At 40.5% G+C, this 144,179-nt stretch overlaps 4 protein-coding genes, 1 long non-coding RNA gene and 4 pseudogenes across 5 annotated transcripts; 4 read left to right on the top strand and 5 right to left on the bottom strand.

The window, feature by feature from the left end:
- Positions 1-17,488: 17,488 nt before the first annotated feature.
- Positions 17,489-20,526, top strand: LOC145483304 (uncharacterized; annotated as a pseudogene).
- A 6,788-nt stretch (positions 20,527-27,314) lies between these two features.
- LOC145492094 (uncharacterized) lies at positions 27,315-28,815 on the bottom strand. The gene has a single exon (XM_081471428.1). It carries the CDS (start codon positions 28,813-28,815, stop codon positions 27,412-27,414), a length of 1,404 nt encoding a protein of 467 aa, XP_081327554.1. The 3' UTR covers positions 27,315-27,411.
- Positions 28,816-42,761: 13,946 nt separating this feature from the next.
- On the top strand, positions 42,762-43,729 carry LOC145492089 (uncharacterized; annotated as a pseudogene).
- Positions 43,730-44,730: 1,001 nt separating this feature from the next.
- On the top strand, positions 44,731-45,429 carry LOC145492085 (uncharacterized; annotated as a pseudogene).
- Positions 45,430-48,795: 3,366 nt separating this feature from the next.
- LOC145478208 (uncharacterized) lies at positions 48,796-67,006 on the bottom strand. The gene is made up of 12 exons (XM_081456160.1): positions 66,018-67,006; positions 65,381-65,432; positions 60,089-60,178; positions 57,868-58,008; positions 57,528-57,622; positions 56,643-56,714; positions 55,648-55,693; positions 55,350-55,382; positions 55,026-55,055; positions 53,597-53,608; positions 53,157-53,288; positions 48,796-52,603 (listed from the first exon to the last, which is right to left on the bottom strand). Exons 1-12 carry the CDS (start codon positions 66,270-66,272, stop codon positions 52,161-52,163), a joined length of 1,401 nt encoding a protein of 466 aa, XP_081312286.1. The 5' UTR covers positions 66,273-67,006; the 3' UTR covers positions 48,796-52,160.
- A 9,466-nt stretch (positions 67,007-76,472) lies between these two features.
- On the bottom strand, positions 76,473-80,275 carry LOC145478247 (uncharacterized). The gene is made up of 3 exons (XR_014048218.1): positions 80,152-80,275; positions 77,330-77,464; positions 76,473-76,716 (listed from the first exon to the last, which is right to left on the bottom strand). It is a non-coding gene; the product is annotated as an uncharacterized LOC145478247 (long non-coding RNA).
- A 4,286-nt stretch (positions 80,276-84,561) lies between these two features.
- LOC145492122 (uncharacterized) lies at positions 84,562-86,696 on the top strand (annotated as a pseudogene).
- Positions 86,697-125,490: 38,794 nt separating this feature from the next.
- LOC145480211 (uncharacterized) lies at positions 125,491-125,999 on the bottom strand. Its single transcript, XM_081458612.1, has 2 exons — positions 125,979-125,999; positions 125,491-125,853 (listed from the first exon to the last, which is right to left on the bottom strand). Exons 1-2 carry the CDS (start codon positions 125,997-125,999, stop codon positions 125,491-125,493), a joined length of 384 nt encoding a protein of 127 aa, XP_081314738.1.
- Positions 126,000-138,187: 12,188 nt separating this feature from the next.
- LOC145480092 (uncharacterized) lies at positions 138,188-138,696 on the bottom strand. The gene is made up of 2 exons (XM_081458583.1): positions 138,676-138,696; positions 138,188-138,550 (listed from the first exon to the last, which is right to left on the bottom strand). The coding sequence occupies exons 1-2, from the start codon at positions 138,694-138,696 to the stop codon at positions 138,188-138,190; spliced, it is 384 nt and encodes a 127-aa protein (XP_081314709.1).
- Positions 138,697-144,179: the final 5,483 nt, after the last annotated feature.

The following is a 144,179-nucleotide window of genomic DNA, read 5'->3' as shown; positions in this document are numbered from 1 at the left end:
AAAATGAGTGACTTGGTTGGTTTCGAAGTACCAGAAATAGACTGGACCCCTGGAACAAGGTAAACTTCTTCAACAAGCTCGGAGACTGCTTTGAGGGCCTGGGAACCTTTGACGTGAAGCCTTATCACATCACCCTGGACCCCAATGCAGAACCTGTCATTCACACACCACGTACCGAAAGGAAGTTGATTTCGAAAGGAAGTTGATGCCATGGTAGAACTTGGTGTGCTCATGCCAGTAAGCGAACCCACAGACTGGGTTAACAGTATTGTCCTCTCTGAAACAACTAATGACAAAGGGGAAGTCACCAAAATCAGAGTCTGCCTCGACCCACGTGACTTAAACAAGGCAATAAAGCCTGAACATTACCACGCTAAAACAATTAATGAAGTAGTCACACAGCTTAGTGGTGCTAAATTTTTTAGTGTAGTTGATGCAAAGAAAGGCTACGTACTGGCATATACCATTAGATGAAGCCAGCTCCAACCTGACTACATTCAACACCCCGTTCGGGAGATATCATTTCACTCGGCTCCTCTTTGGCCTTGTTGTATCGCAAGATGTGTCCCAGAAACACTTAGACTCAGCACTAGAGGGCCTGAAAGGAGTCACCGGCATTGCTGATGACACATTCGTATACGGAGCTACAGAGGAAGAGCACGATGCAAATATGGTAAATCTCATGATCAGATCCAGGGAGAGAGAAATCAAATTCAACAAAGACAAAGTGCAATTTAAATGTCAGGAAGTTAACTTCTTTGGACACAAGTGGACCCGGCATTGAATTAAACCGGATGACAGTAAGATATCTGCAATCCAGAAGATAACCCCAGCTGAGAACCGCAAAGACCTTCAAAGCTTCTTAGGCCTTGTAAACTACCTCACAAGATACTCAGGGCGATTGACTAGCCACACAGCACCCTTGCGTGAGCTCACCAAGAAGGACAGCCTATGTATGAGGACATAAACATGATCACTCATTCAACCAGGGCAAACAAGAAACTACATCAATGGGAGTTCTCAGATACTTTGATCCTAGCGTCGAGTCTGTCATTCAAACTGACGCTTCCCAGAAGGGACTAGTTGCTGTCCTTTTGCGACAAGGACAACCTGTATGCTATGCCTCCAAAGCACTAACAGATACAGAGAGAAAATACAGCAACATCGACAGAGAAACATTAGGTGTAGTATGGGACCTAAAGAGGTTTAACTATTACATTTTTGTAAAGCACTGCATAGTAAACACTGATCATAAACCTCTCGAGTCGACTTTTAAGAAGAGATTGTCCAGTTGCCCACCTAGCTACAGAGGTTCCTGATGAGAGCATTAAAATATGATGTCATTGTCAACTACGTGAAAGGTCCCGATGTGCCGATAGCCGACGCTCTCTCCAGAGTCAGCCCATAGCCTCCCCCTAACAACGGTCAACTTCCAGAAATATGCGTCCTCCACATCACACAGAATCTCCCTGCATCTCCAACAAAGCTACAACAGATCCGTGACGAGACAGGGGAGGATCCTACATTGCACTTTATGAACGTCTATGGAGTGTAGCACGTTACCAGCTCCCCAATGTACCCCCAATAAAACGGGTTTGCTGAGCGAATGGTCCAGACTGTAAAGAACATCCTCCAAAAGTGCGATGAAAACAAAGACGACCCGTACCTTGCTTTCTGTCCTACCGAGCCACTCCTTTGGATCACCAGCTGAAGTCCTCGACCGAACTGCTCACCAACAGAAAATTTAAAACCAGATTACCCTACTGTCAAAGGGTCCTTCTCAACAGTACTGACCATGAGGCCGTGAAAACCAAGTTTATAACCTGTCAAGAGAAACAAGCTCATTATTACAACCAGAATTCTGAATTCTGGACCATCCAAAAAGCCACTTGAAGCTGACCAACCTATCCGCATGTACGATCATCAAGCACAGCCCTGGGAGCCCGGTGTTATTATCAAGCCAGCCAAACAGCCAAGGTCTTATATCATCAGATCCAGCAGTACAGGTGCCACCTATCGAAGAACACGGTCCCAACTGAGACCAGATACAACTGCAGCAAGTGACCCACAACGTCAACGGATGGAAACCCCAGTGTACCAAGGTCAGCGGCAACTAGCCCCACCCCAATTAGCCTCACGCAGACATCAAAGAAGGACAGTATAGCAGCTAGACCGGGATCTGACGATACGGCCCCACCGAACAACGCTCCGGGAAGGATCTCAGGCACGGCTGGGGGATATGTGACCAGATCTGGGAGAACTGTGACACCCACACAAAGGCTAGACTTATAAGAATAAGGACACACAGGAATAGGATTATTAGAATAAGCGCATTGAGGAATGTCCCTTTTGATCAGTATTGTAATGTTCTATAAGGACAGAATACGTTCCATTTCGTTGTTGTTGTTGTTGTTAAATTTAAAGGAAGGGAGATGTCATATTACGTCATGCCACGTGCTCCCATCGGGCCTCGGGAGCTTGAAGTAGAACCTCTGGTATGCGCCATATTGTCCGCTCATATTGTCGTGTAGTACCCGTTGCGTTTTTAAGAGTGAAATTCTGAGAGTGTCGAGAATCGGAAGTAGTGATATGGGCTAGTCCAGTACGGATTTGACAGGTATTGTGATTCAAATGAAAAGGTATTGTTATGGAAAGGAGTTCTATTGTTTTCTCGAGTTTGACGTATCCATGGTTACCAGAAGCCCCGCCCCCTTTGACGTCATTAATCTCGTTTCCGAGTTGACCGAGTAAAAGGCCTGGTTTCTAACATAAACAAAGAAATCACGCAATTTTAAAGTTAACCATTAACTTTAATATCAAATGTTTCCCTAAAATTACAGGACAGAGGCGTGTGCAGCTCCCTAGTGGATTGCGCTCCTTATGAATGAAACTATTTACAAAAGTGTTTACAAATGGCACAACAGTTCAATCATGTCCACGTCCTCGTTTGATATTCTTTCATAGCCACAGGGATATGTTTTGAAGGTGTAGGGAGCTATCACTCGTTTTTCGTACAAAAGCTGGTACTTTTTCGTCTGAGAGACTGTGGTCAGTGAGTACTCTTTGGAGTTTTGGACGATGTGATAAGACTTGTAAATATCAGTTTGTCGCGTTTTCTCGAGAGGGCGTTGAATTTCGTCTAAAACATTTTGCCGCAACACTTGATAATTTAACTGCTTGCTACCTTCACTGTTTAAAAAGATTCCCCTCACTTTACATTCTTCTTTTTCTTTCTTCGTGAGGTAGCCATAATTTTTCGGTCCCGCGGACGCAAATTCAGTGATGAAGTCGTCTTCTCCCAACTCGTCTTTGAAATCACCGAGAAAGTCGTCAAGGGGAGGATTGTTTTCATGAGGTAAACTGGAAAAAATAACACTGTCGGTGTCTGTGTACTGTACTCGTTCTTGTAGCATGTCCAGAGCTGCATACAAACGAAGTCGAGCCGAACATGTCGTGAAACAAGCGATGAAAATGTTGAGGTTTGGTGAGACAGGTTCGTCAGTCGATTTCAGTTTATAGTGAACTTCAACGATGTCTTCAGACAATACACTCACGTAGCAAATGTCATTTGCATCACTTTCATGGAATGCACGGAACCTCATAGGATCCCCGAACTCTTTGATTTGAGTTTTGTTGGTGCGCTGGCCAAACTTCCCCCACATGGAATTTAGCATCATTTTTGCAAGGCTACGTTTGCCGGGATACTTTTCAATGTTGTTGCGGTTGAGTTCGATGCCCTCTTTCGCTTTGTAGGATCTCAGATGTTCTTGCTGTTTGACGGGATCATTGCCTACATGAGCTGGCCAGCTGCTTGCCTCCTCTTTAATCTTTAACCATGTATTCACATAGTCTTTAAATAGACCTTTCCTCGTTTCAGAAAAATGCCACACTTCGTGAATGTAAGTTATTTTGTAGCCCTTCTCAACGGCTTTGTTCAGTTCGGGGGTACACCATGAACCTGTAATTTGTCTTTCACTGTCGCTGTGACTGCAAACCCAGGACCGTTGTAGCATTGGTTTTTCCATCTCTTCTGGTACACAGGCTCTACATAGCGGGAATGTCAGTTTACCATTTTCACGCAGCGGAAGTACTGGACGAAACAGTTCTTCTGGAGGTAAGATTGTGACCTTGGCAATCCCGAAGTAATTTTGGATGTCTGTGTCTTCCGGCTGAAATATAATTTCAGGGTGGCCGACAGGATACTCAGCATTCTTATTGATGAACGGATAGAGAGATGTAAAATCATAGTAATGAATCTTCTCTCCTGAGGCGATGTGAGCCAGATGATAAAGTTTGACAGCGTTTGTTCGTCCGCCGTAGAAGGCATCACGGGGATTTAGTGGCTCCACCAAATCGAGGCTGGCTACAAAGTTCCTGACGTCCTGCCTTTCTTCTTTCATTTTCCGCCAATCACACTCCCACATTTCGATGACGTTGTAACCTTTGTCACGCAAGAATTGTAGTTTTTCCTGGGTGCATAGATACACGTCGGCAGTGCAGCGGTGCTCTAATCTAAGGTGTGCTTCGGATCTGTTGGGATAGCATTTACGACAGCCATGCCAAAAGCAACCTTGAAATTCGTAGACGGTGTTCGTAGTTGCATCGTAGCCGTCCACGGTGTAGCGACTGTTGGGGATACGGTATTCCCCATCATTTCCAACATGTTGAATTCTCCCACTGATCTCACTTTGTTGCCACAGTAGATATTCCATGGCAACTTTCGACTGATTTGTTTTTAGTCGCCAACCGTGGAGAGGCTCGGAAGCAATTGTGTTGGCTTCCATTCGGTTTTGTCGCAGGTCTCGATTGCATGCCGAAGCTATAGTAATATGACTGAAGGGGTCAAACTTTGCCTCTTTTTCAAAAAGCCGTTTGAAAGTAAGGCATCCCTCCTTCAATAATTTCACGTCCGACTCGCAATATTCCAGCAATTCTTTCTGGAAATCGAACACTACATTCTCAGCTCTTTCTTTATCATGCCATTTCTCGAAGTCTTTACGGCCGTTGACAGACATTGTTTCAGGCATGTAAAATTCTTTCTCGGGAATTGGTCCCACGTAGTCTTGATTTTCAGGCGTGTTAAACAGGTGAGGAAAATAGCCCTTCTTTAACTCTGTCAATCCGAATGTCTTTGGAAATGCAGAAAGCGGCATTTGAAAAAATGACAGAGAGTCAATAAAGTTAATATTGTCAAAGGTTAATTGGAGAAGTTTAGCTCCATTTCTGATTTGATTGAGGACCCTGTGTTGGCGATGATATTCCTCCACGACGAAATAGGAGTCGTAGCCAGAAAAGTTATGGGCCAAAACAGTTACATTGCGCGTGTCTTCTTCAGTTAACGTATCCAGCCATTCCAGGAAATCGCGAATGCAATCTTCACCTTTGAAGTGGAGTGGACAATTATCATCCTCAGTTTCCGCTATTAAAAGATTAGGGATGTGTTTGCCGGTGTCTTGCATCGCCTCAATATCGAAGAAAACGAGAATGGGAAGCTTTTCATCATCATCATCATCATTACCATTATCCTCTGCTTCGGCTTCGGTTCGTCGCTTGCGTTTTTTCTTTTTCTTTCTCTTCTTCTTTTTTCTTTTTTCTCTTCGGTTAGCTCTTCCGGTGTTTTAGGTATCTGAATAAAGCATCGGTGGCTTGCGGCCTCTACGTACTCCTGGCAAGAGGGACAGTCTATGTAACCGCATTCATGTTATCGTTGCTTCTTGAGACCCACCAACAACTTTTTACAGCTACGACATTTGCGGCGTTGACTGCAAACACTGATGTTTTTGGAGTCAGCGGTTTTTCCCCTGTAGGATTTCGTCAGATGATTTTGAAAACAAACGTCACCATAAAACATCCGCTTACAGGATCCGCAGGGTGTAGCTGGTGGTTGATTACGACACCTGGCCTCTGTAAAGTCCTCACATCCCGTTTGTAAGCAGGAAGAACAATGATCAGGGTTGTTTTCACAGGCGTGTTGACCTTCGTTATTGCAGGGCTTGAGACACCTAGCGCAGAAATAACTGTTACCAAAGAACCCAGGTAATGTAGTGATCACATTGTAGTGTTCATTATCATACAACAGTACCAATTGTTTTTCCTGTGGCTTTCCAAAAGAAGTCACGCTATAACCTCGGGTAGCGTCCAGAAGTAAGAGCTGATAATTGTTCAAGGACGGCGTCAATGCAAATCTAGTGAGTTCCTCGTAACCGCATTTCCCATTTCTACATTAGCTTCTATATGCAGCTTGATTGCTTCATCTCTCTGGATAGAGACACCTCTTCTGAAGCTGTTCCATTTAGGGTGATCATCCACTCTAACTTTAGCTGTCACAATGGCGCGGGCGCAGCATAGTTCATCTTTGTTATCGATACTGATGACAGAACCTTTCAAACGTTTGAAAGTTTCTGGATTAGAATGTCCAGGTTTCAATTTTCGTTTCTGACCGCTACCGCGAGGAGATGTACGAACGTGTGTAAAAGATAATTGAAAGGAATCATTCATTTCAAAGTTCTCGTTTGAGTTTAACACCTGTGACATTTGCTGCAGCAGACTGTCGACACGATCGCTACCATTTAACCATTCCGCCGCCGGTAACCCTCGATAAGCATAGCTGCTGACTAAGCGATTGCTGGCTAAATTGAAGTAGACACGATCAGCGGCTGGTATCCTGTCTAGGAGAATCAAATTTTTGATTGTTCTATGTAATCCATCAGCAATTGCTGCTGCCAAGTTTTGTTGAGGTATAAATTGTCCCACCTGACTAATGTTGGAGGTGTAGTGACGCTCTCTAACGCCCATTTTTTTGCTGTGACTATCTACGTACGGGTTGAGTACAAATTCGAAGCGTCCAGGTTCTGTGGTAGCAAGACTTCCCCCCATTTGTTCTTGATTAGTGAGTTGACGTTCTGTAGCCTCGGCGACATTTGACAAAATCGTATCATCGATAGAGTCGTCAGGAATCTAAGAGAAAATATAAAATAAAATAAATAACCCGGTTCATCACACATTAAGTACACAAAATGTATTTTTGTTACAACATATTTAATTTACCTGTTGGAAATAACTGTTTTCTGGTCCATTCTCAATAGCAATAATGACCTCCAACAATTCTTCATCGCTTATATCCTCAAAGTGGCTTGACATCAGGCGAAAATCTTATCCAGAGAAACAAAAGTTTAGTCAACAGTCCACCATCTGCAAATGATTTCTATCTGGCGAGTCCCAACTGTATTGGTGTCGTTAACTAATCATATTACAGGAAATGGCAGCACATTTCCAACATCCAATCATATTGCACAAAAATGACATCATATTTTCAACCACCAATCAAGTAACATATGACGTTATTGATCTATCATAATTACATTCACACACGCAGACCACCCGAAAAGTTTACTTAGTTTATTTATTTAATTTTCCTGTAAATGAATACCAATTACACAACTCGCATGAAAACAAATGCCTTCATTAGTCTTTTAGCGTCCGTTCAATTCGCCTTAAAAGATGATAGCCTATTCAGTTAAGCTAACAGAGTCTAATCATTCAACTTTTAAGATAATAGTCCATTGTCACATTCTTGCGTTAAGTTTTCAACTCGTATGCAAATTTCGTTATCGCCGCGGCCAATGGGACAAATTATTTGCATCGCGCGCTAAACTTAAATTTAGGAGTAACGGTTCCATTGTAACTTTAAGGTTTATAAAATACGATCGAGCGAACGCTATAGCTTTGCTTATCCTAAATCCGTCCAGTGTTACTTGTGTTATGCTAGTAGAACGTTTCCAAGTCCGTCAGCGAGCTATTCAAAATCAAAAGAACTTCTTTTCAAAAACCGTAACCGCCTTCAATTTCCAGACCTGATATAAAGGATTACAGCGAGCTATTCAAAATCAAAAGAACTTCTTTTCAAAACCGTAACCGCCTTCAATTTCCAGACCTGATATAAAGGATTACAGCGAGCTATTCAAAATCAAAAGAACTTCTTTTCAAAAACCGTAACCGCCTTCAAATTCCAGACCTGAAATAAAGGATTACAGCGAGCTATACAAAATCAAAAGAATTTTTTTTTCATAAACCGTAACCGCCTACAACTTCCAGGTCTGATTGAATCACGTATTGATATAAAAAACACAAAGGTTCATTATCGTTTCCATCCATTATCAGTGATCTATTCAAAATCAAAAGAGTTTCTATTGAATGCTCATACCCTCCTTGAAGTTCCAGGTTGTCATTAAATCATGTAGTGGTATTGAAAAGCACAAAGGCTTATCCTTTCCATTCAATTTCAGTGACCTAATTCAAAATCAAAATAGTTTCTTTTCAAAGCCCTTAGCCGTCTTCAAATTTCAGGTCTGATTAAGTCATGTAAGTTAAAGTATGAAGTTATCTTTTCCATTCAATTTCAACGACCCATTTCAAAATAACGGTACGGATTTGTGTTCGCCCGACATGTACTCCAATTTCAAGTTATATTTATTACCTCTTGAAAATCGTTGTCTTGGTCCGCGTTCTCAATAGAACGGACAGTCGCCAAGAGTGGTTCATCAATCAAATTCATTGCTGGATTTGAGAACGCTGTCAAACATTCTCGTCCCCAGTGCTACTCGTCTTAAAATGTCGTTGACGAGTAGCTCTGGACGCACCCAAAAATTCGAATTTTTTCATTGGCTGACAAAAAATGAATGCGCAGCAGAAATGAAAATTACAAACCTCTACGCATTCCATTTTACTTCCGGCCCAGATGGCGGCACCTTCGCTCAGTTGACACAGGCGCGCTTTACGAAAAAACAAATGGTGACCTTTCCCGATCGATCCGAAGGAATCGTTAAAGTTTCCACGTAACCAAAGGAGTACATTGCTGCGACGATGTCATTCACGATCGTAATCATCGTCCTTTGTTGTAGCAGCGGAGAAGGTGGGAAGAAACGTTTAGAACTCTGAGAATCAACCAGCTAATACAACAATTACTTTGTCGCTGACCATACCCCAAGAAATCATAAAATTAACTTCGAATCGGCAGTGGGTTTTAAGAAACGTTCGTCTTCCTTTATGAAAAGCTCAAAAGGAAACTTAGAGCCAGGTGAAAAGACGAAGAAATATCACTCTTGCTAAGCAAATGTGGCACTGGAAATGCGAAGGTGAGTGTGTTTTTCTCTCTCTGAAAGATCAAGGAGATCAGATTCTAGCAGTCCAAAATGTATTGATATTAAATTGCCAAAATGAGTCAAAGGTCCGTGTTATAATACTCTGCTACGTACCTGGATGATGTAGCAAATGGTCTGAACATGAAGTTTGGTTTGTTTCTTCCACACATTGTTATGTATGTATCTTTTACTATCTGTTAAGAAGCTTCTGCTGTTATAGATATATATAATATCTTTTTTTTTAGCTCCCCTCTCTTTATTATTGAGACCTCCCCTATAGTCTACCCCCAAAAAACACGAACAAACCTTTTGTGGTCAGGCAAGAGTTTAGTTTGCTTTAGAGCCTTCACCCAAATTTATTTATTTATTTTTTTATAATTTACTTGTGGAAATGATGTGTAAAGGAAAATAACCATAGATAACCATAGCTGAAATTTGAGGCCCTTTCCTCTCTCCCCACTTTAGTTAGGAAGCAACTGCAACTAGCAAAACTTTATTCTGTCACAATAACATTAATCAGTAAATAACAATAATTTATCATCCATGCAAATAACTGTGAACAAATATAAGAGACAATTATTTATACATGTATAACTGATAACGCATCATCAGGACTAGTGGGTTTCCAAATATAATGTGGGAATTATCTCTACTAAAAACAAATCAAACATTAAAGGTGTACAGAGTTGCATTAATATCCCCATAAGAAAAATGTCATAATCTTTTTGTTAGCCTTTGAAAGATAATTTATTTCCTGCCATTATTTACTATTCTTTGTTAATTTTCAGACCATAATAGTGCTACATAAATTCCTCAAAGGATGACCATTTATGGATAATTCAAATAGGAATGTTGTTCTTGCAGTTCAATAAATAATACTGAAAAAAAAGGAGATGGAGAAAGAACCATTGTTGATAGTAAAGCTATGTGGCTGATGTTCTGATCAACCACAAGACGTAGAAAGTATACATTGAGATTTGTTGTTGCACATGGTTGTATAACAGGCTGAAGAGCCTTATTACCATGAAGTAACATGAATTGTAAAAGAGCAATGACATTGCATTGTTTCCCATTCATTTTGTTCATGCAGTTTCCTAAAAGAAAATCTTCCTTAATGTACATTGAGGCACACCAATATGAATCACTCTCTTCACATCAGGAACCTCTACATGTATACCAATGCCAGATACTAATGTTATAGTTACATCATTTTAGCTGTATTATATTTTTCGTAACACCATGTACTCATATGGGAATACTGAAATAAATTGGTGTTGTTGTTGTTGAAAGCACCCAAAAGATTAAGCTTTATATAAGCTGGTTGAAAGGTATAAAATGAACAAAAACAATTACATCGACAAAAGCAGTGGGGGATGAGGGACAAAATGGTGGAATAGCCCTATATCTAGTCTTGTAATGTCTACAGGCTTTTCTCAAGCCTGAATGTACAAAAATCATCATTAGATGTTCCAGATAAGCTAATTAAAATTGCTGCAGAGCCATTATGGAAGCCCCCAGCACACATATATAACCACTCGATAACAACTGGCATAGGACTTCAAAAGGCCAATTGCTACCCTATACCCTGGTTACCACACACATAGTTTTTTATTCTTTCCATAGCCATATGCAAAATAGATTTCTCTTCTCATATTTATTTAATTATAATACTGATGTAAATTAATTCTGTAAATAATGCACAATAAAAGTTGATCGATTGATTTAATTTGACAGTTTAATGATCTGTTGATTGTGTAAGACCCTTTTTTGTAAAAAAAATAGAACAGAATGGGGTTACTTGAAAAAATGACGACATGAAAGATCATATGAAAGTGAGCACCTTTATTACATATTCCTTGCAAGGAAACATGAGCAAAACTCCAATACAACAAAACTTTCCTGAGTTCAACAGATTTTTATTCTGCTACAGCTTACAAACCTATGTAAATAACCAGGAAGTAACTAGTTCTTATCATTAAAAAAATTTTCTCTTCATCTATCAGCACGGCTTATATTTAAATCCTCTGGTCAGTGATGCAATTTCCACGGCTGATTTCCACAAACGCTTCCGTGTGTCCATAAACAAATTTTACCGTGTCATCGATAGACGTAATACATGCCGTATCCTGATTACGTTGCTTGAAAGCTTTCACAACTGCACCTCGCTCTTTAAACTTCTCCTTTTTATCGAATATGAAGAGAAGAAACAACAAGAACACAGCTATCGATTCCTGAATTTTTCTAGACGGTCCACCACAAAATGCACCGCGAAACCCGTTGGTGAAATATTACACAAGCTGGCAATCGTGTTTGAAGCGGCGACGGCATTTAAGGCCGCTTTCTACTCTCTTTTTAACTCTAAATCACCTAACTTCAGCGAAGTGAAAACACATGTCAGCGTTCCGATCTGTTTACATCTAAAGAATACTCTCTATTCCTCTCTCCCCTCCCTCAGGATTAGTTTCTGAGCATGAGCAGATATGTAGGCAAAAATTACGCATGCGTTACCGGATGTCCGTGATTTACGGACATCCGGTAATGGCTGCTACCAGAGCCCTCCGTTTCTCCGACCACGTGACCAAAAGAAACGGAGGCTCTGGGGACGAGAATGTGATAATCGATAATCGATTTTGTGAATAATAAGTGCGCGTCTCCATGTGCTCGAGCACAAAATTAAAAGAACTGGGGAAAGCACGTTGGACCATTGACTTTTATTAATGTGGTGGCTCCTAAAAGAGCCGTTTGGTTCTTACCTACATAAATGTAGGATTTTAAAAGGTCGCCATACATGTTTGTCGTTCGGTAACACATTCAAAACTGAATTTATTAAGTTGCTCCAAGTAATAAATACATGCTATCTGGATACGTGCGTGACAATGTTGTATAGTGCAATTAAGGTGCAAGTGCATATGATTAAAACATACAAAGGTGCAAGCGAATGTGCATAGTGTAACACATGTGCTCGAGCACAAAATTAAAAGAACTGGGGAAAGCACGTTGGACCATTGACTTTTATTAATGTGGTGGCTCCTAAAAGAGCCGTTTGGTTCTTACCTACATAAATGTAGGATTTTAAAAGGTCGCCATACCTTGCTTTCTCTGCTTCAAGAAGACGTGATAAGCTCGGGAGAACGGATACGCCGTAATGACGCGGAATTTGTCGCCGTACGATTCCTTCCATGAGAAATAAACGCAAATCTCGTCCGTGGGATAACCCCACGGACAGACTCCGATGACTTTCTTCATTTTGAAGACGTACATGTAATAGTGGCCATGAACCGTCTTGTAACCTTCTTCGACGATTTCATAATCGTCACTATCCACGAAAGTTTTCCTTGCCAGAAAGGCCACAGTTGACGTTAAATTAAAGGTCCGCAGGAATTTGGACGCTGCGAGTTCCTTGTCCAAATCCACGTGCCTTTCATTGATGTGCTCAGCATGGTCGTGAGACAGCATAACGTAATCGTTTTCAAAACTGACCGCCATTTTTCCACGAGTGAGAATGAGAATATTTTTTCTCTACTATGCCTGATCTTTTATGAGCACACCCAAGTTGAGTGACATGTACCATCTATGTTTAGCGAGCCAATCAGAATAGTGCGACGCTCTGCCGAACCAATCAGATAAGTGTATTACGGTGGCATGAACCTTCGACGCTTTGCCGAACCAATCAGATTCGTGCATTATGGCGGCATGAACGGCGGGGTAGTCTTTGAAATACCGTGCCTTTGAAAAACCCGTACTTTGAAAAAAAAAATTCCGTCACTTTGAAATAAGCGTCGCGCTAGCTAATATTACTTCACGCAAATCAAGTGAAATCGAGTCCAGAGTATTTTACAGTTTTATTGCAAAAACATGGCGCAACGTCAATCCCGATGGCTACGTGGTTTGGATACAGAAATAGTGCCGGAAACTGCCCGCGACAAACACTGTGTATTCTGTTTGACCGATGAGAACCATGGTTTCAATATTATTGGAGGAAATGTCCTACGCTTCCCATGCTGCAAGAAATTCGCCCACCGCAGTTGTTAAAGGGAATGGGAAAGAAACCCGCCTCTGTGTCCCCACTGCCGACGAAAACTAGGTGACGAACTCCCACCCGTGGAACTTACTGAACCTCGTAACAGAGAGGTTTCACCGCGACAGCGAGCAATAAACGCTCTTCAAGAAGCGATACAAGATAGGGAAGGACTCGAACAACGAATTAACGCGGTAAGTTTGACTTTTTATATATATATATATATATATATACATGTCAGTTTCAAGGTTGACTTGACTACCACGTGCGTCCAGTGAGTGGGTGATAAACCGACGCTAGTTTTGTGCGCGCGGCACAAAGTCAAAAGGATTCCACATACACATTGTTGCTACGTGCTTACGAATGCCAAACATTAATCGTACGATTTTTGTCTCTTCAGTTCGAATTTGGCCACCCGCTTCCTGCAGAACATGTTCGATTTCTGATGGAGAGAATCTTATATGGTCAGATCCATTCACCATTCGCTCAAATTAATGTTATGATAACATTAGCAATTTGTGACGCTGATACAGAACTTAATCGCGTCTATTTTCGCATATTCCTGGAGTATGTTTTACCCGATGAAATTCAAAATTATTGCAGTATTTTTATAGTGTATCACCAGCGCGACATTTATGATTATAGGTGAAAAAGCATTATATTAATGTAGTTTTTTCTTGCTGTGTTTCAGTTTCATTTTCCCTACCACATCAATACGGATAACATTGTAACGGTTTTTAAGAATGGCTGACTGTTAGGATCGAGAAACACCGGTCAACGGCCAATTTGGCAAATCGCTCATGTTTTGCCCAAAGATACCCTTAGGTGACCTTTTTACAAAAATCATATTAAAAGGTTACAGCGAATTTTAATTTTTGAGAAATTCGGGAAAATTGGAAAACGCGGTCAAAGTGCGGTTTTTCGTTCAATGAAATGCCCGAAATAAGGTGCGAGCGCGAAGCGCTGCTAAAGTCGTAAAATATATTCAGTTGACTTCAAACTTTACACAAATGTGGAACAATCATTTTAATTCATTCTTCGTTTTAAACGAACCTCAGATATGTTGATATAGTAGTTTGGCGATCCATTTTAAAAGCACCTCTGAAGCGTGTTAAAAATGGCGGCAAAATGTAGGTCATGTTTAACAGCATAAAAATGCATCTGGTACCTCACTTTTTGATTATTTCACTTTACGGCCTAAAAGTATCATTATTAAATATTTACCATGCCAAGTTTCATGCTCGAACTCGAAGTACTTCCCTTTGAGAAAAACGAAAATCTATGTCAATGTGTTAGGCGCAAATGACTCAGTATTAATATGCATGAACTAGGGTTCCAATCAATTTGACCGCGACAAATAAAATGCTATTAATTAAAATTCCATCAATTCACTGCTAGCATAGGAGCATAATGTCCACTATATGGAAACCGTTTTTTTGACGTTTTAGAAACCTTACGCTTTAATTTTGTTTAATTTCCTGTCCGCCGTCATATCTAGTTTGTCGTCGGGTGGTATTCCCTTATGTAAACAACACTGTGTCATTACAGCCCCAAGAGATTTCCTGGAACCTTAGTGTTTTTCACACTTCTCAAAAATGCTTTGAGTTCGTTAAGACACAGTAATGGGTCATATTTGACTGCTGTTTAGCTTTAAGGAAGTTAAACCGAGACCACAAGTTGATCAAGTTTAAATATCTTGAAGCAAATCGCCTAATCCTAATTTGGTAAACAGCAAATCTCGGCAAATGTTCAAGAAGTCGAGAGACTAATCGGGCAATGGATGACCGGTACAAAAAATATCAAACCGTGGTTATCAAAAGTGTACCTGTAAAAGTGTAGTGGCAAGTTCCAAATAAATTTCGACTAAATAAATAAATTTCGACTAAATAAATAAATTGAAAACAGTGAAACGGTCCGACCCTAAACAAATGTACAAGATTTAATACGGCTCAATTCATCCAAGAATGTTACAGGAAACGTACCTAAAAGCCGTTGTTCCCATCAATACTGCTCCATATTTCCTTCTTTAAAGCGTCCAAGCTTTCTGCTTTCAGCCAGGCTAAGTACACGCACTTCAATCTGTCTTATCGGCAACCGTGCTGTCGTAGACATTTGAGACTCAGCAAAACTGTCACACAACCGTACGACCAACCCAGTGACGCTTTCACTGCTCTTGCGTAAATGCGCAAATGTTGAACATTTCGCAACTTACAGAGACCAATTAAAAGTTAAAAGTAGCGAAAGTAGATTGGAATGCGCTTTAAAAGTTTTCCTATCCCGGAGCAATTATTTCTTGTATTTGAATGGCTTTTAATTGTAGCTACAGTGCGCTCTTGAACAATCCTAGCCCCTGCGGGCTGTCAAGTGATTATCCGTCCCAACTTGAAAGTGTTGCTGTCAAGGACTGCAGGAAAGATGTGAGTGGGCACTTGAGTAGTCTTAAACTCAGCGCTGATGAAGGCGTAGAAACGGAAATGAACTTGCTGTTAGCTAGAGCCGGTAAGTAGCTCGTTAGAAACAAATAGCCTTAATGCGATGTCATGAACGCATTTGCGTATGGAGATAATTTCCACTAAAGTTATAAGAAACTGTTTTCAGGGATTTTCTCAAGGGAAGAAAGACATTATGACCTGAACATTTGTCCACGCCATAGAGCCGACTTCGGTATCCGCTGGAGGACAAGAAAAACCCTTTGTACAGTCCCTGCGGAATTAGCAGTCCATAAATCCAAGAATGCCAGGGAAGTCATCGTGTGGATAGCAGGCAATCTGAGCATATTTTTGAAAACAGCGACACACTTATTCCAGTTGGATCACGTAAGTTAAACATGGGCCAGAGTTAACCAGTTGACAGATTTTAGAATAAATATTAGCGAAAACTTAATTAAACGACGTTTCATTTCTACATTGCGAAATTATGAAATTTATCTTGAGAATCTAGTGATCAATGTCATGTCAATTTGTCACCCATTTGGAGGGTATCCCAAGCTAATCTCATTAAAGTAATTGGTTAATAGACACAACGGCAAGTTCAGCTTATCTGTAAATATTCTGTTACGAGAGCTTGGTGGGATAATAGCTATTTCAAAGCTATTGCGACAGACCCTGTGGCAGAGGCTACCCTAGTAATCAACATCGTACGAGTTGTCAAGATTAATTCCTCGCTATCTGCGATTCCGGGTCATTTCGGGAACGCATCTTGCTTTGTCTCTTGTCTCTTCAGCTTCTAGATCAGCTCACATGAGCGTCCTAGACCAATTTCAATATGGTAAGATTCTTACTTGGCTCGGAGGCTTAGGACAATAGAACAAAAGAAATCACGGGGAGGTTGAAGGATTAATACTCAATTTCTTTCGGTTTATTTCCCTCGGAGCCAAGCTAGAATTTTAATATATCGGAATTGACCTGAACCATCTTTATTTATTTTAATCTATTTATTGTGCTGTTTTTAGCAATTTGCAAACAGCGCAACGATGTTTTGAGCAAGCAGGCCCTGTTGAACCAGATGCGGGAGGCTGCTGCAGCCCCGCCCACGCCCGAGCCTGTCACTGAGGCTCCTTTGGAGGTCGAGTCACGTGAACTTGAAGGGGTAAGTAGAAAATGACAATTGTTGATAGTGTACTCCCCAGGGCGCCTTCCTAGGTTAGCTTCCTATGAAATCTTCACGCAATTTTATATTGTTGATCGCTGAGTTGTACAAATTGGGTCTAGGGGTGGTGGGGGCGGGTGAGGTGGAACTCTCATAATAAGGTGATGGGGTTTAAGGCGGCGATAAATTTCTTGTTATGGTTTCTCTTAAGATGTTATAGTAGAAAATGACAACGGTACTTTGTAGGGTATATTGAGCCGAAAAATGAAACAGGAACTGCATTTGTCATAAACTAAGAATTATTTGTAGCCTCCCACGCAGACGCTTGTTGGGATCGTCACTCGTTCCTCCCCAACGCGAAACGCGTCACGAGATTAGACGTATGATCACGATGTCAAGGGCCCAAAGAGCATCAGTGTGGGAGGCTAACCTTTTAGGGGTTCTCTTGACTCCACACCGATTAATATCCAGAGAACAGATATTTGGAACAAACTGATATTGATCATTAACTGACTTTATTATATGGCTAGCTCCGTTAGCGGCCAAGGTGAACCAAATCCTGCGCTGTGATTGCCCACCCGAGCTTAGAACAAGGAGCTAAAAAAAAAGAAATTAATTAATAATAATAATAATAATAATAATAATAATAAAAAGAACGAGGTCAATATCCAGCCATCTTGATCGAACAAGCTTGGTCAATGACCTATATGTATATCTTCTACCTTGTAGGAGCACATGGAAACAGGCACTTCAAGTGCGCAAACGACTGACAGCGACGTTTCATCCAACGGCCTCGAAACTAAACTGAGGAGTCTTAAAATATCGTCCAGTCGGCGGGATGATGAGACGTTTCTCAGTCCAGATACTGGGAGCCTTGTCTCAAGTACAAGTGACGAGGCACCAGCCGCTAAGCCAGCCACGTCTCACTCAGTACATTCCAAAAAAACTGAACAAGTATTTAGTTTCGACGAACATCGCACCAGTAACTCAACCTTGGATGGAATGGGATAAAGTTAGTGACAGCACCAAGCGAAGATACACTAAACGAACTGTAGAGATCGTTTCTTCAGTCCTTCATACTCTCAAGTCCTAATGACCCAGGTTCTCTTTGGCAAGCAATAGTCTCGTCCCCAGCCATGAACAAAGCTCTTGAATTGGATGATTTACCACAAACGGCCAAGGATTATCTCCAGGCCTTAACCGAGGCGTACAACCAAGCTCACGGTTGGGACACTAGAAGGCAGATCCTGTCTATCATGTCCGGTGTTGCCAGCTTCAAGGGTGTCTCAGGCTTCATACCTGGGCTGACAAGATATCACTTTACTTTGGCCAACCTGCATCGCCTGCAGTATGGACGCGGTGCTCCAGTAACGCGTCAGCCCTCGCCAAGAATAAGGGTTGATCGACAACAACTTGACCATTTCCTATCATTCATAACGAGCCCCCATTTGGTACAAGATCTACCCTTCGGACAGAAAACCCTGAAGCTCTCGTCTGGCCAGCTGATAGAGATACCAAACATCATCCGAACGATGATACCGCAGAGAATAGCGCGCCAGTATAGCCATTACTGTGAGGAGACAAACTTCAAACCATTTAGCGAACGAACCATGCTGCGTGTACTGGCAGAATGCAAAGCGTCTGTCCGGAAGTCTCTTCAGGTGCTCGACTATTTCGCTGCAGATGGTGCGCGTGCATTCGAAGATCTCGACAATCTAGTTCGCCAACTAGGTGATCTTGGTCTGAGGAACGAGTGGCAGATCCAGCACGTCGAGCTGCTAAAAGCCGCCAAATCATACATTAAAGGAGACTTCAAGGTAACGCTCTTTGTAAATGCAACGTTGGCTTTGCGAAGAGATACTAATTCCAGTATGTTGAATACAACGAAGTCTTTTTCCCCAGTTCGAAAATGGGAAACAAATTATTGCAACAGGTTGACTAGCTTTATATGGACATATATAGACATATTGGCATCATTTTTTTTGTTGTTTACACTTAGCCATGATAAAATAGATACAATAGATTTGAAGAAAATTGATTAATTATCTTTGAAATCCAGCTTCCTATTTATGCGTATTAATTTTGTGGGCCGCAAGCCACTCACTAGATACTCACGACATTTCTCCAATGTCCTGATAGGTTCATGTGAGCAACTCATCTCCGGTAGCAAGTCACTGCAGTGTTTTTGCCCTCAGCGACACTACCGATCCTGACCTACAACAGCAGTGCGACCACAGCCATGACCAGATATGTGAACAATGCGAAAGCCTTCACTCGACTCTGCACAGCATCACAGAGGCAGTTAAAGGGGCGTCTTTTGTAACGGAGGATGACAGAGACGAAGCTGAGTACCTTGCAAACTCTGCCACCCTTTCTATCAAGTCGTGGATATGTCACTTGCTGAGATCAGTCCACCAAGATCAGGCTCGCTTGAATATCATTGACACTCTCGATCCTGAGGCAGTTTTAATCGTGAATGACTGGGCGATGAAATTTTTGCCTCAAAGATACAGAGAGTCACAAACGGACTGGTTTGGTAAGCGTGGCTTATCATGGCACATGTCTGTTGTGTACCGACGGATAGAGGTAGAACTTCAGCGGCAAGGCTTCATCCATATAATCCAGTCCTGCAGCCAGGGAAGTTCCGCAGTGGCAGCAATTATGCACCACGTACTTACAACCCTGAAGCGCGAACACCCTGAAGTAAACAAAGCCCACTTCCGTCAATACAATGCGGGCTGCTACCACTCCTCTCGCACGTTACTAGCGTGCCGCGAGATGTCAGCCAGCATTGGGGTACAAGTGGTCCGCGTTGACTTTAGCGGTCCTCAAGGTGGGAAAGGGGCTGCAGATCGGTTGGCTGCAACCTGTAAAGGACACGTCAGGGCTTTTATCAATGAAGGCCATGATGTTTGTACCGCTACGGACCTGAGGAACGCGTTGCTATCGTACGGGGGATTGGAAGGAGTGCGAGTGGTCTCACTTAACGCCATCAACGAAACACTAGATGATTCGCCAAGTATCTCAGGGATCACTAAGTTTAATAATTTTCAGTTTAGCTCCGCTGAGTCAATTACCTGTTGGCGAGCGTATTCCATTGGCCGTGGAAAAACGATTAAACCGGAAAAGCCGTCATCTGGTAAGTATCCACTGATGGTAAGCGTCTTTTTCAAGCATCTGAATTCTTAGCCGCCTCACAGGTTGCTTCCTTTTTCTCTCGCCAAAGTGCCGCAGTGCGCCAAAGTGTTCCTGATGAGATGGATATTCAGGCATCTGAAGAGGAGATTAATTTTTCTCAGGCAAAGGAAGCAGAAAGGCTCCATACTTGGCGCTTCTGGAGGACATTACAAACAAATGCACGTGCCGGAAGTAACTCTTAAGAACTGTCAGTGTTTCGCTTCTTCCTTGTTTTATAGCAATCATTTCTTAACGGGGGAGGGACCGTTATATTTGTGTACAGGGGTAGAGGGAGAGGAGGAGAAAAGATCCTTTGGAGGAAAAAAAATATCAGCTCCGACGAAGGGCTTACGCCCCCGAATCATCAGCTTTTCCAAATTTACTGTAGGGATTAATTAATTCAATAGCGATTAATATGAACTTATAATTGATTATCTACTTTGTTTCCGGCACTGCCGCGCAACACATCTGAAAACATAGATCTCGCGAACTGCGAATTTTCTGCAAAATAGTTTTCTATGAAGAAGCAGCTTACTAATTTGCGATTTTTTTTTTTATACTCCTTTTTTCATTATGAGAATGGCCCACGCCCCACACCTCTTCTCTCCCCCATTCCTTCCCCCAAAGAAGACAACATTGGCGGTGGCGTTGCGTGACATTTTTTCTCAAATGTCAACTACACGACTATACACTTTTCACGTTAATATTTATATTGGAAATATTGTCTGTAAATGATTCAGGAATTGGTCCCTGATATCATGGTGTAGCTGTAAGGTGGATGCACAGTATCTGGGTATGTCTCTTGATATTTTATGATGATGATTTTTATATTATGATTTTATGAATGATCATGCATGAATGCTGTGAATTTGTTTGCGGTCGAACAATTTTGCCATATATTTTCCATACGCCATTATTTATCGAGTGGGGTATTTGTTGGAAAGTCTTATCTATGCTATAACACTACTATTTTGAGCATCCGCTAGATTTTAGTTAAAGTACATTGTTTTACTAAATTGTCTTGCCTTCCACTTACCGACCAACGCGACGAACCGTGTATATTTAATAAGGATATAGAGCGATAAATAGTTCCCACGAGTTCAAGTTCGCAAGTCACCAGGTAGTTCAAACCTCTTTTGATTTTACACGGTATAAAGTTTATTCCGTTATTAAGTTTAACAAAAATGCGAAATATTATTCAGGCAATTGGGCGAGGATTAAGTAAATTTGCGTTTGAAAGGTTTGCGCGATGTAGTCAATTAATTTACATAATTTTGAATCCACGCGATACTCTCTAGAGACTTTAGAGTAATTCCGAGCTTGAATTTGACTTTCAGTAAATCACACTGGTGATCACAGAGGGTCTTTCTAAAGGTCTAAGCTATCGATCGACAAGATATAGATTAACTTAAGATTTCTATATTATTTTATCGAGCCAATTAAAGTTGATAACCCTCACTTCTTAAATATATCGAGTGTCATTTGAGCTGAGTATGTGACGTAGATTTTCGAATTTCTCAGAGGGAAGCGTTGCGAGTTCGAGCATGAAACTTGGCATGGTAAATATCTAATAATGATACTTTTAGGCCGTAAAGTAAAATAATCAAAAAGTGAGGTACCAGATGCATTTTTATGCTGTTAAACATGACCTACATTTTGCCGCCATTTTTAACACGCTTCAGAGGTGTTTTTAAAATGGATCGCCAAACTACTATATCAACATATCTGAGGTTAGTTTAAAACGAAGAATGAATTAGAATGATTGTTCCACATTTGTGTAAAGTTTGAAGTCAATTAAATATATTTTACGACTTTAGCAGCGCTTCGTGCTCGCACCTTATTTCGGGCATTTTACTGAACGAAAAACCGCACTTTGACCGCGTTTTCAAATTTTCCCGAATTTCTCAAAAATTAAAATTCGCTGTAACCTTTTAATATGATTTTTAGAAAAAGGTCACCTAAGGGTATCTTTGGGCAAAATGTGAGCGATTTGCCAAATTGGCCGTTGACCGGTGTTTCTCGATCCTAACAGTCAACCATTCTTAATGTTTTAGAAAGTGTCATCCAAAACATTGATAGGAATGTTTATCATGTAATTTTTTATGTTGCGACTTGCCATGTAAATAACCTTTGGGATAACATTCGTTTTCGAGTGTTTTTTTACTATTTATTTCCATGGGAAGTGAATCAAATCATATAATTGTATACTGTTTCAACCGACATGCATTTAAATAACGAGTATGTAATTCATTCAATGGATGTTTCTTAAGTTGGGCGCATCGATTCTAACATAATTCGGGCGCGTTGCTACTAGAACTCACACATTGTAATTAGGATTTTGATAGTAAACTTTGCTTTAAAATGAACACAGAGTCTGATATTTACTTTGTCAACTTTTATTGAATAATAATAACACGAGCGTCCAGTGAGTGATGTTTATGAAAAGGTATTGTTATGGGAAAGAGTTCTAATGTTTTCTTGAGTTGGACGTATCCATGGTGATAGAAGCTCCGCTCCCTTTGACGGGTGAGGTATGACGTCATTAATCTCGTTTCCGTGTTGACCGAGTAAAAAAGAAAAGTCTGTTGTAATGACGTCGTTAATCTCGTTCCCGTTTTGACCGAGTAAAAAGCCTGGTGTAATGACGTCATTAATCTCGTTTCCGTGTTGACCGAGTGAAAAAAAGCCTGGTGTAATGACGTCATTAATCTCGTTTCCGTGTTGACCGAGTAAACAGCCTGGTGTAATGACGTCATTAATCTCGTTTCCGTGTTGACCGAGTAAAAAAAAGTAGTATATAGGGAATTAACCAAATACCATTTCGCAGAGGGAGCCTTATTTAACCTTATCACAGCCCCCACCATCAACACCGGCCCTCACAAGCTCGGGCCGGTTGAGCCTGGGAGCTGCGAAACGGTTAAATGCAGCTCCCTCTTTGAAATAGTATTTGGTTAATTCCCCATATACTACTCACAACAGAGGAGTGCGAAATATTAGAAACAAGCGAGCCGGGGGTTATACCACCAGAGCCGGGATGGCACGAGCGCCAAACAAGTGCGGGTGGCTGATGCGGGGCCGGAAAGAAAGCTGCGGAAAGCGCTGTTACGGGGCGTATTGCGGGCAGCACAACTACCAGCTGAAGAAAGGAATGCGAGCGCCAGAGCCTTGCAGAGTATGCGGAGTCGGACTACTGTGAGACTACCGTCTTTGCAAGCCCTGCGGCGGGGGCGCGCTAAAGCAACGTCTTTACCGCAAACAAGAAAAAGCAAAAAAAGCCTTTGAACGTGTTTTGCTCGAGCTGAAAGAAAGAAACACACCAGTTAGAGAAATGTAACCTTCGGTTATAATGCAAGGCACTATGGCTTCCACCGACGGGCTTTCTAAGGCCATTCAAAGTCTGCCTCCAGAGCTTCGTGAGATGATTCTCAGGGAGTGCATCGCGATGAAAATCAAGGAAAAAAAGTAAATGGGGTGGGGCAAGGTACACGAAAATATTCTAAAACTGCCATTCTGCGAATTCAAACAGCAGATTGTGCCGATGGTTATTTGTTTCGATTATCCGGACTGTTATTTCGAGGAGTGTTGTTTCCCCTGTTTTGACAAGGAGGGAACTATTCATAAAGCAACGCTAAACCCGCCGATAATACCTCTCGTAGAAGCCACCCCTGAGTACAAGAATTTTTTAAAAGTATGCTCAGGGGACGGTTATGACTGGCACGAGTGGTTCTATTTTGGCAGGGAGCGTTAGCGAAAAAAAGGCGGCGACGATATAACCTCTGTTTGAATAATTACATTAAAAATACACGGCTTAATTTGCATACCATAAAAACATGCTTGTCAGTTTTCACTTGATTGCGTTTCTCGTGAATGAATATTTCACGCCAGAGTGGCAGAGACACGTGCGTGATATTACACGCGAAGTTGTTGAATGCTTTCATGACGCGGTTCCGGTTGAGGCGATACAGCTTCCCGTTGCAAATTCCTGAAGGCTTCAGTTTAAGCTTGTTGCATTCCTCTTGGCTTCAGTTGAAGCGATCAGGAATTTTCAAAGCCATCAGGAATGTTGAAGTCAAAAGGAATTTTACAGGCGGATTTCTATTTTTTTGTCCATAGTTTGTTAGAATACGGTATTTCTTCTCGGCCTGGTCAAAAAAATAGCACTTTTCGCCTTTTTTCGAGGAAAAATTGGACACGAAACGAGTTAGAACAAAGAGACTTCAGTAGAGCGATAAAAAGAAACAGCTGATCGGGGTTTTTTCCCTATTTTGCACTTGACTGCGTCAGTGAGTAACCTCGAAAGTTCAAGGCTATTTTTTTGACATGACAAAAACCACAATCATCTGTTTTTGATAAGACTAAGAGAGAGTTTTGTGTTTTTTCGCTCAAAATTTAGTTCAAATCTGCTGTTTAATATGCAAGTTTTTTTCTATATTCTTCCCGAACCTGGTCCCGAACCTGGTTTTTTATTTTTTCGATATCTGGCTGGACTGGATTTGTTTGTATTCGCGCGAAGTTCGAGCGTAAAGTCTCTTTAAGCTGGCGATATTTCTGCATTTCACGTGTGATCAGTTGAAACTCCGTGTCAGAAACCCAATTATCATTAAGAGCCTGTGAGACGGCGAGGTTAATCGAGTCATGTTTTGCAATAGCCAGAGAATGGACTTTCGAGTGCTTATTGACTTTGTGTTCAAGCTTCTTGTTGACAACGGACAGGCCAGTGGAAAAAGCGCCAGATAAAACGGCTATCCCGGCAACAGGCGCTCCGACAACAATTCCAACACCAGTGAGTGATGTTGCAATAGCCCCAGAAGACAGAACTGCTGTGAAGGCGCTAAGGCCAACCACGGAATAGTGAATCGCTTTCCGGGCTTTTTGGTATTTTTTCAACACAAGCCTGTAATGCTCGACCTCAGCAGATATTTCTTTTTCAATTCTGCTTATTTCAGTCAGCCGGAAATTCTCGGCATTCATCGTTTCGGGAAGGCTTGGATAGATGTCAGGCGGTGCACTTGGTGGCAACAGATTTGCCGAAGACATTGCGTATATAAAGAAATTTAATTTAACTCTAATTCAAAAAGAAGCGGCAGGCCTTTGAAATCAAAGAGTTCACCATTTTCATCTTTCACTTTAATGGTGATGCTATTTATGAACTTGTCTGTAGAAGCGTCACGGAAAGCATTTTGCGATGAGCCCATGTTATAGCTGACTTTTTCATAAGGCTTTCCTCTGACGTCAACCTTGGCAAGAAGGTCTGACTTCTTTCTATTCAAAAAGTTTTTTGTCGAGTCGATGAGATCGCAGTGGATGAAGTAGAAACTCGGGCTGTTAAGCTTTTTGATATATTCTTCTTTCCTCATATCTCTCCCGATTCCAAGAAAATTGGCTAAACTGTAATCAACGGAAACTTCTTTGGCTTGATTAGTGTTGCCAAAATTGGCAGCGGCAGTTGTAATTTTAAGAACAGAATTGGGGTTATTCGTTTCTAAGACTAATTTTCCTTTTTTGTAATATTCAAAACTGGATTTCAGTTCTTTCTCGATGCTCTCGACATTGTAATGCCCTTCAGGCAATGATGCAACCACTTGGTTGTTTTCTTTTAAAAGCATTCTACCAACACGACTCAGATTATGCCACGAGTTGAAAAAGCAACAACTCAAAAGTCTGACATGGCTTGCTCCTGGGAGCTGGTCTTCAAAATAGATAGTCTCTCCGTTCTGTTGCGTGACAACAGTGAGAACAACCATTTTTATATTCAACAAATAAAATTATGTTCAAAATACATGGCGAATGTGTGGAAAGATCCAAACATTGTGATAAAAGACTCAATTGCCAAGGCAAACGCATGGAGAGAATTTGTAGTGCATTTCCCCAAGGCCGATAGATCCCGTTTCATTGCTCAGGGGAATACCGACGGAAAAAATGTTAGGGAAGAAATCTTTTTCAAAGAGGGCCCAGGCTCGCTTCAAAGCGTCTTCGGCTCAGACAAAAAATATTGGAGCGAGGAAATGAAAAAGGCGCTCGGTTTGGAAGACAAGCGCTCGGGGGCCATTGGAGGGTTTCCTTACCAGCGGGCGCCGCTTGGTTCAAAAGTTTCCTTGCCCATCCCTGCCGTATCTTTCGACAGCAAAGCGCAAAGTTTGAAAAAAATATTCGAAGCCCCAATCCAAATATACGTCACGCCTGACCAACATTTCACAACGAAATTCAGAGAAATATTTCAAAACACCAAACTCAGGCACACGTCGGCAGTCGAATCAAAACGCTGGCTGGGAGGGCCTAACATGAAATATTGGCCGCAGCAGCTCAACTTCGCGGTTTTCTGCGCGACACAGGGGTGCGGAGTTTCTCGCGAAATCTTTGACAGCGGGGCCCTGCTGGCGGCAGAAAATTTTGGGGGGTCCGGGGGTTTCACCCCCGTGGATCTCCCCCCGCAGATAAGAGCTTTCTACAAATTCCACGTGTGCTTCACGGTCAGGCGGATTTTGTACCAGCTTGGAGGAATTCAGAGCATGAGCGCTTTGCCCGGAGACCCGCCGTTCAACCAATACAACAATCATTACGACGTCGCTTCGTACAAAAGGATATGCAGCGAGTTCGGCATTGCCCCCTCGAGCGATTTCCGCTTCACGCACAGGGAAAACCACGGTCTGGGAAGCGTTTACGTGTACGCGACCGGCGCGGGCCCGTCGAAAACCGACTATAAATACCCGGGATGGAACAAATTCAGTGATGAAGGCGGGAAAGGGATAAAAGGAAACCTGATCTATTACATCGAGCCGGGGGTCGCTTCTGATGCTCAAGCGGACTGGTTCGCGCCAAATACCGCGAATGATTTGACGCAGGCGGGCTTGTCGAGAATAAATCAGTCAATCGAGGCTTTCGTTTAGTGTGTCCTTGGCGCGCAGGTGAACGTCCGCAGCAGCATTCTCGGTTATGGCGGTCGGGCGAGAGAAGCCCAGAGCGTGTTCCTGGTGCTGATGGAAGACGCGATCAGACAGCCCGACTTGGCCGCGAGCGTGCAAAGGTACCAGCTCGCGGTGGACCAAGCGAAGGTCAGGCTCAATCTCGCTGTTGCCCCCATGGCGTGCCTCATGCCCGCGCAGATGATAATCAACACCGCAAGCACGATCGGTTACAACAACAAGCTGAAACCAGCGGTCTCCGGAATGAAACTGGGGGTAAATAACGAGGTAAACCCGGAGACAAAAAAAGCTGAGCTCAAACACATGGCAGGCGGCCCGTCAAAAATTAACCCGCCCAATAGCCACCCGTCGGACCCGATTCACAAAGCCGCAACAGCCGAATCGGAGCGTGTGGTTCCACCCCACAGGAAACCAGCTTCGACCGAAACTCAGCAAGCGCAGCCACCGGCGCAGAAAATTGAGCCCGAGGCTGCAGACAAAACCCCGCAACACGAAATTAACAAAACGGCGGTAATTGTCGGTGTTGTTGGATTATCGGCGTTGCTGTTCACGGCTTGGCGCTAAGCTAACGCTGCTTCTTAAAATATTTTTCGAACAAAAAGGCCACCGCGGCAAGAATGAGAAGCCAGGTGTGCTCGGCCAGAAATCCGACGACTTGGCCGGCGGCTTTGAACAGGAAGCTCACAATCGAGCCAATCAGCCCGGGCAGCAGAGAGCCGAGTTTCGCGGCAATATCTTTGAGGCCGTTCCCCAAAGCTTTGCCGGTGGCTTTCAAACCTCTGGTGAGGACCCCGATGACAGCGCCGATTGTGGTCCCGGCGGCGAGAAGAATGGCGGTCAACGTCACGCCATATTTTTTGAAGATCTCCTTGACCCTTTCCAAGAGAGGCCGCCCCCTTTCCCTTTCCGCGATCTGAGTTTGCAAACGGGCGATCTCCTCGTTTCTTTCTGCAACTCTGCCTTCTGCGGCTTCTTTTTCAGAGGGCGAGGCATTCTCATCTTGGATGATCGCCTGGTCTTCCTCGTTTTGGCGCTGCAGCTCGCTTTCCTGCTCTTTCAGGTCGTCCAACGGTTTTGTTTGGTTGAGCCTTTCTTCCATGGCGTTTGTTTCACTTTCTTTTGCCGCGATTCTGGCCCTGAGACTGTCGACCTTTTCTTGATCTTTTTCCACGTTTCTTGCTTTTTTTGTGAGCGAGTCTAAAGCTTTTTTCTTGTTTTCAAGATCGTTTTGATAGTTCTTTTTCAGTTCTTTGAGCCTACGCAGCTCTGCTTCACTTTCAAGATTCGAACCATGTTCATCCTGAATGTCATCAATCTTAGCGTCGGTTTGCTCGATTTTGCGTCTCAGAACTTCCAATTTTTTCTTTTCTTGTTCTCTTTGCGAAGCGAGTTTTTCCGCCTGTTGTAGTTGTTTCTCTGCCCCTTTTTGTCTTTTTTTCATTTCTCTGATGGTGTCCCGGTCTTCCACAATGACATCTGCAGCTCTCGGCCCAATTTTGTCCGCAAACTTGTCCAAAAAACTTTGGGTGAAGTTTATCCCGTCATCTTTCATAATCTTGTACTCGCCTCCACCCGTACCTACTGCAACAATTTTACCCTTGGTTTTCTCTTTGGTGCCTTTCATAATTGCAAAACTACTCTCTTTAAAGTTCGTAAATACTCTTTTTAACCGGTCTATGACAAATTCCCGTTCCGAATCTGGTTCAAGCAAAGGGATGTCCTCTCCAAAAAATGATGTCTCGGCATAAGAAGTGTCAGGCAGGCCGGACTGCTCGTGCCGCATAGAAGACATTTCCGTTTGTTCGCCCCCGTGGTAGGGGTCGCCAGGTTGGTAGGGAGTGGACACCGAGACTGGATGAAAAGGACGGGTCGTGTCACCCTCTTGTTCTCCATCACCATCATCGTCGTGGTCAATCCGGTTGTCAAGTTCCGTGTCTTTGTAACCAAATTCGCCACCGCCTTCCGCCATAGCGATATATTTCAAGCCTGTTTATTTTCAAATTAGAAAATAATCGTCGGCGTATTATACAATGTCAGTTCCAGAGAACCTTCGCGCAACATACATCGAAAAAACCTTACACGGCATGCAGGCCGAGCGCGCGGTCAAGCGGATCATCTTTTCCCGCACTGAAGCCAACCCCGGCGATACTCTGTACGTTTACGTGCCCAAGCTGAACGCGAACGAGGTTCTGGTGCCGGGCTCGCTAGCGCTTGTCTTTGACATCGACCTTTCTGGAGGGCACGCCAACAACTTCCTTGTCCAGAACGTCACGCGAGCGCTCGTTGACAGGCTGCACGTGAAGTTTGGAGGCATTACCCTGCATGACACGGTTGGCTATGGCATCTACAAAATCTTTGATGACCTCTTCCTTTCGCAGGAAGAAAGAGACAACAGGATCCTCGGAAGGATTCAGAGTGAGAAACTATGCAAGATCCGCTCAGGCGCGGGAGACAAGGAAACCTCAGGCGTCGACGCTGAAAACAAGCTCAACGAGGTGTACGAGAGCAAGTACCGGATCAGGCTGGACCATCAGATCTCAACCGACCACGGCGTTTTCTACCCCGAGGCCCTTTACAAAGACCTCACGTTCGAAATAACCCTGGCTGAAGCTGCACATGTGGTCAATGGCTCCGATACAACCAAGCTGAAATACAGGCTGACCAACATCCAGCTCGAGTACGATATGATCCGCAGCAAGACTCTGGCAGACGAGACGCATAGCGTTTACTCAAGCGGAAAAGAGTTCGCCTATGACCACGTGTTGCGTTCCCAAGTGGTGACCTTCAAAAAAGACACCGACACGAGGAAGAACATCAAAATCGATGCCCAAAAAAGGTCGCTAAAAGCCCTCCTGCTATTGTTCATAGAGCCTTATGCCGACGGAGCCAGAGATTCGGAAAAATACGTCTTCCCGGATCTGACGAAAGTAAGCGTCACGATCAACGGCTCGCCCAACATGATTTACAACAACGGCGTCGAAGGCAAGGACATGTGGGAAGAGGACCAACGCTTCTTCGTGAAGGAAAAAAATAAAACCTAGCACATGGATGTGACGAAGTTTTACACCGGAGATAATTTCAGGCTTCTGATTGATATGCGCTCCATCGCGGACCAAGAAATTCATGGAAGCGGCAAGCGCATTGTGAACAGTACGGACGGGCTCCAGCTGGAAATCGAGAGGAAAGCCGAAGGCTCAGGCAACGTGAACTGCCACGTATTCGTCATCGCCGACTCCCAGTTCAACATTATGGAAAGACGGCTGGAATCTGTACAGAATTAATATGGACCCAAGCAAGATACCCTTCAACGCTCTCATCGTGGGGCCGACCAATTCAGGCAAATCGAGGTTCGTGGTGGACCAGCTCTACGGCCCTTCCCGCGGAAAGTTCGACTACATCGTGCTCATGTGCCCGACGTTCACGCACAACAAGACCTACCACCGGCTTGGCGAAAACGATCCGAGAATGGATGTAATAGTCTGCGAGCAGCACGACGTGGAAAGGTGGTTGAAGCTCGTGAGATGGCTTTCCGAGGGCACCAACACACTCATAATCCTCGACGACTGCGCGGCCTCCAAAGATGTGAAAGGGCGCACAGGCGAGCTGGTGAATCTCGCCTTTTCTGCACGGCATATGGCAATCAGCGTGTGGGCGCTGACCCAGAAGTTGACCGGAATAACGTCTTCCTTCTGGGAGAACGTGGCGGCGATCGTCCTCTTTTACTCCCCTTCGGCCAGGACAACGAAAGCCATCTTCGACGATTACGCCGGCGAGCTTTCCCCTGATGAGTACAGAGGATTGATTTCAAAGCTGAAAGAGCGAAAGTTCTCTTATCTTATGTTCGCGCTTCGCCACCCGTACGGGGTAAAGTTATTTGAATAAAAAGATTGCAGCTGTATATAGCCTTGCACAATGGCTGCTGGAGGAGACGCCGCGTTAGTACCTTCTTGAAACGGAGCCCGCGTCGTCGAGTGGTCTCGCAGGTGGCCTTGTTCCAACCGCCCCCGGACCCGACATTCCCGCTCTTCGCGAGCAGCTGGCCGTGCTGGTGTCCACAGGCAAAGCCAAAGAGGCCATCGGAGTGCAGCTGACACACGAGCAGGTGAAGCGCCTGAACGACAAAGAGGCAAACAGAGGGTTTCGAGCGTTCACTTCTCAACTTAGACTGGATCGAGGCAACCTTTGACGAAAAAGGTATGCGGTCAGCCGAGAAGTATCAAAACGCCAAAGAAAAATTCAAGAATGAACCCGAAGGCCTTCTCCTCTGGATTGCGAACAACTTGATTGCATTCGAGGAGCAGGAATGAGTTATGATTTGAAAAAAGCTTCCGATATTATATAACCATGGCGAGCATCGCGATTATGATTGGCGGGGCTGTGTTGAACGCCACGGCGTTTATCGGCGGCAATTATCTGGTGAGGGCGCTCGGCGGGGGCGACAAAGCCGCGCTTGAAAAAAAGAAGCGCCACAACAAGGCTCTCGAAGATTACCAAGCTGCTTACGCCAAATACACGCGCGACCAGACACAACTTCTCGACTGTATCGCGACCAACGCGCAAACGAAGGAGCAGGCCAAGCAGAACATGACCAACACGAACTACGCCTTCAAACTCTACAACCAGGCGCATACTGACGAACAGATGGTGCCCCCCAAGGAGCCGAAGTTTTCAGATTTCTACCAGCCGAGCGAGCAGCAAAAAAACGGTGAACTCGCGTTCGTTCGCGCCGGGGCGCTCACTCTGGGCTACGCGGCCTTCCGGTTCCTTTAAACTTTTTTGCGTCTTACTTATATGGACTCCAAATTCGCGAAGATTTACTACGGGCCCAGGGGCTATTGGAAAGGAATCGCCGCGATCAAAAAATTGGCTGAGGCCGCCAAGGTTCCTGAAGAAACCGCAAAAAAGTGGCTTATCAGGCAAGCGCTCTGGCAGATATACCTCCCCGCGCCGAAGCGGATTCCTCGGCCGAAATTCGACGTTCCCACGCCCAACAAGGTCCATCAGGCGGACATTCCTTTTCTGCCGCACGACAAGCTCCCTCGCGGCCGCAAAGTTTTCAAATACGCGCTGACCGTTGTCGACGTGGCCAGCCGCTTCAAAGAGGCCGAACCCCTGACTTCGAAGAATTCTGATGAGGTCGCCCAGGCCTTTCAGAAGATTTACAAGCGCTCGCCTCTCGAATGGCCCGAAATGCTGCAGGTTGACCCCGGGCGCGAATTCATGGGCGCTGTCACACAAGAGATGGACAAGCACAAGACATATATCCGGCGCGGGCGCGTTAACATTCACCGCGACCAGGCCATTGTCGAACGTTTTAACCGCACTCTGGCTGAGCGATTATTCGGGCACCATTACGCCGAAGAGATGCTTCTCCCTGAGGGCAAGCGGTCCACTGCCTGGGTGAAAAGACTTCCTGAAGTTGTTTCCGCTCTGAACAACGAGGTCACAAGCCTTATCGGCATGAAACCCGCCGTCGCCATCAAAGAAAAATCTGTTTACGCAAGGCCGTCGACACCTTACACGAGGCCTGTTGGAAAAAGCGCAAAAATCCTCCCCTCTCTTGTCCAGGTTCGTTATCTCTACCAGCCCGGCGAGCTTGAAGGGGGTGTGAAAAGGGCCACGGATCCAATCTGGTCTTTGAAAGTTTACAACGTTGAAAGAACTTTCATCAAACCGGATCAACCCGTTCTCTACTATCTGTGCGACGGACCCAAGCGCGGCTTCGTGCGTGAAGAGCTGCTGGTTGTTCCTCCGAACACTACTCTTCCTCCCGCTGACGTGAACTAGATGTGATATTCGATTGGTTCGGTGTGTATCCCGTCGGGCAGCACCCACCGCTTGTCGTAATAAGCGCTCAGCCCCAGCTTCTCCTGCTCGTAAGTGACCATCTGGCCGTCCCGCATCCTGAAACCCCGGTTGGTGGCCATGTCCTTGCTGCCTTCCAACGCTTCCTTGAACCGCTGCCATGACACCTCGTTCTGCCTTTTCGACATCCCCTTTATGCTGAACTTCTGTTTTTCGCCACCCTCTCCGTCGTCGGCGTAATAACACTTCGAGCAAAGGGCGATCATCCGGAGGCCCTCGAACTCAAGCTTGAAGAGACCTGGGGTCCGGCCACTCCACTTGTCCCAAGCCAGCCACTGATTTTTTTCCGCATCGAATTCTGCCTTCAGCTCTGGCCGGACGACGTCCTCGAGCCGCTCGCCCGAGGTCGCCATGTAGTTGCTGTCCGTGTCCATCTGGATCAGCTCGAAATCTCTTCTGTCGACGTACTTGTCGAGAAAGTCGTAGTAGAATTCCAGCATCCGCAGCTTCGCCAGCTGGTAGACGGCGATTCCGATCTGGAACGGCCGCCTGATCGTGATCCGGGGCTTGCGGCTTTCCAGCTCGTAGGCCTCCCCGATCTCGTCGAGATCTTCGAAATACGCGCTCCGCAGCGCTCTGTCGACAACCTTCTCGTCTTTCGTGTAGATCACGTTCGTTTGCCACTCCAGCGTTTCGATCAGTTTCCCGTAAGCGCTGTTCCCGAGCAGTTTGAACACTTCGGCGAGCAGCGCCTTGCTTCTGTCCACGTCTCCTGTCCGGCGCGCCTCCGTCACCTGCTCCACGAACCAGGTGAAGATCTTGCCCGCGTCGTAGTCGATTGTTCTGTAAACCTTCGTGACAACCGCCCCATGGTTCATGTACCATCCGTTCTGCGGACAGCGCCCCCGCAAGCTTTTTTCCGTCTCCGCGCTTTCTGCACGTTCTTGCCAAGTACTCTTCCATATGTTTCGGAACAGCTTCGCCAGGAACTCTTTTGTTGTAAAAGAAAGGGCACATCTCCTCGAACATTGGCCACAAACGTTTCGGGATCTCTATGCGAACTTCGGCGAAGCCAAACCACTCCCCGGCTTTCAACCGACGAATCAGAACCTCCGCCGCTTCCGCTTGGCGGTCATCGCTGTAGTGCACGACCTTCTCCTTCCCGCAAGGCATTTCTCTGAGCATGGTCGAGAGATAGAGAGCGCTGGCGTCGTAACCGAGAATCTTTTTGTAAAGACGCGGTTCTTCGAACTGATGCGACCTTATCCGTGTCACACCGGCCTCGTGCCGTCTTGTGAAAGCCAGGCTCGGTCCGCCGACAACCGCCCCTTTGAGTATTTCGTAAGCCTCTTTGCTTGGACTGTAAAGGTCTGCGCCGCGCTCGATTGCCCCTCGGAGCAAATAATGCAAACTCACCTCTGGCAGGCTCACCGCGTCTTTCAGAATGTCGATTCCTCTCTCGGTGTAGAAGTTTTTCATCTTTTCCAGCGCCTCGAGGCCGGGAGCCACATCAAGATTGTTGTAGTAACGCAGCCAGTCTGCGAAGGTCCGCATCCCCTTTTCTTTGAACAGCAGCTGGCACCCATCCCACTCCTTCCGCGTGAGAACGTATCCGCCCTTCAGCTTCGAATACCAGGCCTCGTATTCTGGGAGCCCAGGGAAATCGAGCTTTTCGGGCGCGTCGAACCATTCGTAAGGGAACCAGGATTTCTCGGACTCGCTTCCGTAGGCTTTCACCCATTTCGCGTAGCTCGTGCCCGGGCCCAGATAGTTGATGATGTCGAGGAAACGGGCCCCCCAGGTGAGCAGGAACATGGTTTTGTTCTCCTTCTTGGCCACTTTGACTTTTTTGTTTACTTCGGCGAGAGTGCTGGCGAAGTGGTTTTTGATCAGATTCAGGTCGTACGAGCCTGAGTTGAAGCCCACGACAGGGACCTGGTTGCACCATTCATTAATTTTTTGCTGCTGGTCTTTTGACAGCAGGTGCATGTCTTCCGGCACAAACTCCGCTCTCACCTGGTCCTGGATGTTTTTCTCGCGTCTCTCCAGCTCTTTCAGGAGCTTGCGGACCAGCTCCACGGGATTTCTTTCGCAGATGTGGGTGGGCTCTTTTTCAAGAGAGTCCCCGACGCTCACAGAGATCGGCACGTACGCGCTTTCTATCGTTAACGCGCCTGTCGGCTCTTTCCGATAATTTTTGTCGCTATACGCCTCGAAATCGTACAAGATCTCGTGCGGGTAAGTTTTCGTTTGCTTCCTCGGGAGTTCCCCTTTAAGAAACCCAACTTCACAAGCCCAGGCCTCGATTACTTTGTAACCTTTCTTTAGCAGAAATGCGGTACGGTTCACGGTGGCTTGGTACAGTTGTTCGGCTGTTTTGCCGTTTGTTATGACCTCCTGTCGGTTAGGATAACATTTTGGGCATCCGTGGAAGGGGCAGCCGTGGTATTGCCATACCGTCCTCGTTTCGTGGTGGTACCCGTCGACAGGAGAAGACTTCATTTTCCCGCCTTCTCGAGGGAGCCATCTCTCGCCCCCGTGCCCGCACATCGCGTGGTGGATGTAAATCCCCCGTCTCTTCGCTTCCCGCTCCAGCCACAGAATCGCTTGTTTCGATGCTAAGCCTTTTGAGTACATCACTTTCTCGAAAGCTGTCTGTGCCGCTTTAACTTTTGTCCCCGGGCAAAAGATTGCCGTTTTTCCCGCCTTGCAGGTCTCATGATGGCGCTTGAGATTACAAGCTTGTGTGAGCCTCTGCCCGCAATGGGTGCATGCATAGGTTTTTGCCAGCTTCGCGATGTCTTTTATCAAGAAAGCGTGGCCTTCGTAAACATCTATCGTCAAAACGTTTTTGAGTTTGGGGTTCGGGTTTTTTCTGAGATACCATACCACTTCACCGTCATCCAAACGCTGAGGCTCGTAGACACGAATTCCGAGCCAAGATGAGACGGGCGAGCCCTCATTCAGATGGGCTTCCAACTTGTCGAGCTCGTCCAGAGACGTTTTTCTGAAGTTCGGAGGAATGGCTTTGAGTTTGTAGAAACTCTGGGCCAGTCTTGTAGCTTCTTTTGTACAACGATCTCTGCGCACCCCTCGGTGCACAGCGAGGCATCGCCATAGGCACAGGTTGTCGTTTTACACGTCCAAAGATACCATTGCATGGCTATGGGCAAGATTGCGCAACCATTCGGGCAAAGAACTGTTCCCACCAACGGCTGCCTGTCAAGCACAACCTTCACGTCAACGTTGAAAAAGTTTTCAAAAACCCACTTCGTGCTGGGCCTTTCAACTCTTTCATTGTCGAGACGCAGTTCTTCCTGGGTGATAAGCCATTTTTCCGCGTCTTCCAGTTTGTTAAACCACTGTGAGACCTTCGGGTTCGAGTAGTACACAATAATCGTTCCATCCTCAATGTTACGCAACTGGTACGCGAAAACGTGCCTCAGATAGAACGACGTGCTTACTCTTTCGCGTATCTTCGCCATAAAGTCTGGCGTTAGGTTTCTCCCCAGACCTCTGATGAAGCGCCATCGAATGAAACGCCGGCCTGTTGTCTCTTCCCCTTCTTTCTCTGCGTCATCGAACAGATCCAGAATCTCTCTCTGGTAATCTGTCGCTGTTCGAACTCTCCGCGCAGGGAAGGGGTCGTACTCCCTCAGAAGCGCTTGCACTCCTCTTTGCCTTTTTTGGCGTGGAGGGGCTCTTGGCTCGTAAGGCTTCAGAAGAAGCGGCTTTTTCAGACGCGCCTTCGTTTCTTGAGAAATTGGTTCATCCAGCACGTTCTGGACAATCTTTCTTACCGCTGGCGCGTTTTCTGCAAGAAGTTCATCGAAATAACGCAATACCGCGGGATCTATTTTTGCGAGTTCTTCTTCCAACCTTTCCTGGTCGGTGGAAGCCATAGTGCCTTGCATTATAACCGAGGGTTACATTTCTCTAACTAGTGTGTTTCTTTCTTTCAGCTCGAGCAAAACACGTTCAAAGGCTTTTTTTGCTTTTTCTTGTTTGCGGTAAAGACGTTGTTTTAGCGCGCCCCCGCCGCAGGGCTTGCAAAGACGGTAGTCACACAGTAGTCCGACTCCGCATACTCTGCAAGGCTCTGGCGCTCGCATTCCTTTCTTCAGCTGGTAGTTGTGCTGCCCGCAATACGCCCCGTAACAGCGCTTTCCGCAGCTTTCTTTCCGGCCCCGCATCAGCTACCCGCACTTGTTTGGCGCTCGTGCCATCCCGGCTCTGGTGGTATAACCCCCGGCTCGCTTGTTTCTAATATTTCGCACTCCTTTGTTGTGAGTAGTATATAGGGAATTAACCAAATACTATTTCAAAGAGGGAGCTGCATTTAACCGTTTCGCAGCTCCCAGGCTCAACCGGCCCGAGCTTGTGAGGGCCGGTGTTGATGGTGGGGGCTGTGATAAGGTTAAATAAGGCTCCCTCTGCGAAATGGTATTTGGTTAATTCCCTATATACTACTAAAAAGCCTGGTTTCTAACATAAACAAATAAATCACGCAACTGTAAAGTTAACCAACTTTAATATCAATTTTTTCCCCTGAAATTACAGGACGTGGAAACTGATTATTTACATGACATAGGTTTGAAACCATAACCAAAACGCGTGTCACTCGGTCATGGAGCAATGGTGAATATTATCATCTAAATGAAAACCGTAATTCGCTAACGGTTTTACAATCGTTTGTTTTAAATGTTCGTATTTGGGACAACCCCAAGTTTCTAAATCGAGACAAGGAATGTTCAGTTTGTTTAACAAGTCTTTTTCAACATGACCTCCTTTGTAGGCTACCACAGTTCTTTTCCCCGTCTTGTATTGGTTGTACAAGCGCAGTAAGACAATATCTGCTTGATCTTGCTCATAAGCTCTCTCTTGGTAACGGGGTTGATAAGTGAGTCCGTGTATTTTATGCTTTGCAAAGCTTACTGTCTTTTTATCCTTGTGAGACAAGTCTTTGAGTGTTGCTGGCTGGAAGAAAGCATGGCGTCCAAAGTGTTCATTCCAAGAGTAATAACCCATTTCACGCACATGAAAGTCTAAGACGAGACATAAGCTGTCCTTAACAGAAGCCATGTTCTTCGAGACTAAAAATTTAATGTCTCTAGAGTTACGTTTATGGTATTTTTTAGAACCAATCAACGTTCTTGACGTGAATTATCTTGATTGGTTTAGTTTACACGGGAGACTAATGATCGTGCGGTCTTCTGTTTCCAGCGAAACAATCTTAGCTCCAACGACCTTTTTTACTTTGTTCCCTGACCTTGACCATGACGCGTAACGCATACAAGTCTTCACGAAATTTCCTTTCTTTTTTCGGATCGAAAAGACGCCCTTTCAATTCCCGCGGAAATTCAATGATGTCGGGATGGTCTGCTACGCAGAAGATGTTGACCTTCTGACATTCGTCCCACAACTCTTGGTCAAAGGGGGTGCCAGGTTCGAAGATCACGTGATCTCTCACTATCTGCTCATCGCAGAATCGGTTAGATTGCTTCTTGTGGGGCAATTGTCCTAGCCAATTGGACACATAATTCTGCCTGTCGGGTTTGAATAATTGATGCGGTCGTGGGTAACCTGCGTGATTGGAGGGGTGTTGGCTCTCTAATAACCAGGCTTTCACTTTCTTACTCGGGGTTTGATCGACCCACTGGAAGAACTTGCAGTTACGTTTGGGGAAAATGAAGAAGACACGTCCGGGCTTTTTTTCAGACTGAGACTGGAACATTCTCAAGGGACGTTCACAGTAGTACTGCATTTTTTCCAACTCATTCTCGAGGTAAAACTGGTGCAATTGACGTTTTGCCTTTGACGTGTTCTTTTTGTTGCTTTCTCTTTGTCTTGAAGAAACTGTCTCTCTTTTCCACGTCTTCTTCCTCTTCTAGACAACGAATCTTTTGTCGCGTACTTAGTCTACCATTTTTTAAAATGGTCTTGATTTTTACAAAATAGTTAAAATGAACCTTGCACTTGGAATTAAACTTTGTTTGTTTTAAGATACCCTTTAAAGGTATTGTAATGAATGTCTCTCGTTGAGGTTCTATGGTCTAGACCACTACTTTTTCGTTGAAGTCAATGGTTGATGGTTTCTACGAATGTAACCATTTATCAAGTAACGTTTCTGTACCTTCCTCAGGTTCCTTTTTGATCTTCTTCGCCTGCTTCTCCTTCTTATCTTTGTCCGCCATTTTTCGTTTTCTTTTTGATTTTGTGATAGGATAACGGCAAGGAGATACATTTCCAGGTTGGAAAGAGGTACATGATGTATCTTGCACTTCTACTCCACCATGATCACTTTCAAGTTGTATCATTTCTGGTTCTCCTGTCATATTGTTTATTCTTTCTTCTCTCTTCTTCTGGATGCGCTCAGACCAAACGATGTTTGCGGGTAAAGAAATGAATAGGTCCACGCATTATATGGGATTTATCAGCCAATCACCGCTCAGTACTTTTCCATAGCATGGCATCATATTTGACCAATCACAGCATTTTGTAACCAAGTAAGGAAATCAACCTTTGTCAAGGACGCCGTCAAACTGGTTTGACAGCGTCCTGTGTTTTCCCGCCTTTACTATTCTGACCAACCATAGGATTTTGTGACCAAATAAGGAAATCAACCTTTGTAAAGGACGCCGTCAAACTGGTTTGACAGCGTCCTGTGTTTTCCCACCTTTACTATCCTGACCAATCATAGGATTTTGTGACAAAATAAGGAGAAGTATGACGTTAATGTACATATGAACATGTGATACACCAGTCGCGAACCAGATGACGTCACATCCATATCGTATAAAAGTCAAATCAGTACTTAGCCGTCAGCAGTCAAAGTGTTTGAATCATCTTGGAAACATCATGAAGTTTTGCACGAAGAAGAACAACGATAGTCATATCAAGCAGATCATCGACGGTCAAGTCAAGGTCCGTTGGGAAGAATGGCCAGAAGATACCAACACGTTGATTGACACCCTGTTCGTCTTTGACTCTTTGTTTTATAATCCGAACGGTGAAAGTATCTCGGAGACAGATTTGGAAGAAAAAAGACCCGAGTGGAAAGACTGCATCCTACCACGGATGAAAAGTAGTGGCTTGGTGTTTCTCTTTACTTCAGAGTGGTATGAGGTAATGTACGATAGATGTACGAAAGCCTTTGATTTTGTCGTGTGCGACAGATCCCCTGAGTTGTCTGAAGATACCAACATGTTTGCAGCCACCGTAGGTTTGGCGTATCCGATGCGCGTTGCCCTTGTTTCTCTGTTAAGACCCATTAGAACAATGCAGCAAATCACAGAAGACTTGGAACAAAAAGTGAGAATTCCGTTTGAAATGACAGTTAAAGCGACGCACCAAGGAGTTTGTCACGAACTGTACAAACTAGTTTGTAAGATGGCCAAAGAAGTCGACTTGTGGCAAGAAAGGTTCGACCTCTTGCTGGACACAAATTTGTGTGAAGATTGTATTGTGGGAAAAAATAGGTTTTATCAGTCAGACGATTACCAATTAACCAGAGACTGGAATACAGGGAAAGAATGTAATCTGGGAGGCTGCCGATATTCCAGTACGGCTTGGGACACTTGTGATCTGTATAAGAAAGAAGAAGACCCATTTGATACTGTAAACTAAATCGTATAAATTGTATAAAGGATTGAAAGTGTATCAATAAAGTTTATTTTGCTGCAGACACAATGTTGAGTCACTTGTATTGGTGTTGGTTGTGTCGAGTGTGTGAAAGAGCGTATCTCAAATATGCACAAGGGGTAGTCATTCCTCGTGCATCCAGTGCTGACCCTGTCAAAGAATTCGAAGCCACGGACGTAAAGCAAAACATCTTTCGTTTTCTCATCTTTATTATGTGGCGGAAACATCAACCCCAAGCATACGAGTGGTTCCTGACCATCCGAGAACACCACCCAGACCTCGTCGAGGCTTGCATTTTGAAATTAGCGACGCTATGAAGAAATCAAAAGCCACCAAGTTACTAACATCTTATCACGACCCTCGCCAACCGGGTAGTTTGGGTGGGGTAACCAGTTTTGCCCGAACCCTAAAACTCCCCGTCCAAAAAGTGCGAGAGGTGTTGGAAAAGGATTTGGGCTACACGCTTCACAAACCCCGAAGGAGACGTTTCCCTAACTTACCTGTGTTGGTGTTCAACATAGTTGAACAATGGGTGGCCGATCTGGTGGAAATACAAAACATATCCAAATACAACAAAGGCATGCGTTATTTACTGATGGTGATCGATGCGTTTTCCAAGTACGCTTGGGTGGAACCCATCAAAACTTGAACGGGAAAAGCAATAACCGAAGCCTTTGAGAAGATTTTGAAACGTGCCAAGGGTAGAAAACCATCAACGTACAAACCGACGATGGTAAGAAATTCTACAATACTACGTTTGCAGCCTTGATGAAACAAAAAAACATTTAGCATTTCTCGACCAGTGGTGATACCAAAGCTAGTATAGTGGAACGTTTTAATCGTACTTTCAAGGAAAGGTTGTATCGATATTTCACGGTCAAGAACACCCTCGGCTATTTACCGGTGTTGCCAGATTTGGTCAAAGGATGCAATGCATCCTACCATTACACCATCGGCATGGCACCTAACCAAGTGAATTTCAAGAATGAAAAACAAGTGTGGGATCGCATGTACGGTAAACGTCTGTCCAGAAAACCGCAGAAAGGGTCATTGAAAGTAAAGGATAGTGTGAGACTGAATGAGAAATTCCGACAGTTTAAGAAAGGGTATTTACCAGGATGGACCGAAGAAGTATTTGTCGTGCAACGTGTCATACCTGGTGTGGTTCCCACTTACAAGATTGAGGAGTTGAATGGAACTTTGCTCAAGGGTACCTTTTACGAACAAGATTTACAAAAAGTGAACGTGTCAAAGGATGATTTATTCCGAATGGACAAGGTCGTGAAGCGAAAAGGAAATAAAGTCTTGGTACGTTGGAAAGGTTGGTCAGATAAATACGACAGTTGGATTGACAAGAAGGACGTGAAAAAGCTTTGAGGATGAGTGAGGAGTTTTACATCACCTTACCTAGTCACAGCAATCGCGCAGAGTTTCCGCAGAACCAAAGCAATAATTTCAAGATTCGGTTACCTTACCCCATCAGGTTGCAAGGATCGAGTTGGAAAGTGGGATTAATTTGCATCTCGCTACCAGATGTGAAAGTTCATCTCCCCAACTTGGTCCATGGTAACGACATCCTGTTTACCATGGATTGGATCTTGAAATACCCTTCTGGTGTGTTAAAGTTTGGTAGAGCCCACTATGATCCAAAAGATCTCGGAGCCGTGGTACAGTACATTGATGGTGTTGGTTTCATGAAAAGTATGGTGACTTTTTTCGAACATAAGCGCATCTTAAATTACCAAGACCCCATCTCGGTAGCAGCTATACAGCATCCGATGGAAAGAGAATGTACGTGAAATTTCATTAGGATGGAGATGATCTGCTAACGGATAACAAATCCACACACGTACGCTCCAATTACTCACCAGCATTGAAGATCAATAAAATGTTGGCCTTAAAGATGGGATGGTTGAAGGAGAGAAGCCCTGAACATTATGACTTGGGACCCAATTTACGTCAAGAGTTTTTTACCGACACGGTACCCAATTTAGAAACGATGACACACGATCTGAAAAACGACAGGGGTGAGCCTGTGTTTTGGCTGATAGGAGAAGACCTTTTTCGTCTGAGTGTTACTTGCAATTGGCGCTTCACGAATCTCAACAAAGCCTTTCAAAACGTGGTGGGCTCGACGTCACGTTCCTTGTTTATCTATTCCGTGTTAATCTATTTCTGTGGTGGGAAATCAAGTCACGGATCTATTGCGAGAGGTCAATTATCGACGCACAGGGGATGGAAGTCATTACTTTGAACCGCTCCACGTTCAATATATTCCGTTGCGCAAGGCCCAGTTGGACATTATTGAGACGCAAGTGTCGGAGACCACAGGTGAATTGACCGAATTTGGTGAAGGAAACACTATTCTCACCCTTCACTTCAAACAAGCATGAAAGGTGGAAGTTTAACACGATTCAAACCTGACCCTCAAGGTAGAGGTGGCGTCGTTCATGAACTGCCGAAAGCTAGTGTTAGAGGAGGTCTGAAAAGGTTAAAAAGCGGTCGCGGCGTTCGAGATCGCATTCGAAAGGCGAAAGAGGGTGCGAAACTGAGTGTTAAACAAGCAGTGAAACGTAAAGCTTACAAAGTCCTAGATAGAAACATCAAGCGAAAATTCAACGCCATCTTCGGCGAATAATGAATCTCATCTACTCCAGAGGTTCGAGACTCGTCAAATCTAGAAAGGGGTTGTCAACGTCATGTTGCGAAGGGTTCCCAAAAACCTCGAAACGTCGACAAAAGGTACAAAAAGGCGGATGGATTGGTCTTGAGGTCAGTAAACCTGTTGGCTACAATTGGGATCACATCTTAGCGAGAAGACAACGGAGAAGAAGAAGAAAAATATGACGGATACCTTGATGGACGGTCGCTTGTTACATCCGGGTTCCAAATCGGTCCTGAATCCTCAACTGAACCTGTTCACCGTTCCACCCACTGATCTTGGCATGTCCAGTTATCGCATTGTACCCATTCAGACCTACACGACAGGCATCAACCCCGTGGAATTCCAAGTGGATCCTCAAGAAGATTATGTGGATCTCAGTCGAAGTTTCTTTGAGATTGAGTTGGCACTCAAACTGGCGAATGGTGATAACGTAGTCCAAGCCACGAGACTCTGGCCCACGAACAATTTGGCCCACGAACAATTTGGCCCACACTTTGTTCAAACAGATCAGTGTGAGACTCAATGGTACCTTGATCAGTGCTCAGACCGACACTTATCACTACAAAGCATACCTGGAAACATTGCTCAACTACAACAGAGATGATGGAGAAACCGTGTTAAAGCCACAAGGTTGGTACAATGCCCTGGACTTTCCAGCGCAATTGACTGTGAACAACACAAACACGGAAGGAGATGGGCAGGAGGCTTTCCAAGCATTGTCCTCCAACCAACAAGCTTCAGTGCAACTCATGAAAGGACACACGTGCTAAGGTTCACACCCCATATTGAGGTGTTCCACTTAAAAAAATTGCTGGTACCTGGTGTGCAGATTGGGATCCAGATGTACTTCAATTCTCCCAATTTGTTCTTGAGTGGTGTGAACGTAGCTGGAAGATTGACACACGAAGAGGTTAAAGTGAGAATGTACCTGTGTCAAATAAGGCTCAACCCCAGTGTCTACCGAGAGTTGATGACGAAAATGAACGTCAACAGAACCCTAGTGGCTTACCCGACCGTGAGAAGTGAAATCAGGACCTTCAACATGCAAGGGAACCAGCAAAGATACGAGTGCAACAATTTATTTCAAGGCAGAATTCCTAACAGAGTCAACGTTGGGCTTGTGCTTTCAGAAGCCCTCAATGGTACTGTGGCACGTGACCCATTCTGTTTTCAAAAGTTTGGTGTGAGTAACATCAGGCAACTGGTCAGAGGAGAAAAGTACCCTCACGAGACCCTGGAGCTAGTGCACAACGACGGTACCCAAGATCTGAGAGGTTACTATCGATTCTTACAAACCACAGGATGTTTGTGCAAACATCAAGGTAACATGGTCAGAAGCGAAGACTGGGGTCAAGGCAAGAATTGCACACTGTTTGTATTTGACAATGTAGCCAACGGATGTTTGGACAGTCTGGTGTTGAACCCCAAGCAGTCAGGAGAGTTACAGATCGTGCTGAACTTCGCCGTTTCTCGAAACATGATTATGTAGACAACGATCACAAAATAGGCCAGATGTTAAAGAAGTTGATCGAGAAAGAGTTAGAATGGGATAAAGTGTGTAAAGTGAAACATCACCAAGACACCTTACGTTGCGGTGTGAGATATTTAGTGTAATGATTGTTGGTTTGACATTAAAATACGATTGAAAACGTTCATTTTCCGTGTGATGATCTTTTAGTACAATGGTTAGTATTCTCGACTGTCATTCGAGAGATCAGGGCTCCATTCCCCGTTGGGTGGAATTTTTCCTTTCCATGCGGTATCAAAAGTAGCATGCCCATGCGCGTTTGGTCATTTGGACTCATGGAACGACGCAAGCCTTTTCGATTTCACACCCCTTCCAGTCTGTTGGTGGTGGGTCCTTCAGGGTGTGGCAAGACTGTGTTTACCACTAAACTTTTACTGAAAAATCTCGATTTGTTTCATACCCCCACCCTCCCAAATACATTATTGTTACGGAGTATGGTAAGACGGGTTTCAGCCCATAAAAGAACAGGGGGTCAAGTTTCACGAAGGCGTTCCCGACACAGATCAATTCAAAACGTGGTTTCCTAAAGGCGGATTACTCGTGTTGGACGATCTAATGGCTGAAGGAGGGAACGGTAAACGAGTGTTGGATCTGTTCACCAAACATTCTCACCATCAGAACGTCACCGTGCTCTACTTGTGTCAAGACATGTTTCCGCCGGGGAAATATGCCAAGAGTATTTCCAGAAACGCCCACTACGTCGTAGCCTTCAAGAATCCACGAGATCAATTAGGCATGAGAAATTTACTGTTACAGGCATTTCCCACCCAATGGCAAGTTTTACAAGACACGTTTCAACGTTTGACAAAACGTTCGTTCGGATACATGGTCTTGGATTTACATCCAGGTAGTTCGGACGATCAAAGGATTCTCAGCCACCTTTTAAAGGACGAAGGATGTATGAGATGTCACAAATTCATCGAGACATCGTGATGAGTTCTTCCCAAGATTCAATCACTACCGTATCTCTAATGAACGGATCCAAGAAAAGCGCCCAGTTGGTAAACAAAGATTTGTTGTACCGATTGGATGGGTTGTTTGCCTTTTACCACCGTCAGTGGTGGTGTCATCGCCAGATGTTTTACCACTTTAAGTGGTGCCACGGTTGTTTGAACGCTTTGGCATTGATCATCGTGGCAGCAGGCATTGTCGTAGGATCCGTCTTAGAAAACAGTCTCCTGATTGCCTGTTTTAACTGCCGCTGGAACTGTGATTAAGGGGTGGAACGATTTCAAAACGTTTTCGTTCAAAATCGACATGTGTCGCTTTGCCTACACCACTTACGACGAAACATTGATCGAATTGAGAACCTACGTGCGAGGACTTCCGATGGAGGAGTTTGAGGGATTTTTAATCAAGATGCAAACCTTGGATGACACAATCACTGATTTCACACCCCCAGTATCTGACAAGTGCGTGCAAGAATACGAACAACGATTTCGCTACGACCACGTCGATAAAAGCGGGAGCACTTACGTGTGAGTGGTAGTATGTGCAATGAAGAGCAAACAAACAGTTCGTAAAAAATCAAGGAGACGTAGGAGGACACAAAAAGGGGGATTGTTACCATTGGCAGCTCTCATTCCAGCTTTAGTAGCAGCAGGCAAGGCGGCGGCTCTAGGAGGAATCTCTGGTGCAGCTTGTTACGGTGTGAAAAAGGGTTTGGAAGTTGCTTCGCGTAAACGTCGACGATGAAAAGTAAACCAAAGACCAAGCGAAGAAGTAAACAGCGAGGTGGAGCACTGGCACGACGTAAACATAGATTGGTTGACAAGATCGCCGAAGGAGCTAGTATGTTCTTATCGGGACCCTCACCTACCTTTGCTACGCTGGCTTTGAAATTAGCGGGTCAGGCAGCAAAAGGAATCAGAGACAATGTGAATCACTATAACAAGAGACAACGTGGAGGTGCACTGTTTACTGCTCTCAAGAATGCAGCCAAGATCGGGTACAAGCTCTGAAAGGACAAACGGTATAAGAGAATGGGTGTAAAGAGTGTCACAGGCAGTTACAACGACGTCCTGCACCTTGGGAAGTATGATTCGATTACGCAGACAACGCCCTTTCTTGGAAGCTATTCTCCAAGAGGCCAATCGGAACAGGAGACAGGAGATGTTAGAACATGCTAATGCAGACCAAATCAACGCCGTGAGCGAAATGGTTCTTAATCTATTACGAAAGAGATTTCCCGTCCACCCAATCACCATGGCGAAACTGCATCGCTATAAGACAACGCTACGCGAGGTGGGAAAATGCAGAAACTCGGTCAAGAGGCGAAGAGAACATCTCCAAAAACAAAAACGTAGCGGATTCTGGCAAGGTTTGAACGACGTGTTCCAAGCATGTCGATGTTAAACACCAGAGATGCCCACAGTTATCCACTGCAAGGTTACGACTTCGCCCCCAAACCCAAAGACACCTTGAGCGAATTTGTCAGGTTATTACAACAAGCCAACGAAAGAGAAGACGCCCTGAAACGTGATGTGGAACATTGGCATCGAGCTTACAACGCCCTCCTTCAAGAGCATATAGCATTTAAGTACGAGGATCTGTGTTCAGCTTGCAAATGACACCGCGGCGAGAGCGAAGCAGGTGAGACCATCCTGTTGTGTAAGGAGTGTTCTACAGTAGAAGAAACAAAACGTAGCCTGGAGCTGAAACTAGAAAAGGTTCATCAAGAGGTTCGTTACTGGCAAGACTGCTACAAAACGTTACTCCAACAACATTTTGAGGATGACAGAAGAGGTCATGATGGTACCCACAAAAGAGTTTGACCAATTGGTTCAGTATTACAAACGAGAAATCACCGACAATGCCTTGTTGAACAAAGCGGGTCGATTGGCCGCCGAAAGTTACGTGATACTCCGTGATAAATCGATTCCAGATTCGATTGCCATCAAGAAAATTAAACCTCTAGCTCGTCAGAGAGGTCGTTTAACCAAACGTATCAGACAAATTGGTCCTTTGTCGAGCAATAGTGCTGATGTCGGTGAAGAGGAAGATGAGGAGGAAGGAGATTTGGTGAGGGTCCGTTGGAAACCATGTTCAAACAATTGATTAAGAACGCTTCTCGAGGTACAAAAACACCAAAGATCAAGGAAGAAGCTACACCGTCTACGTCAGGTGTTAAAAAGAAGCAACCCGCTGCTAAAACACCCATTCCACCACCTGACTCGGATCTGGGAACGCTCCTAAGAAAGGCTGACATTCTCCTGGGTAAAGACAAGCGCAAAGGCAAGGGCAAACGTAAAAACGAGGCCGAACGTTTAAAACCTACGAGTGGTTGGGAAGACTGGGCCAAAAGAAAGAAACTGAGAAGAAATCTAAAACACGATTATGACTCGGACTAAGACCCGTACGCGCAAGTATCGCCAACGTAGACGTGGTTTTGACATTCAAAAATTGCTAGGCAAGACGGGGATTGAATTTCACTGGCCTGGGTACCAGTACATGGGGCCTGGGACCAAGTTGGCAAAGAGACTGAAACGAGGAGACCCAGGCATCGACCGACTGGACAAGGTTGCCAAACAACACGACATCGATTACAGTCGCGCTAAGAATTTGCAAGACAAGTGGAAAGCAGATACAAAGATGATCAAGGCCATAACGAGGTTACCCGGCAACAAAACGGTGACTGAAAAGATTGTGAAAAGAATCATGCGGGCGAAGAAAAAGTTAAAATTGTAATCAATTCTCCCTTCGGAGTTCATGTCGTTATTATTCAATAAAAGTTGACAAATGAAATATCAGACTCTGTGTTCGTTTCAAAGCAAAGTTTAGCATTAAAATCCTGATTACAATGTGCGTGCTCTATTTTAGAAACCAGGCTTTTTACTCGGTCAACACGGAAACGAGATTAATGACGTCAAAGGGGGCGGGGCTTCTGGTTACCATGGATACGTCAAACTCGAGAAAACAATAGAACTCCTTTCCATAACAATACCTTTTCATTTGCATCACAATACCTGTCAAATCTGTACTGGACTAGCCCATACCACTACTTGCATGCCAAATTTACTTTTTCACCAGAAAACAGTTTTTTCCAGCTATCACCTTCAATAAATGTGAACCTTCTGAAAATGAAAAGCAAAGATTACTATTGGTTTTTCAAAACAAATTAGATGCAGAACTTAAGGCGCCTGGAAAATGGACTCGTGATTTGCTGACTAGTGATATAGAATTTAATGTCTACTTCAAAAACCTAAAAGGTATCTGCAAAGAAAATAAACTAAGAGAATTCTACTTTAAATTTCTACACAGAATCATTGTAACGATAAAGGAATTATGTCCGTATGGTATAGAATGCAACAGTGCATGCGTGTACTGTCAGGAGTCTGACTCGATAAGCCACTCATTCATCCATTGTCGATGGTCAAAATAATTTTTCTCTGAAGTAATTAAGCGGTTTAATAAGGAAAATGACACGTCCTACTCACTTAACAAAATTGAATTACTCTTTGGGAAATTATCAAATGAACCTGACCCCGGTTCATCCCAGAACATGTTAAAAAAGCTTAACTATGTCCTTCTGTTTGCTAAATACTATATTTATAACAATAAACTTAGTTCAAAACAAGGAAGCTTGAACGAATTTACTAGGAAACTGGAATTAGAGTATCATTTAGAAGGATTTTAAGTCAACATACAAGTGTAATTATGCCTCGAAATGTACAGAAAAGGGAATTGTAAGTTAAGTATTCGCTGTAAAAAAAGTAATAATAGTTTATTTTCACCGACTAGATGTCGTATGTATGTAAAGCAGTATAACGTAGTTTAATGTAGTCTATTTGAAATGTAGTGTAAGTTGTGTAAAGTAGTATAATTTGGTTAAGTAAATTATATTGTAATATAGTGCTATGTGTTTGAAATAAAGTGTAAACAAAAACAACAACAGCAAAAAACCTATAAAAGAACCCCAATTGTGTTTTTAGTATACGTTTTATTATATGGCTGTGTCTCACAAGGACTGGGAACTACCGAATTCACGAATTTGATTGGCTGAAATCGATATTGACCGCGGTGTAGATTTTCCCGTCTAGATCGGCATCTAGATCGGTTTCATTTTGGGTTGAAAAAGTAGCAAACTAAAATACAAAAATGTTCACCATTTTCTTTTATTTTCTTCTCAATCATTTATGGAAGTGCCAAAGAGCCTGATGACAAATACAAAAGTAAAGAGGACGAGTAAATTTCGGCAGGTTTAAGTTAAGTTCATCGCCGTCCGCAAGCAAAATGTCAGCAAACCAGTTACATTAAACGAATTAAAGTTTTCTTCTTTGCCATATAATAAACATCTTATTAACCGAGCTAAGTCGGTCTGCATGGGAGAATCTTGACCTCGGTCGTGTGTACAGACCTCACTGCGTTCGGTCTGTACTCACGACCTCGGTCAAGATTCTCCCATACAGACCTCCTGCTCGGTTAATAAGAGCTAAGTATGCAACGATTCTGTCGTGGGTTGGCTTCTAAAGGTTGTCTAAAACTCATGACAACCAATACATGTTAACCCCGATTTAGTACAATTCAATACCAATACTTTTTAACTCCTGAGTAAATGTTACCTTCATTTGTATTAATTATTATGCTGTAGTATTATGTGGCTGTGTCTCACAAGGACTGGGAACCACCGAATTCAAGAATTTGATTGGCTGAAATAGGTATTGAAAGCGGTCTAGATTTTCCCATCTAGACCGGCATCTAGACCGGTAATGTTTTAAGGTAAAAAGTTGCACACTGAAATGCAAAAATATTGACTTTTCTCTTCTAACAATATTTATTTATGGAACTGCCAAAAAGACTGTGAGAAGGAAAAAGTAAAGAGGACTAACAAACTTTGGCAGATTTTACTTCAGCCCATCGCCGTTCGCAAGCAAAATGTCAGCTAGTACAAACCAGTACATTAAACAAATTAATTTCTTCTTGTTTACCATATAATAAACATCTCATTAACCGAGCTTAGTCGGTCTGTATGGGAGAACCTTGACCGCGGTCGTGTGTACAGACCTCACTGCATTCGGTCTGTACACACGACCTCGGTCAAGATTCTTCCATACAGACCTCCTGCTTGGTTAATAAGAGCTAAATTTAGGTTAAACTTTTAATCTGGTAATAAAGCTTGTTGTTGTTGTTCTTGTCTCTGATTCGATGACCAAACTAGAGAAAGTTGTTCAGTTACAAGCTATTGAGTATAGTCCTTTGCTACGGCAAGTCTAACAACTAAGCGAAAATGAAGAAAACATTGTAAAACTCCTTTTTTGTCTGAGGAGCTGCACAAAGCAACATTTTGTTGTCAGCAAAATAGGATCCTAAACAACATTCTGCGAATTGTCCGAGTTATATTACATACATTATACATAACATATTAAGAGGACAAAGCTACTTATTATATGAACATGAGTGTTACACTGGCAAATACACCAATCGTAAAATTCATACGAGACTCGGGTGGCGTATTTTCCATATCTTCACTAGTGAAAATATTGATATTTGGCCCTTAAACTGTACTTTTGTTGGTGTATGATCGAAACATCTTCGGATCTTTCTCGAAAGTCTTCGGCAATCTTCGGTTGTCTTCAATAATCTTGGAACATTTTTTGGAACATTTTCGGAAACTTTCGCGTGGCCCTCGGACAATTTTGGGGAATCTTCGGAAATCTTCGGTAATCTTTGGAAAATCGTCCAAAACGTCGTTATCGTAAATGAAAAAGCATTGTTAAACTCCTTTTTTTTGATTTGTCTAAGGAGCTATACATAGCAGCATTTTGTTGTCAGCAAAATAGGATCCTAAACAACATTCTGCGAACTGTCCGAGTTATATTATATACATTATACTTAATACATTAAGGGGACAAAGCTATTTAACATATAAACACGAGTGTTTTACTGGAAAATACACCACTCGTAAAATTCATACGAAACCACACCCGGGACTCGGGTGGCGTATTTTCCATATCCTCACTATTGAAAATATTGATGACTTCACTGATATCATGTTTGACCCCTTAAACTGTACTTTTGTTGGTGTATGATAGAAACATATTCGGATCTTTCTCGAAAGTCTCCGGCAATCTTCGGTTGTCTTCGATAATCTTCGAAAATGTTCGGAAAATTTTCGGAAACTTTCGTGTGGCCTTCGGATAACTTTGGGTAATCTTCGAAAATCTTCGGAAATCTTTGGAAAATCGACCAAAACGTTATCGATATGTTTATCTGATAAACCAAATAAAACATAGTTGCTTGTAGGTATGGAATATCTCTTCTCGTGCTCAACTTTATATTTCACTCGTTCGCTGCGCTCAATCGTGAGATATCAAGTTGAACACTCGTAGAGATATTCCATATTTACGCGCGCCCATGTATTATCCTCTTTGTTTTATGCCTTCTTAAAACGTGAGGGATTTTTGAGTACACCAGCGACGTTTAATTTGGAAGGCATACTGGTCGTAATAATAATAATAATAATAATAATAATAATAATAAACTTTACTTAGAAAGGGTGACACATGACAGTATGAACTGATAAACCAGTGGCCCTCTGTGCTAAACATCTACGAGTAATTATAAAATAACCAAGAATGACCTATGAGTATTCTGCGCGTTCATAAATCCGACTAATTACGGAGCTTGCCAAGTGTTTTACGACTGATGTAAAACATACTTTAGCTTCAGTCTTAACTTACACCCTGTCTTCTATTTCCATATGATTTGATTGTAAAACCTTGATTAACTTCAACTGCCAAGTCTTTCTTTCGATTGAATTGAAATAATCGACGAAAGACTTATTTTTGAGAGTGCTAGGGAACTTGTCTTTGGACACATTATCTATTCTTATGACAATCGCACTGTTATATCCCTCTTTAACGTTTTTATAAATAGCTTGGTCTAACTCATATTTGCAAAACTTGCTCGTGAAAAAATTCTTGGATACCACCGCTATTGTGTTGCTGCTTGTTTGGACACTGTCAGTCATGTTTTCCACAAAAGGTTTCCCAGGCTCAAAATCTCTGTAATGGACGCAGCATTTCAAGCCATGTTCCACCTCAAGGATAGGAAGAAGGGTTCCATCCACCCAGCTCTGGTCTCTATTGTTGAATATTATGAAAGCGTCGTAACGAAAGTCTGAAAATAAAGTATTCATTAATTTCTTCATAACAATTTTTTGCATTTAAAGGAAGATTTTAATGATTCCGCGCATGTGTAAGAAGATATGGTGATTACAAGAAGTAACATTTCCTCTTTTTTTTACTGAACCGCATGCAGATAAGCAATCTCAGAAGGACTGAACCTGTAAATAACCTGTAAACTCAGGGAAATCAGTCAAGAATTTACGCAGAGAAATTCGAACTTATAGTATGGCCATCAAAATTATCCGATCCAAAAGATTTAGTCTGGACTCACGCACCAGTTATCTACTCGTACCTGATCGGTTAATAAACAATGGAATGGAGCTAGTGGTGAATGGGATTCGGCGGAATATACGCAGGGAATATAAGCTCCGTTGCTGCGTTCACGCGACTGACCGTTGTAAATAGGATTAATCATGTAACAAAGTCATGTGTACGTATTACCATAACATACATGAAGTGGCCATAACTCTTTCAACGGCCGTATACTTCAGTTGTACTAAAGACTTACAAAATTGATCTCAAATAACATGAAAGCGGACACAAACCTGCCAGATAAGATGACAGACCAGAATGTCTGCTGCTTCCCTTACGGAAATACTTGTAACGAAGTACACAGGCAATCGTGACGATGACTGCCATGGTTCCGATGACAATTATAACGTATACTATTGAATAAAGGAAGAAAGTGATTGTAATTGTAAGGTTGTGCCATAGGTAGGTAATGGCAAAGGCCATGCCTATTATATATTGAGGCAAAGACGCTATTTAAATTGAGTGTGAATAATTCACAATTACACATTTTCGTTAAAAAATACTACTTTTCGCCTTTCGCGTGTCACAAGCATAATCATCATCATCATCATCATCATCACCATCATCATCTTGGCTAAACTGGGAAATAACGCTTAAACTTACAAATCGTCCCACAGACATATTTCCTACAGACAATCTGAGACGTTAAGCCTTGAATGCATAAATACCTGTTTTGTAGGAGAATCTTTGGTTGATTTCATTAAAAAAGAAGAAAACAAAATCATTAATGAAAGGGAACTTTGAGATAATGACACTAATATTAATTTAGATTTACACCTTTAGAATTCGCGCTAGTACGCTTTAGTTGTACATGCAACAAAAGCGTAGCCTTCAGGAGCAGGCGGATTAAGCCTCGCGTTTTGCTCCGCAAATCCGCCTGTTCTGTAGGCTAGACTGTAACCTAACGAAATAAAAATGAAAACAATACAGCTACCGGGACTGTTTGCTAATGTTAAAGTTGAAAAACTACCTGGGCGATATAAAGCCCAGGGCGGGGGTTATTCAGTTTTATCCCAAGTATAAAGCAATGCGTGGCTCGGCCTGGTCTCCACTTAATTTCTGAATCCTGTTGTTTTAGTGCTGTCGCTCAGATGACCAACACTCGTGTGGCTTCAGGGAAGGGAATGATCCCGGGGCTTTTGTAAGTAAGAATAAGTAGCTACTGAGTGTTCATCGAGGACTCTTACTGGAAAATAGGTATATAAGTGTTGATGCAAGTAGTTTATGTCATATTGCTAACCAGGTTACCGCCAGCTTTCTACATAATAAAGCTAACCAATGAACCAATTAAGTAATGATCCAGATAAGAACTGTAGCATTTTCTATTATTCTGTGGCAATACGCTTTCCCCACATCAAAACGGTTGTGTTTTCATACGTAGAATGAACCAACCGATGGAAAGAAGGTTTATGAAATAAAATGTATTTTAACTCTATTTTGAAAGGTAGTTTCCTTTGTGTTAAAACATTCAACCAATCACAACAGTCGTAAACAAAGACAATAAAAGCTTCCAATTTTCCAATGTTCCCCACGTAGGATTACTGTGGTATTTAGACTCAGAACAGGTTTTGTTGAAAGGAAGATAGTTGATCAGTTACGCATTAATGTATAAACAGCTATCTGAAGTTTTGGTAGAGTTTATTGATTGAGCCAATCAGAAGTATGGTACAACAATAGCAAAATTGCACAAAAGTTAGCACCTTTTTGCATTCCTTGCCGCGTGGTGCTATCCTTCTTATATGGACCGATACTTAAATACCTTCTAACTCTATTTGTTAGAATTGCCAGAACAATCGAAATCACCTTTGTGCTTTTAAAGTCAAAGGGGAAGGACAATTAACACGGGCTTCAGGTTTTGCTTATAACTGCAATTCGCCGGCACCCTTGTCCCATTTAGCAACCTAAGTGAGGCAGTTTGTGTCTTTTGGACAAGTGTGCAAGTATACAAAAACCTATGAAAATGTGCGTCTAGACCGGGACCCCGAGATCAGTATCGATCAGTAATACCGGCAACGCGGTAACGGCGGTAAGGCCATTGAACCTCCCAATCATCTATTCAGGTGCGGTTTATTCCTGTTTTTCCTTCCTTCTATTTAGCTCACCTGTAGGTGTAGGTGTAGGTGTTGATATACCTAAACAAAAACACAAAGCATCTTTTTTAGGTTGATATATCATATTCATGTAAGGCAAATGTACACTGGTCGCTGGATGATTACCAAATGAATTAAAATCATGATAACAGTCGGTTATATTATAGCCATGAAGGAATGTGTAATCATGGAGCATGAACGTGACACTTAACAACCTAAGTTTTTTTTAGCCCGATGGGTTACCAGGAATTGTAGTATTGGGCTCTGCTAGCGCACCTTCGTCGGCTCGCAGGAGCTCCGCTATAACTTTCACAATGTTAGTTTCGACGGCCTTACCTGTCTGTATAACATTTCTTGGACGTACTGTCTCTGAAGAAGAAAATAGAAAAAATAAAGAAATAATAACTTTGAAATTAAGACTGATTAATGGTAATAAAACTATCTAGGAACAATTTTACACATAAGATTTTGACTAATTTGAAATGCCTGTTTAAAGTAAAACTGACGCCGTAAGTTTAGGCGATATGGATATCATGAAGAGCGATCAAGTAACGGAATCATTTGCCAACACAGTTGAAAGATACAAAACGTATACTCCCAATTAATAAGTACCCATATTTGTCAGCTGACTTACCATTTAAATGAATTTCTGCGATCGACTGACAAGGAAGAGCAATAACCTTTAGATACCACGGAAACAATGAAAAAAAAAAAAAAAAGAAAGAAAGAAAAGAAAAGAAAAGAAAAGAAAAGAAAAGTCAGTGGGTTAGTAATAAACACTCACAAAATATAATACATTTATTTCATCTAAACAAACCATCAACTGGATGATGCCAGGGATCACGCTGATTATTCTTCCAACAGTCTTTTGGCTCTACTTTACTCGTTTTGATCAGTCCTTATGGCGCCATGAGACGCATGAGGCCAAAGGCCTCTGTAATACAAATAATTCACAAATATTGGACGAGGTCGAGCCAAATATTATGATTTTTCAGTGGCGAGCAGATCAATTATTTGCGGAAGCCGAGGGCGGTCAAATACTTGATCTGCGAGACACTGGCAAACACGATATTTTGCGACAATCAAGTTCAAGAGCTGTTTTATTTTTCGGTCACCAAGTTTGTTTTCACATTTATGTTTTCACTAACATTTAGGGACGCGATCTGCCATTGTTTGTCACACAAGAGCGAATGGTAAAAGAAGAGAATAGCCAAAACTGAAAATTTATTCATCCATGCGGTATTGACGTTAAAACAGGCTTACTAACTAGCTAATTGCTGCTTTTGTTGAAGGATGGCGAGTAAATCAAATAACAAAGTCTTTCCATGTATCTGGATGCATGACATCATTTTAAGCCCAAACGTCATTGTCTCGGTAATCATTGATTAGAACACCCTAGGCCGCAATCACGTGATTATACCACTATATCATTATACATAAGACTAGCTTTGTTCAGTTCTAATAAGGCAGTTGTGTAAAGCATATGTCCTGATTCATTTGCGCACTCTATAGTGGTACTCCGAACCCGAATACACAAAATTTACATCGCTGAATTTAATTTAAATTTAATAAGTAAAATTCAAAACCGCTGAAGACTTCTGTCACTGTTGCAATTCTTATAATACTTACACAAAATTTGAAATACAAGTCGTTGTTTACGATACTTGATTCAGGTTCATCATAGGTAACGTACGTCTCGTTCTTCGAGAGCGCAAAGAAATAAACAAACAAACAAACAGTTATCAGCAAGTTAACAAACCTCAAAGCAGCATCCATACAGCTTGTCATACTTCATGTTTCAAGATGATTTGGGAATAATTTTTTCCTAGTTTTATGTCTATTCACTGATATATAATTACCCCGTTTGCATTCCCAGGTTTAAAAGGGCTTAGTATAAAGAAGGTATTTCAAATATATCCAAAAGTATCGAAAATTACTTTTTAAGCAGGAGGAAAGAAGCACTCAGTAGGGGCAAAACGACTTTAACAGTGTGCACCTCATTGCTTAGTGTTAGTAGCTGAGAGTAATGTCTGATGCTTCGCAAACCCGATGGCGTTCGACGTTCTTTGTCTTCCCGGCCCTGATAAAATGTACACCTCCCTGCCTCTAGTAGATTTGAAAATTTCCGTGTGTGTAAGATGGGGATTGCATGGGGATAGACGTCGTTTATGTTTCCATACGATCGATTTGGCGGAGTCGGGCAAACCAGTATAGGTGGTTAATTAATCGTGGGTCTGGATGATATTTAACAGGGGATCTTTCTATTAAATGCCTGGCGAATATCTTGGTTTTAGCAGATATGATATAGGGCGGAGTAGCGACTTTATGTAGCCGCATTATTAACTGGGGCAGTAGTAGTGTGAACAGGAGAAAGAAGTGGTGGCGTCAGAAATTCACTGAATTAGCAGGAGAACGTAGAACCAGCAAACTAGTAGCAGTATTAGTAGTAATTAATAGTAGCAACAGAAGAATCACTTAAAAAAACAACAACATTCAAAATAAAATTCTTGATACCTTTTGTCGCCTTATGTATCTTATCGCATTACTCCGTAAATAGTTATTCCAGTAGATGAAGGCATATCCAGTCAGTGTAAAGTCCACAAAGGATTCTAATGCGTAAATGGCCAGAAAGCAAAAAGTTAATTTTAATGCAGATCAAAACGAACTACGACGAGAGCTGGCATGGTGAGAGTATGTGAAAGTTCTCAGCACCCGTCGATGCGTCCAATCGATTCATTTGAACTCAGAGTTCAGGCAGCCCTCGCTGACTTAGAAATTAAAATTTGCATTTGTATATTCATTGAGTAAATTAATGCGTCTGGTCTCGGACTATTAGAATGTAATCTAGACTTACCGTTTAAGGGTTTCCACGATATGTTATAATACCATCTGTTTGAATTCTCATATTGAAAGTAATTTATATTTTCCACAGTTGCGTACTTGTTTTTGGTGGCATTTGTTGCAGCTTGTGGACATATTTCTTGTGCCCGACCATCTGCAATATATCAGAATCTAAATATCTATATGTAACAAAAAATACATCAAAGGGCCATCAAAGGGCCCTATGGGCAATACGAAGACTACGAAAGACTACGAAATGGAAACGAAAACAGCACTCAAACTTCCTAAGCATCTGGATTCACTGGAAGCTAGTGCTACCTAAGAGCGCTACGAATTACACTGCAAAATTAAGGAGAAACAGAGACGATTGATCAGTTTGTGAACAACCTACGTAGGCTCGCATCAACTTGTGCCTTTCAGGTACGTAAACTGAAGAGTTGATAAGGGATCGCATGTTGGAATACAAGGCAGATTAGTGGGAGAATCTAAACTATTGTACCCCTCCTGCCACGAACATTTACAGGAGTAGTGAAGCATCTGAGCAAAACTGAGAAACTGCGGAAGTTGGGAACTGGCAGAGAGCCCACGGCTGAAGAAGTACGCTATTACTCAGCGTGGCATGAGAGCAGGGGCGTAGCCAGGATTTTTCAAAGGGGGGGGGGGGGGTCACACTGTGTCCAGATGAGGGTTCTCACCAGATTGTCATGTCGGGGGTCACGGGCACCCCAGAACCCCCCTCTCTCCCCCCCCCAGCTACGCCCCTGCAGAGACTCGGGCAAAGAAACCTTGCTTGCCATCGGCATGTTCTTCGTGTGTGTTTTTTATTATTATTATTATTATTATTATTATTATTATTATTTTATTTCTTTTTTTAGTAAAAAAAATGATGGAGTGTTTATTGTGACAAAAACTAGAGCTAAGCTTTACAAAATGCTATAATATTTACATAATTTGATGTCTGTTAAACCTGTAAAACATGTTTCCGTATCTAATCATGATATCATGGTTACTACAACTAATACTAATACTACTATCATCATCATAACATTAATTAACATATTCCATACAAATTGGTATATACAAGGTAAAAGTAAGTAAAAGAAATAAACTATTAAAACCTATTTCAAACCTATTATTATTATTACTGTTTCGAATATTTAACAATTATTTCACAGCGCGCGTTGGATATGAGTTGGCAATAATCACCTCATATCCAACAGGCGCGAATGAAACAATTGTTTTATTAAAAACGCCCCCAAAATATAGAAAAATAGACTAAAATTAAAATTAAAAAGTCAAAAATTAAAAACAACAACAACAACAACAAAAAAAACTCGCGCGTACGCTCACCTTATTTTTGGAGCATGGTATAATGGCTCATAACCCATGATGGCTAAGCCAATGAAAACTCTCGAATTGCATTATCCAATGATCCAGTTTTAAATACAGTTTCATAGCACAAATACCATGCATACATTACAGCCTTGTCTCCAATTCTGAAGTGCCCCTCACCTAGAGTTACATAACTTTAGGATACAGTCATACTACAGTATAGGGTCGTATACTTTAGGAAAGGATAACAAAGTACTATGTAATTTATTTTTTTCGCATATTTGCGAATCTGTCTGTTTCGAGACTTTGACAACTGACATCGTTCTGGGCATCTTGACACGGTCTATTTCCTATTAAATTCCCGGAAATGACTTTTCCATGGGACGAAATATTAAAAGTCAATGTAGAGCGGTTTTCAAATTGACTCTCGTAACCGACCAAAACCAAAGTAAACACTCAAGCCAATCACAAAGTATAAAGACAATCCCATGAACCAATCAAAACTCGAACTAAATGCATGTAACTGACACGAAGCGCGGGAAAACGTGTGGGAACGAGTCACAATTGGGTTTTGGTTTTATTTCTGATTGGATTATTGGCTTTCGATATGCAAGGGCGTGATTGCAAAACCCTACAGCGATCTTTTCGGACGGAAAACTGCGGGAAAAACGGCGAAAACTTACCTTCCCTGTATTACAGTTCAGCGTTAGACATGACGAGCTTAATTAACTTTGGTCGATCTAACCTCGTTTTCAGTTCGGCTGGTGAAAAGTACGGCGTTAAGCCCAGGTTTAAAGCAATTTTCTCCCACTTCTTATATTCAACGTCCTAGTCCCAAGCGAGTAAACACCATTCTTGGTATCCCCAGGTAAATATTAATATTTGATTATACATTTTCTTACCATTTACATTACGCCTTTTTCTCTTGGGAAATGGTAATAAAAGTTGATTTTCCACGATACTTGAGCCTTTTTCGTAGAATTCTAATTTGTCTGCAATTACAAACACGAACAGGCACTGATCAGTAAAGATGCCGGTTGACAGGCTACCTGTAGTCGACAGTTGCTACGTGTTTCGTTTTCCCGCAAATCAGGGAACAGTTAATTAATTACATAATCTTGCACTGAGCTACAGGAAGTACATGGGTGATTGTTCAAGGAACAAGGAGAAAGTCACAAGGGATTTCGTCTCGGGAGACAGCGGGTCTTATAATTCAGTCTTAAAATTGTCCATCACGACGTCGGAACCCAAGCTAAATCGAAGTTGTCTGCCAATTCGGTATCTGTCAATACCACTGGTGAAAACTACTGGCAATACGAGATGGGTGTAGCAGCCGTTGAGATGGACTAAGCTTTAAAATGATACCAAATTGATGCCCATTGAAAAGTCACATGACGAGTTTTTCACTTCCAAAAAACCCTGTATAAGTATGTACAGGAGCCCATTGCACCTAGTATGAACATTATATTTAAAGCACGATGTTCGTGTGAATTTGGTCGATAGTAATTGTGTTGAGATGGGTGTAGACGTCGTTGAAATGACTAAGAAAACAGCAAGTTTTAAAATCAGTACCGAGGTAGTAATAACAAAAATGTCAAGATACGAGTTGTATTTCCTTGGGAACAAACGATAAGTAGAACATATGCATCTTTTAAGTTGACGTGAGAGTTCGGAGAAGATTAAAAGTGTTGAATGCACCTAGAAAATGTTTTTGGACAATTGGTAAGGGTATTTCACTGATTTTAAGCACTAATTTTCACTGCTGACTTTTAAGGTGATTCCCTAGTAAAAGAACCCGCCATAGATTTCCGATGAAACTTGGTATGCTGTTCTTACAGGACAAGGAGATATTAAAAACGTAGTAAAAAGAGGGGGTCACCGTCCTTGTTTTCCCGCCACAATGCTGAGAAATACGGCTATTTAGGTGACTTTTGGTAATCTCTGTGCGCAACAAATAAGCTCGATTATTTTTCAATGCAACGTGTTATATCACAGAGAGTTTGGCTTTCTTTGATTGTTCATTCATCTACGTCCCAGAGAAAATGTCTTCAAATAGCCTGCATTTTTTATCCTTTAAGGACGGTGCCTACTTTTGTTGGTGCGCACACATTCTGCGCATCACGCAAGGCATGGTTTAAGCGCCACGCGCGCGCTAGGGTTGACAATGAGGCAATCAACTACGCTACCAAATACACGACTAAAATGAAAGCAAAATTTTCCTCTGTGACCAAATCAAGTTTAATGAACCTGTGCTTAAACCAGGAATACCACAATAGTAGCATATCGCTAAGCACCAACTGATACCGTCTTCCGGCTGAAAAACTAACTCTTATCTCTCGAAAATTATACTGAAATCCAATTGTAAACACGTACCTGCAGATGACGTAGTGCGCGCGCAAAACAAGTGCGAGATACGCAATTGTTTTACTTAGCAGGGAGGTGACAGGGAAAAATGTAACGGGCACCGTAAAAGGTTTTCAAAAAAGATGAATAACTTTTAAAAACGCGTGGTTACCCCTACATTTTATGTTACGAAATGGAAGTGGCAAGCCTATTCGACACGTGGTTAGTTTCTGGTTGTGAGCAAAAGGTGTTTAGACTGTATTTCAGCTGAGCCCGAGGAAGGCTGTCAGAGACGCTAAGAGCTTTGTTGCAACGATTTTGTTATTAAAACATATCAAAAATGGTTTTTATGTTACCATTTACCATGCAGTTTTAAGGTCTTTATAAATGTGTTTGCTTTTCTGTATGCAAAGGCGAATTCAAAGGAAATCTCTCAGGAAATATTCTTTTCTTCTTTTTCAGAAAAATGCTGATGTCAGCATTTTTGTTGAGATTCAAGGCTAATTATCTCGAAAAAATGCGTGGCTACCCCCAGTTTTCGTTGTGGATTTCAACAGCCCTTGAAAAGATCTACTTTTTCCGCATGGTCCTAACCTGGCGCAAAAACCTTTGTATTTAGTAGGCACCGTCTTTAAAGGAAACAATTTGGACACGCGCTGTTGAGCCCGTTATGTCTCCCTCTGTAGTATTTATTTCATTTGCTAAAAAAGTAGCCATAGATTTCTGCTAATTTTTTTCTCAGTTATTGAGGATATTGTTCTCATTGAAATTATGACATAAAAAGTGGGGGTCACCATGCTCCTTTAAGAGAAAAGGAGCATTTATTTCGCTATCGAGCGTAGTCGAGGGAAATGTGTGCGGACTAATGACGCAAAAATTGTGCGCAGTAGGGTTGCACAATGCAATACTAAGGAATCACCTTAATTGGAATTGGCAGACCATTTTCGTATTCCCGGTATTGGGCTGGAACTAGCTTGCAACTGAGGCTAATGCAGGGAGTCTTACACTCTATAAACTTTGTTATTTTCAAATCATATTTAAATAAAAAAAGGGCATGCCCGCAACTAGCAAAGGCTAATCTAGGCGGGCCATGCTTTAATAACCGAATTACTAAAATACACGAAATCAGTGTTTTCAAATGCAAATGAGATTCATCCCTTTCTAATGATATTCCCCAGCATGAGCCTCCATTGCAAGCTAGTTCTATTCCAATACCGAGCACGGGTAAAAATTGGTTCGGCACGGATTGAGAAAAGTCACTTACACAATAACAGTATCTTTACGGTGAATATATATACATTTATTATATGGAGAAGAGTGTTTTACTGGGAACTAAACCACTCGTAGATTCCATACGCCACTTCATCCAGGACCCGAGTGGCGTATTTTCCGCATGTCACCTTTGTGAGTGTCGTATCGTTCAATGACGTCACGATTCCCGCCTTTTGCTTTTGTTGAATTGGTTTCAATATTTAGTCTCCATATAATAAAAAGAACATTACACGTTGGCTCGAAGATATGAATTTTATGTTCTTGCCACTCGAACATAAAATTCATATCTTCTCGCCACCGTGTAATATCCTCTCTATATATAAGCAGCATAAAATTGGTATACCTAACGATGAACTCCCAGTAAGAGGATCCAGAGGATACAATGTCTCGACGTGAATTTGTAGTTTAATGTACGATAAGGACGTGACGAAGAGACCAACTCTTGACTGTTCTGGACGAGTTTTAAGCTCTTTTTTTTTTTTTTTTTTTCATTTTGGTAGCCTACCATTTTTACATCGGAGTTGTGCCAAATATTGTGTATTGTTAATCGTGTATAAAGGTATCAGTGCACCCCAAATAACCCTCTCTCGTTGGCGCCGCTTTACGGTCGAACGTTAGACGCAAATATTTTCCGAAAGCTTAAGAATCACTGACGAAGGTGTATTCGTTAAAATTAAATGTGTCCCGAATTCAGCGCCCAATTTCCCAAAGTAGAGAGGTTCACCAAGTTTGTTTCTGATTTTGATTGCTCGTCTAGTTTGTTTTTGACACGTAGTTTAACTTTGAGAGTTGATAAAACTTGTATTCTCTTCTTTAGAATAGCAAAAACTTACACGATACGTTTTTTTCCCTAATTATCGGGCAACACTCTCTCCAAATTTCAGCTACAAACGTCGAAAATTCGCCGGAAACGAACTCAAAATGTGCGCCTCACTCGATGAAATTTTCGTTTTGAAATGTGGGAACGAGTTTGGAGATATACGAAGGAAAATATACTCTGGGCTTTCTTCCGATGTAATGCGATAAATACACAAAATTTTGAAAACGATGACCCGTTGATCGACATAGTGAAGGCTCATTTTACTGTGCCAATAGAGCTCGTATCAGTTACAAACTGAGAGTCGCGAATGTTTTCTCTGGCGAGATGGTATCCTTTGCAAGATCTGAATTCCACTGTTCATGCCCCCAGGCTAGTGAGAAAATAATTTTCGTTTTGTTTTTTTTTTGTTGTTCTTTTTGATTTGCAAAACGCCTTAGTTTAAGCCCTAGTTGTCACTAGCGACGCAAGCACAAGCGCAAGCACAAGCGCAAGCGCAAGCACAAGCGCTAGCACAAGCGCAAGCACAAACGCAAGCACAAGTGCAAGCACAAGCGCAAGCACAAGCGCAAACACAAGCCCAATTGCAAGCGCAAGCGATTGAGATGACCCAAGTGAAAACGAAAATCGACGGAAACATAAGCACTAGCAAAATCATCCGAGTCTTCCGCCATGTTGTAAAACTGTTTAAGCCCGAGGTAATCTGGATCCAGGGTTTTCATCGGCCAAACATAACCAAGTGTGGTAAATATCCTTGTGCTTGTGTTATGCCTGAGCGGTATTTCGTTTTCACTTGTTGCAGTGCAAACGCAAGTATAAGCGCAAGCACAAAAAAAAGGAAAATTTTGATCCTTGCGCTTGTGCTTATGCCTGCATTAAGGCCATTTTCATGGTGAAATAAGAATTATTGTGTTTACGCACGCCCTTGTGTTTGCGTCGCTAGTGAAAACGAAGCTTTAGAGATGCCGTAGACAACGGAAGAGTACACTCGTAAACAACGTATCAAAATGTAAAGGGAATACACGTGATATCGATTGAGCGAAGATGTTACCGTTACCCCTTCGAACGACGAAAGCCCCAAGGAAATAACGCTTAGAGAATGTCAAACGTCTCTCTTGTCCAGTGCAAACAACTCGAAACAGGAACCTACGCAGATACGTATCAGCTCAATTCTGATCGAATGTTTTTGAAACCTTTTCCCCCCGAGTGCTTTCTTCGCACTTGCAAGGGGACACGAACTTTCGCGGGAGAACACTCAGAACAGCTCGTCGACTATACCAAACACAAACGTTTGGTATTCGTCCTAGGCCGCGATTGCGATGTAAATTTACTTCTCTTGACAACCCTTTGACAGCTATCAATTACAGGTAATTAACGCAAAGAAAAGTTTCTGTTTTCAACTTTTTAGACTCAATCTTTTTCCGTATTATTTTTCTAAATGGAAGATCGTAAAAGGATCTACCTGAAAAAGCGAAAACCATTTTTTTTGAAAAAATGGTCAATTTTGGGGATACTGATACCTTAAAATGGAACGCAGTGACGCCGGCCTATCGCCCTTTCAAACTGAACTAAAAACAAATTTCCACTTGTGAAGTCTGATCTCGGTATTCATTCTATCCACAATATTGGACTCCTATGCACTAATTGCTCTAATTAATTCATGATGAATTAATTTAAATATTTTAAAAGTTGTTGTTGTGTCGGACCACAGCAAAAAGTGTATCAGATTAAATTATCTCTTTTGCCTGGAAAGTAAAATTACCTTGTTTATTGCTTGCTAGACACTTTTCAAAACAAGAGTGACGACTTGCTGCCTGTGGGAAAGAAGTAATGGGTCTCTGTCTACGCAGATAGAATTACAATCTTGGAGGAAAGTATTTAATGAGATCTTGGGATACCCCAGTTAGTTTTATCGTAATGTATCAGTAGTAAAACAGTACAGATACGTATCATTTCCTTGTTTGATCCCCACAATTCGCACCTTGAGCAAAGCATTGCTCTTAGTATTATTCAATGACACGAGAATTTGAACATGTGACATGTGATCACCCTAGTCAGAGCTATTAAAAACGTCGGTTATCGATCGGTTAGCCCCAAATTTGTTATTTAGTTGTCCTGTTGTACTACTATTCAGAGTAGCCTCTAGTTTTAAATCACTGCAATCGCAAATGTGTGGGGCAGACAGCTGAAAGCAGTAAAAATCACTAAGTGTTTTTTATATATGCAAACCTCCTTGCATATTCAATGACACGTGCTGTTTCACTCCATGGCGTTTTCAATTAACATTTTGCATAGTTGCACGTACTTTGACTGTTTTAAGCGTCATGCATGAAATAACGAGTTAAAATTATGATTTAAACGAAGTAGAAGTGAACAGTGTATTCAGGTTCTCTTGATACCTTGAAAGCCCCATTTGAATCCATCCAGTTGGGATCCATGCGATGGACGCCACAGTTAAGTAAGCAACGTGCCTTTGAGTCAGCTGGTTGAGTGCCAGAATCTTTGGAATCGACTACGCGTCCGCCAGTGCTTCGATATTGCGAAGCTCCAAAACTCTGAAAAAAGCCAAGCAGGCAAAGAATTGCAGCTGCAATGAGCAACATTGCCACCTTTCTCGTGCCTATTCCTTGATCAGAGTACAACTCGCGTGACATGTTGCTGTGTTATTTTAGTATTGTGAATTAAAATTGACAATCAGTACCGCCTATTCGGTTTATTTTACGTCTCGTCATTTACGTCGACGATATAATATGAATAGCTCACATTACTTATGTCTCCTGGTGAGGAGATTGCGTGTCACAAGCAGCTTCGGCTGGATACGTTAACGAGTTTAGGATGGATAATCAGAACTGGGAAAAGTTTTCCCTGTTACTCGCCGTTACAAATAGCTCGTCGACTGACTCGTAATGGTCTCCTGCCTGCGGGCAAATGGCCACCTCGTGATCAAGATTCCCGCCAGACGCATCAGACGTGATACCAGATGCGTTCTGGGTCAATCAAAACTATACGCATGGGTGCCTGAGCGCATATCGGCTACTACTATCGGAAGCTGTAATCTCCGCCCTCTCGATCCAAAGTATTATATTAGGAAATGAATCGCAGTGGTCCAAGGCAAAATTTTCTCTAAGCTAAGCCGAAGAAATTTCAAGTCTTAGCGACAGTGCCTCAAAAGTGCGCCAAGGACGTTGAGGGCGCATGCACCTTGAAAATTTATAATCAAGAACTCAAACCAAAAACAAATTGGAAGAACTCACCTTTACTGATCTCATAAGCGACATATGCAAAAAGGCCAGCCGGAAAGTAGGGGGTGCTGGCAAGACTCCGCAGCCTGATTCCATACAAGTCCAAACTTCGGTTGTGTCTAACAGCACTTCTTCCAAACCTGACCTACTGCCATATTGTATGGCATTTCTGTAACAATTCCAACAGGTAGAAAGGGTACAAGAACGAGCTTGAGTCATTCTCGGCTCCAAAACAGACACCCATGAAAATCTTCTAAGTCATACAAAGCTGGCATCTCAGCTACAGCAGACGACTGCAAGATTTTGCGATTTTTAATTAATGTACAAAGTTAAAAACGGCCTTTTCCTCGATTACATGGCAGAAATTTTTACGACTGTAACAAGGGATATTCCTTATGAAATGCTGACTTTAATGTGCCTCGCTTCTCCTCAGTCCGATATGGTAAACATCATGTTCAATAAGATTCTTAGGACGGGATCTCTGGTCAAAACTTAACCCATGTGATAGGCAGCGAACGACACTGAACAATTTTAAAAATAACATTAGACAAAGAGACCTTCCTGTTTTAATTGGGGGCACGTACACAAAGTGTGTTATGTACGCCACTTGATGAATTTATGTAATCTAGTCACAAATACCTTTTTTAAAATGTGTATATCACTTATTCATTTGTCTATTCATTTATTTTTGTCATTATTATTTGAGTGTCCACAATTAGTTATCTAAGCGAAATACTCACCTTCTGAAAGTATTATTCAACAATGACGCCACAGTGCCCTACATCAATCACTGGATTGATCCAGTCTAAGCTTGGCCGCCCTTGGCAGTGTGGGGTTAGGGCTCAAGACACAGGCATAGAGCTCTCCGCGAAGAATTTAGTAGGAACGGCAACGCGCCTATTGCCTCACTACGAATGGCAGCTTCACCTGGGTCGAGCTCGTTCAAAGCTTAGATCGTGCCTGGGAACACCATTCCGTCGATCGCTTTCAAGTTTCACAGATACCCATCTCCACTGCTGCAACAGCCAGTATTATGACCCAGACTCCATTGGCGTGGACGTTCTCGCTCAGTTGGAATGGACCAGCCTCAACATCAGTTTACGTCAGTCCTCCATTATTTCATTTAATCCCTAGAATGACAGTGACAAAAGCAGAATCATGTCACCTGCGGCATATCCCCATGGTTGCCAGCTCAGTTCTGGTTTCAGACTCTATAGGTGAAGATGCCAACCTGCCCGCCAGTTCAGCTCCACAGCAACCTTCAACACATCTTTCTGCAGACAATCAAGCGGCACGGCCAGCTCTCCAGAACCGTTACACATTTGATCCCGGCTCCCAATTGTCTCTACATTGAACCCTATCCTGGCAATGTCTTCTTATAACCGCCAAATTAAGGGCTTTACAACTTCTTCTGCCCAGCGGCTCTACTATCCCCCATTGGTGTATCACTTGGTCTCTCGACCCCAGTCTGTCGTAAGATGAACCAGAGTCGCCCTCCAAAATTTGTATAACGCCTGGGATTGGCATGGCTCCCTAGAAACCGACAAAATCACCCCTCGGTCTAGAACAGCGATTCTCCTCTCACGGTCGAAAGTAATTCCCATCACTCCGTTTCGACGGCTGTTTATTTCGTGGGAGTCAAACGATCGACATTCCGTCAGAAAGCTTCCCCTCAAGGCCATAACCGACACTACTGGCCCGGACTCTTACGCTAAGCTCAGCAGACATAAGTTCCGGATAGAACGAGGTACAATTCCTAATCTGGGAAACTAGCACCACACTTGTTTGCCACGCATGAGATTACATTTGGCAATGATGGATCAGCTATTGTAGCTTTCAGTATGGTATCAAGAACGACACTCAGTTGAGATCAGGTTCCCACGTTCATCTTCCTTGCGATGACGTGCTTTCAGTTTCTGCGAACGGGGAAAAGAAAAACAAAAGAACGCGATCTAGCGTTTTTTTCCCTTTTCCCCGTTGGCCGAAAAAAAAAAAAAAAAGAGGGCCTGATCGTACTCGGCCAAAGATTTCCGGCCTGTCGCAATTGGTTTTGGGATAAGCCCGGACATTGTCATGGAAACGGGCAGATGGAAAACTTCAGTTTTCTGACTGACTGACTGACTGACTGACTGACTGACTGACTGAGTAACTGATTGACTGACTGACTGACTGACAGAATGAATGACTGACTGGATGAATGAATGAATGAATGAATGAATGAATGAATGAATGAATGAATGACGGACCGACAGACCGACGGACCAACGGATCGACGGATCGACGGACTGACCGGCTTATGAAACTACGAGAAATCCTTCAAGAGTGGGTCGCAAGGGATCACTCGAGACAGTTTTCAGTGCAATGGTTGGAAAATATTGAACTTACCGGGCAACAGAGCAATCTGTTTGGCTGACTGAACTAACGCGCTCGTATGATAAAGACACTTAGAGTTTTCTCTTTCGTACACATTTCAGTTTGAACTCTTGAACCGGAGTTTCTTGTGAGGCTTGGGAAATCGAGGATCTACTCTTGTGTTGGAAAAATATTGTTTTCCGTCCCAGTGTAAACTAAGATGTATCGACTTTATTTTGACAATCCATTCTTGTGCAGGGAACTTGTAAGCGCTGTCTTGAAAGCAACCATTAAGATGGAAATGAACCAAACAACGTTTGCATTTGTGATCATTTGCATTTGCATTTTCTTAGTGTCCCACCCAGCATCCTTATTGCTTATTTTTAAAGAGTTACCTCCAAGTTGCCCTCTCATCTCAAAGTCAAAACGAGTCTCTTTGCGAAACTATTCACGTGGAAATATAGTTCCTGTCAAACTGTTTTGTACGAGGTTTCGTCTCAGGGGGCGAAGAAATACAAACACGAGCGGAAGTTTGGGAGAACGAGAAAAGTCGTGGTATTTGTAATTCTATAACTCGATAGAAACACGAAAAGAAATTACTTTTTATTTCTTTAAATTAAAGGAAACACTTCGTGAAAAGGAAAAAAATTAGTCGGTTTGTCTCTTTACCAAAATACGCCAACAGTTCGTGCTAGTTCTGTCTTTGTATCGAGTTTTAGTATAAATCTATTAGCGTTCTATCACGAATACCGTTCCCTGATTACATGTGGCTACGCTACTCACTATCTATTCTGTTGAACTTAGTGAGTGGCCCAGCAGTGTACGCTTGTTAACAAAATGGCGGCCGCTTCTTTGCGTGTTCGAAGTGTCTCTGAAGAGGATTTATGTAAAATGTTGGATTAAAAACACTACTAGTACATTTATGCTAAAGCAATAAGATTATTCGCTTTCGATTTCTGTGCGTAATAGCTGACTCGGACTGCGCAATCGTCAATTATCACGCGATAGAAATCGAAAGGGAATAGTCTAAATGTGAAATAGAAATGCAGGTCTGAGCATGCGATTTCCCTTACACGCTGTTTTCTAAACTGTTATTTCTCATTTTTCTTTCGCTCTATATTTTCTTTGCTCATGCAATGTAAATAAAGAAACGGTTCAAATAAAATAAAAGAAAGCTGGTATGATATATGGCGAGGAATTAAGAGGCCCCCCTTTAGCTGATCGTATGTCTTTCCGCGCGCGTGGTGATATTATTTATATACACTTTATTTTGAAATATTGCATCCCAAAAGTCAAACTTACAAAGTTTCAGTCTTCCTACCTCAACACGCCTACAGCTGAACATCTCTTATTTGCTCGGTTCAAATTTCCATGGCTTCCGTATGTCCTAGTTAAAGTTTAATTATTCATTATCTTGTTTCAACAGCCTGCCTCCGTAAAAGATCATGATCATAAAACCTAATATCTGAATGTAAATATGTCATGCGTTAGGAGCTTCCTTTTTAAAAAGTTGTTTGAGACATTGATGGCCCTTAACAACTTAGTGATTTGTTGCAGTGAACACACTGTTTTAATTAAACTAGTACCTTTCCACGACTGCTTTCTATGACGAAAATAGTTTATTACTACACGATAAATTAAGAGAAGGAGTCTAACTTGAACTCAGAGCGGTGCGATAACAGTTAAACAAAATTGAATGGCCAAAGCCCAGGTGTCGTTTTTGTTGTTCTTGTAGGCGTCTTCCAATAAAATTTGATCTCGTTCGTCCTACATCTAATGTGAATTAAGTATACAGTAGTTAACAATAGAACCAGGTCAGCTTAAAATTTGTTTAAGGTGGGATCGCTGGTACAGCTTCAACGGCGTCATCCGCCTTCTTCCTCATCACGTCAAACTTGTAATTCTGGTGAATAACTTTTCAGGTAACTTCCAATCCCTTTAAATCGTGAAGAATCATTACTTGCTACTCGTTATCTCCTATAACTGAGGCATCATTGCATACCAATCAACTGTCAGGTAGTCCTTGCCTCATAAGACCGAACACACTCTCACTCGTCGGATATACAAACGGCCTACTTGTTTATCTTTGGTATAATTATAATTCAATATACAAATGCCTCTTCGCTATTGAAAGAAGAGGAGTAGTACGTTTTTCATTTACACTTAGCTCCGTTTTTTAAACAACCTTTCCGACCCACGTCACATATCCGGGCCTCTCTCTCTTTATAGTTTAGACGCAGTCGTTCTCACCTCAACAAAATTCAGTCAAAAGCACGAGCGAATGAAAAAAATAAAACAAAAAAAAAAAAGGGAACGAGCAAACTAAGAACCAGAAAATAAAAATGATAATGAGCAGTAAGCAACGAGTTTGTCGAAAGCATCATCATTAATTATTAATTCACCTGTTATTCGCTTGCTGACAGAACTGAATAACTTAACCCGAAGAAGAATATATTTCCTGATGGCATGCAAGTTACTAACTAACAATTCAGTCTATTCTTTGGCCTTACTATGTCCGGCTTAGGTCTGAAAAACGAAACGATAGTTTTCCAAAGCTCGGACGTCTACAGGCAAGCCTGCGTCGCAGACAATATAAACCGCCGGTTCTGATAGGATTTTGTGACTCGTCCGGCTGCATCGCAGGCTCGGACATCTCTAGTAAGTCATGACTCACCCAGTTCTACAAGAGTCATTTTGCAAGAGTCATTATGATTGAGGTACTACAAAGTGAAGTTGTAAGAATTGTGTATCTATTTATAGCTTAAATTATGTTATTGAATACAACTGTAGAGCACGCTTGTTTTTGTCTCGCAAACAAGAAGCGTTTTGTTCCGCCGACCAGGCTTGGAGGCGGCACATGGGCAGGTGTTGTGTCAAGAGCATGTGCGTAAGAATTCACCTGTCGCGATCTATATTCACTAAGAACCACGCCAGTGAAATAGGTATTTTTGATGGCTAGTTAAGATCCTCGTGGACAAGTGCAGCCGAAGTTATCAACATACTCCCGCCAGGTTCTAAGGTATATTGGATAATATTTTAATTAATCATTTCCTGGCCGTTTGTATCATAAATATATACTCACGACCCTTCCTTTTCTATACCTTGCAGACGTTCCCATTTAAAGGGTTCATGGCTTACCTACTTGCCATCGCTGCAGCTTCTGCAAGATCGCGTGGCAGCAGATTTTATAGAAACGCTTTAGAGCACACTGATGTGGTAGACAACCACTCTACCGATCAAGGGGAAGCAGATACCATGTAGGACATAGGCAAACGTTCAGCAAAGCTTTACTAAGAAGAAGATACGGCAATCTCTTGCGATCTATCCTCAGACATAGCGTTGAAAGGACAAAACTGTGAAAAGCGCCCGCACCCATATACGAAGGGTGACAAGACGTACACGTACTATTAATGTGAGCCAGGTTGCTGTTGTCAGGGCCCCAAAACAATTAGGGTCACGCACACCCTGACCGTGTGTAAGAAATGTCTTTCCACGTGCTTGAGTGGTTAGCAAGCAGTTCAGTCGGAGAAAAGGAAGTAAGACTCGGAAGTGAACTTGATATTTGCAACGGACAAGTTTATAAAGATAAAAACGAATTGTATAAACAACAATAAGCTGTTACTAGCATTAAGTGTCCTCAATTTAGAAAAACGACATTTAATAAAGTTTAAAACTGTTTCAATTTTGATAACGAGAACTGATCAATGTTACCTTAATCATAACGAAGTAATGATTCATCGCTGAATGCCTTTCCATTACTAGGTTGTTTGAGTTAAATAAACATGCTAACCTTCCTGCGTATCCTGCAAGTTTTATGAGCACAAATTTACCCAGACCACTTTAAAACAGAATGCCCAACTACTTCACCGTCCAACGCCCTTGGCCATCTGGCGCGTAGACATACTTTTTCGCGAAGAGATTGTTTTGAAAAAGGCTATTAACTTAATTCAGGTTTTCTCAAAACTAAAAATGTTTGGCGGAATTTTAGTAAACCGTTCCAAAGAAATAATTTTCTCTTAACTAGAGTAGAGTCCAATGAAGTCAATTTATCATTTAAAATTACTTGAGTCTTAATTAAGAATTTCTGAAGGCTTAATTTCTCTAAAACCAAATTGATTGCAAAGCTCAGGTACTATATAATAGATAGTACCTATATTACTATACAACATATCTTTTTTAAATTCTGGCTGCACACTTATGCACACCTTTCAACTGCAGTACTCATTATTAACAACTAGCAACTTAGATCCCTTTTAGGTACCTTTAGTAACCTTATGACCAACTGGGAAACTCCAGTGTCAAATGTCAAGAACCGCCAGACACTATGTCGTAAGTTAGGTTAGACTAGGATCTTGCGCAGTTAGTACAATTTCTCCCCAGGGAGATCGCTACGCTTGACCAGCGGGCGGGAATCGAGCGATCCTAGAAGATTATCGAAAATACCGAACTCTTGCACACCAAGCTAGCAAAACATGGTTCAATCGAACTCCTTTGCGTCCGATTAGTCAACCAATCAAAATCGATCCTGCTACTGACAACTTTTAGAGTTTCTGGCTTACACATAAGAAGCGAGGAATGGTAACGCATGCATGAGATTGTCAGATGTGACAAGCGAACCAGAAAACGCTCACGTACCAGGACGATCAGCACATTTTATTTAGATATGGTCAATACAGTTGTCGGTAGTCTTTCGATACATGTTTCAACATCCTACGACGATAAGATTGATTTACACAAAACAATTCGTGCCCTAGACTTTACATAAACTCGTCACTTACAAAAAACTTTTGCCCAATAAATCGGCTTTATATTAACCATATTAAAAAATATCATTACAACCTTGTAGATATTCTTTTCATCACAAAATATGCATGAGTCATGCGTAATATCAACCATGGAACACCTAGACTACCAGTAGTCCTTCTTTCGCTTAGTCCGTCGTGCGTGACGCGAAAAACTGCGAGAAAAAACTGGCCCCGTGACATCCTGGGGGCGAGGAGCGCGCAGAAGGAGGGACTAGCGCCTAAGCCAGGGAGTTTGAATTATGTGTTGCTCTCACAACGCAAAAATATGATTGGCTTATGTTAGGAGCGTTGTCAACGCGTTGTCAACATTCGAGAAACGTTGTGACGTCTTGTAAGAATGTTTTGGAGCCGGAGCAAATCGCGATCGAAGCGTTGGAATAGCGCTTCCCAAGCCGTGATGTTCTTGCGAATCTGCCAACAGGCTTTGGAAAGATTTGAATTTATCAAGTCTTTTGTTTGGCAAAGCTTTCCGCCTCCAAGCCGAGTGCGAGCGTGTTAGTGATTCCGCCGCTCTACAGCATCGTCCAAGTCAGCGAATATGAATTCACTGAACTTGGCCTTTCTGTCGCCCATTTGGAAGATTGAACGGGACTTTCACTTGAAACCGGACATTCACCTGAAACTTTCCGCTGCTATCCGCAAACATTTCACCGCAGTTGGATGATCTCCTATGTCAAATGCATAATGTAAATTCTCGGTTGAGACTCTGTATTTGAAATTTTCGCAATAACTTTCAGATTTACGCCGACAGGCGCAGCGAAAATCGTTACAAGATGCCTCATTCGCCGTCTTTTTTTTAAACTTCTTTGGCAGTTTCGCTGAACGAACACCGAACGAAGATATACTTCTCAAGGCATGTTTTTTCCTCGCTACTTGAAGAGTAGAGTAGAGCGATTTTATTCAAGATATCTCCCGGGGTTATTGACAACAGGCGATAATAAGAGGATGTCAGAATGGGCAATCCTACACCGAAAAATCACTCCGCCGTGAAAGGTCAAACTCTGTGGCTTAGGCGGTAGGTCCCTCGCCCCCAGGATTTCGCGGGCTATTTTTTTCTTGCAGTTTTCTTTCGCATCGCGCAAAACGGACTAAGCGAAAGACGGACTACTCGTGGTCTATGTAACACCTTCCCGGCTTATCACTTGAAATAAAACGCGGACTAAGCATTATGGACTGGGTATAAAACACAGACTCAGGTATAAAACGCGGACTGCGTGCGGACTAAATGCGGCCTACCAATTGCAGTCCGTGTTTTTTTACTGACCGGTCGTAACTAATATTACGTAATACATGTATAAACGCGAACAAACCCCCTAGTATGCACGTTCTTTGCGATCAATTCATTAGTTTTTGCTCCTGCTGGAATTTTTTTTTTTTTTTTTGAATTTTTTGCTCTTCTTAACATACCAAACCTACCAAAACTCGCACGCACTCTACGATTACGTATACTACTAGTTAATAGGCATATATACAGCTTTTATCTCGTTTTATTAAAAATGGAATCTTTGGAGGATGCAATTCAAGGTTTTCATTGGCTTAGCGTTCAAGGTATATGAGCCATTATACCATGCTCTACAAATAAAGTTAGCGTGCGGTAATTTGGGGGGTCTTTTTTATTATTATTATTATTATTTTAGTTTTCTGTATTTTGGAGGCGCTTTTAATAAAACAGTTATTGCACACGCGTCTCTTTGACTATCTACTTTGTCATATCCAACGCGCGCTCGTGAAATAACTGTTAAATATTTATTTCCACACGAAAGCTAGCTAAGCGCATTGATCTCTACTGAAACAACAACATTTGAACATTTTTTTTAACTTCTCACTACGGACAAGGGACTACACCCTTAGAGGACCTACATGTGGAAGGGGCGGGACATTCGTTAGCTGTTCGCTTAGGGGTGCAAATTACAGTTTCTGGTAATATATAGATCTAGCCAAGCCTAAAAGCGGAGCTCAGTTATTTCTTGGAATGTTGTTGCTAATGAAAGTAATCGAACATGTATGTGAGGTAAATTGCGAACGATTTAATAGTTTCAGCCGGAAATAGAATTACATCAGCAGATCGAGGTGTAAGATGGTGTGATTATGAAATATAGAGCCATGATTTCAAGGATTTCTGGGAAGCCACCAAAAATCTTGATCACTTAACAGAACTGTCTTCTGTGCTTTTTGGTGGCATTTCTTGCTCTTTCCCACCTTATTCAGAAAGAGAAGACATTGTTATTAATCATTATATACTTTCTTAGTTAACATGGGGACTCCCACACAAAAAAAGTTTACACGTTTTTTTGTTGTGGGGACTGATTGAAATGCAGTGGTTACAACACTCAGTCCCTAAATCTCTACCAAATGAAATCTCGCAAAAATACCAAAATAGTATACATATGTGAAAAGTTGGAAAGTTTTGTTTTCTAGCTTGTCCCCAAAGATACATTTAGCCACCTTCATATCTGTGTTCTATAACAATTAGTACACAAGAAAAATACACTCAGTAAGATGCTGTTTACAGTAAAAATCAATCCCTATAAGCAATCATAAGGACCTTAAATTTATATTTCCACAGAAATATCTCACCAGGCCATGGTTGCTTTGAAAATCCTTGATGTTTTAATACAGGCTGCCCATGTGTAAACTGTTCATATACTGACTGACTGGAACAGGCAAGTAATCGTACTGTCGCTGCTACTTGAACACCACTGTTATTCATATAAAAACATATCAATTATAATTTATTATAATCTTTGCACACCAACAGATGAGATTCCTTTCTTTGATATACAGTGTACTTCATTGTTAGCTGTTTACTGAGTGTTAGTGAATCAAATGCTAGGAGTTGGTACCCCAACTTTCACAGTGGCAGGCTCTGCCCTGAGTTGCAAAGAAAACTTAATAACTGTTATGAACTTGGCGACTTGCTTTTGAGAGCAAATGCAAATTGGTTTAAACAAGAAACTGGAACATTGCAAGTTGCAACAATGTGCACAGTCCCAATCAAAGGGCCAACCAGGCTGTTTGCAATTGGTCGTACATATAACTGTACAACTGCATGAGTTCAGCTTCCAAAAGAAAATCAGATTTTGTCAGGATAAATACTGATGTTCTTGCTAACTAAATCTGAATGTGCAGTTCCGGAAGATATTCACACCCAACACCCATTCATGGCCAGTCTTCAGAAATTCCAAATTATAGTATTAGGCAGAGAGAGTTCTAATAGAGAAAAACCTTCCCTGTGGGGTATGAATCTTTTCTTGAAGAAAACAATGTCTGAGAAATCATTAATTACAAAATAATGTTTAAGAAATATCTCACCTGGTAATTCCAACTTTCAGAAAATTTTGTAATTTAGACTGTCTGGCCAGTTCAAATATTTGACAAGTTGACTCTGGGCATGTTTGTAAATTTGTGGGCTTCAACATCACATTACTATGTAGCAGCATTGGTCAACTAAAAACAGCATAATTTGGTTAATTAATATATACTGTACATTATTACGTTGAAATATTGGTGTAGATCGTTGCACACCAACAGATACAGAAACTATTGGCAGCTGAATCATAACAAGTGAAAAACCCTGCATGAGACATTTACATGTACATGTAACAGCCCTCCACCTCAGAACCATCACAGATATGATATGATATTTTAAACTCTCTGAAATTTCAGATTATTCAAGATTAACATGAACGCATATCATTAAGGGCAACCTTAAAACACTGAATCCGGAAACCGGAATCCGGAACCGGAAACTAGAATCCGTAATCGGATATTATCAATGATGATAGAAATAATTCACTTCAGCAATGTCTAATAAATAAATATGGGGAAAAACTATTTTGCTGTTAGTTATTTTCTTGGCTTTACTTCAGCCACAAACTGTCATTGCTAAAAAAAAATTTGACTAGTTCTGAACAACCCTTAGCTATACGTCTGGCCCGATTGTTCAAAGGCTGGATAAAGCTATCCATTGGGTAAATCACTATCCAGTCAGGGTTAGTGATTTTCGGGTGGATAGAGTTACTCATAGCCTGCAAGCAGGCTCTAGTATCTGTCTCTAGTGCCTGAGCAGGCTAAATAAGTGTCTAGTGTTTTTCTGCATTGGCATGTGACCAAGTGCCTTCATGCGGCTTTGCCGCTCAAGCCCCCAGCCCAAACAAGAGAGCCTGCTCATAGGCTAGGTTACCCATCTTTTGTTCAACCTGGCCCTGGTGAGAGCGGGGTTCTTGTCCACAATGTAGATCAAGAGAAGACTGGTGAGTTACACAATAACAATAAGTTATTGTGGTGAGTTTCTGGCAGTCTTTTAGCATCTTTTAACAACATGTGGTCTGATCTGTTACCAAGCGAGAAGCAGACGGAAGTAAGTGCAACATTTCTATCAATTGTTTTAATATTATGGCCGCCAAGAAAACGAAATGCTGATTTGTCACAGTATCAGTGTGGAAATAGTGTTGATCTGGAATTAGTTTTGTATCTGTTGGAAAAATCAAATTTTATATTAAGATGAGCCAGGTTAGCCTTTGGACTTCAAAGTGGGGGGCGTGACCGTCAATGTACAGGGGGCTGCCACTGACAGACATCCTGTTCTCTATGACATTTTCTATCTTGTTCAGTATCTACCAGACATAAAGGGTAAATTTATACCTCGGGTAAATTGCAAATCACTTATTAAACAAAATGGCAACAAGAAGATCTTTTAAATCTTATAGCCGCGCTTTACCTGTTTTGTTAATACTACAGTCACAACGCAGTGCACATTCCAAAGCAGTCCTTGATGATTCATCGATTACTGTAAACACATCACTTGATCAACACAAACTGTGTTATAACTTATTGCACCATCACTCTTAGCCTTTGTGAAATCTATGATGACGCAATGGTCTTAATCTGGAAGTTCGCCCGGGATATGACCATGAACGATACAAAAGGAAACGCTATTAATAAGGTTTTTAATAAACAGCTTTCTTCCTGAAACGTCAAAATTTAATTTGTTTGTGCTTAGAAGTAGTCACGCAAGTCACACAATCAGAGGGTTTACGCTATCCATGGCTAATTTTAGAACGGTTGTGTTTTTTCTCCTAGCACTAACTTACACGTTGTAAGTTCTGGCAAGCTCTTGTTCACCTCAGCAAATATTTAATTTTTCTTCAAATCTCTTAACTCGCTGCGATGAAATAGCCAAAGAATTAGCTTCATTTGCCGAAACCCACAAGAAATACTCGCAATATTGCACATAAATTAATGACCGTCGTTTCTGGCAAAATAAACTTGCAAAGTAAACACCATCTTATTTGTCACGTAGCAAAAATGAAAGCTGCAACGTCAGCGCATTCCATGGCTGACGTAATACCCTTTTTTTAGCATTTTTAGCGTATAATTATTTCCCTTCGTATCCAGGGCTTCAATAAAACCGAAAGAAAATATATATTATACACAAAATAAAGCAAACAATGTCCGTAAACATGTCCTTGTATTAATGTTTCAACAGCTTTCGGCGAATAAACATCACAAGTTGCATGATTCAAAATTTGGCTGAGAGGAAGTTTGGGTCTGGTCACCGACAAAGGAAAAAAAAAAAAAAAACACGGGTTGAACATGAACCGCGCTCGGCCCATGGCCGCGCGGTTAATTACCAGCAAGCTTATTTTAGACGCTCTCAGGGTGCTTGGAATAAAATTACGACGAACTTTTCTAAGATTCTCATCATAGCCCTCACCAGAAATAACGGTTGCACGAATTTCAACAGATGGGGAATTTTTTTTTTTTTTTTTTTCAGTTTGAGGTCCTTTTTACTTGGCCGCTTATTTTTTGCAGGCAAAAACCTCAGCAAAACAATTTTCAAGTATTTGAAGACCTTGTTTTCTTTGATTTGTGGATTCTGGTTTCCGGTTTCTGGATTCCAGTTTTTGGTTCTGGATTCCGGATTCCGGTTTCTGGGTTTTAGGGTTGCCCCATGTTTAACAGCGTGTTTGCTTTACATTCAGTTTACACATGTCTGTTATCCAGCATAGGCAGACTTATAAGTTTGCCTTCAAAAATAAATTGCAATAACTATTGCATCTTTCATCACCTCTTTTTGTGATGAAATGACACAAAATCCAAGTACAAGAAGTCAAAAGCATAAAAAATCTTACCCGGCAATGCTTACAGTTCCTCTTACTGTCTGCATATGCCGTCTATAGACTGGTACTGCCTGGACAATGTACTCATTATTTTTCTGATCACACCTTTTAAAACGTCACTGTTATATAATTTGTCCTGCAAAAGCAATACATGAAATGTTATGCCTTTGGCACCTTTACATATGTACAATGTACACCACATCAACATTCACAATTCTTTTAACTTTCATTGTAACTTTTTTCTCTCATTCTCCCTAACTTGAAAACAGGACTTCCACATTAGGTGATAATTTGCCTCTGGAATCTCTATGAATTCACAGGGAGTGATAACAATAAAATCGTGACTAATTTTAGCAAAGGAGGCATTCAAATGTCAGATTTTAATGTTAAGTTTACATATGTATAACTTTATATTACTCTTTGTATATATGACCTCTCAATAATTGCACCTGTAGACAGAAGGTGTGCTGGAGGAAGACATATTCTAAACTTTCTGAAAATTTCCCCCTTACCTGTAGGATGACTATTATGAACTACGATTCGCAACTAACACCAAAATCAGGTTATGTATACATATATATATTATGTTGTCTCTTGTAATCATAAAAAATAACTGAAAATTTAAAACCCTCCATAAAGTTCATTCTCAATAGCACTGCTACATGTAGCACAGTTACTGGGAATAAATTTAAGTGAAACTGTTGAAACAGCTCTGTCAAAATTGTTTCTAGCAGTTAAGGCAGGATAACAGAATATACATGTAGTACACAGCAAAGGCCAGAGATACACACATGTTGGTTATTAGTTAGGATTTTGTGAGCTTCTGTGCTAGGTATGGTGGAAAATAATGGACTATCAAAAATGAAGGTTCCTGAGACATTTTGACAGCCTTGAGAGGAGTGAATATAAAAAAAATTTACAAAAGAAAGAGAAGTTCTTGCCCTGTCCAGTTCTCTGTCATAAAAATATCATTTACATACATTTATTACATATGATATCATGGTTTGTGTTTAAAGCTGATGTAATGCACACTCTGATTGGCTAATTCTAGTGTATTATTTACATTTACATGGTATACGTCGGTAAAATCATAAAACATCACTTGCGACTGAAATAAAAAATTAAAATAAAAAGAAATGCCTAATTCATAATAATTTAAAAATACTTAACACTAAAATGGATCTAATTCTTTACTTGAAAATTATTCTCCCGTAATGCCCATGGGCCAGTTACGAGCATGCTAAAAGGTCCCAACACAAAGTAAAAGGAAATTAAGAAAACTATCGCTTTTTTCCTGAAAATTGTAGCGACTGAAAACAATGATTGAACACTCTGAGAGTGCATTGTATCACCCTGACGAGATAAAATTTAAGGAGAATAAAGAATTCACAAAGTTAAATCACAAACGAATTGGTACTGGACAGGACAAAGGAAACAGCCAGGAAGAAACTGAAACTTTCTTCGATGAGCAAAAAAGTATGCATGCACAACAAAGAAAACAGTCAGTGACATTGGGTTAATGAGTTAGTTAATAACAAAATCAGTGTGAAGAAAAGAGCCGAGAGAGAGAGAAAGTGGAGAGAGGAGAGTGCTCTCACCAACTAAATTGTGTATATATACATGTAAAAGTTATTTCTATTACCGAGAAACGGTCAGGGCTAGAACTTCTACGTCCTAAATTTTTTCTAAGTAGGTCAATGTCATTTACACTGTTCAATTTACCGAGTAAAGCTCTTTGCATTTTTTTTTTTTCATTAGTACTATCTCACTTTTGAGGAACATTTCCATATTAAGTGTAAATACTGCATTGCGGAATAACCTCTCAGTAAGAAGTAAATAGGGCCCATGTACCCCCAACCAAAAGCAGTGGCACTAATAAAATGAAATAGTAAATCAAAATCAAAGTAGAGCTTTATTTGCAGACAGGATTTACATGCACAATCGTCTACTCGACATTTGGACTGTATAAGCATTTCACCAAACCGAACTAATTGGACAGACAACAAAATAAAATGAGGAAATCTACATTATAAACACAATGTGCATATCACTTCATCTGAGTATCAACAGCAAATCCCTTCTCAATGAAAGGTAACCGAATGAAAGAAAGGATAAAGAAAATTCGTTTAAGCTTGCAGTGTTAAAGTTTAATAATTATTCACGCTTAAATTTGAATATTACAGTGTGTATTTTTGCCGACGGCTTAATTTAGCTTTGCAGTCATTTTATCGGCGGTAGCTTTTGCAGTCTTCAACCAAATTAACCTCGGAATTCACCCCAGCATTTCGCCAAACCGAATAAATTGAACTAACAAAACGAGGATATCTCCATACTTTGTAATCACAATGTGCAAATCTTCACATAGGAACGTCAAAAGTAAATTTAGCAAATCCTGTTCGCCTCGACTTGGTTTGTACGACAGAGCTGAAAAACGACTGCGCATGCTCATTCGCGCGCGCCGAGAAACTGGGAAAGACAACATAAAACCATAGCAACGTATACGTAAAATGGCGGCATTTTTGAAAAATTTAAGAGCACTGAAAGTTTTCGCTTGGGCTAAGGTTTAAGTAAAAAGGTTAAGCTTGAAACTTTCCTTTAAGACCGGTCGATATTAGTTCTAAAACATATCTCCTGAACAGCACACTTCCATCCTTGAACACTCATCGAAATTTTGCCGCGAAGTCGGAGTTCGTGCCGCTAAAATGCTGCTCGTGTTGCAGATTATGTGTTTGATTATGAGTTTGATGTTCACGGAAACTTCCGGTGAGCGGACCTGTTGGTACCACAGAAAAGCCAGAAAAGGCGAGGAATGCAAAGGGAAAATGCGGAGGTTCAATGCTGCAATAGCAAGGTATGTCGGTGGCACTACGAACAGCTGGGCATGTACTCGACAGTGGACCAGAATAAACCGCGAAGCACATGGTTTTTGTGCATGTCCACATGTGCACTCAACTGATATTTCAGCCAACATACCAGCGAGGTTTTATGAAATGTTTGACCGCATCGGACGTACTACGAGTGGTTACCGTCCTGGTGTGCGATGGTGTTCCAGTTGTAGGAAAAATGCAGACCAATTGTTTAAAGATTACAGCCCTCCTCGAAAGGTATGGTTACTGGGAGGTTACAATGAGAACTCCCTTTAAAATGAGTGGCACATATTTCCGAGTTTCTTGTGACATGCTAACGTAAAACCGGTACAAATAAGTTTCTTTTGATGATTTCAGAGAAAAAGTACTGATGTGACATTCCATCACACCTCACCCATGCCAAAACAGGTACTTCTCATAATTTTGTATCATATTTGATGCCAGCTACGTAAAATCAGTTCGAAATAACAAACCTCTTGTCGCATTCCCCCCAGAAGTCACCGGAGGAAATGGATTTGTTGCTCAGAAAGGAGACAAAAAAGTGCTGCACCTTGCAAACACAGCTTCATGTGGCAACAACAGCTCGCAGAGATAAAAGGTGTTTTTACTGTTTTGAAGCTGCTTGAATTAAAATTTAGCATCGTAACAAAACCTCTATACTTCTCACAAAAATATTTTAATTTTTGTCATGGTTGATTTTTCTATTACAGAGTCAACAATTGAAAAGAAGTTGTAAGCATTTCAAAAGGCCCTGTACAGACATCAAATAACCACCCCAGACCAGAAAATTTACAATCCAGAGGCAATGAAACGGTTTACAGACAAAAATAGCCCTGGACTCTTTGAGGACATCCTTAACTGTTTAAGTGGAAGAAAAAGCTTGTCCAACAGAAGGAGAGAGATGCAAGAGCAGAGAGTGGTGTCCCTACTCCACATAATGGCCTATTTTAGGTAACAAACTTTAAATGAAGTGAGCTACCTCTAAGAAAATTGTTTTTCATTCATTGTTCATAGGGGTTGTAACAATGGAAGCAAATTACTTTTACCTACATGACAGGTCACAAAAAACATCTGCACTGCAAAAGGACAGTGGGTTATCCGCAACTAGTTGTGGCATGTCCTTGCAAGGCCTATCTGCTGGTCAGATTTTAGGATACAGCACCACGCCTAGGAGCGTGCAGCAGTTAAAAGCAGACCTTGCTAAAGATCATGCCAACTACATATCACAACAGTTACAGAGAGTAAATGAGGTCAGTCTGCAAATAAATAAACAATTTTAATCAACAAATGGCTTCATGCACACTAACAAAAAATATTATTGAAAAAAAAAAAGCCATTTTGGCTAATTAATTTTCTTTCTTGTCTTTGGCTGGAATAATATATTAAAATTAATAGAGCAGTTTTCAATTGAGTGTGGAAAGTAATCAGACAATATTGATTTGGTTTTGGTTTCGCGTTTACTACGGTTTGAAATCAGCTGAGTACAGTAATGTAGTCTAATAATAATAGACTAAATTACTGAAGTCAGCCACTGTCAAACCGTAGTTTGGTTCTGGTTTAAGTCACTCAATTGAAAACCACTCTATTAACTACTTAATTATGGTTTTTACATTCTGTCTTTCCCATCAGCTGACATGCTTCATGGTCTTAATGGTTGATGACTTCCACAACATTCACTCATTTCATACACCAGCACAACTTGTTAGGACAAATGTGGTACACATGGAATCCTGTATAGCAGATGTGCATCCCACAGTCAGTGCAGTACCCCGCCCATCATCATCCTTACACAGACAAGTAGTGATCAATGTAAATGGCCAACCGAAGACCTGCCTTGGTGGAATACATGTCCCATCTTTCCTGGAAATACTAACAAATGCCTTAATGAATATGCAAAACCAGTTTTTGGACCAGCTACCACAAAATATGCAAAGCATTGACCCAGGGAGACTACAGGCAGCACTGCGAGAACTAAGGCTAGTATAATTTATAATGTTTATAAACAGTGGCCTGTTTGTGAATATAAAGTGACCTGTTATAAATATCAAAAGAGTGAATATCATCAGCGCACAGCAATTTTAATAAACCAAAAATTATTGGAAATCGGCATTTCAAGAATAACAATAGTTATAGAAATGCCAGCAACAAAAACATTTTTATTTGTTATTCAGGGTGTACTCAGATCCAACGACACAAGACCTCGAGACACTGAAGACATGTATGTTGATTGATGAGTTCGAAAAAGATCTAAAAAGCATGGACAACTAGAAAACAACCCTAGAACGTGTACTTAATAAATACCCTGAACTTCAGCTCTACAGCAAGAAGTATGTTCTGCCACTGCCTGCTGATTGGCCAGGATGGTACTATCCCAAAAAGCTAATAGCAAGGGGATGGAATCCCAGCATTGGAATAATACCAGAGCAAGGGCCATTTCATGTGTGCTTCAATGCCTATGAAGATGTTGTTTCAAATTTCAAAGTTTTTTTGATAAACTGTTTTCAAGTGTCTTTAGAGGCACTTTGGCATCTAAACCAAAACCCTGTAAGACATCATTATGTGTGACTGCTGCATTAGTGGGTTGGCAACTTGTAAGAGTAAAAGTTCTGGAAACGTTTGCAAACTGCAAGCAACATCAATTTGTGACAATTTTGCACTTACTTGAACATGTTGTGCCTCTCATCTTTTATCAGTACAATATTTTCAGAAGTGGCAATCTAAAGCTATATGAGATTGTCATGGCACAGTTGGCAATTATTTTCATCTGCTGGAGAAGGAAGCATTATAACAAATCAACCTTGTCATTTTTGAGTGACTGTGCATATCAGTGTAAATATCTTCCGGCATACTGGTCTAAAAAGGCCAGCAGTATTCTCAAGTTGATAACTGAAAAAAAGGTAGAAGTCTGGCATTCTGTTCTAAGAAGAAACACTGAAAAGTTTGAAGATGCAAAAAGCATTGGAGATACTGCTAAATCACCAGCATCATCAGGGTTTCTTAGCGAATTTGTCCAATCCTTTGTTCCACAGTACCACCGTGGTCAGCAGAGTGAATCCAATTTGTGGCTTATTGCAGGGAAAAGTGCAGAATTTGTTCGTGATCTGTTTAAGAGCATTTCACAGAACTGCCACAAATCATACCAGGTAACAATCCTGAAAATAAAAAAAGTCATAAAATTAATAAATACAGAAGTCTAAACCATTTATTATACCATCATAAAACAATACGAGAATTTGATGATGCAAGAAAAATTGAAAAACACAAGCTGCAAGCAAGCATTTTCCACATTTCTAAAGTATTGTCAAATTCCTGAGGTGTGTTAAGACAGTTTAAGTAAAATGCGTGGTTTAGGCTTCTTTATATGATTCTTAGATATGTAGGATAAGGACATGCAGACATAGATATAAAATGTACCAAACAATAGAATGAATATTAAAATAAACAAACATAATTAATGAATACTGATAACATCTCTGACTTAAAAAATGGAAAAAAAAAAACAAACAAACCAACAAAATTACTAACATCAGGTTTTCCTCATAATAAATGTTAATGTACTACTGACATGCACATAATTTAATTTTTCAACATTTTTGATATTTGACTCAGGTTGAACGTCCAGTTGCAAATAAAGGGAAAAACGAAAAGGGAAGCCACTGTACCATCTCCCAACGTTTGAAACCACAGTAGACAGCAAGTGTTTTCCACTGAGTTATAATCTCGATGATGTAGAGCCAGGCCAACAACCTCACCCAGATATTTATTGTGATTTTCCAACTTGCACAAGAGAAACGGATACCGTTGTTAGACTGGCCTGCTTCCACTGCTTTCACCAAGCTTGCTTGCCTTCAACTCATTGCTGTCCAATCTGGGCTGAACCACTGAAGAAAAAAGTTCAAAAGTTAGCAAACACCTTCAACAATGGGCTTTTGTCGTCTAAAAATGCCAATGAAAGGGAAAATGTTGAACTCCATGAAGATGAAAGCAAAAATGCACCACTTACAGGCTTGAACATATCTGACGCTGAACTTTTCTACACCTCACCAGAATGGTCTCAAAAGGTTAAAAGCATCCTGGATACTTATGCAACTATCCCTCTTCCATCCCGGGCCAATCAGTCATCCAGAAATCAACCTTCAGCTACAAATACCTCGTCTCCCTCTAACGGCTCTTCTAAAGTTCTAACACTCATTTTCATCCCTCCAAACCATCATGGCAATGTCACTTTCTGGTCATTCCCAAGCAGTATGTCACAGCCCACAATTCTAGGAAGAAAAGGAAGCAATGCCTGTACTTTTATTGCACTTTCGTTTAGCAAAATGTTCTTTTCAGAAAATGTTCAAATTCCTCTGCTCAACAGTCCACTGAGCCAGACATGGGTGTACCAGCTAATTGTGCAAGGGTTTTTAAGTGGGTAACAACATCTATGACTCAGTGACACAAAACATTCCTCAAACATTTGGTGTTTTACAAGCTCTACAGTCATCTACTGTATTAAACAATGTAATTGGTGGCACCACTGTAGGACCTGAAGTGCCTGTTAGCATTATCCCTGAAGCAAGTCCCGCAGCTAATTTACCTTTCACTGGAAAACTGCTTTAACGCACGGCAAAACAACATCTATTTTTATTTTAAATTCCAATACTGTCGTCTTCATTCCAACCACACAAGGTGTTTTCCTCTTACACAGCCACTTACATGGGAACAGTGGAGCCCATGTAGCTTTTGCAGAATGGCAGTACTCCTTCGAATTACTTTCTTGGTTCAAGCAAGTCAACAATTTTCAGTTCACTCTTGGTACAGTCACTAATGTTAAGTTTCACTAACACCTCACTAAACTTTTCCCAGCTTTTTAGCATTTTTAGCATATATTTTCCTAGCTTCCTAAATTCCACCATTTAAACTACTTTTTAACTCATTGGACATTTTCAGGCTGGATATGAGCCAAATTAGCTGCAATCTACTCAAATAGCAGTTGCAACAGGACAGCATGCCTTTCTTTCCCCCAGCATCGCGTTTTACGACATTTTGGCCAGGGCATACGCAGAAATCAAAGAGAAAGTGTGGTGTACATCTATAAACTTTTCGTTTTTATTTTATTCATTTTTTTTCTTACTAAATTGACGGGGAGATAAATAAGGAAAGGCATCTGTAGAAATGTGCACCAAACTGAATTTGAACTCCGACTACCGTCTCCAGAAAGTAAGCCTTTATAGACTCGTTATTAGCGAAATATAAGCTTAAATCAGCAAAGTCAAGGTCAGCCCATGAGAGCAGATATTTTTTTACCTTTGCAAATTCTTTGTTCAATTTCACAAGTAAGAATACTCAGCGTTCCATTAATTTTTCTGTCATATCTCAAGGAATGTTGAGTGGCAGGGTAAATACATAAATATTTCAACATGAAGAAGGGAATCATTTCCTTTACAGTTTGTTCCCGTGAGGTCCAAAAGCATGCAACGAGTGCTCAAGTACAAATGTAAGCTGATGTGCTCAAATGGGAGCTTACGTGGCAGGTTTATCCTTGCGGGTCGGTTACATCTATATATAATTATTTGTAAAGAGCAAACACATTTGAATAGATGTATTGACAACAAGGGAGTTGAAATTTACACTCTTTTAACCTGTAAGTGGTATCCAAAATAAACTTAACAAGCGTAAAGCGGTCACTACTCACCATGGCGCTGCGACCGATGTCTGCTAGAATTTGTTGTGTTTAGACCGTCAATACAGCCAGAAATATGTTCAGGATATCAGGAACATCTGCTTGACTGAAATTACATTGAAAGTTCCATCATCTCCATTTTCCTCGGATGATATTAGTCCAAAAAATTAACATCGAATGGCGCCAAAACTTTGCATTGATCAAACGATCGAAAATGCCACCCCTCGTCGACTCACCCGCCAAAACCCTACGCATGCGCAGTCGTTTTTCACCTCTGTCGGTTTGTACACCTTTCTTGGTTTTCAACAACAGAAGAAGAAATTTTAGCGTTCTACGAGGCGGCTGTGCCAACTAACACTGAGAAAACTTCAAACCTCGCCCGGCCGTGTTTACAAATACGGTTTTGGTTAAGCTTATTTTTAGACGTGAGGTTATAAGCTAAATTTGACGACGAAAACCGACAGAAAACTTAATTTGTTTGCAACTTACAACAACCTCCACAAAGCGATTCACGTGTTATTGTTTAGAGATGAGCGAAATTAAAACGATGTAATTTCCTTGTGCCACCGCCTGTAATTAAGATGTCATCTGCTATACCTTTTAGATCCCTTCAAGTCCTTCAAGATTTTGGTCCAACTTCCGCTGAAAACATTCTGGAGTAGGGGAGATTCCGAAGGGCATCCGCAGATATCTGTACCGGCCCCAGGGAGTCTGCAACGTTGTTAGCTTACTGAATTCCTGGTCATGATCAAGCAGTATCTGTAAGAATCCGTCTTTAAGGTCTGCTTTCGAGAATATCTTGACATCGACTAGTTCCACGGCACGAAAAATCGCCTTTACCGCGCGTCAAATGTGTTGTTAAAGGTTTTGTAAAGGTCGCCTTTGCACGCTTTTGACGATCTGTGACGCGAATCAAAGATCATCTGTGAATAAACCTTTATCACCAAATCAAAGGCGTGAAAGGCCGTTTTTACTCACCTGTGAACGCCTGTGTTTTTAGGGTTAAAGGTGATCCTTTGATACGTCTTTGCGCACTGTCAAAGGCGGGTCAAAAGTGGAATCAAATTTGTCTGCGATTCAAGTCAAAGGTTTGCTAAAGACGTGGTCGAAGATGGCTGTGACGCAGGCCAAAGGTTTGTCAAAGGTGCTCCGCGCGTTCCGCGCTCGCGCTCCGCTTTCGCGATTCGCGACCGTTGATCACGTTTCGCGCGATCCACATCCTATACGCATTTTTCTGCTTGCTACACTAGGTTTGTAGCACCGCATACAAAGGATGCAATCATATCCGTACTCTTGTTTTATGTCTGACAAGTTTTGAAGATTATGTCAGCTTTAATAAGGTTATTTTGTACCAAAACTCTTGACAAATGTTAATGGAAAAGCGGCCCGGAAAGATCATTGCACCTGATTTTAGGAAAATAAGTATACTCAACTTAATTCATCTCAGTTTTAATTTTTTTTTCCCGTTTTTATCAAGAGTAAATACCTTCAAGTACCTTACATAAATGTTTTGGGCTTCAGATTTCAAAAAGCCACGTTACAGGCTTGGTTTCAAACTACACGTAACGCGACTGATCATGAGGAAAACATTGTTCTATCTATCGGGAAAACAACAGTCAACAAATTTTCCATGGTATAAAGCGCATTTATCTAACATTGAAGTACTATGGCTAAATTCTCAGTTCCTTAAATTTACTAGACCAGACTAGACAATAGAGAGGATAACCTGAGAGGATAAAATTTCGGGAAAGATATGCCAAACTTTGCACAAAAGTCAACTAGTGTAAAAGCCTCCTTTCCAGATTTCACGTACAGTCCGTTGCATGGAACTCCTAATGTTTTGGCAATTCTCCTTTTCTGCTGCTTGCACTTGCTAATTCTTGCATTATAAGTGGAATGGAATACAGTGTTTCCACTTCTTTCTCATCAAAGTGGTTAAACTGCCTTGTTGAGGTCAATGCCAACTGAATCCCCATGCTTTCTAGGGAAGACACATTTTGACAAAGTCTAAGGCGTTGACGAAATTAATCAATGCATCTTCACTGGCTAAGTCCATCCCGTCAACCATTGCTTGTCCGCATTTGTCTAAACAGAAGCAAACAGACAAAAACGTTGGAAATGAATATTAAGGGTGAATCTTGGCATTCTATTCCTTAAAGTTAACCCATGGTTTTTGCTAATATCACATTAATAAGACGTGACCAATCAGATCATTACTCCTCCTCCGAATAGTTTGTGCTTCTGTCAATAGCAAATATGTATGTAATGTTACCGCAGATTTGGAATTTTAATCTTAAACTCAGTCCACTAACAAAAGAACGGTGAAAATAGTCTTGTCTGTAGTCCATAAACATATTTTCGCTTACGCGGTTGGTCTAAATGCATCACGTGACCGAATATGCCCCAGGTAAAACCGGGCAAAATATGAGTAATATTCCTCATTTTGAAAAGATCCAGTGTGTTGCGTAATATACTTGACTGAGGATAATTAACCCAATAGCTCCATACTTTGACTTTAAAAATATGTAAGGATATATGTCTTTGGCATTATGTGCTCCTCAAAGCTCACGGTTTTCCTCGAGCTTTGCTCTAAGAAAACTGTTTGCTAATCTGGGAACTGGTACTGTCTGTGGACAAATATTTTCATCAGAGTGCATAACACTTTTCAGAGAAATGCATGACTCAAGGATAGAAGAGGGGACTCAATTGGTAGCCTTTTTTTTTGTATTTCTCTCCATTCTACTTAGAGATTTGGTCTCACAGATATGTCATTAAGAGCCAGTTTAACAAGCTAATTTCACCGGCTGAACAAGGGCTTATCCCCAGTTAGAATTTCATAAGAGAACAAAGACTTGGGGTCCTTTTAAAAGTGCACAGCTTGGCGCAAATAAACAAAAAGCTTAAAGCCAGTTTACCAGTCCATCTGTCTGCCTGTCTCTTACAGACATCTCACAACAAAGATCTTTTATGGTTGCAAAATAGCAATCTAAAAAACCAACAAATCTGACATAAACTGTGACAAGAAATGAGGAATACACACACCTTTGGGAATATTGCTGTTGATCCTGTGTAATTTCCACAGATCTCTCCATGATCAGTAGTGTTATCTTTTTCCTTATTTTCCTTGTAGATCATATGTGAAAAGGAGCATATAAACATATCAACAGTTAGCAACTACTTGTACACTTAATTTTTTCCACTTTTCCACTGAAAAAAATTCCTGATATTAAATAATTTAACATGAGACATGCCTGCATGGAATCGCATAGCTGTTGCATTCATTGAAACAAAAATCCCGTGCAAGATGATGAATAAAACCACTATGACTCCCAGCAACCACATCTCATAGAGAGAAATGGCCATTATCCAGACAAATTTGCCAACAAAATTTTAAATTGAGTAAAGCAAATGAAGGTCTTTTACTAAGTTATTATCAAATCCTCTACACCTTAAATTCTCTACTGATCCCATCAATAGTTATGAATTAATCATATTATTAATTTTGCTTGAAAAAATTTGGTTTGGAAACCTGATGGCCAAACCAAAACAGTTGATATTGCAGACAACCACACAAAATTTAGATGCAAAACTCAGCTTTTACCAATCAAAAACCAACATTTCCTGAGACTGGGTTGCAAACTTTGATTCGTTTAGCAAAAAGATTCCCATCCCTTGCATGTTTTCAACAACATTTTAATTTCTTAATTTTCGTCCAGGTGAGCCAGTTGATGTATTTGTCCCATAAGAAAGACAACATTTCCTCACTCAATGTCCTTAAATGAACCAAAAAGAAACAACTTTTTTTTCACAGAGTGATGAGACTATAATAAAAATGATCAATTAAAATAATATTAATAAATTATAGCCAGGTTTTTAAAATCTATTTATATACTTTCTTTGCTGGAAAAAGATATAAAAAGTTGTGGCTGAAGAAGTTATAAGACAGGGTCCGAAATTGCGCTTTCCTGGTCGCCAATGCGACTAAAAATTTTGCACTGGCGACCAGAATTTTACAACTGGTCGCCAGCGGGCGATTAACTATTTCATGCCACGATAATTGCACACACAAGAACTTTGATTTTCAGCCAAATCGATGAAAATAAAATTCAAAGCCGCCCGCCAATTGGTCACTTCCATTTTACCTTGCCGCTGCTTTTAAAGTATAAAACCGATTTTCCTGTTATCATAAATCTACCACAACGTTTTACAGCTATGATCAGTGCGAAGGTTCGCCGCCATGTTTTTTCAGCGGTTTCCCATAACATATGTATTGCGCGAGCAAAGGAAGCCCCATGCGTTCTTTCGTCATGAATATTTATTCAGGTGATGTGGTGTCGAAAGATGTTCTTAAATCTATCCGTAATTTATCACAAAGTAGAGACGGAACATCCGCGAAGAAATTAGATGAAGATTTAGATATTCTGTGGGCATCAAACGGTGGAAATGTAGATCTGTCAAAGTGGTCAAAAGATGATTTCAGCACTGGTTTGAGTCCTGATTACATCGAATACAAATATTTTGCCGGCAAGCCCGTGGCGACCAAAACTTTTGGTTTTTTTTGTTTCGCTACGAAAGAAAAATTTTAATGACACTTTTTGGCGACCACGTTTTTCCATATGGCGACTGCACAAAAAATTTCAGTCGCCAGTTGGCGCCTGCTGAAAAAAGTTAATTTCGGACCCTGTAAGATGGTCTATGCTACAAAATATAGAAATAACAAATGAATATTCCAGCCTTTTACTTACCAAAATGTTTTGATGTTTGCACACTTTGGAGCACTGCATGATTAAACTGCATCTGAGTTGACTACGAACTACAGAGTTGCATATTGTATCCTCTCCCAATTTATTCTGTTAATATCTTCAGTTCTCCTAGAATGGCTAGCTGAAGGATAAAAACAACATTCATAAGCAAATTTCCACTACAGTAGTCAGTTTTTAATTGGCATTTAATTGTCTACTGCTCAAAAGACCAAGACATGAAACTCTAAAACTATTGGTACTGTCCAGAGAGGTCACATAATAATATTATTATGAGGTCAGCTTTTTAATTTGCACCTAATAGCAAGTTTGATTTTTATCAAACATTGTAACAATTTCACCCACTAAAAATAAGCTGGATTATTTGTACTAAAGACATCCATGGTCGAGTGTCGATCGATACCCTTGATCGATACTGTCAATTGACACTTGATCAACACCTGATCAATACTCAATCGACACTCCATCGACACTCAATCTACATTTCTATTACTCAGTTTTGCAAATGTCACAGGGTAGGTGCATTTGATCACCTGGTATGACACCATTCTTAGCCCAGGAGACAGTTCAAAATGTCAAATGCCTGACAAGTTCGTGGCGGGGGGTGGCCAGGAGATACAAAAAATATCAAAATATATTTTTACTACAGTTGCTACTGATCTCGCAAACTGATTGTCATCACAGTGTTCAAAATTTGTTGTGAACTCACTCGGCTGTGTTTCACGAGTCCACAACATTTTGGCCACTGTGATGATGCGTATCAATGTCAATAAGAGTGCAGACCATGCTAAACCACATTCGATTTGTTAAATTCACACCAGTGAAGTCATTTATCAAGATCAATGAACATTTCACAAGTATATGTCAATTGAAAATAAAGTCTTGTCTTTTCTTAACGAAGAGCTTTGCCGATGAACTGAGATTCAGTCAAGTGCAATTAATCTTCGACCAAAATGTTTTCGCCGAGGATCTGTCCTACTATGAATATACGCAATTCATAGCTCTTTATTCCTTTATGTAGCCATTGCTGCGTTTAATTTACTTTTTCAACTCCTTTATTCTCTGAACATTGAAAACAAATGAACGAAATTCAACGACTTACCTTTCCTGGTCCAAAACACAATGAAAATTTCACCAGATCCGCCATAGTGAAGCCAAATGAAGAAAAATGTCTGCTTTCCTTACAGCCGACTTTGTTGACCTTTAGTCTCTCTCTGATTGGCCATAAAAATGCGGGAAGCCACTGGCAGCCGCGTTTTTCCCGCTGTTTTCGAGTTGTTTTCTTGCGCCACCTCCAGGTCAAGTCAAAACTTTTTTATTAAAAAAATGCACATTGGCAAGAAAGCAAGCTTTCATTTAATCATTAAAAAAGAAAAAAATACGAAAACGCAGGCTATTAGGGCGTTAAAAGAGGAGTCGCAGGATATGGCCATATTTGACCTCGTCTTTGACATGACATGACGTAGGATCAAAGTTGTACAAAGCCATGGCGCCTTTGAACGCCTTTGACATAAGAGATCAAAGGTATGCAAAGCCATGGTGTCTTTGAACGCCTTTAACGCGCGTCAAAACTTAAGTCAACGTTATTGACATGTTTGACCTCACCTTTAACAGGGATCAAATGTATAGCAAATCCATAAGATATGTGATTCCTCCTTTGACGTGGGTCAAAGGTGGAGTCAAAGTTAACATCACATTTGCCCTCTTCTTTGTCATGGATCAAATGTATCGGCAAAGCCATGACAGTTTTGACATACATTTGACGCACGTCAAAGTTTGGATCAAAGCTATCATCATATTTGACCTCGACTTTGATCAGGATCAAATTTAGAGTAAATCCAATTTTTCGTGCCGTGTTCTAGTTCCTCGATTACTGGCAGCGGATATTGACTTCTTTTAAGGGCTTTATTAAGATACTGAGAGTCGATGCACACTCTTAATTAATTTTCCATTTAGTTTTTCTGTTATAACAAGGCTAGACACCCAGTCTGTTGGTTCTTCTTCTCTCTTTATTACATTAGCTTTTTCTAAGCGGGCTAGCTCCTCTTTCAGCCTTTCTTTCAGGGTGAGAGGCACGCGACGGGGAGGCATGATTGAAGGCAAAGCACTCTCATCAAATTCTAGGTGAAGAGCTCCTTCCATACAACCTAGACCTTGAAAGACATCAGGGTAAGTCGCAGTGATTCTTTCCATATTAAGTTCCTAATAACTTTCCTTGACTTGCAAGATGTTGTCCTGTTGGACAGTTATTAGTCCCATTTGCTGTGCTGCTGAAGAGCCAAGAAGTGGAGTGTAGTCTTCATCAATAATTGCAAATTCAGCACGATACTTTTTCCTGCATGTTCTTTGGGTTCCGCAGGGATATTTTTGCCACGACCAGCACCTTCAAATTAATTTTAGAATACGTGGTTAACTTCAAGCTGGTCTTCTTAATTTCGGTGTCCCTTGGAAGAAACTTACGGGGTAGCACATTGCAGGAAGCTCCTGAATCGACTTGCATCATCAGTAACTCATTTGCAATCTCCATGTGGGCGAAATTTTGTTCTTGAACTTTGACATATCCACGGCGTTGGCGGTGTGGTCCAAAGACACAGACAAGATTTCTTCTTCTGAAGAATAAGAAGACTCTGTGATGTCATCGAGCTGGTTCACTTTCTTGCGTTTAGACTTCTGAGAACGCTTCTTCTTCGATTCGCGGGAATTCTTGGAACACTTTAATTTGCTGCAAAATGGTTGGCTTTTCCACACGAAGAGCATTTGTCTCCATATGCAGGGTATTTGTCTCTTTTCCGCTCGTGCTTATTACCACAGTATTTGCATTCGGCGCTTAGCTGATCTTTTGGATCTTTACCATTTTCTTTGGGTGCCTTCGGCTTCTTGGAACCTTCTTTCTGGTTGACTGCGTTCGCTTCTTGTTAGGTAGTTTAGCTCGGCGCCATGTCTTTCAGCTGTGCTGCGCTGCGGTAGCCTCATTCGCCCGACAGATGTCAACACATTTCGAAAGCGTTTTTAAATGCAGATTTATGAAGTAGTTTTCTTCGTATGCCATTATCACGGACACCACAAACGAGTCTATCGCGGATAAGGTCATCTTTCAAGGTTCCAAACTCGCAAGTTTCGGCGAGCGCTCAAAGTGTAGTGATGTAAGTGTCGATCAATTTTGCCTGTTCCTGCGAACGTATTGATTTATATCTCTCGTAGATGATGTTTGTTTTCCCGATCCAATGATTTGCCCATAGCTCCAGCCTTTGTTTATGTCTGCCTTTGTGGACTTCGAGAGCCTCCTTTCTATTACAAGTAATAAACGTGGCTACGCGAAAGAGGCTTGTTTTGTTTCGCAATTCGGTGACCTCTTCAAAGGCATCCCATACCTGTCGCCACTGTTTCCATTCTTTGGAGAGATTTTCACAGCGTATCTCTATTTTCGGAGGTAAAGAAACGTTACACGAGAACGTAGTAGTGCTCGTAGCGCTCGTCGATGGCGGAGTGGCATTTTCACCGTCGGCTGGCATTTTGACTACACTTTGAAGTCTTCGCTGAACGTGTCGAGCTGCACGTCGCCTAAATGAAACGAAGATCGTCTTCACCAGTCGCTACTTGGGCTGTTTACGTCTGACATCATGTATAAATCAGGCTCGATCAACTGATAAACCGTAAACTCAATAGACCTTAATTTATTCTGAGAACGAAGCAATGCTACACGCCCATGATGTAAAACGAAAAACTACTCGAACACATGGTCGAACTTAATGCTGATTAGCTGATCTAGACAATTGACATATCGTCACACCATGTACCATTTATCTCTTCAGCTGTTCGGCTTGTTAAAATGTCCGTGGACGAGACATAAAAATAATTTCACACGCAGTGGCCGCTGTTGCCCGTCTTGCCTGACAACCAAATGGCACAATTATAACTGATACAGAGAGTCCAAGTGTCAATCGCCCACACTCGAGAACTTCTCCTCGCTTCTCAATCCTCTTCGTTCACATCGGTGAACAAAACTATCTTTTTTGCTGTCTATTGTAGAAACGATTAGCCCGAAAACAAGATTCCATCTTTCTTATAATTAGGTTTTGGCCCACCGAAATGTTTTCAGACGGCTAAAGCGCGGTGAAAAACATAAACTATATCCATGTTTTTTCGGTTTCGTTATCATGATCTCAAGTAGATTCCATCAAGCAAACAAAACCATGTCTGTCAAATATACTTTAAACTTACAAAATGTAGCAAAGGGTATGATCATATTCATCCCTGTTAACCTTTTCTGCTTGTTTTGTGTTATGAGATGCGGGACTCCTGGCTATTATTGATCATATTTCACGGACTAGTATTATATCTCTCAGTTAGTGCTCTCGCCGTGACTGGTCAATTTAGCGGGCCGTATCCTACTGTATGGCCCGCTAAAATTTAAAGCTGTTTTTATTGCAAAAATGTTTCGTGATTTATTACCAAGTGTTCTTAATTTTTAGCAAGTAAAAGTTTAAACTTTCTTTTCTTCTGAAATTGTGTATAAAAACGTGCTAACGACTTAACTGTCATTTAACAACCTTACGATACCAAATTGACTCGTTTTGCTTTCGAGCCGTGCGTCAGAAATTTAATTCAAGCCGCGAAATTTCCACGTGAATAGAAATTGTTCCCGAACCCGTCAGGCACACAGTAGAGATGTAATAAATATCTTACTAACCTCGTTTTCTCGGTCCGTAACTTACAGTACGGCCCACGAACTCGGTTATTAAGAGGTATGTACACAGCATCTACGTAAAATGATGTCTTCGCCTGAGAGAAAAGCACTACCCTTACGTTTCATTCTTATTACTTACTGGCGCATGTAGCCCCATCCAGGCTTTCAGTTAGTTGGGGCGCAGCGCTAAAAACGGCGGGCACAAAAATAGGGGTGAAGCGCTGCGAGAAAAAGCGAAAGAACGCGCGTGGGCAAACTTAACAAAAATTCCGTCCGCCGACTTATAGACTGCCAAAACTAACAGGGGCCCGTAACATGACTGCCGGCTAGCGGTTTTCAGCTGTCAGCATATTTTTGTGCTAACATTAAACGAAAGATTCACAAACCGACAACAAGTACAAGTAAGGTTTTAGCTGAAAATACAAGAAACATACTTCAGCTTATAATTCTAGCATGTCTGACGATGTGACGGTTACAAATTAGCAAGACATGAGAAAAATCTGAAACTCCAAGAACGATTCAACGGTCCGGTTTCTCTGTCATGGTATTCCAGTGCATATAAGGGAACAACCATTTTGTTTCCTTTGTTTAGGAGTCATTCGTTAGTTGTATTTTGTAAAGTATTGGTTTGTCCTTGGGCTTCTTCTTCTTCTCACAGATTTGAACACCGCATCACTCGTTGAAAGGTCTCTGGTCGCCTCGACATCCGAATTTCTCATCTGCGTCAATAATGCTCGAGAGTTGACAAAACCTGTCAAAATTAACCAATCAGAAGGTATACCAGATCCTTCTATAGTGGAACGACCTTAAGTTTGCCCACAGGCGTTCTTTCGCTTTCTCTCGCCGCCCTTCTCCCCTATTTTTCGCTCACTGTTTTTCGTAACTGAACGCCTGGAAGGGGCTATGGTGCATGCATTGAGTGGTTTTATAAGGAAGGACGTCTGCTTGTCATAATAGCGCTGAATGGTCTCCTTTACGCAAACATTAGCAGTAACAGAAGACTATTAACCTAGCACGTCAGTCATTAATGAAATTAGATCAGCTCAATGGTGATTTTCGCAACTCCACTTTTATCTTTATTTTTTTTTTTTTTTTTGTTTGAGAATACACGCTATCACTTTCTAAAAAATTTTTTTTTAGTTTGATTACCGGTTAGCCAAAATCTTTTACCAATTTTCCCAAAGGGTATAGTACAGTAATTAGCTATTATCACTGCCATCAAACGTCAGCGAGCGATGGTGGCTCGCTAAGTCTTATTATGTTTTGATAATGGCGGAATTTCCCGACTTTTCTCTCCACCTTTTTGACGTCTCAAACTTTCAAATGGAGTCTTCAGCTAGGTTTCCAGAGATAGTTGCGACTGATTTACCCGAGATGAGGGAGAATAATCACAACTAGAACTGTCAAAGAAGCAAAAAAAAACCTGGGTGTGCTGAGAGAAGCGAAGTGAGAAAGGTTGAGGAGATTCCCGAAGACGAGCTTGACGACGTCCTTTGCCGATTTTATGCAGAGGCAAGACTGCAAAACGGAAATAAATACGAGCCAGATAGCCTTGCTGTTATGCAAGGCTCCTTAGACCGCCATCTAAAGAACAACGACAAGAGTTACAACATACTACGAGTCGGTAAGTTCGACATAGAGGTACGAACGCGTTTGTCGAAAAACATAATTATCTCGTGATTTTAAGCCCATTCAGTGCATGTAATTAAAGTATTAGGAAAAGTGCTTACGTAAATGCTTGTTTGTTCAGTACAGATAATCAGTCGCCTAGATAGGCTAAGTAAGTTCCAGATGTTTACACTATTTTCCGGCCGCCACGTTGGTGCACAGCGGAGGTACACCAACATGGCGGCTCCATACTGGGCTCTTTAAATTTGAGCAAAATATTTCGACGAATCAGTCTGCTGTTTGGGAAACTGCGCACAGACTTAACACTTGGAGAAGTGTCCTCCTTACCAATCTCATGTAACATCACAATTTCTTGACTTTATCCACTGAATGGTTTTCGAATAATTTTTTATTAATTTTTTTTTATTTATCATTCGATTTCAGAAAATGATGACGTCACACGAAAACGATCTATAACATGACTCTTGACCAATTCAATCAGAATGTTCGCTCGTTAAGTGATCTCTCGTAAGGCTTGCAGACCGACACGTTGCGAAAACGCTTAACATCTTTTAGTGTGGGTCTACCGTAAACGGTGTGTTCGTTTGTATGTGATTTCATCGCCCTAGAAATCACATATGGATTAACGACGACAATTTCTGTAAATTCCTACCATGTGCTCAGCTGCCCTGATCTACGCATGCACGATGCACCGGTGATGCATGCGCTTTAGAGACCTGACGGCGATTTGTGACTGAACGAGGTAAAGGAAAAAGGGCCGAAATTCAAACCCAGTCCTCACTGTCTGGGTAATAATTAGCTGTAGCGAAATATCAATGTGAGATAGCTACCATTAGATCATCGTTAGATATTTTGATAGTACTTTCTTGGTTGGCGAAGATGGCAACTTTCCGTGAAGATCCCCTGTTCTTAGGAAAAATATGTCGTATTGTAGGAAGGTTATAATGAAAAATCTCTGACCTAATGGTTTCATTAAAAATATGTAACTGGATAAAAGCGATTGAATTACCTTCAAAATTTCAAGACTCATTTTGATTTTTTCTTCTTCAATTACAAACGATTGCTTTTAACGAGCTAAGTCAGAAGAATAACAAGTTGGGGATAGTCTCCGCACACAAATTCTTTTATACACTTAAGCTCAATAAGAAATGGTTTAATGAAGATAAATTTAGAACTAAACTGAAGGAACAACAAGCTATATTGTCCGCCCATGTTGTGAATCTGATTTGTAACAAATAGGGTAATAACGGAAAACTATAAATGTCCCTGATCCCTTTATTGTTGGGAAGTAAGAAGTAATAAGAAGCGTTGTATATCACGTAATGGTTTCACAAGTAGAAGTCATCTTCAGAGTCACGAAGATGACTTCCGCTCAGGTTGTCGAAACGTCAGTCACCAACAGCAGTTCTTTTCAGAACTACCCTCACCCGGACGGTCACACTATACGAACTATTGATACTCCTGGGTTCAAACCATTAAGTTTTACAATGTTTAATTTTTCTATTATGGTTGCTCGAATGTTGAGCGGAAATCATCTTAAACTAGAAACATATCAAAGTATTAGCCCAGCAACGTAAAGGGAGAAACCGCCAGCTAATTTAGAAAAAAACAAGTAATGGCGTGTGGAGGGAGGGGAAATTCCGTTCAATCGTTGAGAATGCGGCCGAAAAGAGAAGATACATACGTAGCCAATACATACATACTTAGCCAATTCAAAGTACTGGGTCCAGTTGCGTCACGAGCTACATGAAATCATTTATATAGGTTTAAATAAATTCCTTATGTGTTACAGCTTGTCACGCAGCTCAATACAAAATGAGACTTGGCGCAAATATTTTCTTTGTCGGGTATCGTCTACGTCAATTTGTATTGTTATAGAAAAACCCTTACATCGGATCCAAGAGAATATGATATGGATCTACCTCAAAGGAAAGTAAATTCTGTCAGAGTTTTTCGTGCCCACCCATTTAACTCGAATACAGTAGAAGTTCTCTTTACGGACGTTCTCTTGAGCGGAAAGCTCTTCTTACGACCTCCTTCACAAATCCCCGTTTGAACTGACTCTCATAAAACCCTGTATTTACTCATCCCCGCAACCGGACATTCCCGTAAGCGGCCGCGGACACTTTCGGGGCTTATTACGATTCAATTCAGTACTCTGTCTTTAAGTTCTCGTAAGCGGACACCAGAAAGAACATCCCTCTAGCGTCTTCAAACTTGGGTATCTTATTTTTTAAAAATCAGAATTAACTTCACATCGTTCTTCGTCACATTGATTTTTAAGTGCATAAAAAATTGTCAGTTCTATCACTGCATTTTGTTAGAGTGATACATTGTACTTTTAATGTTAACGTTGATTGTAATTATGATTTGTTCTTTAATAACTAAGGGCCAGAGCTTCTACTGTACAAAGTTTCTATACATCAAGTTCCTTTAACAAATGTTTCGGTGCAAGAGAATAAGGGTGTCAATGGAGTAGTGTCTATCACGGCTAATGGTTCATATTCTGGCTTTGTTACGGCAAACGGGTAATTTATTTTTCTTACGATTAGGAGAAATCGTAGACATTGATTACAATTATTTTATAAAAGTTAAAAGTTAACTTTTCTTTGTTTGAAAAAAAAGTTAAAAATCTATTTTGATTACTGTTAAACATGATTTAACTCTAAGGACCATTCAGCTGCGCCGGAATGAAGATATAATCAAGAGAACTTAATAGAACAATATAGCTTTTTTATTTTTCTAAAAGCTTAAAAGCCACAAGATAAGACACATGAAAGTCTTGACATAATCATGATCATGAGATCTTAAGACTTTTACTTTCGTGACTCAAATTGTTTTACGGTTAATACTTTTTTTTACGGCTAACGGTTAAGAAAGTTCCAATTTCCACTCCTGACCACTAAAGGTTTGGCTCGTTTTACGGCTAAGGGATAACAAACCGTAAACTTAACTAAAATAAACTCGTCACATTACATCATTTGCTGATCAGAGTCTTAAAGTCATGTTTATTTTGAAATCACGCACTTAAATATGATCCTGAAATCTGCTTATTCCTGTTTTTCCTTACATATCTTCTTTTTTAGTCATAATATAATTTGTCAGAGTTACATAAAAGCTTACATGTTTTGTACAATTTGTAGCAGATATTACGAACTCGGCTGACTATTTACTGGTCATTTAAGTCATCTTTTTAAAAATGAAATAAGTTACAGGTTTTAAGTGTTCCTGTTTACATAATTCCGCTCCAGTACTGTGCTACATGATGATGTAGTTCATATAGTTCATATATAAGTTGAGGCGGAACTATGAGACAAACTGTTTCATTATACACTGAGTGAAAGCCAAAATATGCTAGTGTATTCTAGACTTGAATATGTGATTGTGACGCAATAGAATCCTAGAGTATTCAAGCCGCACACCACACGTGACGTACACCTGGAATATTCGTGTCGAATATGGTAGAATACGCTCCGTTCATAATCGTTTGAGGATTTTCGTTAAAGTATACCACACATCTGTCGTAATCCTAGAGTATGATGGCGAACCCTTTGTAAAAAGAACTTTATAAAAGAAGGTAACAGTTCGGGTGCATAGCACTCTCCTGGAAGCAAAATTTAGACTATGAATTCAAAGTATATGCGATCTGCGCGTGTATACGTTTATCCGTCGAATACGTGATCTTGACCCCAAAGCTATAGAATTCTAGAGTATTCATGGCGTGTACAACCGTGACGTGGACCTGGAAAATTCTTATCGAATGTGGGCATACGCAGGAGCACGACCGTGTATTCGTTCGTTGACCAGAACAATTGTACTTTTTTGGTTCAAGTTGTCGGCGCAGCGCATGTGTTTTGCTTGAGTCAAGAAATTTACACACTTTGTTGTAACTTCGAATTCCACTCATTCGGTTTTGACCGACGTTTTCGGGATAATCACTACAAAGCGATTTCTCTTTGTGTAACCCGTCTCGTCTGAAGTGGTTAACACAGCTCGAAACCACAAATTGGACACTACGGGATACGTAAAGTTCCGCAAAGTTAAACTGACTAGAGACACGTTAAGCTGCGCAAAGTTTGGTTAGTAAGAGAAATTAAGTTCGTTTCGGAGAAGTTTTGGTGTATTCAGTGGAGAAAGTCCCAAGACCTTCAGACAAATATCTTTTCTCTGTGGGATGAGTTTAACTCCGGAGCCCGTAGGGCAACGAAACTCCTAAGTAACGGCCCAATAGCTTTCTCAGTCGACTCCCTGCCATCGTATCAACATTGCATTACGCTTGAACAAGAAATCACAAAATGTATTACGGAAAACACTTTAATCAGATTTTTTCCTCGAGGTTACTTTTGAAACGAAATTGACCTTAAATGTGTTTTGAAACGACTTGTAACGAAATAGTCCAGCTGTTAAGGGACGAAATTATTCGTTTTTTGATAAAAGCATCAAACTTGGCAGGGTTACTAACCTCTATAAGACAAATATTTTCTGATATGGAGCCATGCCAAATTTTCTTCCAGCACCATGGAATGCGCATGTCAAAAATATGGCATACAAGTCCTTTACATGGAAACGAGGCTGATGCAAAATACCAATTTTTTTGCCTTCTGGGACTACTATGCCTAGTGTCTTGCTTTTTTAATACAACAACAAATGAACCATTGCCTTTGAGTCTTAAATCATGTCACGTGATAGTCACGTGACCATTATGTTCAATTACCAGCAAAGCAATACGCACTGATGAAATCATTACCATTTTTAGAACTACCAAAGAAATCATTCAAACTCAGAATTAAAAACAAACTACTAAGTGTTCTCGAAGATGAAGATTCCTTCATTGAGGTTTGCAGGATCATTTCTAAATTAAAATGCCAGTAGCAGTAGTAAAAAAAACACAACCAGCCAACAATCAAACAAACAAACAAAAAGATATATTATCTATTAAAGCACATTCCTTTCCCACTTTTTCTTTTTATTTTGTTCACTATTTTTTTCTAACTTTTTATTTTTCTCTATTTATCATGGTAATAATAATAGTAATAAAAGTAATAATAATAATAATAATAATAATAATAATAAATCATTTGTAACTATTGATAGACTGGCCCGCCTAGACTAGCATAGCTATCCGCGGGCCAGTCCAACTGTAAAATGTAGGTTTTATTGAGAAATAAAATGATGATGATGAACGATGATGATTTTTTACATACCAATTTTATTATTTGCAATGTAGATTCTATTATCTAGACTAGGAAATTCAAACCTTGAATGTATGTTTTGGGTGTGCCATAAACGTAATATCAAAACTATGCATCAAATCGAGGCTGAGATACAGAGTCAATTTATATAGGTTTGATTGACATGATTTTCTTGAGTTACTTGCTTACTGTGATTGAGACACCTTTTCTATTTAGCGTCTGAAACTTTTAAACATACCGGAATAGATCAGGTATGTCACAACACTAGCTGAACTTTTTGGTCTGAAGGAAACGTTTTGAAAAACAGCTTTCATTGGCTGTAACGTTCCTAAGCCTGGTTTTAAAAACACTATCTGAATAAACGTTCTTTTAGTTGTAATTTCCACCACAACTGCACAAACCGGTACAGTCAAGATTAGCCTTCAAGCATATGTTAATTTTTTAAGAGAACAAGAGTTTCCAATCACTTTGCTGCAGTATTTTTCAAAGGAAATGCAGAAAAAATGTAAATAGCATTAAAATGTAAAATACATCAATCCTGTCAATTTAGATAATGCAGCCTATGAATTTGTTTAGGTTGCTTTTAAAGTACGTTCTAAACTTAAATGAGAAAACAAGGAAACTTGTGATACGACCTACTGGATGGTATATTTTATGTCTGTGAGAAGTGTTATCTTTAATCTTTAATCTTTAATCATTATTTATATACGGTAAGAATAACATTTCTAAGATCCCAAACCTAAAATTCTAATCCTAATATCATACTAACTTACAACAACATTCTTCTTATAAACCTGATTTCCGTGATTACAGGGTAAGCTGTTCCAAAGGGTTGCGCCGCTGTAACTAAAACTATTTTTCATGTAGCTAGTTCTCGGAGAGGGAACAACAAGTTTGTTAACCAAGTCCCTTAGAGCATAATTTGATTCATTTCGTGTTACAAATTTAGAAGTGAGATGTTCGGGAACCAGACCGTTTAAAGCCTTGAAAACCATTAGAGCTTTCTGAATTTGACATTGAAATTGCAAGTCTTTCCAGCTGAGTTTGTGAAACAAGGAATCGACATTAGCGTCATAGCCCGATTAAGTTATTACTCGTGCAGCATGGTTTTGTAGTTTTTGTAGCCTGTTAGATAATGTTTTGCCACAATTACCCCAGACTAGGCTGCAGTAATCAAAGTGAGGTTGAGGTAGTGATGTTGCATATGCAGAGTAGGGTAGATTGAGGCACAAATGACTTAAGGTGATTCCTTAGTACTGCATCGTGTATTCCTAAGTCATGAGCCCGTACGTGTGCAAAACGTAAGAGATTTCCCTCAAACTAAGCTCGATAGCGAAATAAATGCTCCTCTTCTCTTAAACGAGCACGGTGACCCCGATTTTTTTTCCCGGTATTTGCTAAGAACAGTCTAATAAAGAACATATTTAAGGAAGAAAAAAAGTTTGATGGTAGAACATGATTTTTTGTTGGAAAATAGTTCCGTACTGGGTGTATTTTTGGCCAAGGCGAGGACTTCAAGCTAACCACGGAACCGTCCGAAAAAGTGCAATATTCCCACAACCAGGCAATCAAAAACGGCTTAAATAAAGCAATACTGCTTATTTGAATAAAAGAAGCTTTACTTTCAACATAAAATTTTGTGTCTTTCAAGCAACCAAGTCTTAATTCTGGAACGATACCGGTTTCGCCCCGTGGCGAGTTAGCCCCCACCATAAAATTTCTATTTCGAGTTCGCCCCAAAATTTTGTGTTCGTGTTTACGTAGTTGTCATCGAGTTATTAAAAGTTTTCGAAGAATCATTTCAGTCTATGTATGTTTATGTCATCTCGCCATCAGGGAGTCTCGCCACCAACGAACTTCCGGTCGCCACCGAGCGAAGTCAACTCGCACCAAGCGAAGTTTCCTCTCCACCAGTAATCTAATGAGGCAGTGGGTAAAAGAACGAGGAATAATCTCTATATGCGACTCGATCTGGTTGGGGGAAAACTCGATCAAGTTGAGCCGGTGTGGGGGTGAACTAGGTGGGGGCGAACTCGCCATGGGGCGAAACCGGCAGCTACCTTCAATTCTGTATGAAGGTGATTCGAATTTTTAACGCTCAACCGGTAAAAACACCCCATTTTAAGAACCTGCTGACGCGTTAACAAGCACGGCGACCCCATTTTTTTATTGCATTTTTTTAATGTTCATATCATGAATATTAATTATGCCAAGTTGCAAAAAAAGTTTGATAGTAGAACAATTTCAAGGGAATTACCTTAACTAAATTTATGGCTCCAATTGCAGAAGCGATCCTTTTACACAGTTGATGTGGGAATGCCACGTCAGATTTTCATTGACATTTACTCCAAGTGATTTCGCAGAGGAAACTTGTTCAATCGGAACATTATTATTGGAGAGTTCGAGTGTATCAGATAGAGTTCTTAATCTTTGCCTAGAGCCGATCAATATAAATTCCGTTTTTGTAGCGTTCAAGGTACGTCTGTTAGACACGAGCCATTTGCTTAGTTTTTCAAGGTCGTTAGATAGACTAGACTGAATCGAATGCAAATCAGAACCAGCGTAATTAATGTGGGTGTCATCAGCATACATTCTAGGTATGCTAAATGATAGACAGTTAAGCAAATTGTTAATATAAATTAGAAATAAAAAAGGACCAAGGATCGTTCCCTGTCGCACACCACATTTAAGAGTGGTGAAGTCAGAGAGACAGTTATTAACGGAGCACCATTGTGTGCGCTTAGTCAAATACGATTTAAACGAATCAAGAGTTTTCTCTTGAATTCCGCACCGAAATTAGTTATATCCCGTTAAGCCAGACTTAAGCAAATCACCTCAATAGCCAACATAGATCCATCCTTTGTCTCGGCCTCGATTTGATGCAAAGCCCCAATATGACATTGTACATGCCGAAACACAGGTTTCTAAGTTTGAATATCTTATTACTCTATATTGCAATGTTCAAAATAATTACCTCTTTTTATTTGCGAGGAAAAACGAGAAAGAAGAGGAGAAAAAATATATTAACGTATTGATGCAATATTCGGTATTATTTGATTGTTTATTGAGATGATGGTCACGTGACTAATCACGTGACAAATTTTTCGACTCCCAGATACTTTATAAGTTGCTGTTACATTAAAATGCAAGAAATCTAGGCAAAGTACTCCGGAAAAGGCTTAGAAATATGCATTTTAACTCTGCCTCGCTCCCATGTATGGGCCAAATATGTCATTTTTTGACATGCGCGTAGCGTGCTTCTGGGTGGAAATTTGGGATGGCTCCATATCAGAAAAAGTTTACCTTATAGAGGTTAGTCATCCTGGGAAGTTTCATGCTTTTATCACAAAATGAACAATTCTGGTTATTTTTGGCTCTTAACAGCAGGACTAAAATGAGAGAAACGACCTACATCAGCATTCTGAGTGTCCGACTTTCAACAAGCACGGATCAGCGGTTTTCCACATTAGATACCAGGTTCTCTCGGTTCTCGCGCCATTTTTTTGGCGTCCTTTTTGAAAGGTGTGAAATGTGGAAGCTTGTACCGATCTCTTGGTCCTTTTTCACTGTTTAAAAACTGTGCTTTGGCGGACAAAATTCAGTTTACCTTCACTTCTTCTCTGTGCACGATTTCAAGCAGTTTTTGGTGGCATACAGCTGGTGAAAACATCGATACATACGCAGGTACGAGTCAACAACAACAGGTAAAACGTAAGCCATTGTTGTCTTCCCGGGTTGTCTTGTACGTACGAGTAAGTTAAGCTTAAGTTTCCGGGGTAAAGTTCAGTTGTAATGTTTGCTTAAGATGTATGGAATTGCCTCTGGTTGTAAATGTTTCTTTATCAAGCAGAAGTTATACATTGCAAGTAAATGTAACCTTGATTTCAAGAGGGACAAAAATGGGAATGATGGTGAATTAAACCATTAAATCAAACTACTGTGTAAAATTTACTGATTGATTATTATGATATTTTCCTTAGTACTGCAAGCTTGATTTGAGGTTTCCCAATGTGGATTTACACATAAACTTAACTAACCTTTTATGCGTATTGTATTTTAATCATAGGATGAAGTAAAATTGGTAATGCCTTACATGTATGTATAATCCCTGGCCTCCTTATTTGAAGAAAAAAAGTAAAACCTGTGAGGAAGAACCCTGGCTTACAAGATACATGTATGTATTAATGACTATTTAGGGGGCCATGGAGACTTTTTAAGATTTATTTTTTTAAGAGCTTTTGAAAAATTACATTGGCAAGTAAATTTTGGCATTTCACTAGTCAGTCTCTATATACCAGTATTTTATATATAAACAAGGTGATTTGCATATCTGTTTTCAGGGTGCTCAGCAGTAAACTAGAGTGTGATTATAACAGATGACGAACTGAGCAACTGTAGATCAGACTTGACATTTTATTACTATTTAGTTTCGTAGTACACAACTTGTGTGCAGCACTCATGAGATAAAATTGCCAAATGCGAATTTACATCATTACCCTGATTTGAAATACACATGCAACCATTGGAAATATGATAGCTACAATAAGTGAATGCTTTTACAAAAAAAAGGAAAATTGGAAATTTTAGATAAACACTGTTACTATTGTGTAACAACAGAAGCTTTAAAAGTTAAAATTTAGCATTTTTCAGGAAGAATTTGTTTGCATGTCTACATGAAGTTATCAGTTCATTCCATTTATTCAGAGAGGCTAACTCAGGTTTACAAAGGTACTTCTCCCAGAGGCATAGGTTACATTGATTTGAAGTGGGGTTATATGGGGCAGCTTGCTTTAAAATCTTTCAAGTGACTTTGAACTTTGATTTATTGTCAAAGTCACTTGGAGGCTGCCCCATATAACCCCACTTTAAATCGATGTAACCTACGCCTCTGGGAGAAGTACTTTATTATTTGTAAATCTGAGTTAGCCTCTCTGAACAAACAGAATGAACTGATAAGATAACTTCATGTGGACATGCAAACAAATTCCTCCTGAAAAATGTTAAATGTTAAATTTTAAATTTTCAATCTTCTCTTGTATTTCAATAATAACAGAGTTTATTCCTAATTTCCAACTTTCCTTTGTTTTGTAAAAGCATTCGCTTATTGTAGTTATCACGTTTCCAATGGTTGCTTGTGTATTTCAAATCAGTGCAATGATGTAAATTCCCATTTGGCAATTTTATCTGATGAGTGCTGCACACAAGTTGTGTAGTACGAAACTAAATAGTAATAAAATGTCAAGTCAAATCTACATTTGATCAGTTCGTCATCTGTTATTTTATATATACATTATATTAAGGTACATGTAAACCCTGTTTCATTGATGACCACTACAAATTTCAAGACAATTTGCTATAGTAATGTCAAACTACAGTGAAACTTTGATATAATGAAGTGCCAAGGAATTGGCAAAGTATGTTCACTATAACAGGGTTTTGTATCAAGGTTCTTTTCTGTATAGTCTACTATTACTGGGGCCATGAAAATCATTTGTTATACTGAGGACCTCGTTATATAGAGGCTCATTAAATCGAGGTTCCACTGTACTAACCATATTCCTTCCAGAGGTAAATGTTGAAAATTGAGTCTTATTATTCATTTAGGTTATTAGCCTAAGGAGGAATTTGTTTGCATGTCTACATGAAGTTATCTAAGCAGTTCATTCTGTTTGTTCAGAGTGACTATTAGCCACTCATTTCAGGTAAAGAGCTGAAAATTCAGAACAATATTGAATTTGATACTCAAATTTTGATTGGATTAATTAATGCATAAAAAGTTTGCACCATATTTAGCAAACAATGAAAGGCTTCTAGAGCTTGCCTACCTTTGTCAGTGCAAAATGAAACATAATCTGTAACCTTGAACATTGTTGCTTGAATCGTTTTTAATGTTTTTAAGCCCACAAACTCTGGCCCTCACATCCTTTCATACTTTGTTTGCACTGTAAACTTGATTAATGTGCAACACAACTCTCTCCTCTCTCAAAGGCATCTTAAGTATGTTTTTGCATGCATTAGAAACCCAGGTGCTTACAGTGTAGCTTTCCAAATTTGACTTTAAAACTTTTTGGTCATCAATCCTGTCAACACTTAGTGTTGATCTCAGGTCTTAGTTTGAATTTTCAGCTCTTTGTCTTGAGGTTACCCTATATCTTTCAGAGTGTCTTGCACCCACGCCATTTAGCATGTTTAATTAAAGCCAATAAAGCTGGCTATCAATCTACACGTACATGTATACCAAGAATTTGGAAATAAAATGAATTGTCAAATTTTTTAGGGTTTCTCTATGCGAGCATCACTTTTTGAAAGCTAAGTCAAAGTGAGTCTGCCTCAAATTTTCGACAGTAGCTAGTTTATCATCCATGTCTGTTAATTTTTATTTTGAAATATTTTTTCTCTGAGAGTGATTTTTGAATGATCACTCCACCATTCTTTAATCCTGTTTTGGAAATGTTCTGTAACTTTTTACTGCGATTGAATATGGCAACACACAGGCAATTTTTTTAGTGTTTTGTGTCCAGAAACTGAGAAACAAATTAAATTAACAAGAAACAAAGTTCACTTTGACTTGTACATGTAGCTTTCAAAATGTGATAATAATAATAATAATAATAATAATAATAATAATAATAATAATGATTTAGATGCCAGCACTAAAATGTCTAGAAAAATTTGGCAATTGATTTTATTTGAAAATCCTTGGTATAGTTTGATAGCCAGTTCTATAAGTTTTAATTTGATATGGGGTTTACATACAATGTCTACAGATTAAATCGGATGACCTACATCCCTTTTGTGTGAGACACCTCTAAAGGTATATGGTAATGTTAAGAGGGTTCCAATTGTTGAACCAAATAATAATGATGTTAGAGTGGTTTTCAATTGAGTGTCGTAAAACCAAAACCAAAACCAATTACTTACCAATTAAACTTCTCAGCTAATCTCGACCTGTAGTAAAACCAAAACCAAAACCAAAGTAATTGTCTAATTACTTTCGACACTCAACTGAAAACCGCTCTAAATATACAAAGCAGCAATTCATTAATTCATCCGTAATTCTCTTTCGTAACATAGCAGCATCTAGTTCTAAAGTTTGCATACAAAATGTAAGTGTTTTTTTAGACTGCTTCTCAGATGGTTCCTTCTGCTTTTTCATAATATAGCAGCATCTAGTTAGAAAGTTGCATGCAAAATGTTGTAGAAGTGGTTTTTTAGACTTTGCTTCTCAAATGCTTCATTATGCCTTTTCATAACACAGCAGCATCTAGTTATAAAGTTTGTAAAAAAAAATGTTATAGTGTTTTTTAAAGACTTTGCTTCTCAGATGGTTATGCTTTTTCATAACAAAGCAGCATCTAGATATAAAGTAAATGCATACAAAATGTTGTAGTATTTTTTTAGGTTTTGCTTCTCAGATGGTTCCTTATACTTTTTCATAACATAGGGTCTTGGCAATGTAAATTCTTCCATAGTTTGATGAAAATAAACATACACGAACAAGTAACATAAGTTTTATTATTTCAGTATTAATAAAGTATTATTTGAAATGAAATGAAGATGTCATAACGGCAGTTGTTTAATTTTTGTTGGGATAACATGCATATTGTCCTAGTAATTTTCTTTCTTTTGGGTGGGTTTTGTTAGGAATCCAAAGGAATTTAAAAGTGTGTTACACTCGGCAGTTTGAACACAGTCTGGGGGATATACAAGCTTTGGTATGGGTCCTCAGTACTTCACGTTGGCGTCAGTAATAAATCACGAATACGTTTCATACTTTACACGAGTCTCGTGTTCCAGTCGAACAGGAGACATGAATTGAAGTGTGTCGTTTAGAATACCTTAAAACTTCACGTATGCCTCAGTATTCGAACATGAACACGTTTCATACTTCGCATGAGTCTCGTGTTCCAGTCGAACACCGCAGAACACTTGAAGGGTGTCGTGGAGAATACCTTAAAACCTCACGTATGCCTCAGTATTCAAACGTGAACGCGTTTCATACTTCGCATGAGTCTCGTGTCCCAGTCGAACACCACAGAACACTTGAAGTGTGTCGTTTAGAATACCCTAAAACCTCACGTATGCCTCAGTATTCAAACATGAACACGTTTCATACTTCGCATGAGTCTCGTGTTCCAGTCAAACACCACAGAACACTTGAAGTGCGTCATTTAGAATACCTTAAAACCTCACGTATGCCTCAGTATTCAAACATGAACACATTTCATACTTCGCATGAGTCTCATGTTCCAGTCGAACACCACAGAACACTTGAAGTGTGTCGTTTAGAATACCTTAAAACCTGACGTATGCCTCAGTATTCAAACATGAACACGTTTCATACTTCGCATGAGTCTCGTGTTCCAGTCGGACGCTTCGGAGCACTAGCGTGTTGTCTGAATGAACTACGCGGTAGCGTATATTACCTGCATAAAACCCGTTCTTGACGACGCAATACAACTTTGGCTGTGAAAAATGCGACATAACTTTCGTATTCATAGCGTGCGATTCTCGAAAATTAGAGCATACTTGACGTATTCATTAGTATTCGAAGACGTTCACGTCAGAAGTGGCGTCGTGCATCGCGTGTTCCAGTCGCAAACTCTCGAACAACTGAGAGTATTCAAAAATGTTCGAGTCATAAATGATCGCTATATCTTCGAAGAACATCTAATGCAACGTTAATCTACCAAAACGTGGCCCGTATGATTTATCGAACACTTCGAGTCATTCACGAGCAGTTAACTTTGAATACGGAAAAACGTTAACAGGCCGGATTCCTCTAGAATATTCCAGGTGTATTTCAAGTCAGCCGTAATCGAATACGTCAGAACATTGCGGCATACGCGGCGTGCGCCGATCCGTATTCGAGCGAATTCGGGCCCGAATATTTGGCTTTTCGCGCAGTGATATGCAGCCAGCCGATCAACCAAAGGAAAGGCCAACATAACTGCTTTTATGTTTTAAGCGTATTCGCTGCATATGGCTTGTGTAACTGTCGCATTGTTCTTTTCACGATCGTATTTTGATCGCGCTTACTTAGATCTTAGGCTCAACGTATTTAACTAAAATGCTGAGTATTGATTGTCCGCGTAGTTAAGCCTTGTACTTGACATAATTTTCATCATTATCAAACGCCACTCGTTAAATATCTCGCGGTATTTGTACCTCACAAAATTACTTGGGTTAGCTGTAGCGCTAGAAAAACAAAACTTTAATTTTTTTTATTTTCAGTGCAGAAAAGCGTTAGATAATCAATCCCTTATTAGGCATTTTGGTTCAGTCTAGTTGTCACTGACGGTCATCTTTATGTTGTTCCTGTTTGATGTGCCTGCCAAAATATTGCAACACTCGCCCTAAACTTGGCGGGAAAAACGACTTGGAAAGAATGTGGCGTAGTCCGTGCCAACTCGGAAAGAGCTGAAGCTGTAACGCCTTTCGGACTTTCCTCTTCACATTTACACCCCGTTAATTCCCTGATTACATTCAACCACAAAAAAAGGCAATTTTCGGTTTTCTATGTTCGCCATCTGACACCCGTTTTTTTCTTTGATCAAAACTGACTGACGGACTGACTGATCATTGATCACTGACTGACTGACTGACTGACTGAGTTGTGTGTGATAAATAACTTTAACTTGTTCGAACTTTTTCATTATCGCTAAATCTAATTCTCTTATCTCATTTCCCCAAAAACATTGTCTTATCCCTAAAATTCTTTTACATGTTATCTCGGAGCCCCAAGGTAGAGCAAAACGGACAAAGAATACCCTTCAGACATGCAGTAGTGCTTAAGTAGTTTGCATATATGTAGTACATTGATGTTTATCAGCTACTTATGTTATTAGAATCGAAATGATAGTTCAACTGACAGCAAAGAAGTGGTCAAGATGTTAACTGTTGGTTGAGAAATGACGCCTTTTAACTGATAATTGAGATATGATTTACAAAAAGTATTGATCGTTGGAAAATGGCACTTACAACTTTAACAACCAGTTCGAGCAATTAACTGGTAATTATAGAGGGTCCAAGTGTAAATACAACACACTCGAGTACATCTCTTCATAACCTATACATTCAACCCTACAGGGCCAGGTTGACTGAACCTGACGCAGTTTCCAAGATTCAAAATGCTACTAGGTAGTTTTTTTTTCCACTTCTAGTCTACTTACTCGAATAAGGTGCCTGGTGACTATGAGTGCTCGAAAAGAGATAACAATCATAATTCTCTTTTAGCGTAAGGTTAACATTTGTACTTATGCCACGTTTTCACAGATTAAGGAAAAACCATTTGTAATAATTTGTGATTTCATGTGTTTTAAATAAAGGTGATGATAAAGAGGCTTTAATTTTCTCTCGATTGATGGTCTTCGCGCCATGTCACGTGCCATGAAATAGCTTAAAATCGGCGTGTGAACGTCACTCAGAATTGCACAGTACAAGCATTACCCTTTCTGCAAGAATACACACTACCAGTTTCGAATAGAAATGCTTCTTTATAGTCGCGCTAAATCTTGCCAAGAAGGTGAGCTGTAAAGTTTCACACCGACTATAAACACAGCGTTAACCCTCGTAAGTACCCCCTCTGTGCTACAAGAGGGGCGTGGATGGAACCCTTCCCTTGGGTGCCTACTTTTGTTACGGCGCACACGTTCTGCGCACCACGCGGGCAAGGCATGGTTTAACCACCACGCGCGCGCTAGGGCTGGCATTGTTGTAATTAACTACGCTACCAAGTTCACGACTAAATAGACTTTCTGAAAGTCCTTTCCAATAATGAATTCTTCCCTGGCCTGTTGGTTTCGCCGTCGAAAAGGACGACCTCTCGCGACTTACGTCACTCCCGCTGGCCCTCGTGACTTCGTCGCTCGAGGGAGATAAATAAGTCTAAAATGAAAGCAAAGTGTTCCTTCTGTAGGATATAACAGTATATCACTAACTACAAACTATTAACGGCTTCCAGCTGAAAAACTAGCTGTTATCTGTCGAAAATAATACAAAATCCAACTGTAAACATGTACCTACAGATGGCGTCGTACGCACGCAAAACAAGTGCAAGATACGCAAATGTTTCACTTACTGGGGAGGTGAAAAGAAAAAATATGACGGGCACCGTAAACGTTTTCAAAAAAGATGAATGACTTTAAAAAACGCGTGGTTACCTCTACATTTTATGTTATGAAATGGAAGTGGCAAGGCTATTCAACAAGTTATTAGTTTCTGGTTGTGAGAAAAAGAATGTATTTAAGCTGACCCAGTGGAAGACTGTCAGAATTTTCTTACCGTTCAAAGACCGGAAATCGGCAAGACAAATGCGGTAAGACACCAACTCGATGATCTCAGTCGAAAGAATGATATTGTTGTCCAGCCTGTTTACACCGGTCAGAAGATCAAAGGACAATTCAAACCAAAAGAATGTAAACCTCAAATTGTGAATCAACAAAACGTTGTTTATTATTACAAGTATGGTCTGTGTGATGCAGACTATGTCGGCTTAACGAGTCGACACCTACATCAACTTGTGGAGGAACTGATAAGCGATCAACAATCGGCAACTACTGTTATATCCTGTGCGATGTACACGAAGTAGTTGTTAGATAATATATATAGTGTGACTTACATGAAGTATGTGCTAGAATTAAACAATGTGCTTTTAGAGTGTACACATCGAGCTCGAGTGAATTTGGAGTGTTACATTGGCGACGAGGAGAAAAACAAGAGAGAATTATGACGGAACAAACAGCAGCAACAAGCTGAGCAGCACAAGCGATTCAAGTCGTCACAGAGACTAGAAACCTTCGGACACAGCCATTTATCATTCCCGACGAGGCGAACAGCGTCGGCAAAGCATGGGAAGAATGGCTGGAGGGAATTGAGCGAGAATTCCGATACTTCCGAATTACGAAGGCCGTCGATAAGAAGGATGCTATAATAAATTACGGCGGGAAAGAGATAGCTCGATTAGAAAAGAGCCTACCGGATCCAGAGGTGGAAGATGTGTACCTGATGTTGCGTACTAAGCTGAATGATCACTTCACTCCAAAGAAGAATAAGCATCATGCGAGGCATTTATTTTTTGCAAATGAGGCCACACATGGGTGAAACCACAAGTGCATACGCAGCAAGGCTGCGAGAGAAAGCGAAGGAAAGTGAGTTTGGAGCTACATTCGACGAGAGAATTTTGGAACACATAATTCAAACCATTGATAACAAGAAGATGATTGAGAAAGCCATTAGCAAGACGTGGGATCTAACACGATTTCTGACCGAAGCAAGCCAGACGGAGGATATTGCGAGGCAAATGAAAGATATAGGAAGTGAGAATGTTTCCCGTGAAAATGTTCCTTGTGTACATTCCGATTTGCAATACCCCAAACAATAAAGCAATGGATCCAATGAAACACAGCGGCCTGGGAAAAAGCACAAATGTCAATATTGTGGATTGTTTGGAGTCCATGAGAAAGGAAAAGATTGCCCTCCCTATGGTAAGAAATGCCATAAATGCCACAAATTGAACCATTGCAATGAACCTTTGCAAAAGAAGAGGGTTTTGATCATCATCGTGTGACACCAGAACACCCCCGAGCCAACGGCCAGGTGGAACGGTTTATGCAAGTGTTAAACAAGACGGAACAAATCGCCCGTCTCCAGGGAAAAACTGGACTTGACAGGAATATGGCTGTCAGTGATATGTTGATGGCATATAGGGACACACCTCACCCTGGCACTGGGGTTACTCCATACCAAGCTATGTCGAATAGGCCTATTAGGACCAAAATTGATCACACAGTACCAAGAGAAAGTAGTGAGCAGGGTGAGCTGATTGATGAGAAAGACCGAGTATATAAGGAGAAGATGAGACGTGATGGCGTGAATATCAAAGAACACAACTTCTGTGTGGGAGACTATGTCCTACTTAGACAAAAGAAAGTGAATAAATGGTCCACCGCCTATGAGCCTATCTTCTGCACAGTTATCAGAATTAGTGGTTCGACGATCACGGCAAGGCGAGTTACAGATGGTCGTGAGATAACCCGAGATTCAAGCCAGTTTAAATTGGTTAATGCTATCATGTATGAGGAAGGTGCCAAAGGAGGAGATAGTGAGGATTGGAGAGAAACACTACTTATGAATTCTGGCAATCCAAGCACAGTCCAGTCCAGCAGTCCAGTCCAAGCCATCCTTGAACAAAGTGATTCTGCTGAAGAGACTGTTGCAAACGGATCATCAGGGCATGCCAACCAACAGTTGGAAGAGCTTCCTACAGCTCAGACATAAGAAGGTAAGCATACTAACCTACTAACCTACTAACCTACTAGTTTTAAACATTAATTAGTCAGATTAAGTCTCAAGACTTTGGTTCTGATTGATTTAAAGACGCTGGAACATTGAATTGGATTTTGTCATCCTGTGTCATTATTTTATTATATGTGGACTGTGTAGACAACCGCAAAAAGGGGGAGATGTTATATCCTGTGCGATGTACACGAAGTAGTTGTTCTAGTGTGACTTACATGAAGTATGTGTTAGAACTAAACCATGTGTTTTTAGAGTGTACACATCGAGCTCGAGTGAATTTGGAGTGTTACAACCACGTAAAGGATGAGCACGGAAAGGATCCAAAGACCATTGGAAGCAATTTCGAGATTTTGAAAAAAATGTCAGAGTAAACTCGACTGTTTGATTTTTGAAATGTTTTTTATTTGTGAACTTAAATCAAAACTGAACAAACAGAGTGACTTGATCCGCGCGAAGCTATTTACTTAATTATTTCACTTTTTATATCATTTCTATCGCCTTAGCGTTTTTTAGTGCAGATTGCACTATTGGGATGGTGTTGGCGGCTGCCTGCCGCTAAAGCACTAATTCACTATGGCGATATGTCGCTAAGGTGTAAACTTTAATGTTTGTTTAATTAATTAATTTTAATTAATCGATTAGTCTAGAGGCAAGGAAGTCAGGTAGGGGTGAGGTGGGAAAGGTACATGTGTACCCTAACGTAAAACATGTTCCATCTACGTCATTTAGGTGTGAACATCGCAAAGCTATATATTTGTTTCAGGTAACCCCTTGCTCTCCTTATGGTACTATTCTCTTTAGAAGAAAACCAATTAGCTCTAAACGCATGCGCAGATTAGTTAGCGTTCGTGTCTTCTACATATTAGGTGAAGGATACATTGCATACGGATCACACACAAATGTTGAGTGGTTTTCCTTATGGTAGAACCCAACATCCAAGAAGCATGCGTTCTAGCATCATTAATGTTATATACTATGTTAATTTCCACGTGGTTTTTAGTGCAGAGTGCACTATTGGGATGGTTTGGGGGTTGACGTCGTTAAAGCACTATGGCAATAAGGCACTAGCCACTAAGGCACTATGGCCCTAAGACACTATGGCACTAAGACACTATGGAAATAAGACACTATAGCAATAAGCTATAAACGTTAATGTTTGTATAATTAATTAATTTCAATTAATTAATTAGGCTTGCAGCAAGGGGGGTGGGATGGGGCAGGTACTTGCGAGCACTACATAAAATGGGTGGTGTATGTACCTACGTTACTTCCTTGGGCTCTTCAAAAAGCTATTTATTTGTTTCAGAAAGACCCCCTTGCACTCCTTGCATGTGGTACTTTTCTCTTTAGAACAAAACCAATATTTGCTCTAAACGCATGCGCAGATTAATAAGCGTTAGTGTCAACTACATATCAGATGGAAGATACATTTCATACAAGATCACACACCAACGCTGAGCGCTTTTCCGTGTGGTAGAACCCTAATAATTCATACGCATGCGTTCTAGCATCGTATGCTCGATACAAGAATGCTACTGTGACTGCGTGTCTTTGGAATTACGCCTAACTTGGTTCAAGAAATATCATTTGCGGTTTCCAAACTACACTAGTATGTTTATTTCATTCTTTAATTGTCTCTATCAAAGAGAGCAAAATGTTCATACCCGGAGCCGAAACTCTCCCGAGTAAGTGGCATTAAAACTTGTCAAATTGTACAAAAAACCCAGAAAACTGCTCAAATATTGCTGCAGACTCCGTGGTATCTACTGAAAGCATAATTTTTATCACTCTCTGTGGAGACTCGTTCACCGTTGAAAGGTATAATCTCGGTCAAGTAGCGCTGTTTACTTTCAATACCTCTCGTTGAAACGCTTGACAGTTGTATTAATCGATATCAGTATGTATTTTAAATTTAAGTGGTTTTACTGTTAACGCCAAAGGTGGCAACAGAACCTGTTGTTCCGTGACAATTTAATAATTAGATTAGTTCTTCTTTATCGGTCAGAAGAAAATTTGCGTGTTAAATAAAGCAAATCATTCCTCTTCCATTTCTTCTTCTGACATTCAGCTTTCTTCCATTTATCTCCAGCTGTGAAAAGAATGCAAGCACATCTTCATGTGTTTTCGAGAAAACAAGAGTTTCAGGTTACAAACGATTGCGTGAAGAGTAAAATTGTCACGTTTGCTACTTAAATGTATCATTTAATTTAAAATGAGCAAAAATCAACGTAAATCACTACAGTAAAATTCAAGAGTTGTCTTGACAAACGGTAATTAATTTTAAGCTATTCTTGGACTGTGAATGAAAATACACACATCAAACATACACAATGCTAAGCTCATGTCTCATCAAAACTAACAAGGTCAATACAAACCAGGGGTGAATGGTAGGGGCCATACAGGAACTGTGCTATGAGTACTGTGTCAGCGCTATACATTACACTCTGCACTATCTGAGATTGTCTCACTAGTTTTATATGTCATCTGATGTCAGGTAGCGACAAAAGTCAAACGGATCTTTTAGAATTACCCACAGGTCGGTTCAACAAATATCATCTGCTTTTTTCAAATTACAATAGTATATTTGAGTATATTTGTCAGGATTTAAATAAAGAAGGGAAATGTATAGCTTCCCCTTAGCGGTTTATTTATTTCTTAACTGCGTCTGTAACAGCTGAGACCAAAAGGCTCCCAGCTTAGTGGCTTTAATATTCCAGGAAACCAGGCAAGTGCTCAAATATTGCTGCAGACTCCGTGGCACCTAATGAAAGCGCAAATTAATTTAATCAGTCTTTGAGGAGACTCGTTCACCGATGCAGGATGGCGTCGATAAAATCAGGAACATGGAACGTCCCGGAACACCACGGAATATTAAATTAAATTTCTAAAAATTAAATCAAACAAAAATAAACTGGTATCAGCTTGGAAAATAAAAACAAAACAAAAACATAACAAAACAAAAAAAAGAAAGAAAAAAATAAAATAAAATAAAAGTGACTCCAATGAGTGAAGGCTAGCAACTAAGAAGAGTAATCCATTCCTTCCAGTCGTTAGCCGCCAGTTTAATCACGTGACTGTCCCTTATTTCTAGATTTCATTCTTCACAGAAAGCAAGGTGGTGGCGTTCGAGCTCCTTAATCAGACCTAAAAATATGGGTACACGAGTATTCAATTCATTACGTCAATACAAGGATAGGCGTATTCACGAATTCTTATGAAGAAATAGTTTCTCCATGAGATAGAAATAGAAACTCTTCGGCATTGAGTTTCTTGTCTAAACTAGTTCGGACTGCTCGAGCTCTGATGACAGTGTAAACAAATACAAACACAAAATTTAAAAACATTTGGCGACGCGCGCGCTGTCTTGTTGGGTTGCTGGTCAAAACTGCATTGTCTCAAGAAATATTTGTTATAAGAAATATAAGTGTTGGCGATCTGAAATTGAATTCTAAGTGTCGCCAACAGTTCAAAGGCATTTCCTGGAAAATGTTTTGTCCAGTGCAAGTTAGCACTTAATTAATTAAAAGTAATTTTACCGCAGGCTGTAATCTATTCATCGCTAGTTCAACTTCACGTGCAGATCGTTATCTGACATTGGATCAAACTTTTCTATCGAGCCGTTCGAACACGAAACTGGCGATGATAAATAGCAACGTGAAGACGGAACAATGACAAAGCTATGGCTACTGACTTAACAAGCAACTGTATGATGCTTAGACGAACACTTCAGATGTTGAAGAAATCAGGGATCAAAAAAGGAGACCCAATGGAGTGCTGTAAAGCGACGTGACTCAATTGGCGGGAAAGAAGAGGAGCCTGCACTTATTGTAGTCAGTTGAATGAACACCCAACGCTCCCTACCCCTCCCCTGCCGACTTTCCTATCCCTAATAATATTTTTTTTAATATTTCGAGCTGATACCAGTTTAGGTTTGTTTATTTTACTTTTAAAAATTTAATTTTACATATTTTTCTCATAATTATTATAACTATTCGATGTTCCGGGATGTTCCGGGATGTTCCGGAATGTTCCGGAATGTTCCAGAATCTTCCATGTTCCTGGTTTTATCGACGGCAGGACAATATCGGCCAAGTAGCGCTGTTTTCCTTCGATACTTCTCGTTGAAACGCTTCTCAGTTGTAACAATCAATAATGTTGTGTATTAATTTTGAATTGTTTTATTGTTAACAACAAAGGTGGCAACAGAAAAAGAAAGTTGTATTCCGTGACTATCTGATAATTAAATTAGTTCTTGTTCATCGGTAATAAGGAAATTTGCGTTTTAAGAAAAACAAAAACGTTTCTATTCTGTTTCTTCGTCAGATATTTAACTTTCTTTCATTTATCCCCCAAAAAAGTACATCTTCGTGTGTTTTGGAGAGAACAAGGGTTTCCTGTTACATACCTTTGGGAGGAAAACGAAAGTATCAAGTTACAAAGTTGGCATGAAGAGCTAAATTGTCACGTTTGTTCAACGTATTATTAAATTTAAAATGAATGTAAAACACTTGAGTAAGATTTAAAAGAAGTCGTGCCAAACAGTAATTGTACGTAATTTTTGGACCTTGAATGAAAATACAACCTTGAAAATACACACTGCTAAGGGGAAAAGCCCTAACAGACTACCCAGGTAGATACAAACCGGAAGTGAACCGAGCAGACGTGAGTACTTATGGGACTACCGTGTCAGAGCTATCAATTGCACTCTACACTATTTGAGATTGTCTCACTAGTATATTATTCATATTATTCATGCTGTAATTTTTTTTTTGTATTGTTTCTATGTAAATATTTTAGAGTTTAAGTCAGTGTCTCATTAGTATTCTTATAATCGATTGCATATATTTGAGCACATACAAAAATTTTACTTTCAACTTGAAAATGACCGTCGAACGGCCGGCCGGTTGAAACGTCGTTGTTTCTTAAAGTGCACCTAACCCCAAAATTTTTTTTTCGCTAGAACGAATCTACTTATTATTTGAAATAGTTCTGCGAAAAAATTTTTGAATTCCGTTGAATCCTCGATTTTCTGTGCCACGACGAAATCTCGAAAATAGCTCCAAAACACCGCCATTTTGTTTCACGACCGAGTTTGAGGAGAATGGGTCCAGCGGCTCTTGTGACGTCTACCCAGGAAGGTTGGATATCTCATTTCCTCTCACTTCCTTCAGGACGGTGCAATACACATTCGCAGAAACGCCTTCCAGAGGTGCTATCGGCTGTTGCAGCAATATTCCAGATTTAAAGAAAGATATACTGTACAATTTACTGACGATGATCGACTAATGGTGCAATAAAGACGTAAACGATGGTTGATTTTGTCGAACCGAAACAAGCGAACTGAATCTGTGAGAACCATTGAAGAACTCTCACTGGAATTTGTTCCGCAGACTTTCGAACGCTATTTTAAAAAATTTTCTGCTTAAAGCTAACCAGTAATTTGTAGAAATACCACCTACAACCTATATCTTCCAATCCCGCAGTATTTATAACATAACCGGCAAAGTTGTGTGATCCGGTCATGATCAAGAAGCGTTATACTGATATGTAAATAGATCGCAACTGTCCGCCGCTAACCAACACTTTCGAAGATTAATCCTCTAGAATTACATGATAACAAAATTGTTAGACTCACAGAGTTTCTCGAAGGTTTGGAAATCAGCAGTGCGACAAAGATTCTGTGCAATAGCGTCGAAAATATGACCGCGTAACATTATCTGCGGACCGCTTAGGGAACACATCCTTTTCGCTTATCCGACGAATTTCACTGCCAACTTTGAGAACAATTTACATTGGTTATTTGGAGTTACGACTTAAAACGTGTGACAATGTGAAATCGGTAATTGTATGAAATGTTTCCTTCCGCCTTGCTTCCCGCAGCTTCAAAAATACAGGTCCAAACAATACGATTTTCAATCGATCGAAGCCAATGTTTTGGAGGTCATCAAGTCTCGAAAACTGCAACACGTACGTCGCTCTTATAAACATGAAGCATTCAACTGAAAGTAAAACACAAACTGGATTTAACAGAGCCTTGAAAAAATACATTCTCGGTAAGGACAAATGTAAACGGGCTATAAACACGCGTGGGAATCTTATGTTTAGTTGACGAAATTACCATCCAAAGCAGTCCTTGAGTTTTCTTTCCTGCTTTTCGTTTGCCTGCTCCTCCACTTCGTATCTAGCTTTCCATTCCTAATATACAAGCAGCTCGTCCGCAAAGACGTCTTCCCCGTCGTCGCTTGAAATATTGTAAATTGCTCTCAAAGCTCTAAGCAGTGAGTTCACAGTTGTCGAACGTGCTCGATCGAAGTTTATTTCGGAGCCTTCCGAATCGAAACTTAACTCTGACTCCAGTGACGAAAAAGAAATGATTCTGAGACAAAACTTGGACGTTTTAGCCCCAAAATACATCGGAACGATTAGTTTTGCGTTCTATTTTCTCGAGCAAATACAGAGAGTTGACTGAGGCGCTATTGTGTTTGGTTCCTGGGTAGACGTCATCAGGTACCGCCGCCCCAGACTCCCTAAAACGCGGTCGTGAAACACTTACTCGCGACTTTGAAAGGGCATAGAAAATCGAGGATTCAACCAAATTCAAAAATTTCTTCGCCCAAATGCTCGAAAAAAAAAATTGGGGGTTAGGTGCACTTTAACGTTAGCTTTTATAGTGAAATCCGTTTCAAAAAAATTGCTGATTCAAGCCAAAATGCTTGTGAAATGTAAAAAAAAAAAAGAATTTCTGCAATGACGGAGAAAAGTGGAAAAATATAGAATTATGTAAAAAATAGATTTTTCGCAAGACTTGCATAAAAATTTACTTTCGGTTGCCATTGCGACGCATGGACACACAATTGACATATCAAAGTTTTCGATAAGGATCTATGAACAGGCTATAGAAAGTTTCGGCATCTCAGAGTAAATCGTCTTTTTTGAAACTTTGAAATAAACTACCGGGCGGTAGCAACCACCCCTCCCCCCTTCCTCCTTGTACGTCCGAGGGTTGAAATGAAGGACACGTGTCGATTGTCGGTTAGCCAGCAGATTTGACCGACTTTTTATATCAACATTTAACCTGGGAAAACTTCAGGCTGATTCTAATGACAAATTTATTTGGGGTTACAAGGTATGATCTTCGTTTACTTTATTTATTTCAGTTTTCTATTTAGTTACATCTTACAAGCAATGTTATTTTACGTCAGTCTCATAATTATAGCCCTGATCCGTAATTCGTCTTATCAACTCGGCAATATTATCCTGCCTTAACAGGAACACACTTCAGACACTCTTCACATATGCAGTGATCTCTGCACTGGTGAACAACTCCACACGGCAAAAGTCTTGATGTTTTGGACTTCCAGCATCCGTTTCTTTTTTCTTTGAGGTTGCTCACAATTCCTTGTAGCCGGAAGTCGTCATTGGTTGCCATGTCTTCTGTTTGGCTATATTCCGGGCGAAGGTTTTCCTCGTTCAGGATAATTTCGTCCTCTTCCGGAACGGTAGAAAAGGACCCTATGACATCATGCTCATCTCCAGACCTCTTATCAAGTGCGCCAACGGAGGACGAAGCCCTCACAAGCAGGCAAAACATGAAGAGAACTATAAACGCACTGGGCTGTAAGGTAGAGAAGGACGAAGAGTACCTTAAGTATATACTCTAAATAATTTATATGCATAGCTCCTTATGCAACTGGTGCCGAACAATAAAAGATGAATTAAGGGGTTTCGATATAATTTTACCTTTGAAGCTGTTAAGTACATTGTTGGGTCGATAAGTCCCTAGCAAAATACTCTGCTTTAACTGTACGGAAGGTGGGAATAAGGCAACTGATCCTCACGCTAACGGCGTTTTATTTATACTGTGAATGCTATTGTGCATCAAATTTAGCCACTACAGCTGCGTTTGAAAGGGAAATTTTATACACTGACGCTTATTGGCTACTTAGAATTAAAAACCAGATGTGCAGAGTTTACCTGTTGGTTCCGCAGTTAATGTGTGCGTAGGCGAGATCATGACAATTGATGTAGTTTAAAAGCTATTGATAGATTCACCGACTTAACTTACTTGTAACTTTAGCTTAGGTTGGGGAACAGCAGTAACAAAGTAATTTTACCGGTCAAATTATATTATAACTAGACGCTTTGCTGTGTGTACCCAGGCAGTCGTTATACTGAGAAGTACTAGTTATATTGCAATTGAGCTAAATGTTCTACATTTGAAGTCGTACGAAATTAAATCGAATCGATGTGCTCAAGCTTTTCTGTCTTTGATTGTATTTCTTGGAATCGATTAATAGCTTATTGCTGGTTTTCAGTGTCACGCCATTCAAAATATATCAAAATAAAAATCAAAACCGTTCAATAGATTAAGTCCAGAATCTGGGAAATGAAAGAAAGTAACTATGTTAAGACTGTCGCCAAGATTCTGGTCACAGCAATTTTTCTTATGCAAGATATGCGGAAAAATTTTTTACCCAAATTTATAGAGATTTGTATGGAGACGCCATGCTGGTGCCCATCCGTATGGGCACCAACATGGCGGCCGGAAACCAACAGAAACATCTGTCACTGAGTTTTGCTACAAAAGCGTGAATTTATCCCTCGAGGAACTCTAAAACATTTAAAATAATACTTTTTCTAAGACATGAACTGTTCAGATAGCCAAATTCCCCGAAATAAGTCACTTTTTTAACCGTCATGACGCCGTCATGTAAATGCCGCGTCACGCACAAGCTTCGAAATTCAAACGTAGTCTATCACAAAACCAAGAACCCATTCGGAGCGAAAATTTGTATGAATATTAGTTTTCAGCTGCTCTTATACATCATTAAAGTAAAATCTCAGGAAGATCATTAGTTTTGTAGTTTGAAGTTTAGTGACGTCATGTGAAAACCAGCTATTACTCGTTTGCAGGCCTTTAGGACGTGAAATGAGTCAAGGTCTTTATCATGATCAGCTTATAAACGTTTCAGCCCATTTTCCTATTTTTTTGTTTTGTTTTGTTTTGTTTTGTTTTTATTTCTCAAGCAAGCGAGACATTTTAAATTTCAGAGTTATGGCGGTGCGTGACATAGAGCTACGAACGCGTTTGACGAAAGACATACTTATCTCGTGATTTTAAGCCCATTCAGTGCATGTAGTTAAAGTATTAGGAAAGGTGCTTATGTAAATGCTTGTTTGTTCAGTACAGATAATCAGTCGCCTAGACAGGCTAAGTCAGTTCCAGATGTTCACACTATTTTTCGGCCGCCACGTTGGTGTACAGCGGAGGTACACCAACATGGCGGCTCCATACTGGGCTCTTTAAATTTGAGCAAAATATTTCGACGAATCAGTCTGCTGTTTGGGAAAACGCACAGACTTAAAACTTGGAGAAGTGTCCTCCTTACCAATCTCATGTAACATCACAATTTCTTGACTTTATCCGCTGAATGGTTTTCAAATAATTTTTTTATTAATTTTTTTATTTATTATTCGATTTTAGAAAATGATGACGTCACAAGAAAACGAGCTATAACATGACTCTTGACCAATTCACTCAGAATGTTTGCTCGTTAAGTGATTTCTCGTAAGGTTTGCAGACCGACCCGTTGCGAAAGCGCTTAACGTCCTTTAGTGTGGGTCTACCGTAAACGGTGTGTTCGTTTGTATGTGATTTCATCGCCCTAGAAATCACGTATGGATTAACGACGATAACTTCTGTAAATTCCTACCATGTGCTCAGCTGCCCTAATCTACGCATGTACGATGCACCGGTGATGGATGCGCCTTAGAGACCTGACGGCGATTTGTGACTGAACGAGGTAAAGGAAAAAGGGCCGAAATTCAAACCCAGTCCTCACTTTCTGGGTAATAATTAGCTGTAGCGAAATATCAATGTGAGATAGCTACCATTAGACCATCGTTAGATATTTTGACAGTACTTTCTTGGTTGGCGAAGATGGCAACTTTCCGTGAAGATCCCCAGTTCTTAGAAAAAATATGGCGTATTGTAGGAAGGTTATAATGAAAAACCTCTGACCTAATGGTTTCATTAAAAATATGTAACTGGATAAAAGCGATTGAATTACCTTCAAAATTCCAAGATAGTCTCCGCACACAAGGTCTTTTATACACTTAAGCTCAATAAGAAATGGTTTAATGAAGATAAATTTAGAACTAAACTGAAGGAACAACAAGCTATATTGTCCGCCCATGTTGTGAATCTGATTTGTAACAAATAGGGTAATAACGGAAAACTATAAATGTCCCTGATCCCTTTATTGTTGGGAAGTAAGAAGTAATAAGAAGCGTTGTATATCACGTAATGGTTTCACAAGTAGAAGTCATCTTCAGAGTCAAGAAGATGACTTCCGCTCAGGTTGTCGAAACGTCAGTCACCAACAACAGTTCTTTTCAGAACTACCCTCACCCGGACGGTCACACTATACGAACTATTGATACTCCTGGGTTCAAACCATTAAGTTTTACAATGTTTAATTTTTCTATTATGGTTGCTCGAATGTTGAGCGGAAATCATCTTAAACTAGAAACATATCAAAGTATTAACCCAGCAAAGTAAAGGGAGAAACCGCCAGCTAATTTAGAAAAAAAACAAGTAATGGCGGGAGGGAGGGGAAATTCCGTTCAATCGTTGAGAATGCGGCCGAAAAGAGAAGATACATACGTAGCCAATACATACATACTTAGCCAATTCAAAGTACTGGGTCCAGGACGTTATGTCACAAGCTACATGAAATCATTTATATAGGTTTAAATAAGTTGCCTATGTGTTACAGCTTATCACACAGCTCAATACAAAGTGAGACTTGGCGCAAATATTGTCTTTGTCGGGTATCGTTTACGTCAATTTGTATTGTTATACGAAAACCCTTACATCGGATCCAAGAGAATATGATATGGATCTCACTCAAAGGAAAGTAAATTCTGTCAGAGTTTTTCGTGTCCATTCATTTAACTCGAATACAGTAGAAGTTCTCTTCACGTTCTCTTAAGCGGAAAGCTCTACTCACGACCTCCTTCAAAAATCCCCGTTTGAACGGACTCTCATAAAACCCTGTATTTACTCATCCCCGCAACCGGACATTCCCGTAAGCGGCCGCGGACACTTTCGGGGCTTATTACGATTCAATTCAGTACTCTGTCTTTAAGTTCTCGTAAGCGGACACCAGAAAGAACATCCCATCCCTCGTCTTCAAACTTGGGTATCTTATTTTTCAAAAATCAGAATTAACTTCACATCGTTCTTCGTCACAGTGATTTTTAAGTGCATAAAAAATTGTCAGTTCTATCACTGCATTTTGTTAGAGTGATACATTGTACTTTTAATGTTAACGTTGATTGTAATTATGATTTGTTCTTTAATAACTAAGGGCCAGAACGTCTACTGTACAAAGCTTCTATACGTCAAGTTCCCTTAATAAATGTTTCGGTGCAAGAGAATAAGGGTGTCAATGGAGTAGTGGCTATCACGGCTAATGGTTCATATTCTGGCTTTGTTACGGCAAACGGCTAATTTATTTTTCTTACGATTAGGACAAATCGTAGACATTGATTGCAATTATTTTATAAAAATTAAAACTTAACTTTTCTTTGTTTGAAAAAAAGGTTAAAAATCTATTTTGATTACTGTTAAACATGATTTAAGTCTAAGGACCATTCAGCTGCGCCGGAATGAAGATATAATCAAGAGGACTTAATAGACTAATATAGCTTTTTTATTTTTCTAAAAGCTTAAAAGCCACAAGATAAGACACATGAAAGTCTTGACATAATCACGATCGTGAGATCTTAAGACTTTTACTTTCGTGACTCAAATTGTTTTACAGTTAATACTTTTCTTACGGCTAACGGTTAAAAATGTTTCAATTTTCACTCCTGACCACTAAAGGTTTGGCTCGTTTTACGGCTAAGGGGTAACAAACCATAAACGTAACTAAAATAAACTCGTCACATTACATCATTTGCTGATCAGAGGTTTTAAGTCATGTTTGTTTTGAAATCACGCACTTAAATATGATCCTGAAATCTGCTTATTCCCGTTGTTCCTTACATATCTTTTTTTTAGTCATAATATAATTTGTCAGAGTTGCATAGAAAGCTTACATGTTTTGTACAATTTGTAACAGATATTAGGAACTCGGCTGACTATTTACTGATCATTTCAGTCATTTTTTTAAAATGAAATAAGTTACAGGTTTTAAGTGTTCCTGTTTACATAATTCCACTCCAGTACTGTGCTACATGATGATGTAGTTCATATAGTTCATATATAAGTTGAGGCGGAATTATGAGGCAAACTGTTTCATTATATGGAGCCAGCCGATCAACCAAAGGAAAGGCCAACATAAGTGCTTTTATTTTTAAGCCTACTCACTGCATACGGCTTGTGTAACTGTCGCATTGTTCTTTTCACGATCGTATTTTGATCGCGCTTACTTAGATCTTAGGCTCAACGTGTTTAAATAAAATGCTGAGTATTGATTGTCCGCTTAGCTAAGCCTTGTTCTTGAAATAATTTTCATCATTATCAAACGCCACTCATTAGATATTTCGCGGTATTTGTACCTCACAAAATTACTTGGGTTAGCTGTAGCGCTAGAAAAACAAAACTTTAATTTTTTATTTTCAGTGCAGAAAAATGTTAGCTAATTAATCTCTTATTAGGCATTTTGGTTTAGTCTAGTTGTCACTGACGGTCATCTTTATGTTGTCCCTGTTTTATGTGCCTGCCAAAATATTGCAACACTCGCTCTAAACTTGGCGGGAAAAACGACTTGGAAAGAATGTGGCGTAGTCCGTACCAACTCGGAAAGAGCTGAAGCTGTAACGCCTTTCGGACTTTCCTCTTCATATTTACACGCAAAATTCCCTGATTACATTCAACCACAAAAAAGAGGTAATTTTCGGTTTTTTATGTTCGCCATCTAATACCCGTTTTTTCTTTGATCAAAACTGACTGCCTGACTGACTGACTGACTGACTGACTGACTGATCATTGACCACTGACTGACTGACTGACTGAGTTGTGTGTGATAAATGATTCTAACTTGTTCGAACTTTTTCATTATCGCTAAATCTAATTCTCTTATCCCTTTCCCCCAAAAATATTTTACCAGTTGTCACTTATCCCTAAAATTATTTTGCATGTTATCCCAGAGCCCCAAGGTAGAGCAAAACGGACAAAGAATACCCTTCAGAAATGCAGTGCTTAAGTAGTTTGCATATATGTAGTACATTGATGTTTATCAGCTACTTATATTATTAGAATCGAAATGATAGTTCAACTGACAGCAAAGAAGTGGTCAAGATGTTAATTGTTGGTTGAAAAATGACGCCTTTTAACTGATAATTGATATATGATCTACAAAAAGTATTGATCGTTGAAAAGTGGCACTTAAAACTTTAACAACCAGTTCGAACAATTAACTGGTAATTATAGAGGGTACAAGTGTAAATACCACACACTCGAGTACATCTCTTCATAATCTATACATTCAACCCTACAGGGCCAGGTTGACTGAACCTGACGCAGCTTCCAAGATTCAAAATGCTACTAGGTAGTTTTTCCGCTTCTACTTACTCGAATAAGGTGCCTGGTGACTATTAGTGCTCGAAAAGAGATAACAATCATAATTCTCTTTTAGCGTAAGGTTAACGCTTGTACTTATGCCACGTTTTCACGGTTTATGGAAAAACCATTTGTAATAATTTGTGATTTCATGTGTTTTAAATAAAGGTGATGATAAAGAGGCTTTAATTTTCTCTTGATTGATGGTCTTCGCGCCTTGTCACGTGCCATAAAATAGCTTAAAATCGGCGTGTGAACGTCACTCAGAATGGCACAGTACAAGCATTACCCTTTCAGCAAAAATACACACTACCAGTTTCGGATAGAAATTCTTTATAGTCGCGCTAAATCTTGCCAAGAAGGTGAGCTGTAAAGTTTCACACCGACTATAAACACAGCGTTAACCCTCGTAAGTACCCCCTCTGTGCTACAAGAGGAGTGTGGATGGAACCCTTCCCTTGGGTTTGGTACCTACTTTTGTTAGTGCGCTCACGTTCTGCGCACCACGCGGGCAAGGCATGGTTTAACCACCACGCGCGCGCTAGGGCTGGCATTGATGTATTTAACTACGCTACCAAGTACACGACTAAATAGACTTTCTAAAGGTCCTTTCCAATAATTCTTCCATGGCCTGTTGGTTTCGCCGTTGAGAAAGACGACCTGTCGCGACTGACGTCCCTTGTGCTCGCCCTCGCGACTTCGTCGCTCGAAGATTACCCTCTTGCTTCGTTCGAGGGAGATAAATAAGTCAAGGATTAAGAAAAGGACTAAAATGAAAAACGACTAAAATGAAAGCAAAATTTTCCTTCTGTAGGAAATAACAGCATATCACTGACTACTAACTATTAACGGCTTCCAGCTGAAAAACTAGCTGTTATCTGGCGAAAATTATACTGAAATCCAGCTCTAAATAAGTACCTGCACATGGCGTAGTGCGCGCGCAAAACAAGTGCGAAATACGCAAATGTTTTACTGACTGGGGAAGTGACAGGAAAAATTGTAACGGGTCTGGCACTATGACCCACTAAGTGCAGACTCGGCCTTTCTGGAAGCCCGAGTAATCAAAGATTAGAACAGTGCGTTCACGCGCGTGATTCGTATGTTAGGTCTCTTTTGGTTGCGTTCGAAGTTTTGACCAGCGAATCTGCAAGACAGCGCGTCGCCAAATGTTTTTAAATTTTTCTGTTCGTATTTGTTTACACTATCATCACAGCTCGAGTAGTCCAAACTAGTTTAGACAAGACACTCAATGACGATGAGTTTCTATTTCTATCTCATGGAGAAACTATTTCTGCATGAGGAATCATGTATACGCATATCTTTGAATTGGCGTAATGAATTGAATAAAGAAATCACACTCGTGTCCGCATATTTTTCGGTCTTATTAAAGAGTTCGAACGCCACTATCTTGGTTTTCTATGAAAAAAGAAATCTGGGAATAAGGAACAGTCACGAGATTAAACTGATGGTGAACGACTGGAAGGAATGGATTAGTCTTCTAAGTTGCGACCTTCACTCATTGCAGTTATGTTTTTGTTTTGTTTTTTATTTTCCAAGCTGATACCAGTTTATTTTCGTTTAATTTAGTTTTTGAAAATTTAATTTTACATGTTTTTGTCATAATTATCATTATTCGATGTTCCGGGATGTTCCGGAATGTTCCATGTTCCTGATTTTATCGACGGCCGACTCGTTCACCGGTGCAGGATGGCGTCGATAAAATCAGGAACATGGAACATTCCGGAACATCCCGGAACATCCCGGAACATCCCGGAACATCAAATAATTATAACAATTATGAGAAAAATATGTAAAATTAAATTTTTAAAAATTAAATCAAACAAAAATAAACTGGTATCAGCTCGGAAAATAAAAACAAAACAAAACCACAACAACAAAAAAAAAAAAGAAAGAAAAAAAGAAAGAAAAATGAAAGTGACTCCAATAGGTGGAGGCTAGCAACTAAGAAGAGTAATCCATTCCTTCCAGTCGTTCGCCGTCAGTTTAATCGCGTGACTGTCCCTTATTTCTAGATTTCATTCTTCGCAGAAAACCAAGGTGGTGGCGTTCGAGCTCCTTAATCAGACCTAAAAATATGGGTACACGAGTATTCAGTTCATTACGTCAATACAAGGATAGGCGTATACACGATTTCTTATGAAGAAATAGTTTCTCCATGAGATAGAAATAGAAACTCTTCGGCTTTGAGTTTCTTGTCTAAACTAGTTCGGACTGCTCGAGCTCTGATGACAGTGTAAACAAATACAAACACAAAATTTAAAAACATTTGGCGACGCGCGCGCTGTCTTGTTGGGTTGCTGGTCAAAACTGCATTGTCTCAAGAAATATTTGTTATAAGAAATATAAGTGTTGGCGATCTGAAATTGAATTCTAAGTGTCGCCAACAGTTCAAAGGCATTTCCTGGAAAATGTTTTGTCCAGTGCAAGTTAGCACTTAATTAATTAAAAATAATTTTACCGCAGGCTATAATCTATTCATCGCTAGTTCAACTTCACGTGCAGATCGTTATCTGATATTGGATCAAACTTAGTTTTCTATCGAGCCATTCGAACACGAAACTTGGGATGATAAATACTGTAGGAACGTGAAGACGGAACAGTGAAAAAACTATGGCTACTGACTTAACAAGCAACTGTATGATGCTTAGACGAACACTTCAGATGTTGAAGAAATCAGGGATCAAAAAAGGAGACCCAATGGAGTGCTGTAAAGCGACGTGACTCAATTGGCGAGAAAGAAGAAGAGCCTGCACTTATTGTAGTCAGTTGAATGAACACCCAACGCTCCCTACCCCTCCCCTGCCGACTTTCCTATCCCTAATAATATTTTTTTTAATATTTCGAGCTGATACCAGTTTAGGTTTGTTTATTTTACTTTTAAAAATTTAATTTTACATATTTTTCTCATAATTATTATAACTATTCGATGTTCCGGAATGTTCCGGGATGTTCCGGAATGTTCCGGAATGTTCCAGAATCTTCCATGTTCCTGGTTTTATCGACGGCAGGATAATATCGGCCAAGTAGCGCTGTTTTCCTTCGATACTTCTCGTTGAAACGCTTCTCAGTTGTAACAATCAATAATGTTGTGTATTAATTTTGAATTGTTTTATTGTTAACAACAAAGGTGGCAACAGAAAAAGAAAGTTGTATTCCGTGACTATCTGATAATTAAATTAGTTCTTGTGTTCTTGTTCATCGGTAATAAGGAAATTTGCGTTTTAAGAAAAACACAAACGTTTCTATTCCGTTTCTTCGTCAGATATTTAACTGTCTTTCATTTATCCCCCAAAAAAGTACATCTTCGTGTGTTTTGGAGAGAACAAGGGTTTCCTGTTACATACCTTTGGGAGGAAAACGAAAGTATCAAGTTACAAAGTTGGCATGAAGAGCTAAATTTTCTCAAACTCATTAATTATTCATGAGCTGATGACCCAATCAGCTCGCATCAATTGGGTCAGGTGCATGTATGTTGATACCCAGTGAACATACCGATCAACACACGGTAGATTAGTTCAAAAATTGATCAAGACACTGATCAAGAAACTTGAATTTTAATCAGTCTTAATTATAATTCTAAATACAGCATTTTTCCCGCTTAAATCATTGCTTACAACAACAATACAGCAACATATTATTCCTTCTTAGACATCGTTACATTAATTGTACAGTTTTTGAATTTTCTTTTCTGGAAAACAACATCCGTTAAAGATTGATCCTGTTTCTCTGTGGTAAAACATGTAGTTGTACTAACAACACTTGGACCTAGGATCTTTGAAACTTTAGACACATTTTCTTCTGTTGGCTTTTCGTATTGCAACAATGCATTAGAACGATGCCCCGACCTTTCGCGAATCAATTTTTCTTCAACCCCAGAATTGAACAGGGAGGAAACACAAGTAACGCGCAAACTGTGAGCGGTTTTGCGTTTAAAGCCTGCCGCGTCGCACATGTCAGGCAAAATCTTGTTCAAGCTGTTGATGCCTACGGGCGCTTTATCGAATGCGAACCTAGTTTTTGATGGCTTAAAGTAAAATGCAGTAACTTCCTTTGCATGAGTCTCAACTAACCCTACATACAATCTGAATATCTCAACAAGGCACGGCTCGTGCTTTTCCTCAATAGAATGACAAACGTGCTTGACCACTCGCGGCACATACTTTAGATCACAAAGACCTCCATGATAAGTTTTAGAGGCATTTTCTTCAAACTTAATAAAATTTGGACCAATTTCAAAGTTGTTTACAACAATATTTCTGTGATCTCCCCCCCGCAACCCAAAAATTTTTCCGTTGTAGAAATAGATCGTGTTCAATAACGACTTAGCTGATGTAGTTCCCAGCAATTTCTTTTGCCAGAATACTGCTTCTTCTTGCTCGCTCACAAACTCCTTTTCCTCTTTCTTACACTTAATGTGAAGCCCTTCTCGAACGCCATTCTTCATCTCGGCATCTAAGCAACGTCGGAAAAGGACAAACCTTCAAAAAATAACACACAAAATTAAAGTCCTGAAACAGTGCATTTTAAATTACTAACCAATTCGGTCTAAAAGTTGTCAAGTACCTTTTGTCACTAGCGTCCAGAGGATTCAAAGCTTCTGATCCATTTTTCTCCTCCAAATAACGCTTGAGAGCACAAATGATACCATAAACAGACTTCGGAGGGTATCTTTCACCGGACTTTTTAGCTACCTCCATCACAAATTTTGACAACCAATAGTTCAGCGACAGAGCGTCCATTCCAGCAATATCTACACTCACAGCGGTAACATTGTGTAAATCGTAGTCCTTGAAGAGACCGCCACAATCTAATACCGGAACTTTAACCTCTCTCAACCTCTGCCATTCGGCAAAAATGTTCACAGCCCACTTGTTTTTATACTTAGTTGAAACTGGAACAGCATCATTCACCAAAACATTTTCTTGAGAAGAGGTTTTTGGAACTCGAAAACGTTCTGATCTCCACTCGATCTCCATCACGCGGCATAATGTTAATTTATTAAAAATTCAACCTTTAAAACTTGCCCACATGGCCGCATATAAAAGATTCATTTCATTTACCATATGAATAAAAAACAGACAATAGCCTATTGAGCACGCCTACTAACTACCTATTCTTCGAAAAAAATTCTCATGCTACTTTGAGAAGCCAGCTCAAAAACTCGTGCTTCGTTTTTCATCAGGGGTTCCAAACACCTCGAAACAATAAAAGCACTCCGCCTTCAGCGTCGTGCTTTCATCTGTTTCTCGGTGTTTGGAACCCCTGATGAAAAACTCGCACTCGTTTTTGATCTATTACGTCACGTTTGTTCAACGTATTATTAAATTTAAAATGAATGTAAAACACTTGAGTAAGATTTAAAAGAAGTCGTGCCAAACAGTAATTGTACGTAATTTTTGGACCTTGAATGAAAATACAACCTTGAAAATACACACTGCTAAGGGGAAAAGCCCTAACAGACTACCCAGGTAGATACAAACCGGAAGTGAACCGAGCAGGCGTGAGTACTTATGGGATTACCGTGTCAGAGCTATCAATTGCACTCTATACTATCTGAGATTGTCTCACTAGTATATTATTCATATTATTCATGCCGTAATTATTTTTTTTTGTATTGTTTCTATGTAAATATTTTAGAGTTTAAGTCAGTGTCTCACTAGTATTCTTATAATCGATTGCATATATTTGAGCACATACAAAAATTTTACTTTCAACTTGAAAATAACCGTCGAACGGCCGGCCGGTTGAAACGTCGTTGTTTCTTAACGTTAGCTTTTATAGTGAAATCCGTTTCAAAAAAATTGCTGATTCAAGCCAAAATGCTTGTGAAATGTAAAAAAAAGAATTTCTGCAATGACGGAGAAAAGTGGAAAAATATAGAATTATGTAAAAAATAGATTTTTCGCAAGACTTGCATAAAAATTTACTTTCGGTTGCCATTGCGACGCATGGACACACAATTGACATATCAAAGTTTTCGATAAGGATCTATGAACAGGCTATAGAAAGTTTCGGCATCTCAGAGTAAATCGTCTTTTTTGAAACTTTGAAATAAACTACCGGGCGGTAGCAACCACCCCTCCCCCCTTCCTCCTTGTACGTCCGAGGGTTGAAATGAAGGACACGTGTCGATTGTCGGTTAGCCAGCAGATTTGACCGACTTTTTATATCAACATTTAACCTGGGAAAACTTCAGGCTGATTCTAATGACAAATTTATTTGGGGTTACAAGGTATGATCTTCGTTTACTTTATTTATTTCAGTTTTCTATTTAGTTACATCTTACAAGCAATGTTATTTTACGTCAGTCTCATAATTATAGCCCTGATCCGTAATTCGTCTTATCAACTCGGCAATATTATCCTGCCTTAACAGGAACACACTTCAGACACTCTTCACATATGCAGTGATCTCTGCACTGGTGAACAACTCCACACGGCAAAAGTCTTGATGTTTTGGACTTCCAGCATCCGTTTCTTTTTTCTTTGAGGTTGCTCACAATTCCTTGTAGCCGGAAGTCGTCATTGGTTGCCATGTCTTCTGTTTGGCTATATTCCGGGCGAAGGTTTTCCTCGTTCAGGATAATTTCGTCCTCTTCCGGAACGGTAGAAAAGGACCCTATGACATCATGCTCATCTCCAGACCTCTTATCAAGTGCGCCAACGGAGGACGAAGCCCTCACAAGCAGGCAAAACATGAAGAGAACTATAAACGCACTGGGCTGTAAGGTAGAGAAGGACGAAGAGTACCTTAAGTATATACTCTAAATAATTTATATGCATAGCTCCTTATGCAACTGGTGCCGAACAATAAAAGATGAATTAAGGGGTTTCGATATAATTTTACCTTTGAAGCTGTTAAGTACATTGTTGGGTCGATAAGTCCCTAGCAAAATACTCTGCTTTAACTGTACGGAAGGTGGGAATAAGGCAACTGATCCTCACGCTAACGGCGTTTTATTTATACTGTGAATGCTATTGTGCATCAAATTTAGCCACTACAGCTGCGTTTGAAAGGGAAATTTTATACACTGACGCTTATTGGCTACTTAGAATTAAAAACCAGATGTGCAGAGTTTACCTGTTGGTTCCGCAGTTAATGTGTGCGTAGGCGAGATCATGACAATTGATGTAGTTTAAAAGCTATTGATAGATTCACCGACTTAACTTACTTGTAACTTTAGCTTAGGTTGGGGAACAGCAGTAACAAAGTAATTTTACTGGTCAAGTTATATTATAATTTGCAAAGTGCGTGTAATATAATTATTACTGACGGGCTTAGGAAAACACGCCTCCTCAAGAGGAACTTATCATATTCACGCCTGTTTAGTTTATTCTAGTGTTAAGTCAGTATTACGAGCTGTACTCTTGGTAACTGTAAGAAGTGATTTGGTCAAAATAAAGCATTTCATGGAATAGTACTAGCAGCATGCGCGTAAAGACCATGCTAAAATTACTTTCTTTTTGCGAGGCCTCCCTGCTGTCGTTGACCGGTGTCAAAAGGTAGGCGTTTCTTGTTGACAGACAGGTAGGACATGTGCTTGTTATGATAGGGTTACCAGGTCTTTCTCACGCAAATACACAGGAAGGGGACACTATTTATGGAGCACGAATTATGTAGTTATTAGTGGGAGTTATTTGTTTTAATTGTAGAGAAATTACACCATATTACCAATGTTCATTGGCAAATTGCTTCTCTTTTTAATTTTGTAAGGGTTTTTTATTTATTTATTTATTTATTTTTCATTTTTACTTGAATAACTTGAATCGGCAAATACTAAGAAAGTTTTAGAAATTATGTAATTGATTCAAGCTTCTGGTTACTAAAATACTTTTCAAGTTCCTTGCTAGTTACGGCTTTTTTCAAATACAGCTTGCCTTGTTACCTCATTAAAAACGCCAGCAACAGGAAATTCAAGTTATATTAGCCAAACCGATCAGATGGTGATCTGACAGTTAACTCTTTATACAATGATCATCTTCTTTTAATTTATGTAAATGTCATCCTTGACGAGATTAACGACTGTCCCAACTCCAAACAGTCTTTAAAAAAGACATGTAAAATACAAATAATGCGAGTCTTCAATTCATTCGATTGACTACTCTTGCCACCAAATGTGATAAAGAAACTTATTCTTTCTACGTTTGCCCTGCCCTTATAATGGGATAAATTGCATTGTTATTACGTTTACATTGTGAGTCAATATGTACTTCAATTCAAGTCATCCTTGGTAAAATTGCACGGAACTTGCTGAAGCATACGGAATCGCGATAAAAAATATACTCTTGAGAAAGAGATGATATGAGAGATGAGACCTTATTTAACACCCCCCTGAGGGGGTTTTTAGTGATCAATAGAAATTATGTTAACTAAAATAAATTAATGTATATGTAAAACGATGCATAAAAGGGAGAAAATTAATAACTAAATGGATAATTCAGTTTATTAAAGTTCAAAGAAACTGGAAATGAAGAAAAATTAATGCATATATTGTTATACCAGGGTATTTGACAGCTTAAACAGACATAACTTTTAATTGCGCACAAATCGTATGGATTTGTAGCTTTTAAAGTGTGTTAAGCTGGCCACAGCCCGCTTCATTTCGTTTGCGTCCTGACAATTATATTAAGTTTATTCGACTGAAAACAAAACTAAACCGCAGGTGTGTTTATTTCCAACATAAGAAGTTCCTCTCTCGCTGATGGAAACTCTATTCTCATTTACCATCATATTCCCTCGCTGTGTTCTGTATTGATAGAGGGTAACATTTTTATTCCTGTTTAGCCAATTGCTTTAACGCTGACATCTCAAAACCCCCATATTAAGTAAACACCCAAACCTTCCAGCTGCTCTACAGCGGAACTCCGAAGGCGCGCGAACGGAGAGATCAAAAAGCTGCAGTACATAGCATGCCATGCAGGAAAAAGCACTGAGCTTCGAAATTCAATCAAAGGTCCAAAGGCGAATTCAAACCTAACAAAACAATCACAAAACAATTTATGGCATTTCTCGGTAACTGAATAGTCGTATCCCAGGGCCATAGCTAGTAAAAAGTTTGCCGAGTAAACAAGCAAGCCGAGGTACTTGCCTCAGTCATTTTTTTTTTTTTTTTTTATTCGTTTTTGTCGTTTATAGTCATCATAACATCAACCCTATCTCCCTCTCATCAATGAACCCTCCACGTATACACCACAAATTTCCACTCATCAGTAGTGCAAAAATATCATTCATCGTGTCGAGGTACTGAGTATATCACAATTCAAAATTATATTTTGATTTGATTCTGAGAAACTAAGTTAGCGAGCTGAATCAGAGAAATGCAAGGTTTAATCCTTTTATTTGAGCCACAATAGTAACAAAAATATACACATTAGTCATATAAGGCTTAGTAAACGAAATAGCTTCACTTTCGGAAAATGTTTAAACAGGCACTTATAGGACACAACGACAACATGACACATCAAAAATAAACCAATTGTGATGTTATTTTAATTATGTTTGAATCGCGCACAGAGTTCACAGCTGGATATTATTTTCGGCTAACGTTCTTTTCCCTTCGTTATCAAGCGTGCAAAAACAGCTCAGTTCAACCTCTGGAATGTGATCTAACTAATTCATATAGATAGCTTCTTGTAATGAAACTATGGACCTCGGACAATCTTGGTCAGATTTAAATAAGAACTAAAACCACTCCTCCCCCCGAGTCAATAATGAAATGGCGCTAAACCCAAAACGCGCCATTGTTTCATTATTGAAATAGGGGGAGGGGTGGTCATAACATTTACCCATATCAAACTCTTTCCCCAATGCGACGGACATTTGTTTTTCTCTGCTCCAGGCGGCCGCGGCCGCTAACCTCAGATAATGCGCATGCTCTCCGGTGCAATTTTTCAAAATGGCAGACAGGCCAAAGAGAGAGATTAAAGAACCAAAGCGATTCTGCAACGAATACTCAACATACACCCCCGTTAAAAAGGTCAATACACGGAAAAAAGATACAAAACTGTATGATATTGAAATCACGGAGGTTGACAAATCCAACAGGAGATTGAAAATTCACTATATTGGCTACACGGCACTCGTTTCGATGAGTGGAGACCCTTCGGGGACGATGAAGGATCTGAATATTTTCCGTTCGTTCGTAAAGAAAACCTGTTCATTCCATCGGAAAAATCGCTTCGGGATAGAACACAATCATTTTACTGTCAACTGTTTCGTGAAATAAAGAAAAGACTTTGGTCTGGGCGGCGAGTGAACCCTGAAATAAACATGGACCTCAACGTTGACCAGGATGTTTTTATGGAAGGTCTTGGGAGTGCTTTGCCCGCCATTAATCATAGAGGGAAGATGGTTTACCATTTGCAGTCAAATAGAATGCTTGATTCATATCTTGGACTGAAGTGGGACGAAAGAATTTTAAATCCAGTTGGAGATTTTGCTTATGTAATTCCGGAAACCATTAAGAGAGCTTGACTGTAAAAATCGAGAAAAAAAGCCTTTTTGCGGCGGATGGCAAAAATAATTTTTTTTCCAATTTTCTTCAAAAACATTTTGCAGGTTGAGGTTCTATAGAAAAAGCAATACGTGCACTATGGAGGTCATGGGGGTTTTATTTGAGAAGAAATGACGCTTGGAAGTTCACACCAAATGACGGACTAATATCCCAGGGTCAAAATGTCCAACTTGAGCTGGCGAAGTATGAAAAAGGAAATCGTGAGTTCGGGCAGTTGAACAGCGCTGACTTTCTGCCAGTGCCATTCAAATATGTATTATTTTGTGAATTTCAGGTCAAAAGTTGTTTTCTTATGATAGTTGTTTAATAAACGGAGTTTAAATCTCGTAAACTCTAAACTAGCCAAAACAGTCGCTTAAAAATTGCGTTAGAAAAAAAACCGCAAAATTCTGTGGGTCCAACCAATTATTCAGGCTGATTTGTTATTGATTCTTTAGATAACATATCCCCCTGAAGATAAAATGAAAAATCTGTTTGGGATTTCTGATATTCGTGTTCCATCACAAAACTTAATGCAAACAACGAGCCGACTTGAGCTTTAATTTATGCATGTTTGCTTTCCGACAAGCAAGCTCTACAAAAGTATGGCTTGTTATTGCCATTTTAAAATAACATACTTATATTTCAAAATTAATTTGTTGCAAAACAGCCACAAAATGGAGTACAAGCTGCCAATCATTTTTAGCGAATATGAAAGAAATTAAAGTGAATTTATTTCTGCCGGATCGGATTACAGGCGAACACGTCCATTTCATATTTGTGATGAACTTCGGTAAATTTGTTTTGTGCTTTTGTTGCTACTTTTATATCTCTTATTCGTCGCTAAAAGGTGAGTTCGATGTATTTTTTCAGGTGTTTTTTCCAGCTACTATGGGTTAGTGCGTTTCGCTTTCGGTTCGTGGGAAATGAAATATCTGGTTTCGATATTTGTCGCTGTAAACTACGCAGAAAACAGGTTTTATTACTCACCACTGAGCTCAAACTAAATGATGGAAAAGGATAATAGCCAGCGTATAATACATACAAATATGAATACTTTAAACTTTATTCGCTCTTGGTTGAATTTGCATGAAATACTCAGTGGACGGGCCAATGCAAACGCAACTATTTTCGTGTTCAACTGAAAAGCAATCATCAAAGAACAGCGTTGTTTAATATTATTTGCTTTCATTGAATCGCGTGCTCAAAACTTTCCTGTTACTGAAATGCGGTACAAAGGTTTTGCTTTTTCAAAGTAGCAAGCTTTTCACTGGTTAAGTCACGTTATTCTTTATGTTACATTCAATTAGAGAGTGTCGCGACTAGCTACCCACACGGAATTTCGATGAGCTGCTCTATCGGTACCTTGATTGGAAGTAGGGAGTTAAAACAAATCACTACGGCTGGTGCTACTACGGCTGCCATGACTGAAAAGTTCTGGGGAGAGTACATCTCGGTGGTCTGCCAAATTTTAAGTTTAGCGAGTAAAGCGAAATACAAAGATGAAAGAAACATCGGCTAAGGAGTTTAAAATCTCTTTTATTTAGTTTTTCACCGCCAAGTGGCTTCGCTCAAAGGACGATGGTCGTTATTCGGTAGGACGAACAGATTATTTCTGAGCGAAAGCGAATGCCATACACTTTGTACCATAACAATTCTGAAGTTGCTCCGAATGGCGAAGCGAGTCAAGTGACATATTCGTGTTGAGCACGAGGTTGTTTTTCTTCGGTTAAGTTTGCTTTGAGGGTTTAGTGAAGATGTTTTACATCTGGATAACCATACGATGCTATTTTGCTTCTTTGAGTATTGATATATTTGTGTTCTTCACTCGATATTCTTTGAGATATTTGACGGTCTC

The sequence above is a fragment of the Orbicella franksi genome, chromosome 1 (genome assembly GCF_964199315.1).
Source record: "Orbicella franksi chromosome 1, jaOrbFran1.1, whole genome shotgun sequence".
Lineage (NCBI taxonomy): Eukaryota > Metazoa > Cnidaria > Anthozoa > Scleractinia > Merulinidae > Orbicella > Orbicella franksi.
Note: the sequence above shows the minus strand (reverse complement) of the source record. Positions and strands in the feature narration are given on the sequence as shown.

Bases quoted from the DNA above. Each gene is read 5' to 3' on its own strand.
- LOC145492094 (XM_081471428.1), bottom strand. From the start codon at position 28,815: ATGGCGGAAGGCGGTGGCGAATTTGGTTACAAAGACACGGAACTTGAC.
- LOC145478208 (XM_081456160.1), bottom strand. From the start codon at position 66,272: ATGTCACGCGAGTTGTACTCTGATCAAGGAATAGGCACGAGAAAGGTG. The intron at 65,433-66,017 runs GTATCAAGAGAA...TCTTTCCCACAG, and splicing joins ATTCAAATGGGGCTTTCAAG to GCAGCAAGTCGTCACTCTTG. The intron at 56,715-57,527 runs GTATCAAGAATT...GCGCTCTCGAAG, and splicing joins GATACATAAGGCGACAAAAG to AACGAGACGTACGTTACCTA.
- LOC145480211 (XM_081458612.1), bottom strand. From the start codon at position 125,999: ATGTACTTAACAGCTTCAAAG. The intron at 125,854-125,978 runs GTAAAATTATAT...TCTACCTTACAG, and splicing joins TGTACTTAACAGCTTCAAAG to CCCAGTGCGTTTATAGTTCT.
- LOC145480092 (XM_081458583.1), bottom strand. From the start codon at position 138,696: ATGTACTTAACAGCTTCAAAG. The intron at 138,551-138,675 runs GTAAAATTATAT...TCTACCTTACAG, and splicing joins TGTACTTAACAGCTTCAAAG to CCCAGTGCGTTTATAGTTCT.